General features: G+C 47.7%; 4 protein-coding genes, 1 long non-coding RNA gene and 1 other non-coding gene across 19 annotated transcripts; 3 read left to right on the top strand and 3 right to left on the bottom strand.

Moving 5' to 3' along the window:
- The first annotated feature begins 1752 nt into the window (after positions 1–1752).
- GYG2 (glycogenin 2) lies at positions 1753–36444 on the top strand. Of its 9 annotated transcripts, none has more exons than XM_044936710.2 (11): positions 1753–2055; positions 2852–3044; positions 7687–7828; positions 9793–9967; positions 12323–12485; positions 12699–12825; positions 13912–14134; positions 16909–17079; positions 21431–21535; positions 23024–23131; positions 24248–24750. In XM_044936710.2, exons 1-11 carry the CDS (start codon positions 1768–1770, stop codon positions 24407–24409), a joined length of 1857 nt encoding a protein of 618 aa, XP_044792645.2. In that variant the 5' UTR covers positions 1753–1767; the 3' UTR covers positions 24410–24750. The 9 variants fall into 9 exon arrangements, with proteins under 9 accessions (XP_044792645.2, XP_044792646.2, XP_044792651.2 ...); XM_044936711.2 differs by having other exon boundaries at positions 2852–3002; XM_025277059.3 differs by lacking the exon at positions 1753–2055 and adding an exon at positions 2062–2293.
- LOC102397144 (arylsulfatase D) lies at positions 32084–47073 on the bottom strand. Its single transcript, XM_025276156.3, has 10 exons — positions 46707–47073; positions 43642–43791; positions 42596–42717; positions 41168–41290; positions 39229–39652; positions 38242–38378; positions 37429–37563; positions 36591–36753; positions 34585–34706; positions 32084–32750 (listed from the first exon to the last, which is right to left on the bottom strand). The coding sequence occupies exons 1-10, from the start codon at positions 46748–46750 to the stop codon at positions 32386–32388; spliced, it is 1785 nt and encodes a 594-aa protein (XP_025131941.3). The 5' UTR covers positions 46751–47073; the 3' UTR covers positions 32084–32385.
- Positions 37278–37351, bottom strand: TRNAG-UCC. Its single transcript has one exon. It is a non-coding gene; the product is annotated as a tRNA-Gly (tRNA).
- A 2056-nt stretch (positions 47074–49129) lies between the features above and the next one.
- ARSL (arylsulfatase L) lies at positions 49130–69227 on the bottom strand. Of its 6 annotated transcripts, none has more exons than XM_025276241.3 (12): positions 69101–69208; positions 65409–65745; positions 63208–63252; positions 60466–60615; positions 58559–58680; positions 57356–57478; positions 54800–55226; positions 54066–54202; positions 53100–53234; positions 52470–52632; positions 50094–50215; positions 49130–49552 (listed from the first exon to the last, which is right to left on the bottom strand). In XM_025276241.3, exons 3-12 carry the CDS (start codon positions 63228–63230, stop codon positions 49194–49196), a joined length of 1761 nt encoding a protein of 586 aa, XP_025132026.3. In that variant the 5' UTR covers positions 63231–63252; positions 65409–65745; positions 69101–69208; the 3' UTR covers positions 49130–49193. The 6 variants fall into 6 exon arrangements, with proteins under 6 accessions (XP_025132026.3, XP_025132027.3, XP_006049353.4 ...); XM_025276242.3 differs by having other exon boundaries at positions 65409–65500; positions 69101–69146; XM_006049291.4 differs by lacking the exon at positions 65409–65745 and having other exon boundaries at positions 69101–69227.
- Positions 69228–74314: 5087 nt separating this feature from the next.
- ARSH (arylsulfatase family member H) lies at positions 74315–96914 on the top strand. Its single transcript, XM_025276570.3, has 11 exons — positions 74315–74606; positions 78702–78740; positions 81497–81646; positions 82369–82490; positions 83979–84104; positions 85728–86151; positions 86785–86921; positions 89894–90028; positions 91337–91499; positions 93285–93406; positions 95558–96914. Exons 2-11 carry the CDS (start codon positions 78718–78720, stop codon positions 95923–95925), a joined length of 1770 nt encoding a protein of 589 aa, XP_025132355.3. The 5' UTR covers positions 74315–74606; positions 78702–78717; the 3' UTR covers positions 95926–96914.
- A 31615-nt stretch (positions 96915–128529) lies between these two features.
- On the top strand, positions 128530–137222 carry LOC123331745. The gene is made up of 3 exons (XR_006548500.2): positions 128530–129510; positions 130081–130739; positions 136763–137222. It is a non-coding gene; the product is annotated as an uncharacterized LOC123331745 (long non-coding RNA).
- The last annotated feature ends 5239 nt before the right edge of the window (positions 137223–142461 follow it).

The raw sequence follows: 142461 nt of genomic DNA on the forward strand, positions 1-142461 counted from the left end.
AGTAGTAGCTTTAATGTTTGTAACCTGGGACCCTTGAGTTAATTCTTTTTCTTGTTATAGCCCACCACACCTTTGCTCTGTAGGAATGCAACTTTATCTAATGCTTTTGGAGGGTGGCTCCTGACCAATCACCTTTAGAGAAAAATAAGCTTTCTGAAGAAAGGGTCTTAAAATGTTAACAGGTCTCCGGGCCAGAAGATGATGCAAATCACCTAAGCTTTTGCATATGATAAGTTTGCAGGAAGAAAGCCTGGCTTGCTGCATGACTCTACTCCTTCCCCCATTATCCTCTATGCATAACTTAAGGTATAAAAACTACTTTGGAAAATAAAGTGCGGGCCTTGTTCACCAAAACTTGGTCTCCCCATGTCGTTCTTTCTCTCACCTTCTGGCTGAATTATTCAGCCTCTTTTCTCCACTGAATTTCCTCACTGAGCTATCCTTATTTCAGCCTCTTTTCTCCACTGAATTTCCTCACTGAGCTATCCTCATTCTATTACTCTATATCCTTAATTAAAGTTTAATTAAGCAGTTGTTTCCTGATCCTCGCCGACGCCGTCCCCGCTTCTTATTCCCTGGATCCACCGGGGCTGGACCCCGGCACTGGGGGAGGAGGACTTGGAGTGCAGCACGGGTTAGGGTGTCCAGCTCCTGTGGGTGGGAGGGGGTGATATCTACTTCCTCCAAACCTATCAGCCTGCCTCGTGGTGTTTCCTGGACTTCCCGAGAGCTGGGTAGAGTGTGGAATTCCTAGGATGCTTTCTGAGCAGTAATGAAAGGGTGGGTTCAGGGATGAGGCGGGAAGGAATCTGCCTTCTCCAGGACTGCATTTGCACTTGGCCTGGAAGGGTCTCATTTTCTCCCCCAAGGCAGGAGAAAGTGCCAGGAACCACCCCCCAACCCCTTCCCCAGCCTGGAATGTGGCTTCTTTAACCCTCTCTTTCCCTCTGGGCCAAAGCAATCTGCTTCCTCCGTCCTGTGTGTTTGCTTAGTTAATGCATGCACTCAGGCATCCGTGAATTATTAATTCACTCATTCACCCACTCCAGCAGACGAGCACTCGTTCACGAATTCACACACTCACCCTTTCTTGCAGGCATTCATTCATTCATTCAGGCAGGCATGCACACAGGAACTCATTCACTCAGGCCTGCACGCTGGAACTCATTCATTCATTCACTCAGGCATGTACAGGGGACTCATTCATTCACTCAGGCCTGCACGCGGGAGCTCATTCATTGATTCACTCGGCCCTGTACGCGGGAACTTATTCATTCATTCACTCAGGCATGTACAGGGGACTCATTCATTCACTCAGGCCTGCACGCGGGAGCTCATTCATTGATTCACTCGGCCCTGTACGCGGGAACTTATTCATTCATTCACTCAGGCATGTACAGGGGACTCATTCATTCACTCAGGCCTGCACGCGGGAGCTCATTCATTGATTCACTCGGCCCTGTACGTGGGAACTTATTCATTCATTCACTCAGGCATGTACAGGGGAGCTCATTCATTCACTCAGGTCTGCACACAGGAAGTCATTCACTCAGGCACGCTCTCGGGAGTTCATTTATTCATTCACTCAGGCCTGCACACGGGAACTCATTCATTCCTTCACTCGGGCACGCACACTGAACTCATTCATTCCTTCACTCGGGCACACATGGAACTCACTCATTCATTCACTCAGGGACGCACTCGGGAGCTCATCCATTCATTCACTCAGGCAGGCACGCAGGAACTCATTCATTCATTGTCTCGGGCATGCATTCACTCATAACCGTGTTCTCCCCTTCGTCTACTCAGGTTCATCCGCCCGCATTACGCTTCTCTCCATCACCGAGTCTGATCAGTCCCTCCCTCCTGCGCCCAAGCACCGTCCACGCCGCACGCACCCACGCACTGTCCACGCCCCGCGCGCGCGCCTCCTCCGCTCACCGCACGTTCCCGCCATACGATCCCGTTTCCAGCGTGGCCTCTGCCCCGGGCCGCGCGCTGGCCTGGGGCCCTGAGGCCAGGGCAAACATTGACTTTGGGGGCGGCGTGTTACAGGTTAGAGGTTTTAGAGCCAGGACGCCCCAGACGCCTGGATTCCGCGGGGAGGGGGCCGAGGGAGCGGGCGCGGAGTCCGAGGTGCCCGCCTCCAGGCCCTCCCTTCCCGGGGGCCTCAGCGGGGGCACCAGGCGGGCCGCGCGGCTGGGGCGGAGCTGACCTTCCGGAGAGCCGCCTATCTTTGGGCGGCGCGCCGCCCCGCCCAGCCCGGGCCAGCAACTACTGGAGCGTGGAGAAGGTGGGGGGCGCCGCCGGCGATCCGGGCCCGGGGAGGGGGGCGCAGGCCTGGCCCGGGGCTGCCCCAGCGCACCACGTGGGGGCGGCCTGGGCGCGGCGGAAACCCGAAGCTCCCGGAGCTCGGAGGAGGAGCGGGCCGCGGGGGTGTGGAAGGCTGGGGGGGGGGTGGAAGGTGTAGGAAGCTTCCGGAGGCGTGGGGGCAGCCTGGGCGCTCGAGCGGAGGGGGGACCCGGGAGCGGAATTGGGGCGCACTTGGGCTGCTGGAGCGCAGACTCAGAGAGGGGCGGGGCCCACGGCTAGACACGCGGTGAAAGGAGTGATCAAGGTGGGAGGCGCAGCGAGGCCGCTGAAGTCTGGGCCGTGGATGGGGGTGTGTGCGGGGGCGGGGCGCCTGGAACCTGTGCCGGGCGCGGCGGGGGGACCCTGAGGCCATCCGGGGGCGCCCCGGCGGCGGGAGGGCCCGCGGCTGCCCCTGCGCGCGGCGGAGACGTGGGCTGACTCGGGAGGGGCCGGGGCGTGGGGCGGTGCGGGTATCCGGAGCGCCCAGCTGTCTCTGCAGGCCTCGAACTCGGAGCGGGTGGGGCCCCTGGAGACGCAGACGACGCCTCCGCTCGGCTGGGCGGCTGGAGCCCGGAAGAGAGGCAGCCCGCCGCGCCCGGGCGCCCTCGGCCGCGTGGTGCCCACCGCGCGCTGTGCCCACACCATGCCCGGTAAGCGGAGAACCCTCCTGGCGGCCAGCCTCCGTAGCCTGGGTGAGATGGACTGCGCTGGGGGCGGGGGAACCCCCACCTCCCCGCTGTGCCCGCACAAAGTGGTCCCCAAACTCTCCAGCTCCCACCATGCTGTGTCCGCCCAGCCCCTCGCTCACCCCGGGGGCTGGAGAGCTTGGTGTCCTTTGGTGTGACGGGCGAGACAGTGGGTCTCAGCGGCTGGGGAGGGACTGAGGTTTAGTGTCGTCAAGGGACACTTTGGCTGTTGTTCAGTGGCTCAGTCGTGTCTGACTCTTGGCTACTCCACGGACTGCAGCGCGCCAGGCCTCCCTGTCCATCACCATCTCCCCGAGTTTGCTGAAATTCACATCCATTGAGTCGAGCCATCCAACGTGCTCGCCCTGGGTCGCCCCCTTCTCCTCCTGCCCTCAAAAAAAGATGGTCAAGGGGCACTGAGATTTGGTAATTTTCCTTCTGTGAAAGCTTAGCCCTTGGAGGTTGGGCGGACCATTTTCTTGGCAGGCACGGAACTGTGTGAGAGGCTTACCGACGTGCAAAACCATGGGAAGTTCGGGTCGTAAAACTCTGGGAACACAGAGCGTCTTTGGTCCTCAGCAAGATCAGACCAGAGACAGAGTTGCTTATTCCCGTATAAAGATCCGGGGTTAATCCCCGCTGCTGGGCAGCAGGCTGCCTTTGGTGGGATGGCTGGGACTGTGGCAAGCCCTGACTCCCGAGGGCTTCAATTGCATCCTCTCTGCCTGCCCTCGGGTTTGGCGGGGACATCCAGTTGGGACAGTGGATCTCAGAGGCTTAGAAATGGGATGATAAAATGTAGCCTTCACCCATGGGAAAGATGTCTGTCCTGTTGTGTTTTTTTTTTTTTTTTTTTTTTTTTTTTTGTGGGGAAGAGGGCTGGTTTGGCCAGCTTACCCAGAATGTGGGATTTTGCCTTGCTGACCACGAGTGGAATCTGGGCCCCCAGCAGGGAGAGCTGGACATCCTAACTGCTTCCCTGCATACATGCCAAGTGTCTCAGTCGTGACCGACTCTTTGCCCCCATGGACCGTAGCCCTGCCAGGCTCCTCTGTCCATGGGGATTCTCCAGGCAAGAATACCAGAGTGGGTTGCCATTCCCTTCTCCAGGGGATCTTCCCGAACCAGGGATTGAACCCCCATCTCCTGCATTGGCAGGTGAATTCCTTACCACGGAGCCACCTGGGAAGCCACACCTAACCACTTGCCTGCTGGGAAATTCCCGCCTGTTCCTGTTTTTTTTTTGTTGTTCTTTTTATCATGAGGACAATCTCTACTTGCACCCAAGTCAGGCTTGATCATTCATGAGAGCATTAAAAAAAAAAAAAAAAGTTTCAGGTTGCTTTTTATTCAGAGGAGCGATTTGGTAATAAGTCACCAGGCGGCTTCTCAACTGTTTTCCACCTCTGTGCCTTAGAGAGGCAAAGTTGTTTGGGCCGATTTCCTGCTGTAGGCTGCAAGGTTCTATTGATGTGTGTTCCAGGGAGCGGCTTGGAGCTCTCCAAAAAAAAAAAAAATACGCGTTTTCTGGAAACCGGCTAGGGTCTGTATAAATGGTAGCATTCAGGAGGGACGTTCGGACACATGGTCTTCAGGCTGGGCAGCCTGCTGGAGAGACCCCACTGGGGATTCAGCGCTCTCGGCCGGGAACAAAATGCCTTTGAGTGAGAGCGGAGGGCACCCCCCCCGCCCCCCGCTCCGAGAAAGCCAGGGGTGTTATTTTGGGGGAGTGGTTGTTAGGTGGGTGGAAGGGGAGGAGGGGAGGAATCGGAGTAAACATTTCTTCCCGACCCCTCATAAAACCGGCAGCTGCCGCTGTCTGCAGGGTGAGTAGACTTTGGGGGATGTATTTTTTTTTCTTTTTCATCCTGGGGTTGGAGGACAGCCACCAATCCTGTTTGTGTTCCATGCCAGACGTCCCCACCCTCACACCCTGTCGAGTGGAAACTCGGCCTTTCCTTGTGGCTGCATACGTGCTCAGTGGCTCAGTTGTGTCCGACTCTCTGCCACCCCACGGACTGTAGCCGGCCAGGCTCCTCTGTCCATGGAATTCTGAAGGCAAGAATACTGGAGTGGGTTGGCATGCCCTCCTCCAGGGGATCTTCCCCACCCAGGGATCGAACCCATGTCTCTTATGTCTCCTGCATTGGCAGGTGGGTTCTTTACCACCAGCGCCACCTGGGAAGTCCTAAATAGATGGATAGATGTTGTTAATATTAATAGATAATAATAGATGCATAGAGCATACATAAATATAGGTGATAGCTAAGTAGATGATAAGTATGTGGATAGATAGATGTCATTAATATTAATAGATAATGATAAGATGCATAGAGGATATGTGGGTATCAAGATACGTAAGTAAGTAGATATATAGATGGACAAAGAAAGGTAAAGAAAGTGAAGTCCCTCAGTCGTGTCCGACTCTTTGCGACCCCCTGGACTGTAGCCCACCAGGCTCCTCCGTTCATGGGATTTTTCCAGGCAAGACTACTGGAGTGGGGTGCCATTTCCTAGACGGATGTTATTAATGTTAACAGATGATGATAGCTAGGTAGATGATTAGATAGACAGCCATCTCTGGAGCTGCAGACTTGAGTTCTGAGTTTTCCCTGTCGGTAATAACTCATGGCCGAGACGCCAGGAATCCTCATCTTCTCCTTAATCCAAGAAGAACCCCAGCCAGGGGTAGACAGGAGGCCCTTGGGCAGGTGGGCACTCACCCCAGCAGAATGTCAAGGTTAAAACAGGAAAACGGGCCCAGGAATACTGGGTCCTGCTATTCTTTCCGGGGTGACTTTGTCTTTGGAGGCGGGGAGGGCGCGGGGGCCACAGGGGAGCGCCATCTGGCCTTTGAGAACTGAGCTGTGTGTGTTCCAGCCCCAGACCAAACGCTGCGAATGTTAATTTCTGTCGCCAGCTCGGGAGCCAAGGCCCGGATCTCCTGATCCCCTTGGTTTCGTCCTGGCGGCCAGGGGACCTCAGAATCAAGCGGTTTAAAATTCCCTGTGAACGTCCACATCACGCGTTCTTCGCACTTGGAACTGCCGTGAGTCTCATCAGCTGTTGGAGTTTCTTTCCCTGCTGTGGAGACCCTGGGGAAACGGGATTTTTGGTGAATGAAACAGTCTTCTTTTCCCTTCTGAAGCCCGTCTCCTTGGCTTCATACACCCTTGAGTTGAAGTCTTGCCAACGACTGGGGCGTGTGCGATTTAATTAATGGGTCTGGCGGTTCCCTTTTGAGAGCCCGGTTCTTTTGGCAAAGTGGGGGGGAATCCTCGTGGTAACTCGGATCAATCCGAGTGTTGTTTCTACCTTGGCTTTGTCTTCACCCGAGACCTAAAAGTTTTGGCTGAGTTTTGAGACTTGAATGGAGAATCAAATAAGCGGTCTGAGCTAGGCACGTGTGTCGTGCTGGAGCAAAAGGAAATTTTATTTTTTCAGCTGAAGGATGGTTGATTTACAATATCGTGTTGTTTTCAGCAAAGTGATTCAGTTATAAATATGCACGAAAATTGAAAATTCTTGTGGGGCTTTCCAGGTGGTGCTAGTGGTAAAGAATCTGCCTGCCAGTGTAGGAGACCAGGGCTTGATTCCTGAGTCAGGAAGATCCCCTGGAGAAGGAAATGGCAACCCACTCCAGTATTCTTGCCTCGAGAATCCCAGGGACAGAGGAGCCTGGTGGGCTGCAGTCCATGGGGTCGCAAGAATTGGACACGGCTGAGCATATATTCATGTATATATCGTGTATATGTCTATATCTAGATATACTTGGTTATAGATGTTTTTATACATATATGTATATATTCATATATTTTAATTTTTATATATGTGTGTGGTTTTTTTTTTTTATTTTGGAGATCGGGGCATGGCATGTGAGATCTTAGATCCCCAGACCAGGGATTGAACCCATGTCCCCTGCAAAGCAAAGAACATAGTGTTAACTGCTGGACCACTAGGGAAGTCCCTCCGTATTCTTTTTTTTTTTTAATTCTTTGCCATTATAGGTAATTAGAAGATATAGAGTTCCCTGTGCTATACAGTAGGTCTTTGTTGCTTATTTATTTTATATACAGTGTCTGTTTGTATATAAGCAGAGTATATGAATAAAATTTCCTGGTGTATATAAACAGATAGTATATACAAACTTAGATCTATTCATCAGCACCAGGAAATTTTAATCACAGTCTGCTTGATTTAGTGTCATATTTAGTGTTTGCTGCGTGCATGTGGGTTTTTTTTCTTTTGATTTTTGTGTGTTTTTTTGAATTTTAAAATGAAAGAATGAAGGTGAAATGTCCCTGAAGTGTATTTTAGAATATGCGTGCTAAGTGGCTTCAGTCCTGTCTGAGTCTTCACGAGCCCGTGGACTGTAGCCGGCCAGGGTCCTCCGTCCACGGGATTGTCTGGGCAAGAACACTGGAGTGGGTGTGCATGCCCTCCTCCAGGGGATCTTCCCCACCCAGGGATGGAACCCGCGTGTCTCACGTCCGCGGAATGGGCAGGCGGGTTCTTCAGCACCGGCTGCACCTGGGAGAGTCTTGTTCAGTGGAGGTCGTGAAGCTCGAGAGAGTCAGAGGTGGCGCTGAGCCGCGCCGCTGACCACCGAGGCCAGGCAGGAACGTAACCCGGCTGTCCCCGTCCACAGTGTCCGACCAGGCGTTTGTGACGCTGGCCACCAACGACGTCTACTGCCAGGGGGCCCTGGTGGTGGGGCAGTCGCTCCGGGAGCACAGGGCCAGCAGGAGGCTGGTGGTGCTGGTCACGCCTCAGGTGTCCAACCCGCTCAGGTAAGACTCACACACGCACACCCGGCTCTTCCGACCGGGGAAGCTGGGGGAGGTTCTAGGCTGTGGTCCGTGAGCTCGGACCGGCGCACACGTGGGGGGGTCGGACACTTGCGGGTGTTACTAGAGGAAGGGGCTCCGCCGGGCGCGCGGCCGACTTCAGAATCCACGCGTGTGTAGAGTAGCTCCTTGCCTCAAATATGGGGATCCACGTCATGGATTCGTGGACGGGGGGCGTGGGGGACTTGGAGGAGCGACCGTCCCACGAGTCCACATGCGTGCACACTCCTTAAGTTGCGTGACAATCTCCGCGACCCCCGTGGACCGTGACCCGCCAGGCTCCTCTGTCCGTGGGATTCTCCAGGCGAGGATACTGGAGTGGGTAGCCATCTCCTCCTCCAGGGCACCTTCCCAACCTCACGATGGAACCGGTGTCTTCTGCATAAGCAGGTGGGTTCTTTACCGTTGAGACACCCGGGAAGCCCACATCGTGAGCTAACTGAAAGCATTTTTATTTTTCTTACATTTTAATTGAAATATAGCTGATAGACTGAGGCAAAATCTGACAGACTGGGGTGCGTGGGGCGGGCTGGGGCATGTACCTGAGCTGTTACGTGACAGGAAGATGAACGTTGGAAGGTAAAATCTGATAGAAACTAGGGGGTTCTGAGGCAAATTCTGACAGACTCTCAGGGGTTCTGACATAAAATCTGACACAAACTAAGGGGTTCTGAGGTAAAATCTGACACATGAGGTTCTGAGGTAAAATCTGGCAGGACACAGAGGGTTCAGGGGTAGAATCTGACAGAAACATGAACCTTCTGGGGTGAGATCTGACAGAAAGATGAACATTCTAAGGTAAAATCTGACAGAAACGGGGGGGTTCTGAGGCAAATTCTGACAGACACTCAGGGGTTCTGACATAAAATCTGACAGAAACGATGGGGTTCTGAGGTAAAATCTGGCAGGACACAGAGGGTTCAGGGGCAGAATCTGACAGAAACATGAACCTTCTGGGGTGAGATCTGACAGAAAGATGAACATTCTAAGGTAAAATCTGACAGAAACGGGGGGGTTCTGAGGCAAATTCTGACAGACACTCAGGGGTTCTGACATAAAACCTGACAGAAACGATGGGGTTCTGAGGAAAATCTGACAGGACATAGGGGGTTCAGGGGTAGAATCTGACAGAAACATGAACCTTCTGGGGTCAGATCTGACAGAAAGATGAACATTCTAAGGTAAAATCTGACAGAAACGATGGGGTTCTGAGGAAAATCTGACAGGACATAGGGGGTTCAGGGGTAGAATCTGACAGAAACATGAACCTTCTGGGGTGAGATCTGACAGAAAGATGAACATTCTAAGGTAAAATCGGACAGAAGCTAGAGATCCCTGTGGTGAAATCTGACATAAAGTAGGGGTTTCTGAGGCAAAAATCTGACAGCCAATAGGAGGATCTGAGATAAAATCCGACAGAAGGAGTTTCTGAGATGAAATCTGGCAGGAAGAAGGACCTTCTGAGGTAAACTTTGACAGAAAGACAGTCTTCCTGAGGTAAAATGCTTACAGAAAAAAATCAGAAAAAATTCTTGTTTTTTCCCCCCAACTTCCTGGTTGGCATTAGTTGTAAAGAAGCTGCCTGCCATTGGAGGAGACATAAGCAATGTGGGTTTGATCCCTGGGTTTGGAAGATCCCCTGGAGGAGAAAATGGCAACCCACTCCAGTATCTTGGTGGAGAATCCCATGGACAGAAGAGCCTGGTGGGCTACAGTCCATGGTGTCGCCAAGAGATGGACACGACTGAGCACGTACATCTGTACAAAGATTTTTATCCCTCCAGAACCTTTTAGAGAAAAACGCTTCAGCATATACTCCCACAAAATGAAATGTGAGCAACAAGGGACAGAATATCTTGCGTGAAACGGTCTCCTGGTCTCCTAGAACTCGGCCTGTCTTTTCCCAGGGTTATCCTCTCAAGGGTGTTTGATGAGGTCATCGAGGTGAACCTAATAGACAGTGCGGACTATGTCCACCTGGCCTTTCTGAAGAGACCTGACCTCGGGATCACCCTCACCAAGCTTCACTGCTGGACGCTCACCCGTTACAGCAAATGCGTCTTCCTGGATGCAGACACACTGGTGAGTGTGGAGGAGGGGGAGGTCCAGATCTTCTGCTTGACGAGGAGCCGCCCACTCAAAGATCATGCCCCTCTCTCCATCAGCAGGCTGCTAGCCCGTGCTGGTGGATCCCCACCTGTTGAGCTCCTTTAATGGACCGGAACCTGGTGGTCCAGAGTCAATGATATGGAAGTAAAGGAGAGAAAGAGGCTGATATTCCTTGGTTTATGCAGAAAGCCAATAAAGCCCCTGACACGGGGCTTGTTCTGTTCACAAAGCCCTCAGGTGCCCTCTCGATGGGGTGAAGGCACAGAGCACCTTCTCAAGAGGGTCTTAGAAGCCCGGGCAGGAAAGTGAACTCAGAGGGCCTCTGCGCTCCAGGGAATCAGCCCAAGAGAGAGAGAGAGAGAGAAAGATGTGGGGACCAGAGCTCTGATGGAGCAAAGGTGTTCTATTCAACATTGTGTATGTATTTATACTGTCTTCCCTGGTGGCTCAGAGGTTAAAGACTCTGCCTGCAATGCAGGAGACCCAGATTCGATCCCTGGGTTGGGAAGATCCCCTGGCGAAGGAAATGGCAACCCACTCCAGTATTCTTGCCTGGAGAATCCCATGGACAGAGGAGCCTGGTAGGCTACAGTCCCTGGGATTGCAAAGAGTCAGACACGACTGAGGGACTTCATTTATACTGTCTTACACGATAGCTATTTTCAGCAGAGATAAAATCAAAACTTACAAATTATCAAGAAAACATGAGGTCACCCATATTAAAGAGAGAGTTATAAATAACCACTTTTACCATATGGTTCATAAGAAGGAAGACGGTACTTACCACTGTATAGAAAAACTAATGAAGGAAATGCCTGGATTCCTCAGCCCCCGGGAGAGGGTCGTCTCTCCTCTTAATTCCTGAATTAATAAGGAGCAGAGGATTCCTGACAGATCGAAAGCAGCACACAGGAAGCCTCCTGTTAAATGCTTCCTGACACCCACCGGGTAGTGTCCATCTCTACCACCAACATCATTTAGTCAGTCAGCATCGGTTAGAAGACACCCAATAGTGTTGCTGAGAACACTGGGTTAGTTGAAGGCCTGTTCCTTCCCTAGAATGAGTTATTTCATTATGTCATCTGCACAAAGTAAAATATTGGAAAAATACTCTTCTTTGATTGTACCGTGAATTATACGTCCTGGTGGGACTGGAAAGCTGGCTTCTTAAGCTATCGCATCTCCACTGTAGTCGTTTGGGGTAGTGACCCTCGGTGTTGGAGCCGAGGTCACGTACTTTCAGAAACAGCCATTGGAACGTCGAAATGTGAAATGAGATTGGAGTGTTGGAGATCCATTCTGGGTTGTCTTGGTTGTGCAAAGGTGGTCTAGGAAGATGGAGGGGTGGAGAGGAAAATCAGAACAGAGTAATATCTTTTTCCCAAACAGAGCACAATTTATAAAGCCAATAGGTGTGTTGGAGAGGAGTACTGTTAGTGGTCAAGCTCTCGGAGACAGTGGATTATATCATATTGACTTGCAAACCTCTGTGTTTGTGGATTTCCAGTCTCGTAGGTCACGTTTGCTGGATAAAAGAGAACAAATACAATTAAGAGCAATACAGTTAAGAGCATATCATCAATATATTAGGGCTTCCCTGGTGACTCAGACGGTAAAGAGTATTCCTGCAGTGCAGGAGACCCAGGTTCGATCCCTGGATTGGGAAGATCCTCTGGAGGAGGGCATGGCAACCCACTCCAGTATTCTTGCCTGGAGAACCCCATGGATGGAGGAACCTGGTGGGCCACAGTCCAAGGGGGCTCAAAGAGTTGGGCACGACTTAGTGACTGAGCAACCACAAGCTTGCAGGCAAATTCCCTTTTGTGATAAACTTGTCCTGGTCTGGATGTTTCCTGGGAGCTAAACAAAGGAATTTTAGCTTAAGGCTCATTCCATTGGAGGCAGGCAGTTCCTGGAGACAAGAGATGGGCCGTTGTGTATCATTTAAGCTCAAGTGCAACATCCCTTTCGTGATATGTGTGCTCAGTCCTGTCTGACTCTCTTTGACCCCATGGACTGCAGCCCCCAGGCTCCTCTGTCCATGGGATTCTCCAGGCAAGACGACTGGAGTGGGTCTCCATTTCCTTCTCTAGGGGACCTTCCCAACCCAGGGGATCGAACCCACGTCTCTTGCGTCTCCTGCATTGGCATGTCGGTTGTTTCCCCCGAGCCACCTGGGAATCCATCTGCTTCATCCCTTTAGTGATGAACTTGTAGCAGAAGCAGTTGAGCATAGAAGTTCAAGTCACAGACACAGATTCAATATGGAGTCAGACTGGTTCTCTCCCGTCACGTCGTACGGGGGGGCCCCACGCTCTGTCTCCCCAGGTGCTGTCCAACATCGATGAGCTGTTCGACAGGAGGGAGTTTTCTGCGGCCCCGGATCCCGGGTGGCCGGATTGCTTCAACAGCGGGGTATTTGTCTTCCAACCCTCGCTGGAGACGCACAGCCTCCTGTTACAGCACGCCACCGACCACGGCAGCTTTGACGGTACGTTGAGGGGCAGCTGGACGTTTGTGGACCGGACTGGGGCTGTGGCCATCCCTTCCTCCCCGCCACCTCGAATCTGTGAATAGCAAGTTAAAGATGGGGATTGAGGGACTTCCCTGGTGGTCCGGTGGCTAAGAAGCCAAGCTCCCAGTGCAGGGGGCGAAAATTACACCATTCGTTATTCACTTCTTTGGCTATGCTGTAACTCTCTAGGGGCAGACCAAGGCTTGCTGAACAGTTTCTTCAGTAACTGGTCCACCGCCGACATCCAGAAGCACTTGCCCTTCATCTATAACTTGAGCAGCAACACCACGTACACCTACAGTCCTGCTTTTAAACAGTGAGTTTTATAAACAGTTATACTTGATGAAAAAATGTCACACATGTGTCCCTTTTTACACATTTTAAAAATAATAGGTTTTATATGTAGTTTCAGTTAGATTTTCTTATAAAATATGAAAGGTATAGCTATAACTACAAATTTTTTGAAAATGTAGTTATATATAGAGTATATATATTTTTATTAATTTTTGTATTGAAGGATAACTGCTTTCAGATTTTTATTGTTTTCTGTCAAACCTCAATATGAATTATGGGCATGAGGGCTTTCCTGGTGACTCACACGGTAAAGAATCTGCCTGCCAATGCAGCAGACGCACGTTCGACCCCTGGGTTGGGAACATCCCCTGGAGAAGGGAATGGCAATCCACTCCAGTCTCCGTGCCTGGAGAATCCCATGGACAGAGGAGCCCGGCGGGCTACAGTCCATGGGGTCGCAAAGAGTTGGACGCTAAATAACCAGGGATGGAACCCACACTTCTTGCATTAGAAGGCAAAATACTAACTCCTGGACCATCAGGAAAGTCCTAGAGTGGGCACAGTGGGCCATACAGAACATAGATCTCTGGAGAGAACATGATATCAAAATTTCATAAGAAAGCAATGAATTAAGAAAAAAATGTTTTCAAAGCTGTGAGGTCGGTGTGAGTGGTGATAACGATAAAAAGACAAAAATGAAGAGGGGAAAATTTTCCGTCTTGCCCAAGATGCCAGTTTTCTGGTCTGCAGCTTTCATTCTCTGCTATAAAATCTATTTTTTAAAAAATCCGTCATCGTTTTCGGGGTGAGATGATTTGGGCTACGAAACCACCCACCTTTCTAAGACTCCTGATTTATTCTTTCTGTTGTGGGGAGCATCCCAGTGGGTTCTGATTATGTTTCTTGGTCTACAGACATATGAAAGACTGCCAACGCGGGCGGACTATAAACAATTTTTCTTTTTCCATGCACGTCTAAGTGGCCGTCACGAGAGGATCATCCCTGAGCCGTCGAGGTGCATCTTGCTGTGGGTCACGAGTCCTGCGGTGGTCACTGGCTTTCTTTTTTTTTTTAACTTTATTAATTTTTGTCTGTGTCTCTTGCTCAGATTTGGCTCCAGCGCGAAGGTGGTCCACTTTCTGGGGTCCTCGAAGCCTTGGGATTACAAGTACAATCCCCAGACGGGCTCCGTTTTGCAGGAGGGCTCCGGGCGGGCCGACCAGCATCAGACGTCCTTCCTTAACCAGTGGTGGGGAATTTACCACCGTAGCATCTTGCCACTTTGTGAAAATATCCGGAACAAGCACCACCAGGCGCCCCCAGCTCACACGGTAAGGTCCTGAAACCCCGGAGTTGAAACCGGGGATTAGAAACAGACAGAAACCGGGGATCAGTTCTCTATGATCTACACTTGGGCATTTTCTTCAAAGGCAGACTCCCCCACGTTTTTGTTGTTGAATCTCTTCTCATTTTTTATTTTTTTTTAAAAGACAGATATAGGATGTGTGTGAGTCGCTCAGTCGTGTCCAGCTCTCTGCGACCCCGTGGACTGTAGCCTGGCAGGCTCCTCTGTCCATGGGATTTTCCAAGCAAGGATACTGGAGTGGGTTGCCATTTCCTTCTCCAAGATATAGGCTATTATAAGCAATTACCAAGTTACATTAAAACAAAAAATCTGTCAATGTTTCAGAGGCAGATTTTCTATGTAAATTTTTGTTTTTTATTTCCAAGAAAGGCACTTTCAAAGGGGTACTTGAAGGATGTTGTGTCTTTAACCTATCGGCCACTTTTGTGCTGATCAAATCCATTAAAAATTTGACAACTGTAAATGCGTTTTTGTTTCTAATACACAAATACTTATTTTCTTATTTTAACTATGAGCCTCTTTCTGAGAAGAAGAAGTTGGACTTCAAATTATAACATAGTTTTACGACCTCACAAATAGTTTTCAGTTAAATTAGGGTATTGGCTCTTGGACAGTTCTCCGTTCCAATAAAGTAAATTACATCCCCCCCAAAACACATCAAGTGGTAACCAATTTGCATAATATAATTGTATCAAATACCATGTTATATACCTAAAACTTACACAATATTATATGTTAATTATATCTCAAGACAGTTTGGGGGAAAAACAAAGAAAAATACAAAAACCTTTCCCTTTAGAAGAGAACAAAAAAAATCTGTCAAGGACTACAGTCATGGAAGAAATAAGATTTTTTAAAGTTCCATTTTTAAAAATATTTATTTATTTGGTCGCACCACGTCTTCGTTGGGGCATGTGGTTATCTAGTTCTCTGCCCGGGGATCAAACCGGAGTCCCCGCTCACGGGAAGCCCAGAGGCTTAATCACTGCACCCCCAGGGAAGTTCAGGAGTAGTTCACCATTTATAGACATGTTTATTTTAAAATGAGGGAATTAGAAGATATTAAATAATGCTGACGCACACCAGAAAGGAATTAGAGGACGAAAGATGCATTATTTCACCGCAAGAAATAAAGGCCATAGTTGGAGGTTAAGGACCCGCCAAAGCTTTAGATCCTGTACCACTTTCATCTGTATGCATGCCCTGTATTTCATGTAGGAAGATGCTGAAAGAGGCGGGCAATTTTTTTTTTTTTGGTGCAAAATCGTGAATGTTTCATGAGCAGAACTGTGGCTGCGGTTTACCGAACTGACGCAGAAATAATCATTTAAATTAGCCGGCTTCATCAGGAAAAGAGCCACTCATTGATTAAGTGGCTGGAAGTGACTGATTATAGATGTCATTGGAATGGGCATTTTCCAATTGCTGTCCTTGATTGAAGAGGCCGTTGAAGGCGGTGTCTGAAGAGGGCTTTTCAAGTTCTGGAATGGGCACCCATTTGATTTTTGTTTTAAACTATAATGCTGCACGCTCTCCATGCTGGAGTTTCTGCAGTGAATTTCAACAGGCAGACAAAAGACCTTCTAAGGTAAGGTCCCAGGAAATTATATTTCTCGGTTTGTTTTTAACGGGAACATTTACTGGTACAGTGGAGTCCAGTGTCTGCAAATACATGCATTGGGACCTTGAAAAGAATTCACTTTTTAGTGTTTTTACTGCAGTTTTTTTTGGTGGAGCTGGGTGCTACTTTGCAGTCAGAACCAAAACTTTCTTGCAACATCTCAGGTAGTCCAGTGGTTAAGAAGGTCCATTCACCTTCCAACGCAGAGGGCAAGGGTTCGATCCCTGGTCGGGGAACTAAGACTCCCCATGCTGTGCATTGTGGCCGAAAGATTGAGCAGAAGAAAAAAAAAACTTTCTCTGACCATTGGAGACAATCAAATAGGAGTTTATTCAGACCTTGTTGCCGATAGCAAAGTGCTGTTCCTTTCTGCCAAGCAGTCTGCTTAGACTGTCTTTTTTTTTTTTTAATGGAGTTGCTCAGTTGTGTCAGACTCTTTGCGACCCCATGGACTGTAGCCCACCAGGCTCCTCTGTGTGTGGGATTCTCCAGGCAAGAATACTGGAATGGGTTGCTATTCCCTTCTCCAAGGGATCTTCCCAACCCAGGGTTGGAACCCACGTCTCCTGCATTGCAGGCAGGTTCTTTACTGCTGGGTACTGGGTTGTGTATGAAGAAAGATAAAGCAGATTCAGGTGGTTCTAAGAAATGAAACGTTGAGAGCCATGTGGGGAGCCTGTGCTGTGGGGTCCTTCTTAGCTAGAGCAATAATGTGAATGTGGATGTTAGTGAGATTTGCAGAAAGGTCAGGAGTCCCTTGGACTGCAAGGAGATCCAACCAGTCCATCCTAAAGGAGATCAGTCCTGAATATTCATTGGAAAGACTGATGCTGAAGCTGAAGCTCTAATCCTTTGGCCACTTGATGGGAAGAACTGCCTCATTGGAAAAGGCCCTGATGCTGGGAAAGACTGAAGGCGGGAGGAGAAGGGGACGACAGAGGATGAGATGGTTGGATGGCATCACCGACTCGATGGACATGAGTTTGAGCAAGCTCTGGGAGATGGTGAAGGACAGGGAGGCCTGGTGTGTTGCGGTCCATGGGGTCGCAGAGAGTGGGACACGACTGAGCGACTGAACAACACGGGAAACTTTGCTGAGTGTGAACATTTCTACGCAGGCTCACCTCGGAGGCGTTGGGGTGCCGTGTTCCAGTGCAGCGGCCACGGCGGAGGGGTCGTGTGCGAATCCAGCAGAGGGGCCCAGGCAGGCTTGCCCTGCGGACGCCTCGGAGAGGACCGTGGGGGTGGAGGAAGACATCCCTACCCTGGCAGCGTGCCCTTCCGAAGAGGTCAGTCCGTTTGCTCTGCACAGGGGTGATGGAGGCGCAGTCTCACTGGTTACCATGGAGACGGCGGATGCTCCCTGGACCCCCGGGGACGGGGGGCGTGGGGAGGAGGAGGGGAGGAACCCGTCTTCAGCTTGCTCTGACACCAGTGTGAAAGTGTCAGTCACCCAGTCACGTCCGAGGAGTGCATCTAGCTTGTCTATGCAGGTGGTACTGGAAGCCTGTCGTGATTAATCTCTGGCCTCAGGCCCAAAGCGTGAGATCAGAGTCTGGCTCCTCCAGCCTGAGCTGTGTGAGCTCAGACAAGTTGTGCCAACCTCTCTGGGCACCTGTCAGCTCATCTGAGAGACGAGTGATAATAATAATACCACTGTCTCACAAAAGGGTGGTGAGGGTGGTGTTGTCCAGCCGCTCCGTCGTGTCCGACTCTCTGCAACCCCATGGGCTGTAGCCTGCCGGGCTCCTCTGTCCGTGGGATTGTCCAGGCAAGAAGACTGCAGTGGGTTGCCTTGTCTTCCTGCAGGGGATCGTCCCGAGCCAGGGATCGAACCCGCCTCTCTTAAGTCTCCTGCACTGGCAGACGGGTTCTTTACGACAGCCGCCTGGGAAGCCCTGTAAGAATGCTGTCATGGTTTCAGCGGCAGAGGGTAGGGACTCAGGCATTCACATCATGCATCCATTCTCCCCCAAACTCCCCTCCCATCCAGGCTGCCACATAAAAGCCATTTTCAAGCTCCTCTGTCTCTTGCGAGACTTAGCATGACTTCACTGATGGGGGTGGGATTTGGGGGCCCCGTGGAAAGGACGTTGTCCTTTCCCGTATCTCGCGAATAGCTTTCTGGGAGCTGTTTCTCGCTTATGGTAAGACAATGGACGTTTCGATTATAGCCGGCGTTTCTATGGGACGTTTCTCTTCTATAACTTTAACATGGGATCAGTGATGGGCAGGCAACTTTCGTGCATTAGCAATTTTTGAGTTGTGAATTCATAGCCACCCAAACAAATTAAAAAAAAAAAGAAAAAACGACACCAGTTTGCACCATGGAGGTGGCTGGGAAGCGAGCTTATTTCTTATTTTTTTTTCATTTCTTCTGCTGTACCCTGAGGTTTTCCCAGCACCTGCCTCTGGGCCCAGGAAATGCCTTATGTGGGTTAAGCAGAAGGTGTCCGCCTTGCAGGAATGTGAACACTCTGTGGATTAAGCCCTTAGGTTCCTGTAGAACCGCCTCCCTGCTCTGCCAGCAGGAGCCACACCCGCAATGGGAATTTAAAAAAAGAAAAACTGAAGTGTACTCGATTTACCACACTGTGGTAAGTCTCACGTGTCCAGCAGAGTGCTTCAGTTTTTTTTTTTTTTTTTCAGATTGTTTTCCATGACAGGTTACATTACAACATACTGAATATAATGCCCTCTGCCATACAGGAGATCCTTTTCGTCCAGATTTTTGAGAAGAGTTGGCATTTGTTAAATGTTTGACAGTCAGACTCTATGGGGAATCTCTCAGAAATAAATAAATGAAAGGAAATAATTATATAAATGATTATATAATTTAAATAATAAATATAAGTTTTAATATAAATGTATTATATTAATATATGTAAATATACTGCTGCTGCTGCTAAGTCGCTTCAGTCGTGTCCGACTCTGTGCGACCCCATAGACGGCAGCCCACCAGGCTTCCCGTCCCTGGGATTCTCCAGGCAAGAACACTGGAGTGGGTTGCCATTTCCTTCTCCAGTGCATCAAAGTGAAAAGCGAAAGTGAAGTCGCTCAGTCGTGTCCGACTCCCAGCGACCCCATGGACTGCCGCCTACCAGGCTCCCCTGTCCATGGGATTTTCCAGGCAAGAGTACTGGAGTGGGGTGCCATTGCCTTCTCCTAATGTAAATATAGATAAATATAAATAATCTATTTACATTATAATTCAATATAATATTAATCGATATATTAATATGATTAACAAATTAATCTATACAAACATAATTTATATAAATAATATAGTATAATTGATCAATGTAATTAAGCAATGTATTAATTATAAAACAATAATATAGTCATCGATGTATTATAAATAAACAAATAAAATAGAAATCATTTTATTCAAATGAATATAAATTAATATGAATATATGTTATATTAATATATTAATGTAAATAAATAAAATTAATATTAATTAAAAAAAAGTTTCCAACTGCAATGGTTAGTTTTATGAATCAAGTCAAGCAGAGTAACAGATGCACAGATAACTGGTGAAACATTATTTCGGGGTGTGTTTCTGGAAGAGATTAGCATTTAAGGAAGTGTCTATCAGGACTTCCCTGATGGTCTAGTGGTTAGGACTCCCTGGTTTCAGTGCAGAGGACCCTGGGTTCAATCCCTGGGTGGGGAGATCCCGCATGTTGTGAGGCATGGCCGGAAAAAAAAACAAAACACAAGAAAGAAAGTCTGTATTGACCATTTTCCAATGGGCATGTGTGTCTAAAATTGAGAAAGTCATGGCCCTTCTATACGTGAACGTCACTCAGTCGAGTCCGAAAGTAAATAGAATAAAAAATGTTTAAAAAATAAACTTTGCGGGAAGAAGTGGGCAGAAGAGCTAACTAAACATTTAGGTCCCAAGAAGACATGAAAGTGAAATTTGCTCAGTCGTGTCCGACACTTTGAGACCCCATGGACTTCACAGTCCATGCAATTCTCCAGGCCAGAATACTGGAGTGCGTGGCCTTTCCCTTCTCCAGGGTGTCTTCCCGACCCAGGGATGGAACCCAGGTCTACCACATTGCAGGCAGATTCTTTACCAGCTGAGCCACCAGGGAAGCCCAAGAATACTGGAGTGTGTAGCTGTTCCCTTCTCCAGCAGATCTTCCCAACCCAGGGATTGAACCCGGGCTCCTGCATTGCAGGCAGATTCTTTACCAGCTGAGCTATAAGGAAGGGGTCCTTTTTATCGTGTCTGTGCGTATATTTCATTATTTTACACTCCAAGGTCATCTTTCTGGAGAAGGGAATAGCAACCCGCTCCGGTATTCTTGCCTGGAGAATCCCATGGACAGAGGAGCCTGGTGGGCTGCCGTCCATGGGGTCACAAACAGTCAGACACAACTTAGCGACCGAACAACACAGCAGACATCTTTGCAATTAATTTTTCTGTGTTGCTGCCACCTAGTGACCATCTAGTGAATGACCCACACTGGATTCTTTGGGGAATTTGGAACCCAAATTGGCAACCCCTCACTGCCCTCCCCCCAAAAAAGAGAGAGAGATTATTTTCATAAATCCTGTAAATATGCAAGAGACAGGTCTGGAATGCTTATTTCAAACAGCAGCCTTTGTATGTCTGACTCTCTGCGACCCCGTGGACTGTAGCCCGCCAGGCTCCTCTGTCCATGGGATTCTGCAGGCAAGAACACTAGATTGGGCTGCCATTACCTTCTCCAGGAGATCTTCCCGACGCAGGGATTGAAGCCACATGCCCTGCATTGCAGGGGGATTCTTTACAGTCTGAGCCACCAGGGAAGCCCAAGAATACCGGAGTGGGGGACCTTCCTCACCCAGGGACGGAAACCAGGTCTCCTGCAGCTGCTGCATTCCTGGCAGATTCTTTACTGTTGAGCCCCCACGAAAGTCCCAGCCCCAGTACACGCAGGTCAGCTTCTGGTCTGCGTCACGGCCAGCCGAGGGGGAGAGAGGCGTGCTCTGCCCCACACAGTCATCTAATAACCCAGGATTCCTGCCATTCCTCTGCTCCATGCCCTTCCAAGGCGGCTCCTTGAGAAACAGTTTTCGCTTCCATGCTGAAGCCACCTGGTGATGCTCGTGACGTGTTAAGTTGTCTCCTGCCCGCTGGGATGGTCTTCACCATATGCCATCCCGGGTAGAGTCGAGAAGAGCTGCTTGCATGGTTTTCTCTGGGGTTTTGTCTTCCTGTGGCATTCCAGCTAAAATCAGAAGAGGTCCTTACGGGACGGGACCTTCACCCGACCTGTGGGGACACAGGGGAGAAAAACTGTCTGCCACCTGACCACCCAGTCTGAGTCGGTGATGCCACCCAGCCATCTCATCCTCTGTCGTCCCCTTCTCCTCCCGCCTTCAATCTTTCCCAGCATCAGGGCCTTTTCCAATGAGTCAGCTCTTCTTATTAGGTGGCCAAAGGATTGGAGTTTCAGCTTCAGCCTCAGTCCTTCCAATGAATATTCAGGACTGATTTTCTTTAGGATGGACCGGTTTGAACCTCCTTGACCGGCTTCTAGTCCAGCTGTATTTGCACCCGTGGAGGCAGATGAATGCAGATGAGGCATTTTTAGTTATCTGCATGAAGTATTGTCCTAACTTTGCTTTTACTTTTTTTTTTAGACGGTAGGTTGGCGGGAAATAGAGACTCGAGCTGAAGTGCGACATGACGTGTTGTCAACGCCCTCCCCCCAGTTTGCAGACCTCTTAGAGATCCAAACCAGTTCGGTATAACTCGCTTCCTTTTTTTTTTTTTTTTGAAATGGCTGCACCATGCAACACAGGGGATCTGAGTTCCCTCAGCAGGGATCGAACCCAGAGCGCCTGCAGTGGCGGACTTCTTTTTTTTCTTTTAAAAAAAATTTTTTTATTATTATTATTTTTTTTTATTTTACAAAAATGGCGCCTGTTTCTCTGCTTGCCTATGTCGGTCGGCCACCAAAGGAGACGCCCCACGTGTTTCTCCTCTATCCCGCGACATTTCTGAATGGTTTCCCCCCTGGTGGTGTTCATGAATCGCTTTACTTTCCAGGTGGATAAGACACCTGGGTTTTTGCCCGCCTAAATCCCTGAGGTTCTCTTCTATCTTGCTTTAGGAAGAAATGGAAAAGTGTTAGACGTTCAGTCATGCCCCCGACTCTTTGAGACCCCATGGACTGTAGCCCACCAGGCTCCTCTGTCCATGGGATTCTCCAGGCAAGAATACTGGAGTGGGCTGCCATGCCTTCCTCCACGGGATCTTCCCGACCCAGGGATGAAACCCGAGTCTTTATGTCTCCTGCGTTGGCAGGCAGATTCTTTACCACTGAGCCACCAGGGAAGCCCATACATATACGTGGACCTATTTCAGATTCTTTGGCCAGGTAGGTCATTACAAAGTATTGAGCAGAGTTCCCTGTGCTGTCCAGCAGGTCCTTGCTGGTTCTCCATGTTAAATACAGCAGTGTGTCCATGTCCATCCCAGACTCCCTGACTATCCCTTCCCCATCCTTCCCCCTGGGAACCATAAGGCTATTACAGAGTATTGAGCAGAGTTCCCTGTGCTGGACAGCAGGTCCTTCTTAGTTATCTATTTTATATATGGCATCAATAGTGTTTATATGTCAATCCCAATCTCCTCATTTAAAAAATTAACCCTTACATCACATAACAAATATCAGTCTCTCGCCTTGTTCAAAAAGTAACAGGGAGAAGTTCAGAGTAGTAAATCACACCAAATGACTTAAAAAAATTGTTTTTGTTGTTTGTTTATTGACTGTGCCGTGCAGCTTGTGAGATTTGAGTTTCCCCATCAGAAATTGAGCCAGGGTCCTCGGCAGTGAAATTGAGGCGTTCCAACCAGTGAACTGGGGCTCGGTGGATAAAGAATCCGCCTGCAATGCAGGAGACACAGGTTCGATCCTTGGGTCGGGAAGATCCCCTGGAGCAGGGAATGGCAACCCACTCCAGTATTCTCACCTGGAGAATTCCATGGACAGAGGAGCCTGGGAGGCTACAGTCCATGGGGTCGCAAAGAGGCGGACACGACTGAGTGACTGACTGCTATACCACCCAGTGGACCACTGGGGCAGGATGGTTGCCCTAAAGTGCTTACTTTTTTTTTTTGCACAAAGCATTTGTTTGATCCTAAGGAGAAAGAGTTCTCTGTCGTTCTGGTTCAGGCTGTGGTTCTGCGAAGCCCCCTGCAGACTAACGATGCAATGATTCTGTTTCCAGCGGCGGGCGGAGAAGGCGGGAGGTGCCCCACCCGAGGACGTCTTGGAACCGAGCCGGGAGCCCCCTGCGGATGTCAGCAGGGACCCCAGTCCCCAGGACGCTCTGGAGGTGGTGTCCCCTGTCCCAACCGTTCACCTCGTGCAGCTCCCGTGATGGGCGCTGTGGGCTCGTGCAGCGGCCAGCTGTGTACACGCATGGGCCTTACCGCGGTTTCAGCCTTGCTTGTTGAGATGAGAACCTTCATCTCCCGCTGTCTCGGATTCACCTGGCTTCTCTCTGGCCTTTGCCCTTGGCGGGCGGTACACGCGCTTTCCTGTCCTCAGCTCTGATCATCCCGCCCGTTTACTCTTGCAACGCTGTTCTGCAGAGTTTAACTGACCTGAAGGGGCTGGGCTGTGTTTTCTGCACCCTGAGCTTGGGAGGTGATGCAGAGACGTAAAACCTGGGAAATTTGAGGGGTGGGGGGGATGTTTTGATCTAATCAAGCATGCATTGATTTCTTCTTGCAGAAGTCAATGAAAGATGCTTTGTTCCTAAGTCTACCTCTTACAGATGCTCTGGTCTTACACTTCAGTCTCTCTGATGATGCATTTAAGGAAGCTGATGGCTCATGTCTCTAACTATGATGTAATAAGGCTTCTGTTGTTGTTGCTGCTGTCCAGGCGCTAAGTCACGTGCACGGAGTGCAGCACGCCAGGCGTTCCCTTGGAGTGAGGACTGACAATAGTGAACAGGGGTGTCCTTCACCGTTTCCCAGAGCGTGCTCAAACTCATGTCCATTGACTCAGTGATGCCATCCAACCATCCCGTCCTCTGTTGCCCCCTTCTCCTCCTGCCCTCAATCTTTCCCAGCATCAGGGTGTTTTCTAATGAGTCGGCTCTTCGCATCAGATGGCCAAAGTATTGGAGCTTCAGCTTCAGCATCAGTCATTCCAGTGAATATTCAGGGCTGATAATAGTTGGAGGAAATCTAGCTCAAGAGCTGACTGACGGCTGAGCGGAGGATAAAATTGGTATTGATGTTTTTTGTTGTGCCTTTGTCTATGGAGGCCGCTGTAACAAAAAAAGACCACAGTCTGGGTGGCTTCCGAATAACACGAAATATTACTTCTCGCAGCTCTGGAGATTGGGTGTCCAAGTTTCAGGCACCAGCAGGTTTGGGGTCTGGTGAGAACCCCTCTTCCTGGCTCACAAGCGTCTCCCCGTGGGCTTGTCTCTCCCCAGGTGGACCTGACCATTTCTGTCTCCCAGATCTCCATCGAAGAGAAGCTCAAGGTCCTGAGTCCCGAGGAGGAGCGGAGGAAGTGGGAGGAGGGACGGATGGATTACCTGGGGAAGGACGCCTTCGCCCGCATTCAGGAAAAGCTGGACCGCTTCCTGCAGTGACCGCGCTGTTCTGACGAGTGGTCCTGTTCCATCAACGTCCCAAAGCCTTTTCCGAGGAGCTCTTCACCCACGTGCCTCTGTTTACAGTCAACCCACCTGAGTGCCTTCTGCCCACCCTGTGGTCCATCCAAAATCCAGCTTGAAGCCCCGTGTGACCCCAGCTCCCCACACCTCTCAGGCTTCCCTGGGGACGTCCCGTCTCCTTTATGTCTTGTTAGCAAATCACTGAGGATGGTGATTGCAGCCATGAAATTAAAAAACACTTGCTCCTTGGAAGAACAGCTATGACCAACCTAGACAGCATATTAAAAAGCAGAGACATCACTTTGCCCACAAAGGTCCGTCTAAGTCAAAGCTATGGTTTTTCCAGTAGTCACGTATGGATGTGAGAGTTAGACCATAAAGAAAGCTGAGCGCCAAATTGATGCTTTTCAACTGTGGTGTTGGAGAAGACTCTTGAGAGTCCCTTGGACTGCAAGGAGATCCAACCGGCCCATACTAAAGGAAATCAGTCCTTTTCATTGGAAAGACTGATGCTGAAGCTGAAGTTCTAATACTTTGGCCACTTAATGGGAAGAGCTGACTCATTGGAAAAGACCCTGATGCTGGGAAAGATTGAAGGCAGGAGAAGGGGATGACAGAGGATGAGATGGTTGGATGGCATCACTGACTCCATGGACATGAATTTGGGTAAACTCCGGGAGTTGGTGATGGACAGGGAGGCCTGGCGTGCTGCAGTCCACGGGGTCGCAAAGAGTCAGACACCACTGAGCTACTGAACAACAGCAGCAGCAAAAGGGAACATGAGTATAGCCTTCTGGTCAACCCTGGGTCTCTGGACTTGCTTGAAGGAGCTCAGGATTTTCTCCTGGACTGATGAAACCACGTCCGTCCTCTGTAGGATTAGCTTGAAGCACTGCAGAGCTTCAAATGCATAGCACTCAGAAAGGTATTGAGCTCCCTGAGAACCTTCCAGAATGATTAAGTCCTTTTCTTGAAGACAGGGTCAACGTTCGGAAGTCTTGAGTGTGATTGTGGTGTGAATTTTGCCAAGAGTGGCCGACAGACACCACGGCTGTGCTTTCTCTTCTGCACAAATACCCAGGGGGACTTCAAAGTGTCTTGACATAGTCCCCGTGGCGACACGTCAGAAATATTTGGAAGGAGATTCTAGCTGGCTTGGGAGAGATGACCTGTTCCAAACTGGTTTACCTCCTGGTGTAGAAGATGTCCCACGTGGTGCTAGTGGTAAAGAACCCGCCTGCTAACGCAGGAGATATGGGTTCGATCCCTGGGTTGGGAAGATCCCCTGGAGAAGGAAATGGCAACCCACTCCAGTTTTTTTTTTTTTTTTTTTAACTTTTTATTTTGTATTGGGATGTAGCCGATCAACAATGTTATGATGGTTTCAGATGGACCGTGAAGGGACTCAGCCTGACACACAGGTGTATCCATTCTCCCCCAAACTCCCCTCCCATCCAGGCTGCCACGTGGCACTGAGCACACAGGAATAAGCACCCAGGGTTTACGCCCAAGGGTCATTTGCTCATGGCGACTGGATCTGGGGAGGCTGTTTCTCTGGAGGCGATTCCGCGCGGGGTCGAGGACACGGGACTGCCCTTGGCTGGGCCTCGCTACCTCACCTCAGAGCTGCACTCGCGGCCCTTGGTGAGCCGATGCAACTCAGCTACGTGGGGACAATCCTCCGCTTTGTGACACAGGACGCTGTAAGTCCACGGGAAAGCCCTACTTCAGAAGCATCCTAGCTTGGAATGCATGCAGCATGTCAGACCCTCTCAGGGGCTCAGTGTTTGTGGCCACCGCAAGGATAATTAAAGCAGGTGTCAGCTGCTGTCCTAAGAGGAGGAGATGCTGGCCACCACAAAGATAATTAAAGCCGGACATGGGTTGCTGTACTAAAGACAAGATGTGGGTTTTAAATGTTTGAGTGGTTTACTGATCGCTTCCCCAGGTGGCTGAGTGGTAAACAATCTGCAGGAGGTCTCAGGTCTGATCCCTGGCTCGGGCAGATCCTTGGGAGGAGGAACTGGCAACCCACTCCAGTGTTCTTGCCTGGAGAATCCTGTGGACAGAGGAGCCTGGGGGGCTACAGTCCACGAGGTGGCAGAGTCAGACATCACTGAGTGGCTGAGTACGTACTATTGCAAATTGCGACATGGGTTTGGAAGAAGGTTGAGGTGGCTTTCTTTAAATCCACGTGGGATCCGCGTGGACTTCTGGGGTTTGTTGTAGCGTCTGCTGTGAGAGGCGCCCGCTATGGAGGGGCTTTTATTTCTTCTCTGTGGATGAATGATCTGGCGTCTTGGTTGGTTTCCTACATATGATGCTTCAGGGGCTACTAGCAAAGAGCCATGGGGACGAACTCCTTGAGTGGGCTGTGTGGGGGGCGGGTGATGGTTGCCAACCATCACAGTAATCCCTTAGGCTTGTTTTGGGGAAACATGATGTTGGACTATAAGATACAAAAGGCCAATTCTATGTCCATGGGAGAACTCCACATGGTGAACATCGGAGTCCAGCTTCTCCGAAGAGGACCCTCCGTACGAATGGTCCGACGGCTCACTGGCTTCAAGTCTAGACTCAACTCAGATCTCTCTCCCGCATTATGAAGTCTGTCCGTCTGGATGAAGGCTAGCGCATGGCAATTAAAATCCTAGGACGGCAACGTGGTCTCCTTCTTGGGTTTTTGGATGTGTTCTGAGTCTTCAGAACGCCATTTATAGGAATGTGACTGGCTTCGTTTGTCTTACTATCAATTAAAATAACCAAATGGGTTTTTCAGAATTGATAGTAACCTAAATGGGAAGGAAATCCAAAAGAACAGGATACATGTATTCATTGCTCAGTCATGAAGTCGTGTCTAAGTCTCTGTGACCCCATGGATTGCAGCACGCCAGGCTTCCCTGTCCTTCACCATCTCCCAGAGTTTGCTTCAACTCATGTCCGTTGAGTCGGTGATGCCATCCAACCATCTCATCCTCTGTCTCCCTCTTCTCCTGATCTCAATCTTTCCTAGTATCAAGGTCTTTTCCAGTGAGTCGGCTCTTCCCATCAGGTGGCTGAAGTATTAGAGCTTCAGCTTCAGCATCCGTCCTTCCAATGAATATTCAGGGTTGATTTCCTTTAGGATGGACTGGTTCTATCTCCCTGGAGTCTAAGGGACTCGTGTAGCTGATTGACTTTGCTGTACGGTAGAAACTAACAGAACGTTGTAAAGCAACTGAACACCAAAAATAAAAACTTTTTTTAACTTAAAAAAAGAAAACCTAGTGGTGGGCTGACCCAAGAATACATTTTGCTAATGGTAGAGACAAAGGTGGGACTTGGTTGTCATGTAGACACGGCCTGTGGGTGAGGATGGACATTCAGAACATAGAACAAGGTGAATTAACATACAGGATGCTGATCAAAGCTAATGAGAGAGATTTAAAAATTTCTCATCACCAAAAAGAGAGGGTAGCTGATATGATGGCGGTGTCAGCTAACGTTTGGTGATGACCCTTTGGTGACATGCCAGCCAAGGGACTCTCCAGGCAAGAATACTGGAGTGGGTTGCCACGCCCTCCTCCAGCGGATCTTTCTGACTCAGGGATCGAACCCACGTCTCCTGAATTGGCAGGTGGATTCCTTACCAGTAGCTCCACCCGTTTATACGTATTTGAGATCTTTGTGTTGCAACCGTAAATTTACACCGTGGAGTATGTCAGTTATACCTCTATGAATCTGGGAAAAGGAACTTCCCTGGTCGTCCACTGATTAAGATTCCTCTCTTCCACTGCAGGGAGGCGTGGGTTCAATCCCTGGATGGGGAACTAAGATCCCCCATGTTGCAGGGCACAGCAAAAAAAATACAGCTAAGGGAAGAAAGAAAAAAAGTCACATTTTTTCCTCCAGTGGGTCCCTCACCACAGTTGAACTCCAGTCTGCCACATGCATGTACAGATTTCTGGGTGGGGCTAGTTAACAACTCTGACAGCCTGTTGCTGCTTGTCATACCAAACAGTATTTCTGGAAGGCCACTCCTTGGTATCAACAAAGGCTCACAAATATTTCTCTGGCTAAGTAGTTTGTAGCAAATGTTGAAAGACGTGCCCTTTTAGAGCAATTTCTCAAGGACATTTTTACCCTCCCCCATGACCTTTTCCTTTTAAGTTCTTGGAATGAGTCATAATTCATCCAAGAACTATTTTTTGATTATTTACTGTTCAAGGAACCAGGAGTCTCTGCAAGACGTTTGTAAAAATATAACCATGGCAGCTTGAGACAAGAAAAGAAAATGGTAGGAAAACAAGTTTTGAAAAAACCCTGGTACTGGTTTGTTTTCAAAGCCTTGTATAAGGTGTGCTTACGTAAGACAGAAAAGAGACGGGGACACAGCGGAGAGGCCACGTGGAGACGGAGGCAGAGACGGGAGGGAGGCGGCCACCAGCCCAGGGACTGATGCCTGGAGCCCCCAGAAGCTGGAAGAGGTGGGAAGGACCCTCCCCTGGAGACTCTGCAGGGAGCTCAGCCGTGGGACCCTTGACCTCAGACGTCTAGTCTCCAGGGCTGGGGAAGGATGGATGTCTGTTGTTTTAAGTCCCCTGGTTTGTGGTCATTTGTTGTAATCATTCCAGAACTAATACACACACTCTCTGTAAGCTTGTCTAGATCTTGGCTTTTCATCAACACCATGTCCTCCTCCAGGAGACCTTTTATAGACTTTCCAGGCTTCAGTAGTGGTCAAAGACCAGTATAGAAAACTCCCAGTATTGCAGACCAAGTGCATGATGTCCCGATCATTTAATCTTTCAATACCCTGAGCGTGGGCATCTATTATTGATCTTATCAAGGCAGCAGTGGGCTTCCCCAGGGGGCCAGCGGTCAAAAATCTGCCTTCAACGCAGGAGCCACAGGAGACATGGGTTCGATCCCCGGGTCAGGAAGATCCCTTGCGGGAGGGCATGGCAACCCACTCCAGTACTCTTGCCTGAACAATCCCCATGGACAGAGGAGCCTGGAGGGTTCATGGGGTCACACAGAGTCAGACACGAGTGAAGTGACTTGAGCACACACCCAAGGCAAGCGAGATCTTAATTCCCTGCCCAGGGATGGGCATCCTGGATGAGAACCAGGAATCCTAGCCAACACACCCGCAAGGGCTAGGAGGCTAGAATCTGTTTCTCCCTGGAACTTTGCCCCCAGTGAAAAATGCATTTATCTTGGAGGCAGAAACTGTAAATGCAGGTATAAAAATCTTGTTATTGGAAGTACAGCATGGCAAGTGACAGAGTACATAGAGAAATGCTTTGTTTAGTTACGACAGAAGCAAGACAGAGACGCTTAAGGGGAGACAGAGGGTGTGGGCGTCCCCCCTCCCAGAGAGGAGGAGCCCAGGACCGAGTTAAGGTATTTTTATAAGGCAGTTCTTCCGAGTCTTTGTCTTCCTTCAGGTCGATTACCTGGTTTATTTTCCCACACCTGACCTACCCCGGGACCCTCCCCTGCAGTGGGCACACGCAGCCCTCAGGCAAGATGGATCGGGAAGTGAAGGCTTCTGGGAGGAGCAAGACTCATTATGGTCTGGCCCCATAGCCTGACTTTGGACCCCAGCCCCCCAAAGGAGACGTCCTGAGCATGTGTAGTATTTCGCTTGTCCCCGAAGAGGGGCGAACGGACATCCCTTAACCCTTTAGTCACACGGGGTTTCGTCCCTCTGTGCCCTTGCCTTGACTCTTCCCTTGAGATGTTTACAAGGGACAAACACTGGCGAGTTGCCCAGTTTCTGAGGCCAACTGTACATCCCTCCACTGGAGCCCGGCCTATGTCCGTATCTCGGGAAATGCACACAGGACGCTGGTTTTAAGTTTCCAGCCTGAAGCCCACGTCTTCCCGCCCCACGAAATGCAAACAGGAGGCTAGTCGTAAATGTCTAACCTGGAGACCATCCACCTCTGACATCACTGTTCCCTATACGTGAAGGCAAGGGTTTGCCCAAGTGCAGAGGCGAGGCACAAAGGATGGTCTTTCCCACAAACAGCGCTGAGACCAGTGGACATCCACAGGCAGAAAGATACATGTTGATAAAGACCTCTTGGAACGCTTGTGCTGTGTGTTGATGAGAACTGACTCGTTGGAAAAGACCCTGGTGCTGGGAAAGACTGAAGGCAGGAGGAGAAGGGGCCGACAGAGGATAAGACGGTTGGACGGCATCACCGACTTGATGGACATGAGTTTGAGTAAACTCTGGGAGTTGGTGATGGACAGGGAGGCCTGGCGTGCTGCAGTCCCTGGGGTCGCAAAGAGTCGGACACGACTGAGCGACTGAACAGAATACATATCCCGCTGGAGATACAAACACACACACACACACTGGAGGGGAGGGGCCGGCCAAGCCTCCTCAGCGGTTTGTTTCTGACAGCCCGCCTAACCGGTTGGGCCAGTTGTTACCATGGAAACTCTTAAGAAGTAGACTCTTGGGTCCTCAGGGACACTCCTGAACTTTGACCTGATCACAGTAAATTCCCTTGTCCAGAGTTAAAGACCAGACTTACAGGCGCCCCGGAGACAAAGACCGAGTTTGTTCAATTCAGCCGTGCCGCAGCTCCGGGCCCCAAGTCCTGGGTGACCCCTCCGAGCTTTCCACACTCCTGGGGCTCAAGGCTGTTTCTTTGCACTTGGGGTCTGCAGGGGAAGCCCACTTCTCCTGGGGGTGTCTTTCCCCACTTTCCTGCCAGGCACCGGTCTGCTGAGAAAACGCTTGTTTCTTCTCAGAACCACTTTTACAACAGATTACCACGTTCATGTGTAACATTTAAAAGCTGCGGGAGTTAAAGACTGATTTTCCAGTAAAGGGTGGTGGCCGCCAAGGTCTGACCCAAAATGAATGTAATTCACGAGGACTGCGTCAGAAAGTTGTAACAGAGGAAAAGAAGAAAAAGACCCAAAGAAGGTGAAAATGCATAAACTTAAAAGAAATACAGTGTTCAACGAAGCCAGGTGGAACCTCTAAATTAGAAGCATTCCCGTTTGAATCGTTGGTTTTATAGGTGGTATGACAGTTCGGAGGTTTTCAACCTCCGATGTATATATATAAGATGTATATCCATCTTATAGCTGGAAGTGTCTCCCCATCACCACCCCCTCCGCAGGTTCTGACACACACCAGTCTGCTCTCTGCATCTAAAACTTTATTGTTTTTATTTCCACACAGATGTGAGATCATAAGATACTTGTCTTTCTCTGCCTGACTTATTCCACTTAGCATAACGCCCTCAGGGTTCACCTGTTGTCTGCCCAGTCTCTCAGTCGTGTCGGACTCTTTGCGACCCGTGGACTGTAGCCCAGCAGGCCCCTCCATCCATGGGATTCTCCAGGTGAGAATCCTGGAGTGGGTTGCCATTGCCCTCCTCCAGGGGGTCTTGCGCACTCAGGGACTGAACTCAGCTCTCCCCCATTGCAGGCAGAGCTGCCAGGGCAGCCCGTTGCTGCAAGTGACAAGATTTCATTTTTATGGCCAAGTAATATTCCATTGTGTGTGTGTGTGTGTGTGTGTGTGTATAGGCTTCACAAGTGGCTCCATGGTAAAGAACCTGCCTGCCAATGCAGGAGATGTGGGTTTGATCTCCAGGTCGGGAAGATTCCCCTGGTGGAGGAAATGGCAACCCACTGCAGTATCCTTGTCTGGAGAATCCCATGGACAGAGCAGCCTGGAGGGCTGCAGTCCATGGGGTCGCACCGAGTTGGACATGACTGAGCAAGACACACACACACACGCGCGCGCACACACACACACACACACGCAGGGCTGGCATTGCTGCATCCTAGGGTCGTTCCATTTTTTGGTTTGGCTGGAGGACCGTCCACCCCGTTGCCCACAGCGGCTGCTGCAGTTCTCCATTCCCGACAGCACACAAGTGTCCCGTTCTCGCTGCCTCCTCGCCCACCCCCGTGCTGTAACTTGGGGAGCGGCGAGGTCAGGTCTCCCCGGGGTCTGCGTCCCGGGAGCATGTGCAGAACGGGAAGGGCCCGCAGCAGGGCTGCAGCCATGGCTTCCAGGCCACGTTCTGGAAGGAGAGCTGCTCAGGCACCGGGCGCACCGACCGGCGGTGCTCCCGGACCGCCCGGCCCACGCGGGCCACCACCTCGCGGTACAGGGGCCCGCCGTCGGGCGACAGGGGCCGGGCCTCGGACGGGTCCCCGGACAGGTCGAAGAGCAGGGGAGGGTCGTGGTGGGTCACGCCGGCTCCTGAGCAGGGGCACACGTTGCGGCCGTGGCAGGCCCCTGCGCCCTCGGGGTGGAAGTGGGGCGTGGTGTAATGGACCTTCCAGAGCCTTCCGCCTAGGGGCAAATGGAGTCCGTCCCCCGTCAGCGGCGCGGACACCTGCACCTCTCATTGCTCACCTTTCCGTCTTCTGTCATCTGTTCTCTACCTGTATCTCTTCCTCTATATGCAGCTGTGTCCTCTATATGCAGCTGTGTCTGACTGTGACCCCCGTGGGCTGCAGCCCGCCAGGCTCCTCTGTCCATGGGATTCTCCAGGCAAGGATACTGGAGTGTGCTACCATGACTTCCTCCAGGGGATCTTCCTGACCCAGGGATTGAACCCAGATCTCCTGCACTGAGGCAGATTCTTTAACAGCTGAGCCATCAGGGACGCCCCTCTGTATGTAACTAAACTATGTATTATCTACCTATTCATCTATTATCTATTTCTCTCTCTATTCACCTATCACTTCATCTTTTCCATCTGTTATATATCCATTTACTTACCACCGTTCTATCCACCCATCCATCCATCCACCTATCCACTTATCGATCCATGCATTCATCCACCCATCCACCTATATCCATCCATCATCTATGTATCCATGCATCCATCCCTTATCCATCCCTCTACACATCCATCCATCATCCATCAACCCATCCATCCATCGATCATCCATCCATCCATTCATCATCTACGTATCGATTCATCCATCCATCATCCACCCATCCATCCACCCACCCACCCATCTATCTATCTACCCATTCATCCATCAGTAGGTCTATCCATCCACCCACCCACCATCCATCCACCCATCAATCCATCCATCCATCATCGACATATCCATTCATCTATCCACCCATCTATCCATCTACCCATCCACCCGTTCATCTACTAACCTGTCCATCCACTCATCCATCTACCCATCCACATATCCATCTATCATCCATCCACCCATCAATCTATCCATGCATCCATCATCTATGTATTCATCCATCCACCCATCAACCATCAACCCACCCACCCATCTATCTATCCACCCATTCATCCATCAGTCTATCCATCCATCCATCCATCCACCCATCCATCATCCATCCATCCACCCATTCATCTACTAATCTGTCCATCCACTCATCCATCTACCCATTCACACATCCATCCATCATCCATCCACTTATCAATCTATCCATGCATCCATCCAGCCATCATCTACATATCCATTCATCTATTCACCCACCCATCCATCAATCTATCCATCCATCATCTATGTATTCATCCATCCACCCATCAACCATCAACCCACCCACCCATCTATCCACCCATTCATCCATCAGGCTATCTATCCATTCATCCATCCATCATCTATCACCCATCCATCATCTATCCATCCACCCACCCATCCATCATCTATCCATCCACCCATCCATCCATCATCTATCCATCCACCCATCCATCCATCATCTATTCATTGCCTATCCATCATCTATCCATCACTCATCCATCATCTATCCATCACTCATCCATCATCTAGCCATCCACCTGCCCATCCATCATCTATCCATCACCCATCCATTATCTATCCAGCCACCCACCCATCCATCATCTATCCATCCACCCACCCATCCATCATCTATCCATCATCCATCCATCATCTATCCATCCACCCATTCATCCATCAGTCTATCTATCCATCCATCCATCCATTCATCATCCATCCACCCATCCGTCAGCTATCCATCACCCATCCATCATCTATCCATCACCCATCTATCATCTATCCATCACCCATCCATCATCCATCCACCCACCCATCCACCCGGGCACCCACACATCCTCTGGGTTCCATTTCTCTGGAGGACCCTGACTAAGACGCAGCACCCGCTGAGTCGTGGGGAGGCGTGAACTCACTGTCCTTCTCGTGCCAGCGGGCAGCGTGGAGATACTTCCCACAGTAATGAAACAGGAACTCATGTGCCGAGTGTTCAGCATCTCCCCGCAGCAGGGGCAGCAGGCTCCGGCCGTCGATGACCCTGATTCAGGGAAGAGACCACAGGAGGGACTGAGACTGAGGCTGTGCGGGCTGCACTGTGGACCTGGGACCTTCGAAACCCCAAGGCTGCCAGGACCCCAGATAACACACAGTGGATCAGACACGCCCCGTCTCCCCGAGGCTGCCCAGATTGCATGTAGTACATCATAAATAGAAGGCACATAGAGACATCCAGACACAACAACACACACCACGCTGATCGCAGATATTAACACCAAGACTTCTTAAATTCCAGCTGGGCTGCCCGTGCCCCTAGGCTGAAGTCTAGGGCAGCAGAGACCTTTTATTTATATTTTTCATTTTATGTATATATTTTTGAATTCTTATTTTTATTAGAGTATAGTTGATGAACAACGTTATGATACTTTTAGGTATATGGCAAAGTGAATCAGTGATTCGTAAAACATGTATGTATTCTTTTTCAAATTCTTTTCCTATTTAGGTGATTACAGAGCATTGAGCAGAGTTCCCTGTGCAGTAAAGAAAGGCCTTGTTGGTTATCTATAGTAGGTGAGGTTAACATCTACAATCGGAAGACTTTGAGTAAAGCAGATCGCCCTGGGGTTAGGAGGGTGAGCCTGGTCTGATCAGTTGAAGGCTGTCAAGAACAAATCTGAGGTTTGCTGGAGAAGAGAAAACTCTCCCTCAACACAATGATACAGAAATACTCCTGAATTTGTGGCTTGCGGCCTTCCCAACATCAAATTTCAATTTGCCGGTCTCTACCACTGCGCGAGCCAATTCCTTATGATCAATGTCTTATTTTGACCCCACAGACTATAGCCTGCCAGGCTCCTCTGTCCATGGGATTCTCCAGGCAAGAATACTGGGGTGAGTTGCCATGTCCTTCTCCAGGGGATCGTCACAACCCAGGGATTGCACCTGCGTCTCCTGCATTGCGGGCAGGCACGCCTTAGCATCTGACCCACTACTGCAGCTCTTATTACTTGCACGCACACACACACACACACACACACATCTGCACATGTGCTGTTGGCTCTCTCTCTCCAGAGAAACCTGCTGAACTAAAAATACTACTGAACTTAAAAATTAATAAGATGGCTTTTTTTTTTTTTTTGGCAGTAAGAACTAGGGGATAAAGTACCTTATATTATTATCCATCATACACAAATATTTATTGGTAACCTTTTTTTCAGGCTTTTTTTTTTGGAGGGGGTGTGACAGGTAGAATCCTCATTCCCCAAGCAGAGATCGAATCCATGGCCTCTGTGAGTGGAAACGTGGATTCCTAACCACTGGAGCTCTAGGGAAGTCCCTTATTGGTTATCCTAAATGAAGTAAAATCCAATCTTGTATCAAAATATTTACTTCTATTTTTTCTCAGGTATGAGAGGGACTTTTGGGGTGTGTATTGAGGTACATAATCATTTTAAAATCTTATTTTCAAGGGACTTCCCTGGTGGTCCAGCAAGGTTAAGACTCTGAACTTTCAGTGTAGGGGGGACACAGGTTCAATCCCTGGTCGGGGAACTAAAAGTCCACATGCTGTGTGGCATAGCCTAAAAATAAATAAAATAAACTTAAAATTTTTTTTTCAATTTTCATAGCTGCACAAACATGTGGGCAAGATTGCATTTCAGAAGATTAATAAGAGATGTCACATGCTGACGACTGGATCTCCAGATTGTGATGCCAAAATGTAAAATCTTGCCAAAAAAAAAAACCCAAAACAAGTCACTGGACCCAACAGTTCGTTTAGCCTTGTTTTCCTGGGTGTGGTCATTTCACATCAGCCTGTCCCCTACATGGGAGACTGTTTTAAACGTTCTCCTATTGTGGAATGTTTTCCCCAAAAACTTGGACGAGGGCAGGGGGCTCTCCCAGGACGCAGGGAGGAGTGTACCTGTCCTGGGGTACCTGGCTGCCTGCCAGCTGGACCAAGGTGGGGAAGACGTCCATCAGGCTGGTGGGCTCGTGGATCACGTGGCCAGCCGGCAGGACCCCGGGCCACCGGAACATCCCTGGGACCCGGATCCCGCCTTCCCAGCCGGCCATGCCTTTGCCACCTGGGAGGGAACGACACCATTGCCTTCTCAGGAGATGCTCCAGCCTGGAGACACACCCGATGGACCTGTGCGTGTCTGTACCAGTGTGTGCGCTCAGTCGCTCAGTGGTGTCCGACTCTTGGCCACCCCATCGCTATAGCCCACGGGCGCTAGTGGTAAAGCACCCACCTACCAATGCAGGGGATGTACGAGACTCAGGTTTGATCCCTGGGTTGGGAAGATACCCTGTAGGAGGGCAAGGCGACCCACTCCAGTATCCTTGCCTAGAGCATCCCATGGACAGAGGAGTCTGCCGGGCTACAGTCTGTGGGGTTGCAAAGAGTCAGACACGACTGACTGGTCATGCACACATGGACTGTAGCCCACAAGCCTCCTCTGGCCGTGGGATTCTCCAGGCGAGAATACTGGAATGGGCTGCCATTTCCTTCTCCAGAATAATTCAGATGGACCATATCAAATTTTATTTTATTCATTTTATTAAAAAAAATTTTTTTCGCCATGCTGAAAGGCATGTGGGATCTTAGTTCCCTGACCAGGGATCGAACCCAGGGCCCCTGCAATGGAAGTGCAGAGTCTTAAACCAGTGGACCACCAGGGAAGTCCCTCATGTCAGATATTTAAAAGTACTGATGTAAAGAGATTTTACCCTGGAACCCCAATGCCCATGGGCCTTACCTCTGTATATTCCATTCCACCCGCCCAGTTGGACGTGTCCATCTCTCGCCTCCAAGTGTCCCCCGTGATCAGAGGTGAAGTACGTGAGAGTCGTGTTTTTCAGACCGTGTTCTTCAACGGCGTTCAGAATCTCCCCTTTAGGAAAGACGAAGGATTTCAGGGTGACGTAAATGAAACAGCATCTGAGAGTTCAACATGATGTCTCCTTTCTGAGGGTTTCCCAGGTGGCTCAGTGGTAAAAGAACCCACCCGCCTGACAACGCAGGCGACGCAGGTTTGATGCCTGGGTCGGGAAGATCCCCTGGAGGAGGGCATGGTAACCCACTCCAGTGTTCTTGCCTGGAGAATCCATCCCATGGACAGAGGAGCTGACGGAATGCAATCCATGGAGTCACAAAGAGCCGGACACGACTGAGCGACTAACACTTAATTTTTAAGCTCTTTATTGAATGTACTACAATACGGTTTCTGTTTTATGTTTGGTTTTTTGGCCACGAGGCACGTGGGATCTCAGCTCCCCGACCAGGGATCGAACCCACACCCCCTGCATTGGAAGGAGAAGTGGTAACCACTGGCCCACCTGCGAAGTCCTGTCATGATAGCGTTCAATCACAGACTTTAGAAGGACGCCTTTGTGCAAAAGTAGACAAAAGAAATCGGAAAGGCAGAAGGAATCTGTGGATGATGTGGGAGAATCTTCCTCTTCGTCTTTGATTCTTTACTGAAGGCTGGCTCCGGGGAGGTCACCCACCTGTCACCCCACCATCAAGGGAAGGCCAGGAACTGATGAAGCCTGGCCGGGGGCTGACTCACCCACAAGCCAGTCCATCTCCTCCACGTTGTCGCCGTACAAGCCATGCCGACTTTTCCCAAGGAACCTTTCTGTGGTTACCAGGGGGATATGGACATGCAGCAGAGACACAAAGAGCAGGAATGGACCATGCTTATTTCTGAAAGAAGAAAAAACATCCTTTGGCTACAAGAGCATCTCTATGATCCAGGACTTCAAAGTAGAGACTGAAGGCTCGTGGGCATCAAGTAGTTAACATCTTGTGTTTGCTGGGGGTTTTAGCATCTGTAAAACAACTGAAGACGTCTGCATCAGATACTATGCTCTACATACTTCAGACAGGAGCTGGAGCAGACGACAGGGGCAGGGGTGTGTCCCAGGAACGCCCCGTAGGGTCGTGTCAGCTACATTTCTGTATCAGCACACAGAGCCCCCTTACTCTTTTAAGTTGCTGAGCAGTATTCTAGATATCCCAAGTAGCTGAGTGGTAAAGAATCCAGCTGCCAATGCAAGAGACCTGGGTTCATATCCCTGGATTGGGAAGATCCCCTGGAGGAGGGCATGGCAACGCACTCCAGTATGCCTGCCTGGAGAATCCCCATGGACGGAGGAGCCTGGCGGGCTACAGTCCATGGGGGTCGCCAAGAGTCGGACTCAACTGAGGAACTGAGCATGCACACAGAGAACACTGATATTAACAAAAACAAAACAGAGCCCAAAACAAGAAAGAAGAGACTGGAGTTTTGGAAACCAATCCATGTGTAACTGTTGAAGTCTTCAAACCCACCTGCTCATTTCAACCCACTCCAGTCTTCTTGCCTGGAGAATCCCATGGACAGAGGAGCCAGGTGGGCTACAGTCCACGGGGTCACAAAGAGTCAAACATGACTGAGCAACTAAGACACACACGCACACGTCTGCTCGTAGAGCTGGCAGATTCCCACGGGTGGTAAACAGACTCAGATGCACCCAGAACTCACCTCCGATTTCCAAGGGGACGGCGCCATTACCTTGCAATAAAGGAAACAGCTTCCTTGAGCATGAGGCTCGCAGCTCTTTCCAAAACCATGGGCTGCTCAGTGACTTCGTGGTTTCTCATCAGGAGGCAGTTCCAGCGGCGGACGAAGCCAAAGCTGGCATACCAGGACGTGAAAAACAGCAGGACCAGGGCAGCCACACCCAAGACCAGTTTCCAGGAAACAGAGATCAGCCTGCAGGCTTTGCCGGCCACGATGGTCAACACGCCCAGGGCCATGATCTGGGTGTAAAGCCACAGCCTGGCCCTCAAGCCCGCGTCCAGCGACGGGGGCCTGTCTGGGTGGCAGTCACTGACCAGCGTGAAGGGCATGCCGTAGAAATAGTCAAAGCCGTGGCGCAGGGGGTGATGGCAGTGGTCGTTGCGTGAGGCACAGTTGACACCCTGATGCCATTTTCCTGAAGACAGAAGCAAGAGCTTTAAAAAAAAAAAAGAAACATAAAAAACAGCATACGTCTAAGGGGTTCTGCCTGAAATTACTTTCTGAGGGTAGTTTGGAGGTTCATCACCGACTCAGTGGTCATGAGTTTGAGCAAACTCCCGGAGACGGTGAAGGACAGGGAAGCCTGGCGTGCTGCAGTCCATGGGGTCGCAGAGAGTCAGACACGACTGAGCGACTGAACAACAACACCCAAAAAGCAGTAGGGGCTTCCGAGGTGTCTCAGTGATAAAGAATCTGCCTGCCACTGCAGGAGAGACAAGAGATGAGGGTTCAAACCTTGGGTTTGGGAAATCTCCTGGAATAGGAAAAGGCAACTCACTCCAGTGTTCTTTCCTGGAGAATGCCATGGACAGAGGAGCCTGGCAGGCTACCGTTGCCCAAAATTCCACGTGGAGAAGTGACACTTATCCCCTTGTTCCCTTGGTGTCCCCACGACTCACAAGCTATCTTCAGAACCTATAAGACTCTGTCCTGGATCCCAGCCCAGGAATCTGCCCTTTTACATTTAAGGAAACAAAAACAGCGGGCGGCAGTGAGGGTGGTGGAGAATAAAACCACACAGAAGGATCCCGCCTCCAGAGCTTCCCACCATCTCATGGGTTAACACTGAGTTTTGAGATGAGGTGTGGCCATTTAAACCAATATAATGTCTAGAAGATTCTGACCAGTGCCGTGACGAAAAGATGGATTCCGCCAGCAAAGAGGCTAATGGAGAAAGACTGTAAAGTTACCAGGACTCCCTGAGAAAACCATAATTGTAAAAGACTCACGTACTCCAATGTTGACTGCAGCACGATTTACAAGAGCCAAGACATAGAAACAACCTAACTGTCCACTGAGAGATGAATGGACACAGATATGGTACAAGAGGGAGCATCCTTTATGGCTGACTGACTTCACTGTAAAGCAGAGACCAAGACCACATTGTAAAACAACTAACCTCAAAAAAAAAAAAAAGAAGTCTAGAAAATAAAGAAAAGAAGGATGAATATTATTAAAAGAAAATTACTGGGTTAAAAAAAAAAAAAAAAAAGACTTCCATTCCAACATGGTGAACCATTCAAGAGACATGAGAGGAACCAGGAACTAAATCTGGGTTCTGACATTTCAACATTTTCTAGGAACATGCTGCTGCTAAGTCGCTTCAGTCGTGTCCCACTCTGTGCGATCCCACAGACGGCAGCCCACCAGGCTCCCCCGTCCCTGGGATTCTCCAGGCAAGAACACTGCAGTGGGTTGCCATTTCCTTCTCCAATGCAGGAAAGTGAATAGTGAAAGTGAAGCCGCTCCGTCGTGTCCGACTCTCAGCGACCCCATGGACTGCAGCCTTCCATGCTCCTCCGTCCATGCGATTTTCCAGGCAAGGGTACTGGAGTGGGATGCCATTGCCTTCTAGGAACATTGGGTCTTGCAATCCTTGACCTCCACCGTCACGCAAAAAAAGCAGAAAAATACAGGCGTCAGCACATACCGATGAGGCCCGTGGTGTACCCTTGCCCCTGAAGGATCCTCGCAAACGTGGTTTCATTCTGCGGGAGTCCCCCCGAACCCGCGTTCCACTGCAGGGCCCGGTAGCGACCCGTGGCGTCCATGCCTGCGGAGTGGAGCAGAGCCGAGAGGAAATGTTGATTTCCGGTAAGCAGCCGGAAGTACCGTACTTCCGGGAAGTACCCTACTTCCGTTAACTACCGTACTTCCGGGAAGTACCCTACTTCCGTTAACTACCGTACTTCCGGTAAGTACGCCGAGGGTCTCCGCTGGGGACTGAGGTTCTCCACCACGGATGACCCTGTGAACAACCATCTGAAACTGCAACCTGACCTCGAGACTGACTCAAAGATTCTGCACAAAGAACATGGAATACAGTCAGTTACCTTGAAGACTTTCAGCTTTCTGAATTCTCAGTAATTACAGAGCTTTCTTGGTGGCTCAGATGGTAAAGAAACTGCCTGCAATGGAGGAGACGGGGGTTCGATCCCTGGGTTGGGAAGATCCCCAGGAGAAGGAAATGGCAACCAACTCCAGTATTCCTGGCTGGAGAATCCCATGGACAGAGGAGCCTGGCAGGCCACAGCCCATGGGGTCTCAAAGACTCTGGAGATGACTGAGCAACTTTGCAGCACCAAAGCACAATATTTACATAATTCCAGGAAACTGAATTTGCAGATTGTATTTTAACCATCTATCGACCATTGGCACCTGATTTCTTTTTCTTTTCTTTGGCTATTTTCAGGATCTTAGTTCCCAGACCAGGGATCGAACCCATGCCCCCTGCACTGGAAGCTCAGAGTCTCAATCACTGGACCACCAGGGAAGTCCCACTACCTGATTTTTTTTTTTTTTTAATATATATTTATTTATTTGTCTGTGCAGGATCTGACTAGTGTCAAGTAGGATCTAGTTCCTTGACCGGGGATTGAACCCATGCTCCCTGCATTGGAAGAAGAGTCCCAACCACTGGGCTGCCAGGGAAGTCCCATCACCTGATTTTTTTTTTTTTTTTTAAGATATATATATATATCTTTGGCTGTGCAGGGTCTTAGTTATGGCATGTGGAATCTGGTTCCCTGACCAAGGATTGAACCTATGGCCCGTGCAGTGGAAGAGCATGGAGTCTCAACCACTGGACCACCAGGGAAGTCCTACCACCTAATTCTTTTTGTTTGTATTTTGTGTTAGCCTTTTTTTTTTTTTTTTTTTGTATCAAAGTCCCCTTGTCTTTTTATACAGCAGTTCATGGGGTTCTCACTGGGAAATATACTGAAGTGGTTTGCCTCCTCACCGATGCAACAGACATGAACTTGGGCTAACTCCGGGAGATGGCCAGCACCCCATTTTTAAGGACAGTCAACGGGCGGACAAGGCCAGCCCTTTCCCCAGCCGCCCCCACAACACCCACCTGATCTGAAGGCGTGTCTCCCCGTGAGGAAGGCAGCCCTGCTTGGGGTGCACAGGGGGGCGGCCGCCAGGTGCTGGGTGAGCCTCACGCCTTCCTCCGCAAGTCGGTCGATGTTTGGTGTCCTGGGCAAAGCACACAAAGGTCACCGTTAGGATGGGTCGAGCAAGCTGAGTCGGGTCCCCGTGCTGAAAGGTATATGGATGAGTTCTCTATTTGAGGAACTTCCTTTGCTTTACATGTGATTGCATTTTGCCCCCTGTAGGACCTCCCTGGTGGCTCAGATGGTAAAGCAACCTGCCTGCAGTTTGGTATAACCGGGTTCAATCCTGCATAGGGAAGATCCCCTGGGGGAGGAAATGGCAACCCACTCCAGTATTCTTGCCTGGGAAATCCCATGGACAGAGGAGCCTGGAGGGCTACAGTCCATGAGGTCACAGTTGGACACAACTGAACAACTAACACACACAGACATCTGCAGAGGCAGTTCCTACACCTTCTGTTCAGAGGTGGCGGCTGATGGTATCATTCACTCGCACTCCAAAAAAGGTTTCCGTGCATGCTCAGTTGTGTCTGATGCTTGGAGACCCCATGGACTGCAGCAGCCTCTCCTGGAGCTTGCTCAAAGTCATGTCCATCGAGTCAGTGATGCCATCCAACCATCTCATCCTCTGTCACCCCCTTCTCCTCCTGCCCATAGTCTTTCTCAGCATCAGGGTCTCTTCCAGTGAGTTGGCAATTTGCATCAGGTGGCCAAAGTACTGGAGCTTTAGAATCACTTGCCTGATCTTAGGAATTCTTCTCACCTTACTAGTCTCAGATTTCCCTCTAACTCTCCTTCTTTCCCCCCGAAGTCCCTTGTGCTCTCTTCTTCCCCTCAGAAAGGTTGATAACTCACTTTTGCTCCAAAAATAACTTTCGCTATGGAAATTTGATGCCTTAAGGAATTTCCTAATTTGTGCGGGCAGATTTGAAGTCTGCTTCATTCATCCAAACACGCACACACGCCCGAGAACTGCCTCCCCGCTCCCCCTATCCCCAGCTGGTACCTTAGTGTGTTGTTTCCATAGCAACCGAGATCCCCAATGCCCAGATCGTCCGCCATTATCAGCAGAATATTTGGTTTAGACGTATTTGCTGATTTTAATTCGCAAGTCTTCAGAAGCAAACCCATGATGAGCAACAGATTTAAAGAGTCCCTAAAGAGAGAGAAGAAAGAAAAAAGCCAAAAACGAAATAAACGTCTCCTTTGGAATGAAAAAGTCAGCCTTTCAAACCAGGTTTCGGAGAAGGTGCGGGCCTTTCCATTCCACTGCACGTGTGCTCCGTCCATAGGTCCAGTCCACCTCTCGGCAATCCCACTGACAGGAGCCCACCAGGCTCCTCTGTCCATAGGATTCTCCAGGCAAGAGTAACTAGAATGCATTGTCATTTCCTTCTGCAGGGGATCTCCCCCACCCAGAAACTGAACCGGTGTTTGCTACACTGGCAGAGGAATTCTTTACCACTGAGCCTCCTGGGAAGCTCTTCCTTTATATGAGGATTTAACAAAGAAAGGCCTGCAGCCCTTGTATATTTTTATCCCAAAGTCTTGACCAATCCGTTCCACGCCCCGCACAAAACTTGAACGCACTAGTTTTTGCTTTTGAAGGTCATGATGCACCTAAATTCAGTTTCCTTCACTGAATTCACCCAGGTCCCCCACCTTGCACTACTTTGTAATTAATTCTCGCTGCACCCCGGGCAGGCCTTTCCCTGGGCCTCGGAGCTGCCTTCTGCCCAGGGTCGGGAGGCCCAGGGTGAGGGGAACGCAAGGTGAGGGGGGCCCAGGCTCCGCTAGGAGGGAAACGGGGCCAGGTCGGATCAGAAGGGGACTTACGTTTTTAAAGGATCAATAAGGGAATTAAACGGAGAAGGCAATGGCACCCCACTCCAGTACTCTTGCCTGGAAAATCCCATGGATGGAGGAGGCTGGTGGGCTGCAGTCCATGGGGTCGCTAAGAGTCGGACACGACTCAGCGACTTCACTTTCACTTTTCACTTTCATGCATTGGAGAAGGAAATGGCAACCCACTCCAGTGTTCTCGCCTGGAGAATCCCAGGGACGGGGGAGCCTGGTGGGCTGCCGTCTATGGGGTCTCACAGAGTCGGACACGACTGAAGCGACTTAGCAGCAGCAGGGGATTAAAAGTACCCTAGACAGCACAGCTGTTTTGATCAAATGATCACTGCTCGGATTTGAAAAGCGCGCGGTCAGCGAGCGTTGGGGGCGTACCCCGCGTGCGCGCGCGCCACCGAGGTTTGGGAGGTCCTGGGTGGTGGACCTACGCAGGCTCTCCCCGCCCCCCAAAACCCAGAGGCACTCGGGGGCTAGACGCTCCAGCGGATCCCCGAGTCCCCAACAGGGCCCCCGGTGCCGTCCACGTTTTCCGATCGCGTCCCGGTGGACGTTTCCCGATCGCGTCCGGATGCGCCAAGCAGTCCGGAGACCGGGGGCTGCGTCTCCGCGGTGCTCGGGGTTGGGGACCTCCTGGGGGATTAAAGTCCCCTAGACAGCACAGCTGTTTTGATCAATCACTGCTCCGATTTGCAAGGCGCGCCGCCAGCGAGTGCCGGGCGCCGCCCCGGCGTGCGGGCGTGTGCACTGCCTAAGGAAGATTTGGGCGGTCCTGGGGGTGGACCTACCGAGGCTCTCCCCGCCTCCCAAGCCCTGCGGCCCTAGGGGCTAGAAGCTCCAGCGGAACCCAGAGTCCCCAGCAGGGCCCCTCGGTGCCAACAGCGTCCCCCTGTTGGGCCCCGATGCGCCAAGCAGTCCGGAAACTGGAGGCGGCGTTTCTGCCGCGCTTGGGTTTCGGGACCTGTAGCCCGTGGCCTGAGAGCTGGGGCGTGGGGTTACCCTTGGAGGAATTTGTTGTGGTGAAAAGGAAAACAGAGGAATGAGTTTTTCTTTCCCTTTCCTGAGAATAAAGAAGAGAAAGTGAACAGTGAGCAGGCCTGATCATTCCTAGTTTTTTTGTTTTTTGTTTTTCCACTTTAACTGCTCGGAACTCTGCGTGTCTGTAACTAAAGTTTGCTTTTTCTGCCCCCTTACTCTGCAGGAGCCACAATTCACTTTTTTTTCCCCCCTTGGACTCTATGCTAAATGTACCCCCTACCTAGTGTTCACGCTTGCAACACCCTTCCCCTTGAAGTTACGTATCAGAAAGAAGCCCCCAGAGCTACCAAACAGCCAGGCTCGGTTTTGGGTTACTGACGACAGTGTTAGGCTGTCTTTGAAACAATGCAAGAGGAAGAAATCAAGATCCTATCACCTCTTTTGGGGGCTTGTCTGGTGGCTCAGAAGGTAAAGAATCTGCCTGCCCTTTGGAGAGCTGGGTTCGATCCCTGAGTCGGGAAGATCCCCTGGAGAAGGAAATGACAACCCAGTCCAGTTTTCTTGAGTGGAGAATCCCATGGACAGAGGAGCCTGGCGGGCTACTGTCTCGCCAAGAGTCCAGAAGGTAGGGCAGACCGATTGCATCCTAGTGGGTTTCAGGCACACGGCCACGCTTGTGGGGTGTGTGGGGAGGTGGCCAGTGTGCAGAACGGGGGTGTGTCTTAGTTTGGGGATGGAGGGCGCGCGGCGAGAGAGGGCTGGAAGAAGGCTCCGGGGCGTGGGCTTTTCCAAGAGGGAGCCTGGGAGGGTCGCGCCCTAGTGAGTGGCTGGTGTGGCCGCGGAGGCGCTAGGGGACCGGGACCTCTGGGGCGGGACGGGAAGTCTTTGGAGAGCGGGGGAGGGGCAGCACCACCTCTACCGGGGCGTGGCCTGCCTGCCTCCCCTTCCTCCCCGCCGCCTACCCCCACTCCCGGTCCCTTTCCTTCCGCTCCCTCTCGTCCCCCGCTGTCCCCCGACGCCCCCAACCCAGCTCTCTCGTCCCGCCGGCGTCCAGGAAGGCGAACAGGACTCCAGCTGCGTTTTGGAGACTCCGAGGCTCAAGCGCAGGCCGGCCTTTGGCTGGGTGGGTGGGTGGGGGAGTCCACGCTCACCCTAGACGCCCCTCCCCACTCTATTCCCCTGCTTCCACGCCCCCAGCCCCAGGATCGGGGAACGACCGGGGCCCAGGGTCCCGCGCACCTGACGGCGTGCGCCGCGCGTCTCCTCTGCGCTGTGGGCGCCATGGCGGAGCGCGGCCCGGAGCGCGGGACCTTGCCCCGTGCGCGGGACCTTGCCCCGTGCGCTCTGTGTTCCGCCCACCGAGCGGCGAGACCTGGGGGGTGGGTTCCCCCTCCCGCTCGAATCCTCTTAAAGTCCTAGGGCCTCAGGGGGAAGGGAGCTTCTAAACAGGCTTTCCTGGGTCGCTTTCTTGGCGGCGGGCACGCCCATGAGACAGGGGCCAAAGTGGGGGTGCAGCAGAACGGCCAGGCTTCCCTGCCCTTCACCAGCTCCCGGAGTTTGCTCAAACTCATATCCATCCAGCCCTCTCATCCTCTTGTCACCCCCATCTCCTCCCGCCTTCAATCTTTCCCAGCATCAGGGTCTTTCCCAATGAGTCAGCTCTTCGCATCATGTGGCCAGAGTATTGGAGCTTCAGCTTCAGCATCACACCTTCCAATGGATATTCAGGGTTGATTTCCTTTAGGATGGACTGGTTGGATCTCCTTGCTGTCCAATGGACTCTCGAGAGTCTTCTGTTACTGGACTAGAGTTGATGTACAATCTTGTGTAGGTTTTCACGGGTTATCTGTTTAATACATGTGTGCTAAATTGCTTTGATTGTGTCCGACACTGCAACCCCGTGGACTGTATAGCCCGCCAGGCTCCTCTGTCCATGGGATTCTCCAGGCAGCAATACTGGATGGAGTAGCTCGCCACTTCCTTCTCCAGGGAATCTTCCCCACCCAGGGATAGGACCTGCGTCTCTTACGTCTCCTGCATTGGCAGACAGGTTCTTCACCACCAGAGCCCCATAGAAAGCCATTTAACAACAGTTCCTCTGAATGTGCATATTAATTCCAAAAACTTAGATCTAGATTCTTTTTGCCTTTCAAAATATACTATTATATCTGAATAGCAAAAAATAAAGAGAAAGCCATTTAATACATCGTAGTCTGTATGTGTCCATTCCAATCTCCCAGTATGTCCTGTCCACCCCTTACCCGCTGGTAAGCAAAAGTTTGTTCTCTACACCTGTGACTCTGTTTCTGTGTGTGGGTGTGTGAGTTCACGGCTCAGTCGTGTCTGACTCTTGGCGACCCCGTGGACTGTAGCCCACCAGGCTCCTCTGTCTGTGGGATTCTCCAGGCAAGAATCCTGGAGTGGGTTGCCATTTCCTCCTCCAGGGGGTCTTCCTGACCCAGGCATCAGACTCAGGTTTCTGTTGAGTAGATAAGTTCATTTGTACATTTTAGCGTTGGAGTCTTATACTTTATTGGAGAGTCATTACTTCCCAGTATTGTGTTGGTTTTTGCCATACATCAACATGAGTCAGCCGTAGGTATACATGTATCCCCTTCCTCTTGAACTTCCCTCCCTATCCTGCCCCTATAGGTTGTCCCAGAGCGCCAGCTTTGGCTTCCTAGCGTCCTACAGCAAATTCCAGCTGGCTCTGTACCTTACAAAGGATAGGACATATGTTTCAAGGCTACCCTATCCGCCTGTCCCACCCCGTGCTTCCCCCGCTGTGTCCGCAATTATGTCTTGTATGTCTCGTCTCCTTTGCAGCTCTGCAGTTAGGATCGTCAGGACCATCTTTCTAGATTCCACGTATGTGCATTCAGTTCAGTTCAGTCGCTCAGTCGCGTTCGAGTCTTTATGACCCTGTGGACCACAGCACGCCAGGCCTCCTTGTCCATCACCAGCTCTGGAGTTTGCTCAAACATGTCCATTGAGTCGGTGATGCCATCCAACTATCTCATCCTCTGTCGTCCCCTTCTCCTATATACATTAATGTATGATATTTGTCTTTCTCAACGTCAAAACAGAAAAACAAGTACTGGATTCTTTTTTTTAAATTGATTTATCTTTTTAATTGAAGGATAATTGCTTTACAGAATTTGGTTGGCTTCTGCTAAACCTCAACATGAATCAGCCATAGGTATACATATGTCCCCTCCCTATTGAACCTCCTTCCCATCTGCCTCCCCATCCCACCCGTCGAGGTTGTCACCAAGCCCCTGTTTGAGTTCCCTGAGTCATATAGCAAATTCCTATTGTTTATGTAATTTACATATGGTCATGTAAGTTTCCAGGCTTCCCTGGTGGCTCAGCTGGTAAAGAATCTGCCTGCAATGCGGTTGGATCTGGGTCGGGAAGATCCCCTAGAGGAGGGCTTGGCAACCCACTTCTGTATTCTTGCCTGGAGAATCCCATGGACAGAGGAGCCTAGTGGGGCTACAGTCCATGGGGTCGCAAAGAATCTGGCACAACGCAGCCGCAATGTGAGTTTCCATGTTACTCTTCATATATCTCTGCCTTTCCTTCCCGCCACCCCACCGCCGTGCACCAACCCCAAGCCTGGATTCTAGGTGAAAGCATTCAAGCCCACACAGGCAGGCAACTTGACTTCACACCTATGTTTTATATTTGTTTGACCCCAGTGAGCCGGTTATCACAGGCGGGCTCCTACCGGGGGTCCGCGTCGCGATCGCACCAGCAGAAGGGAAACCGACCACAGCACGGCTGCAGCCACGGCTTCCACGTGTTGTCTGCCGCGTCCAGCTGCAGTGGAACTGGGATGAGCGTCCGGCGATGGGCTGCCACGGCCCGGGCCACGGTCTCCACCACCCGGTGGAAGGAGGGCTCCGTGTCCGGCGTGAGGGCGTGGGCCTCGGAAGGGTCTCGGGACAGGTCGAACAGCAACGGTGGGGCGTGGTGGGTCACCCTGTTCCCTGAGCAGGGGCACACCATCTGCCCGTAACAGGCGCCCGCGCCGTCTGGCTGGAAGATGGGAGTTGTGAAGTGGACTTTCCACACTGCGCCTCCTGGAGGAAGGGGGAGAATTAGTGAACTTAACTGAATTAGTGGATTCAATTAGTGGACTCACTGAAGGTTAAGGATAGATGGTGGCCAGTCTTCTGAGCGTGTTTGGGGTGGATGGGACAGGTGTGGGCTTCCCTAGTGGCTCAGACAGTAAAAAATCTGCCTGCAACACGGGAGACCCGTGTTGGACCCCTGGGTCGGGAAGATTCTCTGGAGGAGAAGGGCATGGCAATCCACTCCAGTATTCTTGCCCAGAGAATCCCATGGACAGAGGAGCCTGGCGGGGTTGAGGGGAGCTTCACAGTCTATGGGGTCACCAAAGAGTTTGACACGACTTAGTGACTTAACAACCACGAAACCATAGGCAAGCATTCCCATCCCACCGGGGCAGGATGATTGACAGCTAAAAGATGCTCCTGGGATCGGAAGAAAAATACCACCAAGAGGGAAGTAAAGACGATCGCGTGGAAATAAAAGAAAGGCGTGAAGCAGCAGCAAAGGAGAGCACAGGCCAAGCCGGGCCCCCGCGCGCGGCGGACTCACGGTCGCGCTGGTGCCAGCGGGCGGCGTGCAGAAAGCTCTCGCAGTAGTGCATGAGGAACTCGTGGTCCGAGTGCCGCGCGGTCCCCTGGAGCAGGGCCAGCAGGTCCCGGCCGTCCACCACCCTGCAGGTGGGAGCGAGGGGCGCGGACTCAGGGCGGGGCCGCTGGGAGGCGGGCGAGACCCTTGAGCGAGCCCCGCGGCCAACTGGTATACATCCGCCTGCAGGCAGGACCTTTGTTTGGAAGAGCCTGGCGGGTCCCCGCCCCCTGCAGGCGGCTGAAGCAAAGGTCTGCCCAGCCTTATTCTGAATGTGCGGATGGGCTAATGTCTGGGAAACAGCTGCTTGGTTTTCTACACATTGGACCTTTAACTCATCACAGAATATGTGCTGTGCATCCATAAGACCTGGAATCATTCCATAAATATATATAATAAAATACGTATGCGTATATACCATATATATGGGGCTTCCCTGGTGGCTCAGCTGGTAAAGAATCCTCCTGCAATGCAGGAGACCTGAGTTCGATCCCTGGGTTGGGAAGATGCCCTGAAGAGGGGAAAGGCTACCCAATCCAGTATTCTGGCCTGGAGAATTCCATGGACTGTATAGTCCACGGGGTCGCAAAGAGTCGGACACGACTGAGCGACTTGCACTTCACTCACAATATATATGGGGCTTCCTAGGTGGTGCTCGTGGTAAAGAACCTCCCTGCAAATGCAGGAGGAGCAGGTTCCATCCCTGGGTCAGGAAGATCCCTTGGAGAAAGGAATGGCAACCCACTCCAGTATCCTTGCCTGGGAAATCCTATGGACAGAGGAGCCTGGCGGGCTACAGTCCATGGGGTCACAAAGAGTGGGACACAACTGAATGACTAACACACATACACACACTACATATATATGTGTGTGTATACACACACCATATATTAGTACATAAAAACATACAATGTATATCATATACACAAATATACATATATATCCTATAGGCCATATATAACACATTTGCAAAATATATCAAGAAATTTACCTGTAAATGGCACAGAGTATGACCCAGAAATTCAACTTGTAGGGATTTTTACTAAAAAGATAATTACGACAGACAGTAAAATGACAAAGCCAGGTTTTGCTTTTTATTTTTTTTAAGGAACAAGGCTAATGTCCACCTGTAAGAGGTTAGTTGAAAGAATACTGTAAAGCCATTAAAAATTTTGTCCATGCATTAACATGTCTAAATATACATAGATATGTACATGTATATCTATAGAGATATACTTAGACATTTTATACAAATATGTAAATATATATATATATATATATATGAATGAATAGGGGCTCCCAGGTGGCACTCATGGTAAAAGAACTCGGTTGCCAATGCTGGAGACTTAAGAGACATGGATGTGATCCCTGGGTCGGGAAGATCCCCTGGAGGAGGGCATGGCTACCCACTCCAGTGTTCTTGCCTGGAGACAGACAGGAGCCTGGCGGGCTATAGTCCATAGCGTCGCAAAGAGTCAGACACAATTGAAGGGGCTTAGCATGCACACATATACAAGTATATAACATATACAAGTATATTAAATACATCTAAATACATATAGTATATAGGTATCATATAATATGGGGCTTCCTTGGTGGCTCAGACAGTAAAGATTCTGCCTGCAATGTAGGAGACTGGGGCTCGATCCCTGGGTTGGGAAGATCCCCTGGAGGAGGGCAGGGCAACCCACTCCAGTATTCCTACCTGGAAAATCCCATGGACAGAGGAGCCTGGCGGGGGACAGTACATGGGGTTGCAAAGAGTCGGACATGACTGGGAGACTAATCCTTTCATTTTCATCATATAAATTAATTATGTATTCATCTGTATGTTAGCAAGCTTAAGAAATAATTTTATTTTATTTTATTTTACTCCCAAATTTTCTATAATTTTGGGGGGTGCTGTGTTGTGCTGCATGCAGGATCTTAGTTCCCTGACTAGGGATTGAACTCACAACCCCTGCATTGGAAGTACGGAATCTCAACCACTGGGCTTCCAGGGAAGTCTCTGTAATATTTAAAGGGGAAAAAAAACAAACAAACCGGAAACATCAAAAGTCCCTACCAGGCTACGTGAAAAGGACTCTTGTGACGAACTGTCAGTAAATGTATTGGTGTGTTTCAGGGACCATCGTCCTTATACTCAAAAGGCTCCACTTTTAACTCAGGAGAAGGACATGTTGTGTCCTCCATAAAGCAAATACTAGAGGCCCTAATGATGAATGCTTTTCCAGGTACCGATCTCATGGGTGTTTTAGGCCCAACGAAAGGGACGGTGATGTTTGACGCACATGTTGTCTCTAGGCAAAATGGAATTGCCTTCTCTGGGCCGGTCTTTACCTGTCCTGAGGCACCTGGCCTCCTGCGAGGTGGACCACGGTGGGGAAGATGTCCATCAAGCTGGTGGGCTCGTGGATCACGCGGCCGGCCGGCAGGACCCCGGGCCACCGGAATATCCCCGGGACCCGGATCCCGCCTTCCCAGCCGCCCATGCCTTTGCCGCCTGTGTTTAAACGTGAACAGGAAAGAATGTGATTCAAAATCAGGGGTTGCTTCCCTGGGTAACTAGACCCTTCTGTTGGTTGCAAATGACTCTTTCTGTCCCTCTCTGTTTAACCATGATGATATTTAGCTCCTACATGGTCAGATTTTATTTTCCTTATTAATCTGGCTGTGGGTTTTCTACCATACTGGGGTCAGGATGTGAATGTCTCAGGAGACATTATTCTGTCCACCACTCGGGGGTCAGTATACGGATGTCTTTGGGGACATTATTCTGTCTATCAACCACGTGTCTATAAAGGATGTGGACGTCTTTGGGGACATGATTCTGTCCACCACGGTGATCATTTGAGTTCTTCTGATTTTTATGACTTTGCTTTGGTAAACCCACATTCCAGAGGAAGGGTTGAGAATTATTGGGAAGAGACGAAGACAGTAGACACACATCTGGGAATGCCTCACTCTCACCTTTATATATCCCATTCCAGCCACCATACTGGTTGTTTCCAAACTGAGCCTCTAAGGATCCCCCATGATCCGATGTAAAGTAAACAAGGGTACTGTTGGTCAACCCTTCTGTATCCAAAGTCTCAAGGATCTGGCCTGCAAGGAACAGATGTGTCTGAGGTGGTCAAAACAGAAGACAGTCTTTAAAAAAAAAAAAAAAGAAGACAGTCTTTCACCAAATTTTTGGACTGCTTCATGAAAAGGGGTCTTTAGTATGAAAGCATAGTGAGTGACCAGTAATAGAAGTGTGGTACTCTAGTCTCTGTAGTCAAAGCTGTGGTTTTTCCAGTAGTCATGTACGGATGTGAGACTTGGGCCATAAAGAAAGCTGAGCACAAAAGAACTGATGCTTTCAAACTGTGGTGCTGGAGAAGATTCTCAGGGTTCTTTGGACTGCAAGGTCAAACTAGTCCATCCTAAAGGAAGCCAACCCTGAATATTCATTGGAAGGACTGATGCTAAAACTCTAGTCCTGTGGCCACCTGATGGGAAGAGCTGACTCACTGGAAAAGACCCTGATGCTGAGGAAGATTGAAGGCAAAAGGAGAAAGGGGCAGCAAAGGATAAGATGATCAGGTATCATCACCAACTCAATGGGCATGAATTTGAGCAAACTCTAGGAGATGGTGACGGACAGAGGAGCCTGGAGTGCTGCAGTCCATGGGGTCACAAAGAGTTGGACATAACTTGGAGACTGAACAATCAGAAAGCATCTTTGATCTAAGATTCATACATCTCTTTGTATATGCCCCATTCAGCCTCCAAAAAATTTCAGGAGCAGTACAAGGGTGCATGAGATATAGGACAATGTAGTGAATGCTTAAAAGTGAGGGAAAAGAAGGTTATAGAGAAGAAAGGAGAGGGTGCAGAGGTGAGTATGAAGCAGGCGTTAAAGTGTCCGCACAGCAACGAAGAAAAGCTACTCACCCACCATCCAGTCCATCTCTTCCGTGTTGTCCCCGTAAAGCCCGTGGGGACTCCTCCCGCGGAAGTTCTCCGTCGTGACAAGAGGGGTGTGGACGTGCAGAAAGGACACAAAGAGGAGGAAAGGTCCTTGCTTGTGTCTGAAAACCGATACAACACACCTGACCTTGTTTCTTGGTCACTTGTTTCAGGGGACCCAGTTGGGTTCCAGGGAATGTCACTCAGCCTCCATTTTACCAAAATCATCTTTCTGAGCCAGAACGATTTCACCATGCGGGCTTCCCTGGTGGCTCAGTTGGTAAAGAATCTGCTTGCAACACAGGAGACCTAGGTTCGATCCCTGGGTGGGGAAGATCCCCTGGAGGAGGAAATGGCAACCCAGTCCAGTATTCTTGCCTAGAGAACCCCATAGACAAAGGAGCCTGGTGGGCTATAGTCCATGAGGTCGTAAAGAGTCAGATATGACTCAGCGAGTACAGTTTCAATTTTTTTTATACCTATTAACAAGAGGGGAAGGGGGCAGCAGAGGATGAGATGGTTGGATGGCATTGCCAACTTGATGGATGTGAGTTTGAGTAAGCTCCAGGAGTTGGTTATGGACAGGGAGGCCTGGCCTGATGCAGTCCATGGGGTCCTGAAGAGTCAGACATGACTGAGTGACCGAACAACAACCTACCTATTTCGGAAGAAGGAGACTCGGGATGCGTCTTCACCCTGAAGCACCTTTCTGCACTCACCTTTTGACGAAGGATGAGACCTCCTGGAGCATGAGTGGCGTCGTCCTCTGAGAGCGCATGGGCTGCTCTGCAATGGAGTGATTCCGCATCAGAAAGCAGTCTGCGTGCATGATCAGGGCGCCCACCAAATAGGAAGTGGCGAAGAGCAGGAGGCACACGACGGTCGACCAGATGACCAGAGTCCAGGAGGCGGCCCGTGTCAGGTGGGTGAGTTTCCCAACTGTGAGTGTGAGAGTGGCCAAGGCCACGAGCTGGGAGCAGACGTCGAGTCCACGCTCCAGGACCGCACGCTTCTCGGATAGTTGCCAGCGCTCGCAGTCTGCCATCATGCTGAATGGCATTCCGTAGAAATGGTCGAAGCCGTGATTGAGCGGGTGGTGGCAGTGGTCGTTGGGAGATGCACAGCTGAGACCCAGATGCCACTTTCCTGGAAAACAGGCAAGAAAAAAAAAGTGTGCCGATGTGACAATGTTCCTTTCATCTTTTGGTGAGTGGGTATGACGTGCTTGCCCATCGTGGGATGAGGTCAGGATGCAGGCAGCTGGGCAGGGGAAAGTGTTTGCTGTTCTTTCCCAAGGAACCTGGCCAGGTTGGGTCAAGGCAAGGCATTCCTGTGCCCGCGTTTCTGGTGCCCGTTATATCTAATCACCATCTCCATCTTCCCAGAGTCTGATCATCCTTTGAAACACCCATGAGTTGCCTGCATCTTGCTGTTTCTCAGTTGAGAACTCTATAACTTTGCCAGCAAAGGTGCATCTAGTCAAAGCTATGGTTTTTCCAGTGGTCACGTGTGGTTGTGAGAGTTGGACCAAAAAGGAAGCTGAGCATCAAAGAATGATGCTTTTGAACTGCGGTGTTGAAGAAGGCTCTTGAGAGCCCCTTGGACTGGATGGAGATCCAAGTAGTCCATCCTAAAGGAAATCAGTCCTGAATAGTCATTAGAAGGACTGATGCTGAAGCTGAGGCTCCAATATTTTGGCCACCTGATGCAAAAAATGGACTCATTTGAAAAGACCCCTGATGCTGGAAAAGATTGAAGCCAGGAGAAGGGGGCAACAGAGGAGGAGATGGTTGGATGGCATCACCAACTCAATGGACACGAGTTTGAGCAAACTCTGGGAGATGGTGAAGGGCAGGGAGGCCTGGCGTGCTGCATTCCATGGGGTCGCGAAGAGTTGGACACGACTGAGTGACTGAGCAACAGCAACAGATTAGAACTCTATGTGGGCTTTAGTGGGAACATTAGAGAGATTTTGCATGCTGTTGAAAATTTGTTACCGTCACATCTGTGATGCCTCCAATGCTGTCTTGCAGGTGATTTGCAGTTATATTTTTATTTTTGTAGTTTTTATTTCATATTGGAGTATTATTAACAGAGTTCTGTTAGTTTCAGATGTACAACAAAGTGAATCAGTTATACATATGCACGTTATCTCTTCTTTTTCAAAATTTTTCCTCAGTTAGATTATTACAGAACATTGAGCAGAGTTCCCTGTGCTGTCCAGCAGGTCCTTGCTGGTTCTCCATGTTAAACACAGCAGCGTGTCCATGTCCATCCCAAACTCCCTAACTATCCCTTCCCCCATCCTTCCCCCCGGGAACCATAAGGTTATTACAGAGTATTGAGCAGAGTTCCCTGTGCTGGACAGCAGGTCTTTATTGGTTCTCTATGTTAAACACAGCAGTGTGTCCATGTCCATCCCAGACTCCCTGACTATCCCTTCCCCTCATCCTTCCCCCTGGAAATCATAAGGTTATTACAGAGTATTGAGCAGAGTCCCCTCTGCTGTCCAGCAGGTCCTTGCTGGTTCTCCTTGTTAAATATGGCAGTGTGTCCATGTCCATCCCAAACTCCCACTCTAACCCCAGCCCAATTTCTAAGCTTTTAAATCATAACGTATCAGAAATTTGTATGAAATGCCAAATATCTCATTCAGCTGATATTTCTGGCACATCTACTTTGCATGAAGCAACCTGGGTAGCAGCATTCCAGCATGCGTGGAGCTTTATGTCCAGTGAGAAATTCTACTGTGTTTCCCAACTATTTCATTTGCAAACTTTTTAGTTGAATTGAAAGTTAAAGTTGCTCAGTCGCGTCCAACTCTTTGTGACCCCCACGGACTATCTGGTCCATGGAATTCTCCGGGCCAGAATACTGGAGTGGGTAGCCTTTCCCTTCTCCAGGGGAATCTTCCCAACCCAGGGATCAAACCCAGGTCTCCTGCATTGCAGGCAGATTCTTTACCAGCTGAGCCACAAGGGGAGCCCAAGAATACTGGAGTGGGCAGCCTATCCCTTCTCCAGCGGATCTTCCTAACCCAGGATCAAACCGGGGTCTCCTGTATTGCAGGCAGATTCCTCACAACTGAGCTGTCAGGGAAGCCCATAGGTGAATTAAATGTCCCTATAAAAATAATGTGCTCAATACTGTTGGGCTCCTGACTATGGTTCTTTGGATGTTGCCAACAAAATTGGGATCGTTTAAACTGAGTCCAGTATAAAAGTCTTCAGAAGAAACAAATAGTAATGTGCTTAATCCTTAGAAAGTGTACATACCTATGAGTCCGGTGATATAGCCTTTAGCTTTCAGGATTTTTGCAAAAGTTATTTCGCTGGGCGGAAGTCCTCCAGAGACCGCTGTCCACCGGAGAACACGGAGACCTTGACTGGAAACCATACCTTTGATGAATGGTGTTCAGAGAGACGTTACAGTCAGACATCGAGCTGTATCATCTCTGCTATTCTTAAGTGTTAGTCACTCAGTCCTGTCTGAGTCTTTGTGAGCCACGGACTGTAACACACCAGCCTCCTCTGTCTATAGGATTTTCCAGGGAAGAATACTGGAGTGGGTAGTCAGTCCCTTCTCCAGGGGATCTTCCCTTCCCAGGGATTGAACCTGGGTCTCCTGCATTTCAGGCAGATTCTTTATGGCCTGAGTCACCTACTTAATATTTTCCTTTTACCTACTTGGCTGTGCTGGGTCTTAGGCGGGCCCACAGGATCTGTTAACTGTGTGTGTGAACTCCGAGTTTCTGCATGTGGGGTCTCAGTTTTGTGAGCAAGGATTGAACTCAGGGCCCCTGAGTTGAGTGTACAGTCAGCCACTGGACCACCAGGGAAGTCTCTACTTTTATTATTTCAACTCAGAGTATTTGGTGGAAATCTCCATGACTCAATATGCGATGGAAAATTTAACCTTCAAACATGAGTTGAGTTCATGGGCTTTATTTCTCTGCATTGTCACTCAGTATACTTTCTTTAAAAAAAATTTTTTTTATGTCTGTTTTATTTTTTGGCTACTCTGGGTCTTTGTGGCTGACGTCGGGCTTTTCTCTAGTTATGGCAACTTTGTCTTTAATGGAGACAACTGTTTCAGTTTGTGGGTGAAAGGCCCTCAGTCGTGTCCCAGTCTGTAGAGTCCATGGGATTCTCCAGGCCAGAACTGCTCAAGTGGGTAGCCGTGCCCTTCTCCAGGGGAATCTCCCCAACCCAGGGACCGAACCCAGGTCTCTTGCATTGCAGGCAGATTCTTTACCATCTGAGCCACCAGGGAAGCCCTTGAAATGTGTGGTTAAATATGGTTAAGATAGGATGTTGTATATTATGTGACTTTGACCACAATTAAACAAAAACATTAAAAAAAAAAAAATACAGGGGGACTTGGAGCATTCTCCCGACCCTGTACCGAACAATTCATGCCTGAAGAGTTACAGAGAGCGTGTTCCTGTGCAGTGTGATTAGATAGACGGAAGGACCAACCTGATCGAAGTGGGTATCTGCCCGTTAAAAACGCCGCTCTACTTGGGGTGCACACAGGGGCAGCGGCCAGATGCTGCGTGAGCCTCACGCCATCCGCCGCAAGGCGGTCGATGTTTGGAGTCCTGAGGAAGGAAACATTAACTCTCTTAATCCTCAGCAAACCAACACGTGGCTTGTTTTTCTTTCCGTAAGGCAGAGTGACTTCCTACTTGATAGAAATCCTGGCAATTACCAATGAATTAACTCCCTGAGTTCCTGTGCGGGCTCATTCAATCATGTCCAACTCTTTGTGACCCTGGGGACTGTAGTCCGCCAGGCTCCTCTGTCCATGGGATTCTCCGGGCAGAAATACTGGAGTGGGTTGCCTTAATCTACTCCAGGTGATCTTCCCGACCCAGGGATCGAACCTGCGTCTCCTGCACTGGCAGGCAGATTCTTTACCGCCTTAGGAATGATCAAAAGGCAACAACTTTGCAGAGGTGAGGATGGACCTAGAGGTTGTCGTACAGAGTAAAGTGAGTCAGAAACATAAAAATATCGTATATGAGCGCATATATGTGGAATCTAGAAAGATGGTACCGATGAACCTGTTTGCAGAGCATAAATAGAGACACAGATGTAGAGACAAACGTATGGATACCAAGGAGGGAATGAGGGGTTTGGGCAGTGGGGTGGGATGATTTGGGAGTTTGGGATTGGCATATAGACCCTACTGATTGATACTATGCGCTTCCCAGGTGCTGGTACTGGTAAAGAACCCACCTGCCCACGCAGGAGACCCGTGTTTGAGCCCTGGGTCAGGAAGATCTCCTGGAGGAAGGCGTGGCAACCCACTCCAGTACTCTTGCCTGGAGAATCCCATGGACAGGAGAGCCTGGTGAGCTACAGTCCGTGGGGTCACGGAGAGTTGGAGATGACTGAAGCGACTTAGCATGATACTACGTATAAAATAGATAACTAGTCAGAACCTACAGCACAGCATGGAGAACTCTGCTCAATGCTGCACGGTGACCTAAATGGGAAAGAAAATCCCAAAAGAGAGGGGATACAGGTATACGTATGGTGATTCACTTTGCTGTACAGCAGAAACTAAAGCAACTATACTCTGTTGAAAATTAATAACAACAACAACAAAAAAAATGGCAAAACTTCAAATGTCTTCTGAGCCATCAAAGAAACATCAACTGCAGAATTGTTTTTCAATATTTGGCCACACCCTGCTACCTGCAGGGTCTTAGTTCCCAGAGCGGGAATCGAACCTGGGTCCCTTGCATTGGAAGGCAGAGTCTTAACCACTGGGCCACCAGGGAAATCCCATCCAACTGCACTGTTTATCAAAAGCTTCCACACTGTACTGCTGAGGCTGAGATGGACTCAAGAGAACATCCAGAATTGAGAGTCCAGGGTGACTCCTCACGTAGGACTCTCAGTCTTTTTTATTTTTAAATTTTTTTTATATGGGTGTATCATTGATTCACCATTTGCGTTAGTCTCTGGTGTACAGTAGAGTGATTCAGTTACACTATACCTTTGAGCTGGCCTGAGTGCAGACGTGGGAAGAATGCAAGACTGAAGTGTTTTTAGTGGCTCAGTCGTGTCTGACTCTTTGCGACCCCATGGACTGTAGCCCACCAGGCTCCTCTGTCCATGGGATTCTCTGGGCAAGAATACTGGAGTGAGTTGCCAAGCCCTCCCCCCAGGGATCTTCCCGACACAGGGATCGAACCCGCATTTCCTGCATTGGCAGGCAAACTCCTTACCACTGAGCCACCTGGGAAGCCCGATACAATACAAAGAACGGATGTGACACAACTCTGTTCAAGTTTGAATTGCCGAGACCAAAGGTCAGATGGCTTATCGTGGACCTCTGCACCCGGGTGTCAGATAAGCCGTTCTCCGGTCCTTGCCTGATGGTGGTGTTGCCGTAGCAACCGACATCTCCAATGCCGAGATCGTCTGCCATCAGAAGGAGGATGTTTGGCCGGGGACCAGGTGGAGGGCCGCAGGCTGAGGGTTTCGCACCCAGAAGCGCAGCGACTGCGAGAGCCAGCCAGCTCCTGAAAGACAAGGACCAGACAAGGCTGCGCGCGGGGCTCCATCCAAGTACACAGCGTCTGTGAGCCGGAAAGCTGGGGGCCCTCGTTCAGGGGACTCTGAGAGGGGCATCCCCTTACAGGAGAGTTTGAATACATCTCAGGCATTTGAATCCTTTTTCTTCTTACAACTGCATGTTATATTACATTAAATATAACATATATTAATTAAATGTATATTATATATAATATATATATTATCATCCCATTTCAGAAGAGTTGGAATACATCTCTCTGGCATTTGATTCTTTTTTCTTCTTTTTAAAAATATGTTATATTAGATATAATATATATTAATTAAATATATATTCGGAGAAGGCAATGGCACCCCAGTCCAGTACTCTTGCCTGGAAAATCCCATGGACAGAGGAGCCTGGTGGGCTGCAGTCCATGGGGTCGCGAAGAGTCGGACACGACTGAGCGACTTCCCTTTCACTTTTCCCTTTCACGCATTGGAGAAGGAAATATTATACTTTGTTAAATATAATATATATATATTATCATCCCATTTCAGAAGAGTTGGAATACATCTCTCAGGCATTCAATATTTTTTCTTCTTTTTTTAGTTAAATATATATATTATATTAAATATAATATATATGCTATCATCCCATTTCAGAAGAAAACATCTCTTAGGCATTTTCTTTTTGTTCAAAGCAACTCATACTTTTTTTAGATATTAGCACTGAATTTCAGAAGAAGTTGGATACGTGTCTTAAGCATTTGATTTTTCTTCTTTTTTTTCTCTTTGCGACCCCATGGACTATACAGTCCATGGAATTCTCCAGGCCAGAATACTGGAGTGGGTAGCCGTTTCCTTCTCCAGGGGCTCTTCCTGACCCAGGAATCGAACTGGGGTCTCCTGCATTGCAGCTGGATTTTTAACCAGCTGAGCCACCAGGGAAACCCTAAATATATATTATATTAAATAATCATCCCATTTCAGAAGAGTTTGGATACATCTCTTAGGCATTTTCTTCTTTGTTAAAAGCAACTCATACTTTTTTTTTTAATATTAGATTCGAATTTCAGAAGAGCCTGAATACATGTCTTAAGCATTTGATTTTTCTCTTTTTTTTTTTTTAGTTAAAATGACTCACACTTTTTTTTTTTTAAATATTATCATCCCATTTCAGAAGAATTTGAATACATCTTTTAGGCATTTGATTTTTTTTTTCCTTTTATAGTTTAAAAAAACTCACACTTTGTTAATATTATGATCTCATTTCAGAAGAGCCTGAGTACACCACTTAGGCATTTAATTTTTATCTTTTTTAGTGAAAGACAACTCACACTTTTTAAAATATATATTATCATCCCATTTCAAAAGAGTTTGAATATATCTCTGAGGCATTTGACTTTTTTTTTCTTTCTTTTTTTTTTAGTTAAAAACAACTCACTCTTAAAAAAAATTATCATCCCATTTTATAAAAATTTGCAAACCTCTCTTAGGCATTTTTTTCCTTTTTTTTTTTTTTGAGTTAAAAACACTCATACTCTTTTTTATTTGTTTAAATATTATCAACCTATTTCAGATTTCAGATAGTTAAAAATAACTCACACTTTAAAAATATATATTATCATCACGTTTCAGAAGAGTTTGAATTCATCTCTTGTGGCTCAAATACATTCCCTTGTGACTCAGCTGGTAAAGAATCCGCCTGCAATTCCGGAGACCTGGGTTCGATCCCTGGGTTGGGAAGATCCCCTGGAGAAGGGAAAGGCCACCCACTCCAGTATTCTGGCCTGGAGAATCCCATGGAGTCCATGGGGTTGCAAAGAGTCGGACACGACTGAGCGACTTTCACTTTCACAGGCATTTGATTTTTTTTTTTTTAAGTTAAAACAACTCACACTTTTAAAACATATAGTGTCAATCCCATTTCACAAGAGTTTGAATACATCTCGTAGGCATTTGAATTTTCTGTTTTTCTTTTTTTTTTTTCCAGGCAGTCCAGCAGTTAAGATTTTGCCTTCCAATGCAGGGAGGACAGGTTTGATCCCTGGTCGGGAAGCTAAGAAGGAAATGGCAACCCACTCCAGTGGTCTTGCCTGGAGACTCCCAGGGACGGCGGAGCCTGGTGGGCTGCCGTCCATGGGGTCGCACAGAGTCGGACACGACTGAAGTGACTCAGCAGCAGCAGCAGCAGCCGGAAGCTGAGGTCCTACATGCCTGGGGGCCAAAACCCCAAAACAAAGCAGAAGCGGTTCTGTTGCACATTTATTAACATGCGCTCAGCTGCTCAGTCGCATCGGACTCTTTGCAACCCGGGGACCGTAGCCCATCAGGCTCCTCTGCCCATGGGATTCTCCAGGCAGGAATACTGGAGTGGGTTGCCATGCCCTCCTCCAGGGGATCTTCCCAACCCAGGGATCAAACCCAGAATTTGCATTGTGGGTAAGTTCTGTACCATCTGAGCCCCCAGGGAACTCCAAGGGGCGTTGATCAGTGACTAACTGACAAAGATCACTTTACTATCAAGGGATTCTGAAAAACTGACCGGAAGAGATGCAGGGGCAGACAGAGAAGACCGATCGCCCACAGCCCTGTCTTACCAAGAGTGTTCCAGACGTAACATGGCCTCTCTTTCCTTGTATTTCCTGGAAGAAATAAAGAGGTGTGTACTAACGTGGGGAGTAGAAACGGAACTATTGATAATGCAGTACGTAATATAATAATAATGCTGTAAGGAATATAATGGCTCAGTGGTAAAAAAAAAAAAAAAAATTCAAGAAAGAAAGAAAGAATCTGCCTGCAATGCAGGACATGTGGGTTGAATCCCTGGGTCGGGAAGATCCCCTGGAGGAGGAAAGAGTCGGACATGACTGAGCACGCAGGCAGTCCTGTGAGGCCAGTCAGCTTAGAGCACTGAGTTGCCCTAAGGCAATGGAGGCAATCCTGTGAGGCACAGCTTAGGGCACTCTTGAGTATACTCAAGAGTTTCAACAACAAGAGGGAAAAATTTGATTCTGCCAATACCCTGCGAAAATTACAAAAAAACCCCACAAAGGATGGCTCTTCCTGGAATTCCCTAGCAATCGAGTAGTTAAGACTCTGTACTTCCAGTGCAAAGAGGGTGGGTTCAATTCGTGGTTGGAGAAACTAACATCACGCATGCTGGCCAGTGTGGCCAAAACAACAACAGCAAAAAAAAAGCAAACAGGGGCTTCCCTGGTGGCTCGGCGGTAAAGAGTCCACCTGCCAATGCAGGGGACGCTGGTTCCATCCCTGGGTTGGGAAGATGCCTCTTGCGTATAAACAGTGAAGCCCATGAGTCAGAAATACTGCAGTCCGTGAGCCCTAGAGCCTGTGATCTAGGATACGGCAAAGAAGACACAGCACAGCCCTAAGTAGTAAAGCAATTAATCTGGAAACAAAGAACCAAAGCAGTGCTCTTCCCTACAGAAGCAGCTTTACAGACACTGGACCCTGTCTCCAGAATGCAGAACGTGGACTTCGTTAGATGTAGCTTAGGACAGAGGGGGTGATTGCTTTTGAGGCCCCAAAACAGACCACGTTTTCTCCCTTGCGGTGAAAGTTCCCGAGGCGTTCTGGATTCAGGCGTGGCTGCTGGAAGCCTGGTTCGGTCCAGACGGACCTTGAGGCTCACATATGGAGCCTCAAAGAGGCAAGGTTCTCCCTGGTGGCTCAGTAGTTAAAGAACCCACCTGGTAATGAGGAGACACAGGTTCGATCCCTGGGTCAGGAAGATCCCCTGGAGGAGGAAATGGCAACCGTCTGCAGTCTTCTCGCCTGGAGAATCCCACGGACGGAGGAGCCTGGCGGGGCTACAGTCCACGAGGTCCCAAGCGTCGGACCTGACTCAGAGAGTGAACGACAACAGCCGGCAAAGCTGCGTTTCCCCCGAAGGTTCTAGAATCCTCGGACCTCACCCAGGTTGTGGTTTACCGGTCCTGTTTACACAAACTCGGGACGAATCCGATGTTCCAGTCCCGCAGCAGGCTGGAGGCGTGTTCAGTCTGACGAGGCCCCGGATGCCCCCGAGGTAGGTCCTTGGATCAGATGGGGCCAGCGTGCAAACAACGTGAGCGCTCACTCAGTCCTACTCCAGTCTCTGCAACCCCACAGACTGCAGCCCACCAGGCTCCTCCATCCCTGGGATTTCCCAGGCAAGAATACTGCTCTGGGTGGCCGTGCCCTCCTCCACGGGGATCTTCCCGACCCAGGGATCGAACCCAGGACGCCTGCATCTCTTGCTCGGCAGGCAGGTTGGTTACCACTGAGCCACCTGGCAAGCCTGTCCAAGCAATGTCCTTGGCGCCAGACTGCAGGAAGAAGGCTGGAGTAGGTATTTCCTGGTTGGAACTCTCCTTCATCTTGATCAGGAAAAAATAAACCAGCTGGTTTGGGGTTTCTGCCTTTTGTGTCTGAGTCCTGATGTGACTTGAAAAAAAAAAAAAAAGAATGTAAGGCCTTTCCCAGTGGCCCAGTCGTAAAGAATCCACCTGCCAGAGAGGGAGACACGGGTTCTCTAGTCCAGGAAGATCCCAGGTGCCTCAGAGCAGCAACTAACTGAGCTGGTGCTCTAGAGGCCACGAGCTGCAGCTGCAGAAGCTTGGAGCCCGTGCTGAGCAACAAGACAAACCACTGCAGTGAGAAGCCCGCAGACCACAGCTAGAGAGGAGCCCCTGCTCGCTGGCACTAGAGAAAACTCCTTGAGCAGCAATGAAGACCCAGCACAGTCCAATCAATAAATAACATCCTCAAAAAAAAAAAAAAGTATACAAACATGTACCCCCGCCTCTGGTGGTCCAGTGGTTAGGATTCCATGCTGCTAATTCTGGGTCCAGTTTCAATCCCTGGTCAGGGACCAAAGATCCTGCGAGACTTGAGGTGTGAGCGAAAAAAGAAAGAAAAAGAGAGGAAAAAAAAAGTAGAACACGTGTTTATCAAGAACGTGATGATTAATATTTTGGGCTTTTCTGCCAAGGTGGTCTTGTCTCTGCCACTTCTTTCTGCCGTTGCAGCGGGACGTGGCCCCCGACCATCCAGACAGCTGAGCTTGTCCGTCAATAAAACTGGATTTCCAAAGACAGGCTGAGTTGGTGGAAGGCACCAGAGGTTTCTGATCCCTGACATAAAGGAAGCAGGATAAAGGAAAATGCAAAATGAAGTGATAAGAAATTGATACGACATGATCTCTAATAGTTATTTTTAATTCTGGTGAAAGTGAAAGTCGTTCAGTCGTGTCTGACTCTTTGCGACCCCGTGGACTATACATAAGTCCCTGGAATTCTCCAGGCTAGAACACTTTAGTGGGTAGGCTTGCTCTTCTCCAGGGGAATCTTCCCAATCCAGAGATCGAACCCAGCTCTCCCGCATTGCAGGCAAATTCTTTAGCAGCTGAGCTACCAGGGAAGCCCAAGAATACTGGAGTAGGTAGCTTATCCCTTCTCCAGGTCATCTTCCCACCCCAGGGATCAAACCCAGGTCTCCTGCATTGCAGGTGGATTCTTTACCAGCTGAGCCATCAGGGAAGCCCTGATTGCCTTTGAATTGTGGTAAACACACACTAATTAAAAATAAAAAAGATGTGTATGGAAGATCATGTCATATCAATATGAAATTCCCTAACCCGCCTGCCAATGCAGGAGACCTGAGTTCGATCCCTGGCTCAGGACGATCCCCTGGAGGAAGAAACGGCAACCCTCTGCAGGATTCTTGCCTGCAGAATCCCACGGACAAGAGGAGCCTGGCGGGGCTACAGTGCATGAAGTTGGAAAAGAGTCGGACAGGACCTGGCGACTAAACAGCAACAAGCATACATCACAGAATTTCCCGTCTCCATCGTTACATGCAGAGCGCCGTGGCAGTGAGCACAGCTATACAGCCTTGTACAGACGTCCCCGCTGCCCACATTCGGAACTAGTTCATCTCCGCAGACCGAGACTCTGTCCCCATTAAACACCGTCCTGCCCACCCCGCTCCCCCAGCCCACGGAGCCCACCCTCCTGCTTTCTGTCTCCATGAATCGGACAAGTCTATGCTGCTTATATCCATGCTGCTGCTGCTGCTAAGTCGCTTCAGTCGTGTCCGACTCTGTGCGACCCCATAGACGGCAGCCCACCAGGCTCCCCCATCCCTGGGATTCTCCAGGCAAGAACACTGGAGTGGGTTGCCATTTCCTTCTCCAATGCATGAAGGTGAAAAATGAAAGTGAAGTCGCTCAGTCGTGTCCGACTCTTCGCGACTCCATGGACTGCAGCCAACAGGCTCCTCCGTCCATGGGATTTTCCAAGCAAGAATATTGGACCGTACAACATTTGTCCTTTCCTGTCCGGCATATCTCACATAGCCAAATGTCCTCATGGTTTGCCCACGTTGTAGCCTGAGACAGAATCCCCCGACGTGCCTAAATGATATTCGGTTGTGTGGATGGACCATGTCATCTATATATGCAATATTTTGTTATTGCTTAGTTGCTCAGTCGTGTCCCACACTTTGCGACCCTGTAGGGGCCGAAGCCTGCTAAGCTCCTCTGTGCATGGGATTCTCCAGGCAACAATCCCAGAGTGGGTTGCCATTTCTTTCTCCAGGGGATCTTCCAGACCCAGGGATCAAACGTGCGTCTCCTGCATTGGCAGGTGGATTCTTTACCGCTGAGCCACCAGGGAAACCCATATATCCAGTATTTTTTTTTTTTTAAATGAAAAAGGTTACATGGAAACTTACTATATGTAACATAGATAACCAACGGGAATTTGCTGTATGGCTCAGGAAACTCAGGGGCTCTGTGTTCAACCTAGAGGGCTGGGATGGGGAGGGAGATGGGAGGGAGGTTCAAAAGGGAGGGGATATATGTATACCTATGGCTGATTCATGTTGAGGTTTGACAGAAAACAGCAAATTTCTGTAAAGCAATCATTCTTCAATAAAAAATAAAAAAAAAAAGAGAAAGCGTCAGGATAGCACGTGGTATGCTACTCTCTGTAGCAAACAATAGTAAGAGAAGGGAGGTGTTGCATTAGTACCTCAGTCATGTCTGACTCTTTGAGACCCTGGACTGTAGCCCACCGGGCTCCTCTGTCCATGGAATTCTCCAGGCAAGAACACTGGAGTGGGTTGCCACTTCCTCCTCCATGAAAAGGGAGGAACACGTTTATTTGTTTGTCCACAAAATAATCTGGTGACAACAGATGCTTTGTACAGATGAGTGGCTATCGTGTCCCTTGGTGTGAGAATCATTCCTTGAGCTTCTACTTCTCTTTCTCTGGATACCCCATAAAGATTGAATGTCACCAAGTGACTGGGTAACATTATGTGTAGTGAAAATGCCGGTCCCTGGCAGCCTCTTTGTGGTCATGAGGAGCCATAAAGACATGAGGGAAGCCCAGTTTTGACTCTTGGGGGAGTCAGTGACCATTGACATGGCATGGCTTTTGCAGTGACCCTGAGCTCTGCTTATGAGTGGAAGAGAGATTGGCTTGTGTGGCCTGCGTGGTGGGGTGGCTTCTGAGCTGGGGGCATCGTCCTTCTCCCAGCTGAGCTGTCCCGAGGGGAACCGGAAGATGTTTACGGAGGCAACCTCGAAATATGTAGGTGAATATGTTCCGGAGATAATACCAGGGTCAAAGTTATTCAGTGACTAGACCTTAATTGTTCTGAACACACAAAAAGGCAATGGAGACTATGTCACACTAGAGCAGTGTTGGTTTACGCTATCGCCGTCGACGCAAGCATATTGCAACACATGCGTGTATCAAACTGTCCCTTTGTACATGGCAGACTCTCACAATGTTATCTGCTATTTATATCTCCATTAAAAAAAAAGACACAGAAAAAGAGAAAGAAAGCCCTTCAGTGAAGTAGTACCTATAATTTAGCCTTTGATGCGCTTCCAGCAAAGAAGGAATTGCAAGCCCCTGGCTTTCTGGCCACCCTCCAGACCCCGGGCAGCACGCCTCGCTTCTCCACTACGCTCTGTGCTCCGTTCCCAGACCCGCTTCGGTTTTGAATCTCAGCATCTCTTCAGTGCCCAGTCCCCTGCGCTCCGAAATCTCTTAGCATCTGAGATCTACTCTGCAGAGCATTCCTCTGTTCGTGACCCCGTGGACTGTAGCCCACCAGGCTCCTCTGACCATGGAATTCTCCAGGCAATGATACTGGACTGGGTTGCCATGCCCTCCTCCAGGGGATCTTCCCGACCCAGGGATCTAACCCAGGTCTGGCAGAATCTTTACCATCTGAGCCACCAGGGAAGCCCTCTCTTTCGCTATTTAATTCTGGAGTCCTTCCAGAAACCTCGCCTGGAGGCAACATCTGACATGGATATCTTTGTTTTCTTTTTTCTTTTTTTTTTTTTTTAAAGAAAATTTGCCTGCCAAGTACAGCCAGACTCCGGAGGGGTGCCAGGCGGCCACGTGTGGGCTGAGGGTCACCAGCCTGGCTGGCTGCTGCTTGGAGAACAAATTAAGAAAAGCGGGTTACCTGCAAGACAGTCCCGGAGCCCGGGCAGCCGAGGTCAGCGGGCGGCAGGGACGTGATCTCAGGCTCTGACCCCGGGAGGTCCGTGCGGTCCACGCATGTGCGGCTGATTCACTCTCCGGAGTAACAGTGGCCCCGCCTGAACCAAGTTAGGCTGTGCACTGACTCAACAAGCCTTACACACTGCAAAATAGCACAGAAGATCAGTCGGGAGGGCCTGTCGTCCGTCCTTTTTTTTTTTTTTTTGCCTGTCGAACAGAAAATCTTCTGTGCTCCTTGAGAAGATGGTAACGCTTGCCAAGGGATCTCCGACAGCTGCAAACACTGAGCCTTTTCATTCACAAGTAGGGCTGGACCGCATCCGGCACATCGCTCAAGACACAGGTGGCGTTTGCTGGGCCCTGTCCCAAAGCAGGGAGGCGGTTGCCATGAAAATGCCCCCTTGCACAAGTCCTGAAATGTCGTGTGCTTTCCCTCAAGACAGAGGACGGCTCCGAGGAGGCTTTAACTCCTTCTGTGTGTGCGAACAACGCTTGATCACCTGAAACGGAAACGTTTTTGCTGAGCCCTGAAACACGTGGGGATTCTGGGCCTCCGGTCGAGAGCATCTCAATTCCGGGGGCAGCGACGAGGCTTGATTGCTCAGAGCTTTTCTGTGTCAAAGGTTTGTTCACGTATACAAGAGACAGACAAAGCTTCTGACACAGATATCAGAAAGGGGAGGAAAAAGTGCCCCCTACCCTTTGCTGGTTTTTTGCAAGCCATTCTATGTCTCTTAGAAAGCTATTAATCAGATAAGAGAGAAACCTCAAAGCTGAAGAGGAGTTTCATCAGACCGCTCTCCCACAATATGCATTATTGAGATAGCTTAGCACAGGGTGCGTTATCCCTTAGCCACAAAACAATTGACTCCAAAACTGGTTTGTTGAGCTATTATCAGCCCAAGGTTTGAGAAAAGAAAAAAAAAATAGTCTTAGGTGGAATCATTTTGAAGAAAGGCAAATCTCAAAGCAAAGGCATAGTTTCATTCGAATATCTTAAGAAAAACATTTCCATAAGAAAAATGCATTGCTTAGCTCAAGGTTGGAGAAAAGTTAAGTTCCGGTGGAACCAGGTGTCGGCATGGCAACAGAGAATTTTAAGAGAAACCTCCTTTTAATTTTGTATAGAGAAGGAAAAAAATAATCTGACACTTGAACTTTGTCTCCTCCTGCAGCTTAAGGGAGAGATAAAAAGTGTCTGACACTTGAAGCCGCTTTCCTCCCTTTGGAGACCCCTGGCCTGTTACCCTCTCAATAGCATGACCATCTGTGTAAACTCCTTTTCAGCATCATGCCTTTTTTTTTTTTTTTTTTTCCCTTTTCTGTTGGCTAGGGGAAACATTTTTCCATACGGTGGCAGAACATGCATTTCTTTTTTTAAATTAATTTTTATTGGAGTAGAGTTGCTTCACAACGCTGGGTTAGTTTCTGCTGTACAGCAAAGTGAATCAGTTATTTTGTTGCTGTTCAGACGCTCAGTCATGTCCCGACTCTTTGCGACCCCATGGACTGCAGCCCACCAGGCTCCCCTGTCCATGGGGATTCTCCAGGCAAGAATACTGGCGTGGGTAGCCCTTCCCTTCTCCAGCGGATCTTCCTGATCCAGGGATCAAACCCGCCTCTCTTATGTGTCCTGCACTGGCGGGCAGGTTCTTTACCACGAATGCTACCTGGGAAGCCCAATGTGACTGTTATCACACCCCGGAACGGGTGAAAACTGGGACGGTTGGGGATTGAAATTCCTTATAGCTGGTTGATCCGCTTTGGTCGCAGGTTTCTGGAACCAACAACAAAAAAAAAACCCACAATCTGGAAAAGGTGGAGTCACGACAAGAATGGAGTGCCCTGAGTTGCTCATTCAAACCCCTGGATCAGCCCTTTTCCTGACCTTTCTGGAAGGTGCCGGCAGAGAGTTTAGGCAGAAGTAGACAGTGACTGCCACCTGGCTGCCAAGCGCAGTAAAATGCACGTTAAATTCAGAGATAGCAACACGCAGGATGCTGCAAGTAAAATCTCTTGTGCTGACGGCTGTCTTGTCACTCTGCTGATTACCGTCTGAGCCACCAGGGAAGTCCTGATTGTGGACATACCCGTTTTTAATTCCGATGAGGCAAAACTTACCTATTTTCCCTTTCTTCTGTTGTTTGCGCTTTCCAAAGTCATAGATAGTTCCGTTCAGTCGCTCAGTCGAGTCTGACTCTGCGACGCCATGGACTGCAGCATGCCAGGCCTCCCTGTCCATCAACCATCTCCAGGAGCTTGCTTAAACTCATGTCCATCGAGTCGGTGATGCCATCCAACCATCTCATCCTCTGTTGGCCCCTTCTCCTCCTGCCCTCAATCTTTCCCAGCATCAGGGTCTTTTCCAACAACTCGATTCTTCACATCAGGTGGCCAAAGGATTGGAGTTTCAGCTTCAGCATCAGTCCTTCCAATGAATATTTAGGTTTGATGTTATAGCTAAGGAATCACCGAATCAAAAGTCATGAAGATTTAACCCTCTGTTTTCTTGTAAGAGTTTTGTATATTGAAGGCCACTGTTTAAGGTCTTTGATGCATTTGTAGTTAATTTAGAAATCTATCCATGTAGTGGAATATGTGGTGTGGTGTTTAGTCGCTCAGTCGTGTCCGACTCTTTGTGACCTCGTGGACTGCAGTCCCCCAGGCTCCTCTGTCCATGGGGTTTCTCCAGGCAAGCATACTGGAGAGGGTCACCATTTCCTTCTCCAGGGGATCTTCCTGGCCCAGGGATTGAACCCACGTCTCTTGCATTGGCAGACAGATTATTTACCACTGAGCCTCCTGGGAGGTTTTTTGTTATGTATATTTTTCAGTAAAAAAAAAAAAAAAGAAAAAAAAATAAGCTGAGGATTAAAATACATATTTTAGGGCAGATAAAAATAGAGTTTGCAACTTGCCCCAAATTCCATTTCTAGTACATGGTGTGACCCACGGCAGTGCTTAACCTGAGCTGGTCCACTTAACCTCACTGGAGAGAACAGATGTTGAAATTTGACCCCCTCCTTTTATAAACATAGGGCTTCCCCGGTGGCTCAGATGCTAAAGAATCTGCCTGCAGTGAAGAAGACCTGGGTTCAATCCCTGGGTCAGGAAGATACCCTGGAGAAGGAAATGGCAACCCACTCCAGTATTCTTGCCTTGAGAATCCCATGGACAGAAGAGCCTGGCGGGCTACAGTCCATGGGGTCGCAAAGCATCGGACACAGCTGAATGACTAACACTTTCATTTTTTACTTTTTAAAATAAACATGTCAGGACATCTTTCCCAGTGTGAGTGAGTGTGTGAGTGTGAAAGTCAGTCAGTCCTGTCTGACTCTTCGCGATTCCATGGGCTGTCCATGGAATTCTCTAGGACAGAATATTGGCGTGGGTGGCCTTTCCTTTCTCCAGGGGATCTTCCCAATGCAGGGGTTGAACCCAGGTTTCCCGCATTGCAGGGGATTCTTTACCAGCTGAGCCACCAGGGAAGCCCATCTTTCTCAGGAAGGGACTCAAATCTAATCTTCATCAGCAGACACAACTTTTCTCCCCAGCAGTTGAAAAACAAACATCAATATTAAAATAAAAGGAACTTCCACCTCAGGGTCAAAAATCCAGAGGACTGAAGGCTCTATTTACGATAGCTCAGAGTCGGAGACGACTGAAGCGACTTAGCAGCAGCAGCAGCAGGGCATGGAAGCAACCTAGATGTCCATCGGAAAGTGAATGGATAAAGAAGCTGTGCTACATATATACAGTGGAATATTACTCAGCCATGAACAGGGACGCATTTGAGTCAGTCCTAATAAGATGGATGAACGTAGAGCCTATTATACAGAGTAAAGTAAGTCAGAAACAGAAAGACAATTATCATCGAGTCTGAGTGAACTCTGGGAGTTGGTGATGGGCAGGGAGCCCTGTCGTGCTGCGATACATGGGGTCACAAAGAGTCGGACACGACTGAGCGACTGGACTGAACTGAACTGAACTGAATGCGTATATATGGCATATACATGTATATATATATAAAGATGGTACTGATGAACCTATTTGCAGGGTAGCAATGGAGATGTAGACACGGAGAACAGACTTAGGGACACTGTGGGTAGCTGGGGGAAGAAGGAGAGGGTGGGAGGTATGGAGAGCGTAACATGGTACATACATCACTATATGTAACATAGACAGCCAGTGGGAATTTGCTGTAGGACTCAGGGAACTCAAAGCCTGGCTCTGGGACAACCTAGAGGAGTGGGATGTGGACGGAGGTGGGAGGGGGGGTTCAAGTGGGAGGGGACCTCGGTAAACCTATGGCCGATTCATGTGGATGTCTGATAGAAACCAATGCAACTATAAAGCAGTTATCTTTCAATTAAAAATAAATAGATTTTACAGAAAATGCAGAAGAGGGAAGGAACAGACCCTGTATGAAAAGCTGGGTGATTCAGCGCGATCAAGACTTTCGAACCATTCTCACACGAGCATCTCTTCTTTCCCTAACCCCTGGCTTCTCACCAGCATCAGTTCAGTTCAGTCACTCATTCGGGTCCGACTCTTTGCGACCCCGTGGACCGCAGCACGCCAGGCTTCCCTGTCCATCACCAACTCCCGGAGCTTGCTCAAACTCGTGTCCGTCGAGTCGGTGATGCCACCCACCCATCTCATCCTCTGTGTCACCAACATAATAAGACTGTAAGCAAGGCTGGAGATGCCCAGGAATAGGTGCAGTGGTAGCATTCGTCGAGGGATGCGTGGCTGACTCTAGCAGAAAGGGTGTCTGGGTGCCGTGAAACCACCGCCTATGTATTGCAGCCCGGGGCACTCAGCGTCCACAGAGCCCAGAAAGGTCCACAAGATGCTTGCAGACGGGAAGAGGCTGAAGCTCTCCTTATTACACATCTGCCCTCTCCTCCCTGCTTTGAACGTCTAGCTGGAGTCCTTGCTTAAGTTTTATAAAAAAAAAAAAAATTCAGCGTGCTGAATTCCCCTTTCTTAGCTGTGTATGTTTGGTACCACGCAAAGGGCTTCCCTGGTGGCCCAGTGGGAAAGAATCTCCTGCAGTGAAAAAAACACAGTTTCGGTCCCTGGGTCAGGAAGATTCCCCTCGAGGAGGAAATGGCAACCCCCTCCAGAATTCTTGCCTGGTGAATCCCTATAGACAGAGGACCCTGGCGGGCTACAGCTCATGGTGTCACAAGGAGTCGGACAGGACTAAGGAACTGAATAGCAACACCACTTGAAAGTCAACGATGCCTGATTCCGTCCGTAAATAACTATGTTCGAAGCAGTCTCCACAGGTCATGTTTAGATATAAAAATAATTGGCGGATTTGAGCAAAGCCCAGCCTGGGCACTTAATACGTGTTTAATTATAATCATGAGGACAGGAGCTCGGGGCCGAGAGAGGAATTTGGACTTGCAGGAGCGGCATTCACAAATGCAAGGAGCTTCGGGGGGAACAAGTTGTCTCAAGTGAGTAAAACAGTTTAACTTTACGATACTTCAGCTTGGGGGATGCTTATATTTTTGTCTGGTCAAGGGACAGGGGAGAGACTTGAGTGTTAGTTTCCTCAAATTCTCTGTATCTCTTTCTCTCTCTCTCCAATTCTGTGTCTCCATCTCTCAGTCTCTGTCTTTCTCTCTCCACCTCTCTGTCTCTCCTTCTGGCTCTGCCCTTCACATCTTCTGCAATTTTAAACGTGTGAAGATACGGGATCATCAATATATACTACTTTCTCTGGCTTCTTTCACCCAGCATATTTATCTTTCAATCCATCAATACTGTTATCTCTATGAATGGTTTGCTCCTTAAAAAAAATGATAATCTCTGAGTACTACGTATTCTAAGAATTTCTGGCCTCACCAGAGTTGATTGAGTCATTCACCTGTGGGTAGACACAGGGTGTCCAATCCTATTTTTCTGTAATGGAGTTTACGTATTTACTAATTTTTTCAGGGGTGCTGTTAATGAAGGAGGTGACTTTGGACACCTCTTTAAAGACTGCTGAAAGACAACAACAGTTTTATAAGACTGTATTTGTGTGTGATGTGTAAGGCTGCTTGAGGCTTCCTTGGTGGCTCAGATGGTAAAGAATCTGCCTGCGGGAGACCTGGGTTTGATCCCTGGGTTGGGGAAGATCTCCTGGAGAAGGGCATGGCAACCCACTCCGGTATTCTTGCCTGGAGAATCCCATGGACAGAGGACCCTGGCAGGCTTCAGTCCATGGGGTCACAGAGAGTCAGACACGACTGAGAGACTGACATTTTCAGCTTGTCAGCTTCATGCATTTATAGATCTGAAGTCCAATTGCCTCTTGCCCATGTACCTACCTTTAATAACATTCTGTGTTAAAATTTGAAAAAAGTAGCAGGCTATTGAGGTGGGGTGGGGTGAGGAATACAGGCTTAATTGCAGCAGCTTCTTGGTAGACAGGATCTTTTTCATATTTATTAAAATCTGGAGTTGATAAGCACAGTATTTTGAGGCAGTAGGCATTCCCTTAAATCGTGAAGACAACTTTCCTTTCTGTCTAATTAACAAATAGATTTTGTTCCTCGCCTGTTAGGAAGGACTTTGCTGTGTTGCCTACAACCACCCATTGTAATTCCTTTTTTTTTTAAGTTACTTATTTATTTTCGATACACTGGGTCTTTGATGCTGTTCAGTTCAGTTCAGTCGCTCAGTCGAGTCCGACTCTTTGCGACCCCATGGAGTGCAGCACGCCAGGCCTCCCTGCCCATCACGAACTCCCAGAATTCACTCAAACTCATGTCCATCTAGTCAATGATGCCACTCAACCATCTCATCCTCTGTCGTCCCCTTCTCCTCCTGTCCTCAATCTTTCCAGCATCATGGTCTTTTCCAATGAGTCAGCTCTTCACATCAGGTGGCCAAAGGATTGGAGTTTCAGCTTCAGCATCAGTCCTTCCAATGGATATTCAGGACTGATCTCCTTTAGGATGGACTGGTTGGATCTCCTTGCAGTCCAAGGGACTCTCAAGGGTCTTCTCCAACACCACAGTTCAAAACCATCAATCCTTCAGAGATCCTTACTGGAGGTCAAAGATGGCAAGATGGCCCTAGGAATTGGACATGCACACACACACACACAGACACCCACAGGATTGCCTCAGACACTGCACACCACACGCTGATCTTCAATTTACCAGCCTCGTGAAAAGTCTTTTAAACCCTGTGATTCCCCAGGCCTCTCTCCCATAAAACAGAGCAGCTATCATTAACCCCTCGAGGCGAGCCGGGTAAGGTATTTTGAGGACCCAGTGGGAAGCCCTGTGTAGCAATGCCTTGGGGTTGAGAAAACCCTATAAACTATTAGGCGGAGTCATTAATCTTTACTACCTGTCATTTGGTCTGTGGGATGGGTGCTCAGCTGACAGAACCTCATTGACATGGGGAATTTAAAGCATCCCAAGGCAAGGGGATACCAGGCTGTTTCACTCTTGGGACTCTCATAAAACGGACCTAATTACAGCTGCCCCACACGCTGGTCTGTGGGGAATGAGTCTGGCCCCCGTAACCCCCAGGTCTACACTGTTGATCCTTGCAGTCTCCAAGCTGAGAGGCATGGGTGGTCCACCGTGCTCAACCATCTCCCTTCCTAGAGGAGCACACAGTAGGTCTCACACAAACACTTCCTGGGCGGTTGCCTGCTCGTGGGTGACCTTTATTTTAGAGGCTCCAGATTGAAGGGTTTTGTTGCTGGTGTTACTTGAGAAAGTTCTTTTATTGACGTTCTTGTCTAGGAACCACAGGGTGTCTTTCTCATCTTTTTATTGTGTGACATTCAGAAGGTGACTGAGTCGCGAAGGAAGTCGTTACTACTAACTGGTGAAGAGTATTTAGAATGGAACCGAAGATTTAAGTTAGAGGGCTTCCCTGCTGTGGTGTTGGAGAAGATTCTTGAGAGTCCCTTGGAGTGCAAGGAGATCCAACCAGTCCATCCTAAAGGACATTAGTCCTGAGTGTTCATTGGAAGGACTAATGTTGAAGCTGAAATTCCAATACTTTAGCCACCTGATGCAAAAAACTGACTCATTTGAAAAGACCCTGATGCTGGGAAAGATTGAAGGTGGGAGGAGAAGGGGATGACAGAGGATGAGATGGTTGGATGGCATCACCGACTCAACGGACATGAGTCTGAGTAAGCTCTGGGAGTTGGTGATGGACAGGGAAGCCTGGCGTGATGTGGCCCATGGGGTCACAAAGAGTCGGACACTACTGAGTGACTGAACTAAACTGAACTGGTGGCTTGGATGGTAAAGAATCTGCCTGCAATGTGGGAGACCTGGGTTCGATCGTTGGGTCGGGAAGATCCCCTGGAGAAGGACGTGGCCACCCACACAAGTATTCCTGCCTGGAGAATCCCATGGACAGAGAATGCTGGTGGGCTACAGTCAATGGGGTTGCAAAGAGTCAGACACGACTGAGCACACATATTTAAATTAGACCTGAATCTTTGTGCCCACGTCCTCCCCCTTGCCCTGAAACCTATAATTTAGAGTTGCAAATGAAAACCAGAAAGAAGCTAGGCTACTTAAAAAAACAAAAAACAAACAAAAAAAACACCTCATCTACACTCCTCAGGAAATTGCAATACAATATGCTCTAATGAAAGTATATCTTTACTTCATCGTTCAGTTCAGTTCAGTTCAGTTCAGTCGCTCAGTCATGTCTGACTCTTTGCAACCCCATGAATTGCAGCACACCAGGCCTCCCTGTCCATCACCAAATCCCAGAGTTCACCCAAACTCATGTCCATCAAGTCGGTGATGCCATCCAGCCATCTCGTCCTCTGTGGTCCCCTTGTCCTCCTGCCCCCAGTCATTGGGGGAAGAAAGATGTGGGGCTTAGAATGTTGAAAAAAAAAATCAGTCACCTGAAAAATACAATGCCTGGCTTAGATATCTAAGGGGCAGCAACACCTTCTTCCAACAACCCAGGAGAGTGTGGTCTGATTTAACATTGCTTTTCATTCTCAAAGGTCTCACCACACTAGAAGACAATTAATACAGTCCTTAATAAAAATGCATATCAGACATTTTATTGTAGCCCTTCACTTTGATTGCTCAGTGCCCTCAGAATGAAGGGTTTTTGTTGTTGGACGTACATAAAGGGTGGGAACTATGCCATCGGAGTGAGCCACAAATGAAGGGATCGTGCATGACGTTGCCATGTTCTGTCTGCATCAACATGACTTGTGTGCAACTCAGTATAAAGAATTCAGCGGTTGTTTTCGTCCCGTCACCAAGTCGTGTGAGACTCTCTGAGACCCCATGAATCGCAGCTCGCCAGGCCTCCCTGTCCATCACCATCTCCCGGAGTTTACTCAAACTCATGTCCGTCGAGTCGGTGATGCCATCCAGCCATCTCCTCCTCTTTCGCCCCCTTCTCCTCCCACCGTCAGTCTTTCCAAGCATCAGGGTCTTTTCAGCGGGTCGCTGTAAAAAAGACAAAACAGGCTCCTTCGCACTTTGGAGCGTAACTGCCTAGTTATAAGAAAAATAACCGCTTTGTAGAAGTTCATCCTTTATCTGTTTCTCTTGTAGGTAACAGTAAGAAGCCATGAAGCAGCCGTTCTGTGGCTGGTAAGGAGGAAAACTTATAAACCTTCGTTACTCTCTGTCTCTAGAGAGAAGGGTGCTTTGTCCAAGTCTTCCTCAATCCTGTGGATGTTTCGTCTGTTTATACGTGATAAGCGCAGTGGGGAGAGTGGTGGGTGCTGTAGGGGTTCGTGGAGTCAAATAGAAGGGTTTTCTAAGGGGCTTGCCTGGCGGCTCAATCGGTAAAATATCCACCCGCCAATGCAAGAGATGTGGGCTTGATCCCTGGAGAGGGAAATGGCAACCCACTCCAGTATTAAAGTTAAGTCCCTCAGTCGTGTCCGACTCTCTGCAGCCCCATGGACTGTAGCCCACCAGGCTCCTCTGTCCGTGGGATTCTCCAGGAAAGAGCACTGGAGTGGGTTGCCATTTCCTTCTCCAGCGGATCTTCCCGACCCAGGGATCGAACCCGGGTCTCCTGCATTGCAGGCAGACGCTTTACTGTCTGAGCCACCAGGGAAGCTCCAGTATTCTTGCCTGAGAAATCCCATGGACAGAGGAGCCTGGTGGGCTACACTCCATGGGGATCGCAAAGAGTTGGATGCGACTTAGCAACGAAACCAGCACCACCACCGTGCTAACTTAGTAGGAATGACAGTGTATCTGGGAATTCACGGGGTGAGAGGCAAGACCTTTTAGAGATGGAAACAGCACAGCAGCAACCGTTGTGGAGCACTCTTAAGGATTTTTAAGGAGGGTCGTCTGTGGTCCCAGGCTTCCCAGGTGGCACTCGTGGTAAGGAACCCGCCTGCCAATGCAGGAGATGTAAGAGACACAAGTTCGATCCCTGGGTCGGGAAGATCCCCTGGAGGAGGAAATGGCAACCCACTCCAGTACTTTTGCCTAAAGAATCCCATGGACAGAGTAGCCTGGCGGGGCTACAGTCCACGGGGTCGCAGAGAGTTGGCCACAACTGAGCTGCTAACACATGGATGATTCCACAGTCCAAAATTTAATAGCATGTATAGATGTGTTAAATTTCATTTTTCAAACGTTAGAGGAATTCCTAGCATTTATTATTATTTTTGGCAGCTGAGCTCCCCCACCTGATTTGTTTTGCAGACATACTTTTCTGATGAAGGAAAAGGAAGAGTTATGTTATATGCACACATGCAGTTCACCCTGAAAAACCAGTTTTTCATCCTTTCTTCCTGGGCTCAGAGCCAAGAAGTTAGTACAGTCTCTGCTTCTTCCATCTGTGTGGCTGACAGCAAAGTTATGAAGTTATAAAGTGTATTAAAACATACAGTTGAGCATGAAAGAAAATCAAGCCTGATGAGCTGGCTATTAACCTCTGATTTTCCATTTTGTTTATACTAAGAAATTAAGTTGTTAGGCTTTTTTCTTAAACCTCTGTTCTTATTTCAGAGGCCTCCTGTCACTAACGCAGTTGAAAAATTATGAGGAATTTAATGTCACAATGCATTTAAAATTCATTTGTAAACTATAAGACCTTAGGGCTTCCCAAGTGGCGCTAGTGGTAAAGAATCTCCCTGACGATGCGGAAGAGGCGTGAGACTCGGGTTCGATCCCTGGGCTGGGAAGATCCCCTGGTTGGGAAGATCCCCTGGAGGAGGGCATGGCAACCCACTCCAGTGTTCTTGCCTAGAGAATCCATGGACGGAGGAGCCTGGCGGGCTACAGTCCACGGGGTCACAGAGTGCACCCACACACACAGATCTGATTAACATAAATCATGGCCTAAAATGTTTTTGTGTGGTTTCTGAGTAAGGCAGCTCCAGGGACACTGTAGAAATACCATTATTTCCTATTTATTTAGCTTTTAATCACACTGTACCGCTTGCAGGATCTCAGTTTCCCAACCAGGGATTAAACCCAGGCCATGGCCTTAAAAGCCTGGAATCTTAACCAGTAAGTCACCAGGGACCTACCTATGAATTCCTATTTTGCATGGGTGTTCAGTCGTGTCCGACTCTGCGACCCCATGGACTGTAGCCACGCACCCCCTGCAACCCCAGGCTACTCTGTCCATGGGATTCTCCAGGCAAGAACACTGGAGTGGGTTTCCATTCCCTTCTCTGGGGGATCTTTTTGACGCAGGGATTGAACCCGGGTCTTCTGCGTTGGAGGCAGATTCTTTACCATCTGAGCCACCAGGGAAGCCAGTCAGAACACTGGAGTGGGTTGACATTTCCTCCTGCAGGGGGATCTTCCTGACCCAGGGATCGAACTCACATCTCCAGCGTCTGCTACATTGTGGGTGGATTCTCTACCGCTGAGCCACGGGGGAAGCCTCAGTTCCTGTTTTAAGTGAAAGTGAAGTGAAGTCATTCAGTCATGTCCGACTCTTTGAGACCCCATGGACTGTAGCCTATCAGGCTCCTCCATCCATGGGATTTTGCAGGCAAGAGTGCTGGAGTTGATTGCCATTTCCTTCTCCAGGGGATCTTCCCGACCCAGGAATCGAACCCTGGTCTCCCGCATTGCAGGCAGATGCTTTACCGTCTGAGCCACCAGGGAAGTTTTAAGTTACCTGCAAAGCAAAATTGAACTGATGGTTTCTGGGTGGTTCTTTTTTAATTAATTTTTTTTAATTGGAGGTTAATTACTTTACAATATTGCAGTGGGTTTTGCCATACATTGACATGAATCAGCCATGAGTGTACATGTGTTCCCCATCCTGAATCCCCCTCCCACCTCCCTCCCCATCAGTTGCTTCTGTTTGAGCTTTTTTTTTTTCTTTTTTCTCCTCCACCCCCCGCCCCACCCCGCCCTTCCAGGCGCTGCTGGCTGTCAGCATCCCTGTGGTGCTTCTTTGGGAGCCTTCAGGGAATGTTCGTCACCAGGAACTCGAGGCCCAACGTCGTCCTCTTCATGGCGGATGACCTTGGGGTGGGAGATTTATGCTGCTACGGGAATAACTCAGTGAGGTAAAGAAACCATCAGGAAAAAAAAAAAAAGAAACCATCAGGTAAATCAATAAATAAAAGGAACAGAAAAGGAAAAAAGAAAGAAAAGTCCCTGTGGATGGTCGTGCCCCGCCAGCCACGTCTCTTGTGTTGGAGGAGAATGACCTTCAGGGAGCAGGTTTCCGTCAGAACAGCAGAAGGCTTTGTCTTATGAAAGCTGCAAAGCATCAGGAGAGCGTTTGGCTTCATTCGCAGCTTAGTGTGGGGGCTTCCCGGGTGGCTCAGCAGTAAAGAACCCACCTGCTAATGCAGGAGATACGGGTTCGATCCCTGGGTGGGGAAGATCCCCTGGACGAGGAAATGGCAACCCACTCCAGTCTTCTTGCCTGGAGCATCCCACGGACAGAGGAGTCTGGTGGGCTGCAGTCCACTTGGTCTCCGAGAGTCGGACACGACTGAGCCGCTAACACACTTTTGCTTTTCACCCGATGATATCTGACAATGCGCTGTGTTGGACTGGCATCATCTCGCCTGGAGATGCGTTGCTTGGTTCTCTGGTTCCCATCTGTGTCTAACCAGGGATGGAGTAGATCGGTGCATTGATGTGTAAAAAAGGACGTCTTTCAGGTGGACTGGAAACAGAGTCAGGGTGATTTCCCAGACAGGATGCCTCTGAATCTTGCTCGCTTTGTGGGGCGGAGGGATTCAGAAACTCGCCTGCAGACTTCTCCCTCTGTTCGCAGCACGCCGAACATCGACCGGCTGGCCAGCGAGGGCGTGAGGCTCACCCAGCACTTGGCGGCCGCCTCCATGTGTACCCCGAGCAGGGCCGCCTTCCTGACCGGCCGCTACCCCGTCAGATCAGGTGGGGCACGGGAAAGGGACAGCGGCACGTCTCTTTAAAAAAAAAGGGGAGGGGGTCTTTTTTTGTTTAGCGTTGGATTGCTCCAGGTGTTAGGGGCAGCAAGCAGGATCCTGCATCTTCCCTGCGGCAGGCGGGGCTTTTCATTGCGACCTATGAACTGTTAGCTCTCTCCTGGGGTTCCAGTTCCCTGACCAGGGGTCAAACCCGTGAACCCCCCACACTGTCCCTCCCCCCACTGCCCCCATCCCCACACTGCAAGGGGAAACATGGAGTCTTAGCCACTGGACTGTCAGGGAGGTCTCCTGCAACTCTTCATGCAAACTCTCCAAAGGTCACTTGGAAACGTTAAAAATCCAAATTCACACGGGAGTTGTGTTCCTATAGCTGGACATCTGAAAGAGGTGTGTGTCTTGGCCAGGGGCCACTAAGCCTGCTTCAGTTCAGTTCAGTCGCTCAGTCATGTCCGACTCTTTGCAACCCCATGAATTGCAGCATGCCAGGCCTCCCTGTCCATCACCAACTCCCGGAGTTCACTCAGACTCACGTCCATCGAGTCAGTGATGCCATCCAGCCATCTCATCCTCTGTCGTCCCCTTCTCCTCCTGCCCCCAATCCTTCCCAGCATCAGAGTCTTTTCCAATGAGTCAACTCTTCGCATGAGGTGGCCAAAGTACTGGAGTTTCAGTTTCAGCATCATTCCCTCCAAAGAAATCCCCGGGCTGATCTCCTTCAGAATGGACTGGTTGGATGTCCTTGCAGTCCAAGGGACTCTCAAGAGTCTTCTCCAACACCACAGTTCAAAAGCATCAATTCTTCGGCACTCAGCCTTCTTCACAGTCCAACTCTCACATCCACACCAGTGTGCATATAAGTGACATGGTTTGATCCCCTGGTGGGCAACTTCCAGATGACCTTGAACGTGCCCTTTTCCAGAAACTCATAGTAAGAGCCCCCAGGAGGCTCCTTGTGTCTTAAAGCTAGCAGATTTTTTTTTTTTTAAGAAAAGTGGGTTTTCATGAAAGCAGATGTGTCCAGTCTCTGGGGATGAGATTGGAACATCAGAAGAACTAGTTGAGAAGAAAGTCTGGCAGAGAAAATGGAAAGGAAATGATGGATTCCTATTGATGAGTTCCTACTCTTCCCTGCCTCACATTCCTTCTCTCCCCACCACCCCCAATCACAGTTTCAACATGTAGACTTAAGCAAGTTGAGGGTCATGATCCCAACTAAATTCTTTTTTTCCATCATTAGTTTGGAATTGGGGGGCTTCCCTGATGGCTAAGTGGGTAAAGAATCCACCCGGCAGTGCAGGAGACACAGGAGATGTGAGTTCCATCCCTGGGTGGGGAAGATCCTCTGGAGGAGGGCATGGCCACCCACTCCCAGGATTCTTGCCTGCACAGACAGAGGAGCCTGGCCGGCTGCAGTCCATGTGGTCGCCACGATGAGACTGAGGTCCTCACCCACTGTCTGCTTCTGTGAACATAGGAATGGCGTCCTCCTCCAACCTGAATCGTGATGTAGTCTGGCTCGGAGGGTCGGGCGGGCTGCCCCCCAACGAGACGACCTTTGCCAAGCTCCTGCAGCATCGAGGTTACCAAACGGGACTCATAGGTATGGCCTTGACCTTGAAACCAAGCTCGTTCGGGTTCCCTTTCCTTGTGGTCATCCTTCCCAGGGAGGCTGGCTGAGTACACGGGAGTTGGCACCTCTTTGAGATGATACACGGTTGGGAGGAAAGGAATTTAAGACACAATTTTTAGGGCCTTTGGTATTGAAAACCAACTGTGCCAAGGATCTCAAGAAGGCACAGTAAGTATGCTGAGTGTTCGTTGCTCCTGAAATGGAATAGTTTGCAGAAAGGGTGCTAGTCTTGTGGTAGCATGGGTAGCAATGTTTAAGGGTGTCCCCTTGAACTTGAGACCCGAAAGCTGGAGTGGTGATCCAATTCAGGCAATACTTGCTCTGTGGACTTAGGTCGCCTGACATTCTATAACCTCATGGGGGTGTGTGTGTGATGAGTGCGACAGGATGACCCCAAGGAACTTTATCCCGAAGAATTCTGGTCTGATGAGTGATTCCTCTAAGATGAGACTCTGTGAGCAAAGAATTAGGAGACAGGCTGCTTGCTTGGTATGTGTGTGTGGTAGTTGCTCAGTCATGTCCGACTCTTTGTGACCCCGTGGACTATAGCCCACCAGGCTCCTCTGTGCATGGGATTCTGTGGGCAAGAATACTGGAGTGGGTTGCCATTTCCTTCTCCAGGGGATCTTCCGGACCCAGGGATCAAACCTGGATGTCCTGCCTTGCAGGCGGATTCTTTACCATCTGAGCCCCCAGCGAAGCCTGCTTGCTTGGTATAGCCACCGCTTTTAGGATTCTCAACGTGAATTGCAGGACTATTAAGTCATCAGAGATGTTCTCAAAAAAAAAAAAAAAAAAAAAAAAGGAATGACTTTGCATCCTTCATAAATGACAGAGGTAATTCATTCCTGTAAAATTCTTGGTAGCATCGTGTGAATGGAGTTTTCGAAAGCATGTTTCAGGGAACACTCTAGGGCACCTCCAAATCTGGGGTCAAATTCGCCTCTGCTGTAACCAAGTAATGAATAAGATGTTGGCTGATTAATAAATCTACATGATGAATCTTCTCCCTGTTAGTAAAAGCTTCCCCGCTGGCTCCGGGGTAAAGAATCCGCCTGCCAATGCAGGAGACTCAGGTTCCATCCCTCGGCTCGGGAAGATCCTCTGGAGGAGGCAAAGGCAACCCGCTCCAAGATTCTTGCCTGGAGAATCCCCATGGACAGAGGAGCCTGGCGGGGCTACAGTCCACAGGGCTCGCAACGAGTCGGACACCGCTGTCCACGGTCCCAAGGAGCACAAGATGCTACGTCCGCTGTAGCTTCCTTTTTTTAAATTAAATTAATGTATTTATTTTAATAAATTAATATTTATTTTATTAATTACAACATTGCGGTGGTTTTTGCTATACATTGACATGAATCTGCCTAGGTCTCCACCGTAACTTCCCTTTAAAAAAAAAATTAATTTATTTATTTTAGTTGGAGGCTAATTACAATATTGCAGTGGTTTTTGCCATCCGTTGAGATGAATCCGCCCTGGGCGTCCACGTGTCCGCCGGAACTTTCTGCTGAGGGCGACGCCCCTCCTAGAAAGAGACAGATGCCGTTGTTGCCATGGCAACGTCTCTGTGTCTCCGCCCCCCCACCCACCCAGGAAAGTGGCACCAGGGTCTGAGCTGTGCGTCCCGCGACGACCACTGCCACCACCCGCTCAACCACGGCTTCGACTACTTCTACGGGATGCCCTTCGAGCTCCTGAGCGACTGCCAGGCGTTCCGCACTCCAGAGCTGCACCGCTGGGTGAGGGTCCAGCTCTGGGTGTCCACGGTGGTGCTGGGCCTCATCCCCCTGCTCCTGCTCGTCCCCACCTGCGCCCGCTGGTTCCTGGTCCCCTGGCCGGTGATCCTGGCCTTCGCCCTGCTGGCCCTCCTCTTCTTCGTGTGCTGGTTCTCCAGCTACGGCTTTACCCGCCGCTGGAACTGCGTGCTCATGCGGAACCACGAGATCGTTCAGCAGCCGGTCAGACTGGAGAGGCTCGCCTCGCTCATGCTCAAGGAGGCGCTGGCCTTCATCGACAGGTAGGCCGTCTCTTTCTGGCTCGATGCCCACCCCTGCCTCCCACCAACCCCTCACCCCGGTCAGAGACTCGCGATTTTTTTTTTTTTTTTCCAGAGAAGTTGGGTACCGCTTGGTGATAGGTCCGTTGTGTGTGTGTGATATTTGTGCTACACTGAACTCTCTCCTTAAAATAAATGAGTGTTAACTTTCTTTTTTAAAAAAAAGATGCATTAAAAAAATGTTTGGATTTATTTTGGGCTACGCGGGGTTTTCGGTGTTGCTGTGGGTGGGATTCCCAGGAGGTGCTTAAGTGGTGAAGAACCTACCTGTCAAGGTAGGAGACCCAAGTTCGATCCCTGGGTTGGGAAGATCCCCTGGAGGAGGGCATGGCGACCCACTCCAGTATGCTTGCCTGGAGAATCCCATGGACAGACGAGCCTGGTGGGCTACAGTCCATGGGGTCGCAAAGAGTCAGGCACGACCAAGTGACTCATGCTTCTTTATACCACTGGGCCACCAGGGAAGCCCAACAGTTAAATGTCCTGCAAAATTTGAACACTGAAAAGGGAAAGAAATATGTTTAGCTCCCTTAAAAGAGAAAAACGTAATTACTGTTTTAATCAATACTGTTTCTTATTCGTATACCCCCTTAGGTATAAGCGTGGACCATTTCTGCTTTTCATTTCCTTTCTGCATGTCCACACGCCTCTGGTCACCAAGGAGAAATTCGTCGGCCACAGTAAATTCGGCTTGTATGGAGACAACGTAGAAGAGATGGATTGGATGGTGGGTAGGTGATCACTCTCTGGTTTTGAAGCATCTTATTTACAGACTAGAGGAAAATGAGTCTCCATGAATGACATCAAATAAGGTACAACCCCCTGCATGTTTTTGGAAGTGGATGTGTATTTGTTGTGCTGAATTATATGACAAGCTGGCTCTGGGTGCAGTGAAATTTTCCGAGGAAAGATCCACGATTTATGAAATACAGGTTCTCCGGTTTAAAGAGAACCACTTTCCTGAAAAACTCATTCGGGGGACGAATAACATTGTGCTGTAGAGCTGACTCATTGGAAGAGACCTTGATGCTGAGAATAAATACGTAATGTTTATGTATTAGATATTATATAGTCTCATATCTCCTGCTTGGACTCTGTCATGTCCGACTCTCTGCGACCCCACGGACTGTAGCCCGCCAGGCTCCTCTGTCCATGGGATTCTCCAGGCAAGAATACTGGAGGAGGGGTGCCATTCTTTTCTCCAGGGGATCTTTTTGACCCGGGGATCAAACCTGAGACTCCTGCATTGGAAGATGGATTCTTTACCACTGAGCCACCTGGGAAACCCTATATATAAGATATAACATAGTATATAATACTCAGAATATTATCTAAAATATATGGAATAATTATATAAATATATTTACACATACATAATATATTATTAACCATCTATATGGTTTATTGGAGGCTTTCTTGGTGGTTCGGGTGGTAAAGAATCCACCTGCAATTCAGGAGACCCAGGCTTGATCCCTGGGTCGGGAAGATCCCATGGAGAAGGAAATAGCTACCCATTCCAGTATTCTTGCCTGGAGAATTCCATATTACAAGTCATTATAATAATTAATTTAGTGCATTATGAAGTATAAACTGTCTTATATTTATTATATAATAAAGCTATATATGCTCTATTATTACATATGTATATAGAGTATATATTTACAAATAAACATTAAATTTTTATATATTACAGCCTTCATTACGTATTAGTTATCATTGGTGATTTAACATGCTATAACACATAGACCTTTTATACTTCCCTCAGAGCTCAGTTGGTAAAGAATCTGCCTGCAATGCAGGAGAATGAGTTGGGAAGATCTCCTGGAGAAGGAAATGGCAATCCACTCCAGTATTCTTGCCTGGAAAATCCCATGGGCAGAGGAGCCTGGTGGGCTGCGCTCCATGGGGTCTCAGAGAGTCAGACACGACTTAGCGACTAAACCACCACCACCGTACTTATTATATAATAATACATTACATATCATCTTCTTATATATATTTGTATTAAATATATGCTTAGCATAAATCCATTACATGTGTCATGCTGCTACTGCTACTAAGTCGCTTCAGTTGTCTCCGACTCTGTGTGACCCCATAGACGGCAGCCCACCAGGCTCCCCCGTCCTTGGGATTCTCCAGGCAAGAACACTGGAGTGGGCTGCCATTTCCTTCTCCAAGGCATGAAAGTGGAAAGTGAAAAGTGAAAGGGATGTCGCTCAGTTGTGTCTGACTCTTCGCGACCCCGTGGACTGCAGCCCACCAGGCTCCTCCGTCCACGGGATTTTCCAGGCAAGAGTACTGGAGTGGGGTGCCATTGCCTTCTCCGACATGTGTCATATGGTTTCATAAATATATAATAAATAATTATACATATATAAAAATATCATCTTATGCTGTATCATATATATGGTATATTACAAATATATATATATCGTATATGTGGTATATTACACATATATGGTATATTATGCATATATATGGTATATATGGTATATCATATATAGTGGTATATTACGTATATATGGTATGTATGGTATATTATGTATATATATGGTATATGATGGGCTGCCGTCTATGGGGTCGCACAGAGTCAGACACGACTGAAGCGACTTAGCAGCAGTAGCAGCATGGTATATTATGTGTAATGGTATATTATATATATATTACACACACATTATACATACCACATGTATAATGGTATAGTATGTATATATGGTGTGTATGGTATATTACATATATATATGGTATATACAGTATATTACATATAATGGTATATTATACATATATGGTATATCATGTATAATGGTATATTATGTATATATGGTATATATGCTATATTACGTATAATGGTATATTACACATATATTACACACACATTCTACATACCACATGTATAATGGTATAGTATGTATATATGGTGTGTATGGTATATTACATATATATATGGTATATTACATATAATGGTATATTACATATATATATGGTATATATGATATATCATATATAATGGTATATTACATATATATGCTATGTATGGTATATTATGTATAGGTATGGTATATTATATATAATGGTATATTACATTTATATATGGTATATATGGTATATCATATATAATGGTATATTACATATATATGCCATGTATTGTATATTACATATAGATATGGTATATTATGTGTAATGGTATATTACATATATATTACACACACATTATACATACCACATGCATAATGGTATATTATGTATATGTGGTATGTATGGTATATTACATATACATATGGTATATATGGTATATTATGTGTAACGGTATATTACACATATATGGTATATCATGTATAATGGTATATTATGTATATATGGTATGTATGGTATATTACACATATATGGTATATTACACATATATGGTATATATGGCATATAATGTATAATGGTATATTACTTATATATGGTATATTACAAATAGTGTCTATTGCAGATCTACCATATTACACATAGTGTATTATCCTATATATACAAGTGTCTACAATGGTGATTTAGTGCATATTATACAACATAAAGTAGGATAACAGTTATAGCGCTACAGGTAACCGTGTTGCACGGTTACAAGGAACCACATAGCGTTACACGCGCAATACTAGACACGCACCGGAAGACCGTCGGTGCACAGTGAAACGTGACAGCTTCCGTCTCCCCCCTCCACCAGGAAAGGTCCTGGAGGCCCTGGACCGGGAGCGCCTGGCCAACCACACGCTGGTCTACTTCACCTCGGACAACGGGGGCCGCCTGGAGGCGCAGGACCGCAGCGGGCAGCTGGGCGGCTGGAACGGGCGCTACAAAGGTGCTGCGCGCGGGTGGGCGTGGTCCCCGTGCAGGTGGGCGTGGTCCTCGCACGGGTGGGCGTGGTCCCCGCGCTGCGCCGGGGCGGGACCCGCCTGGCTTTGTGCCTGCGAGTTCAGTCGCTTCCATCATCTCTGACCCTTGGGTCTCAGCATCTCTGCAATGTCCAGTCCCCCACGCTCCGAAATCGCATCGCTTCTAAGAGGTTTAATCTATGGAGCGTTCCTCTCTTTGTTGACCCCATGGACGGTAGCCCGCCAAGGCTCCTCTGTCCATGCGATTGTCCAGGCAAGAACACTGCAGTGGGTTGCCATTCCCTTCTCCAGGGGATCTTCCCAGCCCAGGGATCGAACCCCGGTCTCCTGCATTGGCAGGTGGATTATTGACCCACTGAGCCACCTGGGAAGCCCTCACCTGGCTTTGCTTTGTGTTAACTCATTTGCAAAGATTGTTGGCAGAGTTTTGTGTGCATTATACTCACATAGGAAGCCAGATGGGAAAAGACTGCATGTTTGGGGAGACTCCCAAGAGTCTACGACAAAAAATTTCTTGAGTCATGAAAGCTTCCTGAGAGTAAGGGCCCAGGACCTCAGTGACTGTCTCAAAGACAGTCTTGCTTTTAGCCCTCTATGACGTCAGCAGTACTGACTTCATAATATACCTATTAGGACAGCGCTTCTTTTTTAATGATCATTACTGGGTTTGTTGCCTAGCTGCTAGAAGTCCGCAGCTGGAGTTTTCAAGTCTTGAAAGCAAGAACTTGGCCTCCGTGTCCTTTGTATCTCTCTGCGAATATATTTTACTGGTTTGTTGTTGTTCAGTGACTTCGTCATATCCAACTCTTTGCAAGAAGGGTATGGCAACCCACTCCAGTATTCTTGCTTGGAGAATTCCATGGACAGAGGAACCTGGCGGGTTACCGTCCATGGGGTTGCAAAAGAGAGGAATGCTCCGTAGATTAAATCTTTTAGAAGCGAAGAGATTTCAGAGCCTGGAGACTGGATGTTGAATAGATGCTGAGATTCAGAACTGAACTGGGTTTGGGAACAGAGCCCAAGCGTTTTCTGAATGTCAAGTTTTAAGCCAGGCTTTTTCACTCTCCTCTTTCACTTTCATCAAGATGCTCTTTAGTTCCTCTTCGCTTTCTGCCATAAGGGTGGTGTCATCTGCGTATCTGAGGTTATTGATATTTTCTGCCTACGATCTTGATTCCAACTTGTCACTGGCATGGCCAGTGGCGATTTTCAGATACACAGAGAAAGAATCTGTGGCGTTGAATGCCCCTTTGGTTTTTCATCTTTGGTTTCAGGAGGCAGAGGCATGGCTGGATGGGAAGGAGGCATCCGGGTGCCTGGAATTTTCCGGTGGCCAGCAGTCCTGGAGGCGGGGAAGGTCATTGACGAACCTACAAGCCTCATGGACATTTTCCCGACACTGTCTTATATTGGAGGAGGCATTCCGCCACTGGGCAGGTACAAAGGCATGCTTGGCCCTCGTGGAGGGAGATATATTTGCCCGCCAGACTCCTCTGTCCATGTGGGTTCTCCAGAAAGAATCCTGGAGTGGGTTGCAATTTCCTTCTCTAGGGGGATCTTCCTGACCCAGGGACTGAACCTGGGTCTCCCGCCTTGCCGGCAGATTGTTTACCAGCTGAGTCACCAGGGAAGGACATATTTGGCACCTATGCAGATGTATTAGAAAATTGTATATGTGTGTGAAGCGTGTTACTGAACCCTCAGTATTCTGCTATGATGGCCAGATGACTTCTTTCTCCTCATAGTTCTTGGTAGCATTGCTTGTCCATTTTCCTCTTAGAACATGTTCTTACTTCCCCTCTCATATTATATACTTATTTAGGCTCATCTCTGGCTGGTGGCCCTCGGGGTGGGAGCTGAGCCTCCTTCATTTTTATATCCTCGCAGCATCTAGATACTTAGTCACTTCAGTCGTGTCCGACTCTTTGGGACCCCGTGGACTGTAGCCCCGCCAGGCTCCTCTGTCCATGGGATGCTCCAGGCAAGAATCCTGGAGTGGGTTGTCATGCCCTCCTCTGGGGGATCTTCCCGACCCAGGGATTGAACCCAGGTCTCCTGCACTGCAGGCAGATTCTTTACCATCTGAGCCACCAGGGAAGCCTGCAGTATATAGACAATTAAGTAAATATTTGCTACATGAATTCCCAAATATAAGTAGGTATGTGTCAATCTATATGTGATGAAGTTTGCTGCATTTCTCTATGGGATTTGAAATGAACAAATGAAGTAGAAATATCGACTCAATGGATGTGAATCTGAGCAAACTCTAGGAGATATTGGAGAACAGAAGGGCCTGGAAGGATGCAGTCCACGGGGTTGCAAAGAGTGAGACACGACTGAGCAACTGAATAACATGTCTGTTTATTTGAGGCAGGGTTTGTGTTGAATCAAATGAGTGTTGTTGTTCAGTCGCTCAGTCGTGTCTGACTCTTTGTGACCCCATGGACTGTAGCTCACCAGGCTTCCCTGTCCTTCACCATCTCCTGGAGTTTGCTCAAACTCATGTCTACTGACTCAGTGATGCCATCCAACCTTCTCATCCTCTGTCATCCCCTTCTCCTCCCGCCTTCAATCTTTCCCAGCATCAGGGTCTTTTCCAGTGAGTTGGCTCTTTGCATCAGGTGGCCAAAGTCTTGGAGCTTCAGTTTCTGCATCAGTCCTTCCAATGAATATTCAGGACTGATCTCGTTTAGGATGGACTGGTCGGATCTCCTTGCAGTCCAAGGGACTCTGAAGAGTCTTCTCCAGCATCACCATTCAAAAGCATCAATTCTTGGGCACTCAGCCTTGTTTATGGTCCAACTCTCACATCCATACATGACTCCTGGAAAGACCATAGCTCTGACTATGAGTGTAAAGCGCTCAACTGTCTAATCCATGGGACTCGTTCATGGTGTCTGACAAGGGACCAGAGTCATAGTTCCAGCTGCTCACCTCTCCCACTGTCTTAGAAACTGTGTAATGCGTTACACTTCTTCTTCATCTTTATTAGCCGAGAAATAAGTGAAAATGCGTGTTGAGTTTTCAAAGGGATTTTCCTTGTTCTTGTCCGCTCCTGCCCCCTCCTGCCTCCCCTTCCCACGCCTCCTCCTCTGCCTTCTGCTTCTTTTTCTTGTTCTTCCAGCTCGCTTCTCTCTTCCTCCTCCTCCTCTTGTGTGGTAAAACGGCGAGACTCGACCACGCCTCCCTCACTGCTCTCTGCGTCTCCGCTTCTCTCCCCAGAGTGATTGACGGCCGAAACCTCATGCCGCTCTTGGAAGGCAGGGTCTCCCGCTCGGAACACGAGTTCCTCTTCCACTACTGCGGGGTCTCCCTGCACACGGCCAGGTGGTATCAGAAGGACTGTGAGTATGAGGGTGACCAACACGTGGGGACACGGCAAGGACACCTCCTTGTCTCTTTCGTCTCCTGGGGGAGGGCGCAGTCTGTGCAGTGAATACCCCTTGTCACGATTGTTCTACATCCTGCAGAAAGTGACTTAAACACAGCTGTTTGTTATGGTAGAAATCACAGTAGGATTTTAGAGGTATGTCTGTGCCTGTGTGTCCCTAAGCTCTTTGTGCATAATTATGACAAAGGGAGGAAGGAGGCCAGGCAGAGACAGAGAGCAAATGAATTCCCGTAACAAAGGACACTGAGATGGTTAGCAACAAAAGCTAACGTCTTTGGTCGAACCCAGACATCAGTCACGAACTCCCACCTTCTTCAGGCAAACAGATATAAATGGAAAAACGGCATCGATTTCCTCACATCTGTAAAAAAGCTCTTTTGGAGACATTCCAGATTTTTTACTGGATTTGGCGATTTGCTGAAAAGATATCAATGTTCGCACGTATGATCCATCCTTCGTGCTGTGATCTGTTCTTTGAGTCAGTATGGATGAGTCTTCCATGTAAAATAAAAACAAGGAAAAATCTCTTCCTTTTAGACTACGTATCAGTTAGAGTTAGTTCAGTGGTGAAACTGAAAGTGAAGTCGCTCAGTCGTGTCCGACTCTTTGCAACCCCATGGACTGTAGCCCATCAGGCTCCTCCGTCCATGGGATTTTCCAGGCAAGAGTGCTGGAGTGGATCGCCATTTCCTTCTCCAGGGAATTCAGTGGTAAGGAACAACAAAAAAAACACCCTCTGCCCCTGAGAAATAAAGCCTCCCAAATTTTACTAGTGAGGGTTAAACAAATAGAATTTGATTCATTTTTTTCTTAATAAGGATTCTAGAAATTGGGAGCAGAGGGCTGACACAGTGTTCAAGGCCATTATCAGGGACCTGTGGTGGTGGTTTCTGTTCCCATTAAAGCACTTTTGTCATGTCAGCTTCCATGCTCATGTTTCTGACCCCATGGCTGCAAAACGGCTGCTGTTCCTCCAGCCATCACACTTACACTTCACCCAGGAAGTAGAGAGAAGAGCAAAAGGGGTAAAGGATTCAGCCAGGGGATTTAGTCTAATTTAATTCAAAAAACACAGCTGTCCCACAAGAGCCTAGCAGAGGACTTCCGTAGAAGTCTGGTTGATCAGAGACTGGGGTGTGGTTATGTTTTCTGTTTGAAACAGGCCTCTGGAAATGGAATTGGTAAGCAATGACATGAAAGACAGAGAGAGAGAGAGAGAGAGAGAGAAAGAAGAGAAGGGAGAGAGTGAGGAAAGAGGGAAGGAAGGAGAGAGGATAGATGACAAATATATTTATATATATAATATAATATTATATTAAATATATAAATATATATTATATATAATATAATATATATAATAAATATATAAAAATAATATATATATTATATAGATCTATAGATGTATGATAGAATAGAGAGTTGGATAAATAGATGATAGAAAAGAAGAAAAAGAGGAAGGGAAGATGGAGAAAGAGGAGGGAAGGAGAGAGGGAAGAAAAAAGGAAGGAAGGAAGAAAGAAAGAAAGGGAGAAGGAAAGAAGAAAGAACAAGGAAGGATTGATCTTACCAAATGACTTTTTCAAGCTTAAGATCTGCAAGTGGTATTAAGCCTTAGAAAAGTTAACATTTGCCCATGCCAAGTCGAACTGAGTTAGTTTGAATGATCATTTCTGCAATGAAAGCGGCCATTCAGGTTGTAACTATTGTCTCCCAAGGCTCTCAGGGTGGGATAAAAAGTCTTCAAGTTGCCTGTGAAATTGTGGATCGTTCTTACAGTCGAAGAAATAACAACCCTGCTGTGTAATGCTCTGTGAAAGATTTTCAGTTGCTAGGAAAAGCATTGGCTATAAATATATATAATTTTGTTGGAGTGTGATTGCTTTGCAATTTTATGTTAGTTTCTGCTGTACAAGTGAATCAACCATATGTTTACATATCTCTCCTCCCTCTTAAGCCTTCCTCCTTCCCTAGGTCATGACAGAGCCCCGAGCTGAGCTCCCTGTGCTATATAGCAGCTTGCCACTAGCTATTGATTTTTAATGAAAAAAAAAAAAATCCTAAAATAATAACAAAGACAGCATCCCAGTGGGGCTCTGTCTTCCAGGTGCAACCGTGTGGAAGGTGCATTTCGTGACGCCCAAGTTCTCCCCGGAGGGAGCGGGCGCCTGCTACGGGAGTGGAGTCTGTCCATGTTCGGGCGACGTCACGTACCACGACCCTCCTCTGCTCTTCAACATCTCGAGAGACCCTTCCGAGTCGAGACCTCTCAACCCCGACAACGAAGCCCTGTTTGACTCCGTGGTCAAGAAGGTCGAAGCGGCCGTAAGACAGCACCGTGGGACCCTCACGCCGGTCCCTCAGCAGCTCTCCGTGTTCAACGCCCTTTGGAAACCGTGGCTGCAGCCCTGCTGCGGGACCTTCCCCTTCTGTGGCTGCGACAGGGTGGATGACATCCTATCCGCAGCGTGGTGAGCAGAGAGGGGCTGCTTCTTACCAACCAGCAACACGCTGTTAACCACAGAGCTCTCAGCTGCGTCATGCATTCCGCTGGGGATCAAACAGGATGCCCCTCTGTCATTTCCTCTTTAAAATCCTCAGATTTCAGATCTTTCCTCAAGTCATCATTTTACCTTTTTTATGTATGATTGTGTCCTTGTTCAAGGACGAAGACAGATCGAGAGGGCCTTCTGCAGAGTCACAAGAATCTTGATGATACCTTCCACAAAAAATGATTAGAAGCAGCCCTTTTGACGTCACTTTCTTTACTTTCTCGGTGTTGTTAGAAATGTCTACACGCAGACCCTAAACCCAGAGACACTGTTTTCACATCCGAGCTTAGACGAATTTGGCAAGCTTCTTGTTCTTGTTCTGCATCATGCAGACTATGAAAATTCTCAAAACAGGCAGAGAAGACACACAGCTACAGGAACGCTATGATACTGTGGATATGTGTTTTTAAAACACTTTGCGAAACTTAGAGGAGGCAAGTAGTCTCAGCTCCGTTTCCACACGAGGAAAGTGGTTTTCGTCATATTTAAGGAATTGCACAAGATTGTATAAATGTTATGGGAAAAAGAGTATTTAAGTTATATTTCTTTTCAAAACACACTGCAAATATCGTGGCATCAGGTAGCAAAGTCTTGTCTGTTTTCCTTAGCTTTTCTTCATCCTACTGGGAGAATAGGGAAGTCCTTGGCTTTTAGGGCATTGTTGCTGTTCAGTCACTCAGTCATGTCTGACTCTTGGCGATACCCATGGACTAACACACACCCGCTTCCCTGTCCCTCACCATCTCCCAGAACTTGCTTTAACTCATGTCCAAAGAGCCCGTGAGGCTGTCTAACCATCTCATCTTCAGTGGCCTCCTTCTCCTCCTGCCCTCAATCTTTCCCAGCATCAGGGTCTTTTCCGGTGAGTTGCTCATCTTCTATGGCCTCCTTCTCCTCCTGCCCTCAATCTTTCCCAGCATCAGGGTCTTTTCCGGTGAGTTGACTCTTCCCATCAGGTGGCCAAAGTATTCGAGCTTCAGCTTCAGCATCGGTCCTTCCAATGCGTATTCACAGCTGATTTCCTTTAATGATGCATCATGTAATAAATACAGATATTTACAGATAAAACTGTTTTACCAGTGTTTCTAAACATATTCATTGCAATAAATTGAGTAACGTGAAATTCAGTCTCATCCATTTGTTAAAAGAAAAAAAGGAATCAGAGTATGTTCTTACATAGGCATAAATTTTGAATAGGATCTCTTTTCACTGTTTAATTTTCTATTTAACAGTGTACCAGCTCCAGAGGATTTTCTCCAAGTACTTTCACCTTAAATTCTTCTAGACGTGAAATTTATTATGCTCGTTAAACAAAGTTTAAATTAAAAGGTAAAATCTGAAAGAAAGTGGAGGCTTAGGAGGCAAAATCTGGGCAAAACGCGGGGGTTCTGAGGAAAAATATGAGAGAAACCAGGGGGCTCTGAGGAAAAAAATCTGAGAGAAACCAGAGGGTTTGGAGGCAAAATCTGACAGAAAGAAGGATCTCCTGAGGTAAAATTTGACAGAAAGACAGTCTTTCTGAGGCAAAATCTGACAGAAAGAAGGATCTCCTGAGGTAAATAAAATTTGACAGAAAGACAGTCTTTCTGAGGTAAAATCTGACAGAAAGAAGGATCTCCTGAGGTAAAATTTGACAGAAAGACAGTCTTTCTGAGGCAAAATCTGACAGAAAGAAGGATCTCCTGAGGTAAATAAAATTTGACAGAAAGACAGTCTTTCTGAGGTAAAATCTGACAGGAGGAAGGATCTCCTGAGGTAAAATTTGACAGAAAGACAGTCTTTCTGAGGTAAAATCTGACAGGAAGAAGGATCTCCTGAGGTAAAATTTGACAGAAAGACAGTCTTTCTGAGGTAAAATCTGACAGGAAGAAGGATCTCCTGAGGTAAAATTTGACAGAAAGACAGTCTTTCTGAGGTAAAATCTGACAGGAAGAAGACACTTCTGAGGTAGAACCTTATGGAAAGACAGTCTCTCTGAAGCAAAATATGATGAAAACTAGCACCTCCTGAGGTAGACCTGACACAAACGTTGAGTTCCTGAGCCTAAATCTGACAGGAACTAGGGCATCCTGAGTTATATGTTTCATAAACCTTTTGCTCCTGAGGTAACATCTGACAGACTCCTTCCAGTCATGACACCAAAATCTCACAGAAACTAGGGTCTCCCGAGGCAAAAACGGACCGAAAGTAGATGGACCGGAGGCAAGTGTCACCGAAACTAGAGGGTCGTGAGGTAAAGGGTTCTCAGATGAAACCTGATGTTAGGTAGGGGTTTTGAGTCAAATCTGAGAGAAAGGAGGGCTTTCAGAGAGGAATATGGCAGAAACTGGGGGGTTCTTTGTTCACATGTGACACGGCTCAGCAACTCACACTTTTTGGGCTTCCCTTATGGCTCATAGCCTTCCCTGGTGGCTAAAGAATTTCTGGAGAATGAAAAGACATTCCTCTCCACTATTCTTGCCTAGAGAATCCCATGGACAGAACAGACTAATGTCCACTAATGTCCATGGGGCACGCTAAGTCAGACTCAACTGACGTGAGTTGAAATTCTGTCTATACTTATACTTTGTGCGTGCATACTCAGTCGCTTAAGTTGTGTCCGACTCTTGCGATCCTATTGACTGTAGCCCGCCAGGCTCCTCTGTCCAAGTAAGAATGCTGGAGTGGGATGCCATTTCGTCCTCCAGGGGATCTTCCTGACCCAGGGATTGAACCCGAGTCTCCTGTGTCTCCTGCATATGCAGGTGGATTCTTTACCGCTTAAACACCATCATGTTTATATAGTGCCAAACATTTATTTGGCCACACTGTGTAACATGTGGGATCTTAATTCCTCAACCAGGGGTTGAACCTGTATCACCTGATGTAGAAACACAGAGTCTTAACCACTGGATCTCTGCCCGAGTCCAACTCCAGCAACCAGGGATTGAAGCTGAAGAGATGACGGTGTCGGCCAATGAGACAGCCTCTCATTTCTCTATGGACTGCCTGTTGATTCCAAGTTTAAGATTCTCTTTTATACTTTTACAAAAACATTAGGCCAGAGGTTTGACATTTTCAGTCCCCCCCCCCCCCAGATTTATTATCTCCATAAATCATTGTTGCTCTTCAAACAGATTTCCTGCTTCAGTGATTCTCTGGGAATCAGCCTTATCATCTATTATCTACCTCCTCTAATGTGTCCTGTAGTTAACTTGTGATTACATGGTAGCTCATGCTACATTCCTCAGTTTAGGACTTATCTTCCTAAATCCTGTTTGCCCCTAACTTCAAGAGCTCACTATCTCTTAAAGAGGCTTCTAGCTATAGTGTATCTAAAAATTCCTAACTTCTATAAGCGATAGTAAAATATGCTAACTTCACATTCCTTAAATCTTTAACTTCTAACTATTTTAATAATTTCTAACCCCTAAATTCAGTAAACTCATTTGCCATAAACTTTCTCCTCACAAATAGGCTTCAGATATCAATCCCTCCCATGGCCTCAAGCTACGGCCTATGTGCTCATCCTGGAACGCTCTTTTGTAAAAGTCCTTGAACAAATGTCAATGATTAACTTTATGAATTATTTTCTGAGCAATGCTGCAGAAGGCTTTGCACCTTCTCATGCTCCTCTCAAGACCAATAAGCACCTTAATATTCCTTTTCAGCAACTCAGCCGAGGAGAGGAAAAGACAAGTCAGAATGAATGGGCCTAACTCCTTCATCCCGGGATCCGTGCCTGCGGAATGAGGAGGGGGCTGGACACTGTGTCTCCATTTTGTCAGTAATGCCTAACGCGGCTCCCGACAGATCTCCGAGGAACTCCCTATTAACATTTTTTTTAATGTTGACACTGGGGGAAGCGATGCATAAATGACTCAAATAGTCTATGAGAAATCTCTCTACCTTCCTCTCAATATTGCTGTGAACCAAAAACTTCTCTTAAAAATATCTATGTTCTTGTAAAAAAAATTCTTTTTTCCCATCCCCAGTAGCTAATAATCTGACTTCTTGGGCAACAGATATTTTTATTACATATAATCATCTTATATATATATCTTCATTCATTGTTCAGTCACTAAGTTGTGTCCGACTCTTTGCGACCCCATGGACTGCAGCACGCCAGGCCTCCCTGTCCTTCAGTATCTCCCAGAGTTTGCTCAGACTCATGTCCTCTGAGTCAGTGATGCCATCCAACCGTCTGATCCTCTGTGTATCTTATGTATAATAATCCTACATGAATGCATCCACTTGGGGGCGCATGCATATTGCTGGGAACATGACTGATTAAAAACCCTGCAAGAAACAAGGTTTTAAACGTATGCATTTCTTTCCTTTTCCTAAAAGTAGCGCAGGTTTTCTTTTTTCTTTCTCTTTATGGATCGTGATTTAGAATCCAGAACCGCAGCAGGCTTTATGGGGGTCACGCAGCTGATCGTGACAAGTAAATTTAAAGTTCCTTCTGAAAAGAGGAATTCTCAAGGCACAGACACTCTTTTCAATGTGTCACCTGCAATTTTGAAGAATTTGAATCAAGAAATTCACTTCCACGTGCTTTCTGCGTATTAAAGAAGAACACGTAGACGCCCCTCACGCTGTAATAACTTTGGTGGGATGGGACGTGTTACTTCTGAGTTCTCAGCCCCAGAATCAAGCCTTCTGGCAAAAAAATAAGGCAGAATTATGGCTCAGTTGCTGGTTTGACCTGAGTATGTACCGATCTCAATTCCTGACAAATAAAAATGAGAAACACGGTGATACATTCCGTATTTTAGGAATTTTTTTTTTTACTCTTCTGACTGTACATTGACTTCTTTCATCTGTAACCTGACCTAAAACTTGAACTATGACATGAAAACAGAAGCATTATCTTCATCCGCTGCTCATTGCTCCATTCCAAAGTAAAGAATGAGAGAAAATATGAAAGTATAAAATATAAATATGTCCGTGATAGTTCAAGATTGGCTCCTGTCTTCTGAGGACTTGATTTCAGCAAATTCACTGTCGTGAAGGGTCTCTAATATTTTCAGTATTTCCCTTTCTTCCTTGTTGCAGACCATCTCTGAGAAAGACGTAACAGTTTCAGGAAGGGTCTTCAATAATTCCCCTTCTTCTTTGTTCTGGCCCATCTTTGACAAGGTCTCATGAAGGGTCTTCTCTGAGCTTTTGATAAAGGGCTGTAATGGAAACCACGTCAAGGCCGGGTTAGGAGCTAATTCTCGCCTCAGTATTTTATGGGGCCGCTGTAGGAAAGTCATGTGATCAGATGAAGCCTGTGGCCAACCAGCAAGCTGCAGAGAAATAGCTCCCAGACCCGGAGGTTGTCCTTTCACGGGGAATTTCCTTGGGGGGACGTGGACGAAACTTCTGGCTTAGACAGGTGGCTAGTACAATCTGGACCATATTTCTTTTCTGAATATTAAGTCAAAAGCCGCCACTGTGTCCTGTAACACACGGCTAACTGGACTCTGGGGGACTGTGAACACCAGTCCTGGCTGTGTCTCCGACTGATTTAATAACTTGAGGGAAGTTCATGAAAGTGGTTGATGGGGATGTTTCTATAGATCTTACTGCGTATCACTTTTTTCCTTCCAGTTTTACTGAGGTATAATTTGCATATAGCACAGTGTGTGTTTCAGGTACACACTGTAATGATTTACATATGTCCCTGTTGGCATCATTCAGTCACTCAGTCACGTCCAGCTCTTTGCAACCCCATGGACTGCAGCACATCAGGCTTCCCTGGCCTTTACCAAGTCCTGGAGTTCACTCAGACTCATGTCCATCGAGTCGGTGATGCCATCCAACCATCTCATCCTCTGTCATCCCCTTCTCCTCCCGCCTTCAATATTTCCCAGCATCAGGGTTTTTCCCAATAAATCGGCTCTTCGCATCAGGTGGCCAAAGTGTTGCAGCTTCAGCTTCAGCATCAGTCCTTCCAGTGAGTATTCAGGGTTGATTTCCTTTAGGACTGACTGGTTTGATCTCCTTGCTATCCAGAGAACTCCCAAGAATCTTCTCCAGCACCCCAATTCAAAAGCATCAATTCTTTGGCGCTCAGCTTCTTTATGGTCCAACTCTCACATGACTGTTGGAAAAACCATAGCTTTGACTATACGGACCTTTGTCAGCAAAGTGATGTCTCTGCTTTTTTTAATACCCCATCTAGGTTTGTCATAGCTTTTGTTCGATTACATATTTTATGAAAAGATTATAACTTTAGTGAACTTCAGAGTCATCTCAGAGATAAAAAGTAAGGTGGAAAAAATATAGTGTTCCTTGTGATGATAACTCTTAGAATTTATTTTCTTAAACTTTCATATGTAACCTCAGCAGTGTTCATTAAATGTATCACGTTGTACATCACATCCTTAGTACTTATTTATCCAGTAACTGGAAGTTTGTACCTTTTTAAAAAATTGAAACATGGCTGATTTACCATATTAAGTTAGTTTCAGGTGAACAGCATAGTGATTTTGTAGATTATATTCCATTTATAGTTATTATAAAACGTAGGCTACAGTCCCTGTACTGGACAGTATATCCTTGATATCCTGGTAGCTTATTTATTTTTTACACAGTCCTTTGTTCCTCTAAGTGCCCTCCCCCTATTGTGCCCCTTCGCCCTCCACTCTCCCCAGATATGTCAGGAAAGCAAGATTAGGTTGCTTGACAGCCAGTAGCATGTTGCAGAGGAAATCCAAACCCACACAGCCCCACCTCAAAACAGCCACAAAGCCCATCTCTTCTGCCGGAGTGGTTTCTGCACCAAGGGACCAAGGACATGGACGGGAGTTGCTAAAGTCTTAGAAGGAAGGACTTGCAAGAAAGGGTCCTTATGATAAGTTTCCTGTGGCCATTGCATCGAAAGACCATGAACTTAGGGCTTAAATCAACAAACATTCATCTTCCCTCACTCCCGCCCCTGGTCCTAGAGAACAGACATTTGAGGTCATGGTGTCCTTCCTGCCTCTTCCAGCTTCTGGGGGCTCCAGGTGTCCATCCCTGGGCTGGTGGCCGCCTCCCTCCCGTCTCTGCCTCCGTCTCCACGTGGCTTCTGCTCTGTGTCCGCGTCTCTCCTGTGTCATTTTTTTTTTTTCTCCTGTGTCTTAATTAAGGACCCTGTCAGTGGATTTAAGGCCACCTTCATCCAGAAGACCTCATTTCAAAATCTTTTACTTCATTCCATCTGCAAAAATCTTTTTCTTCAAAATAAAGTTACTCTGAAAAGTTCTGGGCTTAGAACCTGGACTTATTTTGTAGGAGTCACCATTGAAACCATTGGAAGAAAAACTATGACCAACCTAGACACTGTATTTAAAAGCAGAGACGTTACTTTGCCAACAAAAGTCTGTTTAGTCAAAGCTGTGGTTTTTCCAGTAGTCATGTATGGATGTGAGAGCTGAACTATAATGAAAGCTGAGTGCCGATTAATGGATGCTTTTGAACTGCAGTGTTGGAGAAGACTCTTGAGAGTCCCTTGGACTGCAAGGAGATCCAACCGGTCCATCCTAAAGGAAATCAGCCCTGAATTTTCATTGGAAGGACTGATGTTGAAGCTGAAACTCCCAATTCTTTGGCCACCTGATGCAAAGAGCCCATTTATTAAAAAGACCCTGATGCTGGGAAAGATTGAAGGCAGGAGGAGAAGGGGATGACAGAGGATGAGATGGTTGATTGGCATCACAGAGTCGATGGACATGAGTTTGAGCAAGCTCTGGAAGTTGGTGATGGACAGGGAGGCCTGGCGTGCTGCTGTCCAAGGGTCGCACACGACTGAGCGACTGAACGGAACGGAACTGATTGAAACCACTACACTTTCCATACTGGCTGTTTGCCTGGCAGCCAGTGGGTTAAGCGTGGTTTCTGTGTGTTTTTAAAGGTTGAAGAGGAAGCAATAATTAACTGTTATTCCTTACAGACCACTTGGTATTTTAGCCAAATAAAAATTCCCTAGATTTGCTTCATGAATCTTAACAATAAGCAACAAGGAATTGACTGTTACAGATTTGAGTCCCAATGTGTTAAGTAAAGTGTTAGTCACTCAGTCATGCCTAATTCTTAGTGACCCCGTAGACTGTAGCCCACCAGGCTCCTCTGTCCATGGGATTCCCCAGGCAAGAGTACTGGAGTGGGTTGCCATTCCCTTCTCCAGAGGATCTTCCTGACCCAGGGATCGAACCCAAGTCTCCTGCACTGCAGACAGATTCCTTACTGTCTGAGCCACCAGGAGGGGCATGTTTAAAGTTGTTAAAAGATCTCACTACTTTCTTCCAACTCAGCAGACATCTTTCATGCTTCAGAAGCAGCAAAAGAAATATAATTTCCGAGAGAGAGAGAGAGACAGAAGAATGCCACGTAGACATCTACCTCAATGGAAAATGTCGCTGGGTGGAACAGGGCAGGGAAAAACAAAGAGAGAGTGATTTTTAAGATTTCTTTTCATTAAAAGCAAAGCTTTTTGGTCCAGAGATAAAAGAGAGCAAAGTGCATTTTTTTTTTTTTTTTGTAAGGGAAAGAATTCTAAAATGTGGAGCGAACCATTTGACATTGGCAGGAAAAGGATGGCTGGATATATAAAAGTGCCATCTCAGTGGAAGCTGTGTCTGAAATGGCCCTGTGAAACTCCTGTTGTATCTTGTGTGCATCTGATTGAATGTATGAAATATTTCAGCAGGGATAGCACACAGGAACCCACGCTTCACACATCCACGAGGCATTCTGTGTGTAAAGGAACGTGCCTGTCCAGGCAGGCTCTCGGTAAAGTCAAATAAACCTTCTGGATCGCCATGCATTTCTGAGTTTGCAAATGCTTGGTAGACACCCAACTTCCGTTTTTTTTTGAGGATGTGTATATTATCCCTCATGTCATGCATCAGAACAGTTTTTCAAAGGCCATGTGGAAATTCCACTCCCATGGGGAAAAAAAAAAAAATTCCACTTCAAACAGTACAAGCCCAAGTAACCGTTCTAAAAAGAAAAAAAAAAAGAGGAGGATCAACTCAGAGACTAAACTCTTTAGTTTTCTAATCATCTACTGTAGAGCTGAAATATTAACAGAGTTTGTGAAAATGTTGGGAAAACTCTGATCAGATGGATATACCATAAACCGTAAGGTGTCCCTGAGCCTTACCCAAGCCAGGAGAGAGTCATTTTAAAAATTGACGATGAAACTACGGTTAGATTTAAAAAAACAAAAAAGATCAGTGGCAAAATTTATTTATACCAGATGAATGTTATGCTCATCATTGCCTGCGGTTAATGCATATCCCAGATCTGGTGACATGGTACATGAAACCCGGTCTCACTGGCTGTTTTTTCTTTTTTCTTTTTGCAGAGTTACATGGAATTGTTTGTTGAGTCCAAATGGAATGACACCTTCGCTGGCTCCCATGCTGAAGTGCCCTAATCACTTCCTGAAGGGAAAGGAACGTGAACTCTTTGCAAGGTCATCCTACGCAGCACATTTGGGTTTGGAAACGTGGTGGCTATTCAGTTTTCCATGTGTAGTTCTGTGTGTTCGCTTGGAAAAGTGGAGAAAACTGTTACAGTTACGTAGATGAGAGAGAGAGAGAGACAGATGATAGATAGATGGGATACATAAGTGGGATGGAAGAATGGTTGGATGAATAGATAAAAAGACAGACGAGATAGATTGATGGGTAGATAGGAGGATAGGTAGGTAGGCAGATGATTGATAGATACGATAGATGGGTAGGACAGATAAATGGATAGATAAGAGGGATGGGAGGGTGGATGAATGGAGAGAGAGACAGAGCAATAGATGAGAGAGACGTAGATAGAGGAGACACATGGAAAGATAGATTAGATGCTAGATTGGATATAAAAGTGGATACATAAGCGGAATGGAAGAATGTATGGCAAAATATACAGAAAGACAGATGGAAGGTGGAGAAATAAATGATAGGTAGGTAGATAGACCTGATGGGTAGGTGAATGGATGGACAGATGATTAATAGAATAGATCAGTGGATAGATACGAGGGACGGGAGGGTGGATCGATGGAGAGAGAGACAGAGAAATAGATGAGAGAGACGGAGATAGAGGAGATAGATAGATGGATAGATGGATAGATATGGATGGTAGATAGGATACCTAGATGGATAGATGAGTGGAATGGATGAATAGATAAAAGGATAGATGAGAATAGAGATAATAGGTAGGTAGGTAGAGGATGAGTGGATAGCTGATTGATAGACAGGAGAGATACATGGATAGATACAAGGGATGGAAGGGTGGATGAATGGAGAGAGAGGCAGAGAAATAGATGAGAGAGACAGAGATAGAGGAGATAGATAGATGGATAGATATGGATGATAGATAGGATACCTAGATGGATAGATGAGTGGAATGGAAGAATGGGTGGATGAATAGATAAAAAGACAGATGAGAATAGAGATAATAGGTAGGTAGGTAGAGGATGAGTGGATAGCTGATTGATAGACAGGAAAGATCAATGGATAGATACGAGGGATGGAAGGGTGGATGAGTGGAGAGAGAGACAGAGAAATAGATGAGAGAGACAGAGATAGAGGAGATAGATAGATAGATGGATAGATATGGATGGTAGATAGGATACCTAGATGGATAGATGAGTGGAATGGAAGAATGGGTGGATGAATAGATAAAAAGATAGATGAGAATAGAGATAATAGGTAGGTAGATAGAGGATGAGTGGATAGCTGATTGATAGACAGGAGAGATACATGGATAGATACAAGGGATGGAAGGGTGGATGAATGGAGAGAGAGGCAGATAAATAGATGAGAGAGAAATAGCTAGATAGAAAGACAGATGCATGATGGGTAGATACATAGATGATATGGGGATGGATAAGTGAGGTCCTGCTCTGTTCTCAGTCATCGTACCTCCCACCTCACTTCCGTGATTTCACGTCTGGAAAGCCTAACCTTCAAGGTAAGGGTATCAGGAAGCAGGTCATTGAGGAGGTGATTCATCTACGGCTGTGGAGGTCTCATGTCCCAGATCAGTCTCTTCTGCAAGAGCTCCGTCTCTCTTCTACCATTGGGGGTCACCGCAAGCAGGGCTTGGTGGTGAACCAGAAGAGCGCACTCGTCAGACTGGACGCGTCCTTGATCCTGGATTTTGGACTTCCAGCCTCCAGAATTCTAAAAATAAATTTCCGTAGTCTGTAGGCCAGCCTGTCTGTGGCATTTAGTTATAGCAGCTGAATGGACAAGCACCAAGATTCAATAGACGGATGATAGACAAAGACGCAGATGGGTAGATGGCTACATAGATAGATAGACACATAAATAGATACAGAGATAGATAGATAGATAATAGATACATAGACACATAAATAGGTTTACACACAGATAGACACATTAGACGTATAGACAGATGCATAGATAGATGATAGATGAATTTGAACAGATAGATGGATGCATGAAAAGATGGATGGATGATCAGTTGGATAAATATAATAGATAGCTCGTAGAGGATAGATATAATAAACAGATGATTTTTAAAATTTATTTATTTAATTGGAGGCTAATTACTTTACAATATCATGGTGGTTTTTGCCATACATTCACAGGAATCTGCCATGTACCCCATCCTGAACCCCCCCCCACCTCCCTCCCCAACCCATCCCTCAGGGTCCTCCCAGTGCACCAGCCCTGAGTGCCCTGTCTCATGCGTCGAACCTGGACTGGTGATCTGTTTCACATATGATAATATACATGTTTCAATGCTGTTCTCTCAAGTCATCCCACCCTTGCCTTCTCTCACAGAGTCCAAAAGTCTGTTCTGTACATCTGTGTCTCTTTTGCTGTCTTGCATATAGGGTTATCATTACCATCTTTCTAAATTCCATATATTTGCATTAATATACTGTATTGGTCTTTTTCTTTCTGACTTCACTCTGTGTAACAGGCTCCAGTTCCATCCACCTCATTAGAACTGATTCAAATGTATTCTTTTTAATGGCTGAGTAATACTCCATTGTGTATATGTACCACAGCTTTCTTAGCCATTCATCTGCTGATGGACATCTAGGTTGCTTCCATGTCCTGGCTATTATAAACAGTGCTGCGATGAACATTGGGGTACATGTGTCTCTTTCACTTCTGGTTTCCTCGGTGTGTATGCCCAGCAGTGGGATTGCTGGGTCATATGGCAGTTCTATTTCCAGTTTTTTAAGGAATCTCCACACTGTTCTCCATAGTGGCTGTACTAGTTTGCATTCCCACCAACAGTGTAAGGAGGTTCCCTTTTCTCCACACCCTCTCCAGCATTTAAACAGATGATTTTGATAGATACATTTGAACAGATGAATGGATGAAACATGGATGCATGCGATGGTTGGAGAAAAAGATAATCGACAGATGATAGACGTGCCAAGAGATATATAAACAGATTAAGTGAAATGTCTGTATGTTCTATGGGTTTGGAGCATTGCACAATGAGACTACAGTATCAGAGTACTTTCATTGAAAATTCCCTTGCGGTCCACCTCTTCCTCCCTCTTCCCTCTGTAACCCCTGGCAAGCACGGATCTTTTTACTGTCTCCATAGTTCTGCCCTTCCCAGAATGTCATTGAGCTGGAATCCTACAGTTCGTGGCTGATAATCAATTTTTAAAGTAATACCCCTAATTCCCTTCTTGGAAAGGAAACGGTCCTTTCTTTGATCAAAGCAGTGCCTGAAAGGCGGCCATGTGTTGGATGTTCTATTGACATGACCTCATTTAATTACTCCAACATCCTCCTGAATGAGGTCATAACATCCGAGTTTTGCCGGGTAACTCAGAGGTTCCAAGTTCAGGCAGGATGTGAGATGCAGGAGAGCCTTGAAATACAACCCTTTGTCATCCACTTCATCCTGGCTTAAGGAGACCCCGTACTCTGCTGCTGACTTTCAGGGCCAATGACCTTACACTTGGGTTTCCTTGGTGGCTCAGTGGTAAAGAATCCACCTGCCAACGCAGGAGACGCGGGTTCCATCCCTGGGTCGGGAAGATCCCCTGGAGGAGGGCATGGCAACCCACTCCAGTATTCTTGCCCGGGAGAATCCCATGGGCGGAGGGACCTGGCGGGCTACAGCCCATGGGGTTGCAAAGAGTCAGAGATGACTTAGTTACTAAAAAACAACAATAATGATACCCACTCTATTTCTAGCCAACCCCTGGGCTCTTAGACACATTAAAATGTGTGCAGAGCTGAGATATCCTGAGAGAAATGTCCTTCCATGAGGGATCTTTTTTCTTTTAATCTTGTTGATTTGGCTGCATTGGGTCTTCATTGCAACTCACAGGCTTGGTTGCCCCGAGGCATGTAGGATCTTAATTCCCCGACCATGGATTGAACTGGCATACCTTGCATTGAAAGGTGAAGTCTTAATCAACGGACCACCAGGGAAGTTCCCCTTACATGAGTGATCTTATTTAAGAGATAAGACTAAGGCTGCTTGCTTACACAGTTCACGTTTTCCTGTCTCCGCTCTTCTGCCTGACTGAATTTCCTATGTAGAAAACCAAAATAACTTTGGACAAATGCCTCGTGCAGACAGAGTTCCTAGTTGGAGAAATCAGAGGAAACAGGCATTAATTGAATAAGCTAAATGTTCAGCCCAGTCCTCTGCACACACAGGCGATGTCTTGCCTTTTAATTGGGTCTGATAGCTCAGCTGGTAGAGAATCCGCCTGCAGTGCAGGAGACCTGGGTTTGAACCCTGGGTTGGGAAGATTCCCCTGGAGAAGGGAAAAGCTACCCACTCCAGTATTCTGGCCTGGAGAAGTCCATGGACTATACAGGCCATGGGATTGTAAAGAGTAGGTCACGACTGAGCAACTTTCACTTTCACTTTTCAACATTGTTGTGAAGAATTCTTTCCCCTCCCTTAGACACTGTAGGTGGATTTTACCCTGTAGATTCACCATCAAATTGATGTTGTTGTTCAGTTACTAACTTGTGTCTGATTCTTTGCGACTCCATGGACTGCAGCCCACCAGGCTTCCCTGTCCATCACCATCTCCCGGAGCTTGCTCAAACTCATGTCCATCGAGTTGGTGATGCCATCCAGCCATCTCATCCTCTGTCGTCCCCTTCTCCTCCCGCCTTCAATCTTTCCCAGCATCAGGGTCTTTTCCAATGAGGCAGCTCTTTGCATCAGGTGGACAAAGGATTGGAGTTTCAGCATCATTCCTTCCAAAGAACACCCAGGACATATCTCCTTTAGAATGGACTGGTTGGATCTCCTTGCAGTCCAAGGGACTCTCAAGAGTCTTCTCCAACACCACCATTCAAAAACATCAATTCTTCGGCGCTCAGCTTTCTTTATGGTCCAGCTCTCACATCCATACATGACTACTGGAAAAACCATAGCCTTGACCAGACGGACCTTTGTTGGCAAAGTAACGTCTGTGCTTTTTAATATGGTTTGAACTCCTTACTGTGCAAGGAGCTCTCAAGAGTCTTCTCCAGCACTCCTTGGGTCATCAAATGAAACACAGCAATGTTATGGGTCTTGTCATATCCTGCCTAAATTAAATAGTAGAGTGACTCAGAAATCTGTGAGGGGATCTGGGGGGACGTGTTGGGTCTGTCCTGGATGTGTGAATTTTTATGGAAATCTCAGTTTCTCCTTTCTTCCAAAGCCCTTCCATTCAGTTCTCTGGGACCCGTCCTCATTAATTCGTTCGTTCAGTTGGTAAGTCGTGCCTGATCCTTTGTGACCCCATGAACTGTAGCCCACCAGATTGCTCTGTCTGTGGGATTTCCCAGGTAAGAATGGGCTGCCAGCCAACCTGAGTGGGTTGCCATTTCCTCCTCCAGGGGATTTTCCTGACCCAAGATTAACTTTCATCTCCTGCAGGCTGGTTCTTTACCACTGAGCCACCTGGGAAGCCCGTAATCAAGGGTTAGGAGAAAGAAATCCAGATGACAAATGTGTGTGCAGGATCTCCAAAAGGGACTTCAGATTGAAATAGCCACAGGCAACCAAGAAAAAGCATAGATGCGAAGTTGCTGAGTTGTGTCCGACTCTTTGAGACCCCATGGGCTGTAGCCTGCCAGGCTCCTCTGTCCATGGGCTTCTCCAGGCAAAAGTACTGGAGTGGGTTGCCATTCCCTTCTCCAGGGGATCTTTCTGGCCCAGGGATCTAACTCCTGTCTCCTGCATTGGCAGACGGGTTCTTCACCACTAGCGCCGCTTGAGATGGACGACCGAGCTGAGACTGTTTTCACCGTGGAAGGGGTCACGCTTCTACACGTAGAAACCAGATAGATCTTCGTGTTGTCTTCCTGGGAAGGGCGATGCCAAGATGAACAGGAGCCAGCCTCCTCACCTGTCTTGCAATCCCACACTCTCGCTCTCAGATGTTTGCGGAAAATAAAGGCATCAACGTGCATTCGTGATATCCATGTGTTTCCCAGCATGAACTGTGATTTTTTTGCTATCAAAAGTCTGTTCGCGAGCTCTCAGATTCCACCACCGGCGCGCCGCCAAATGCTGAGTTAGGCAAACGGGGCGGCTCCTCTGCAAAGAGTGGAAATAAGTCTTGACTTGTTTGAAAACCTTTCTGATTAGATTGATTCGATTACGCTTTGTGCCTCGGAGCTATTTTGAAAGCTCAGTTAGCTCAGGGTGAAAGAAACAGAGCTCGTGTTGCGTATTCATTACTAATGGATTCATGGCCCACCCACGGGGGTGGGTGGGGTCGGGTGGGGGGTTAGTATCTAACCTTTGACATTTGAATCCAATCAACACGGTGTTGCTACATCATCCATAAAGACTGACATCTAGCATGTTTTTAAACGTAAAAAAGAGAAATTTACTTCTGTCAGCGTTTTGTGTTTTTTTTTTTTGGAGCTTGTCTTCATCTAAGTCCTGTAAAGACAGAAGTAAACAGAAAGATCATTTATAAATAATGTAAGTATGATGTTAAATCCTAGGATAATCTCCTTCACTTGAACAAACATGATGCCTTGTCTCCAGGACTTAGTAAGTGTCTTGTCCGACACTGTAGACATACGGATGCATAGAGAGATGTGATGGATTGATGGATGGATGGATGGATGGCTAGATAGATATGATGGATGAGTGGATTACTAGATAGATGGGTAGATAGGTTTTCAGGACTGATGATAGGTAAATATGATAGATAGATGGATGGACGGCCAGATAGATAGATATTCAGGGTTGATGATAGACAGACAGATAGATATGATGAATGGATGACCAGATAGATAGATGGATGGATAGATATTCAGGATTAATGACGGCTAGATAGATATGATGGATGGATGGATGGATGGATGACTAGATAGGTAGATGGATAGATAGATATGATGGATGAATGGATAGATAGATAGATATTCAGGACTGATGATAGATATACAGATAGATATGATGGATGGATGGGTGGATGGCTGGCTAGATAGATGATGGATGGATTACTAGATAGATGGGTAGATAGATTTTCAGGATTGGACGGATAGATACATATGATAGAGAGATGGTAGATGGATGGATGGCTAGATAGATATTCAGGACTGATGATAGATAGACAGATAGATATGATGGACGGATGGGTGGATGGATGGCTAGATAGATATGATGGATGGATGACTAGGTAGATAGATATTCTGACTTGATGATAGAGGGATATGATGGATGGATGAGTGGATTGATGGCTAGATAGATAGATATTCAGGATTGATGGATACATAGGTAGATAAATAGATATGATGAATGGATGATTAGATAGATGGATAGATAGATATTCAGGATTAATGATGGATAGATTGATATGATGGATGGATGGATGACTAGAAAGATAGATGGATAGATATGATGGATGAATAGATAGATAGATATGATAGATGGATGGCTAGATAGATAGAATTGATATAGATAGATCAATATGATGGATGAATGGATAGATACAATGTATGGATGGCTAGATAGATAGTCAGGATTGATTTGGATAGATCCATCAATCAAGGCTATCACAAGTCTTTATCGTTACCAGTGGTTATCTGAAGAGTTTCATGGGGATTAGGGACACTCACGTGTCCTTCCCATCCCTTTCTAAGCCATCTAGCCATTCACTTTTCCCCGACAGTTCACCTCTGTGTCTTGCTGCTTCAGACCTCGGGGGAGGCTTTGCAACATCAGAGCGTGATGCAATATTCCTGCCATGGCAGTAAAGATAACAGACATGTCTGTTTGCAGAGACGCTTAGCGGCTTATTCCTCTCAAACCAAGTTCTGAAGCTGTCATCCTCAGGAGGTTCTAAGTGTCTGGAGCGAAGATGCCCTCAGTAAATCAGTCGTGGAAGAACACACTTTGTCTTTAAGAAAGAAAGAAAGTGAAGTTGCTCAGTCGTGTCCGACTCTGAAACCCCTTGAACTGTAGCCTACCAGGCTCCTCCATCTATGGAATTTTCCAGGCAAGAGTACTGGAGTGGGTTGCCATTTCTTTCTGCAGGGGATCTTCCTGACTCAGGATTGAACCTGGGTCTCCCGCATTGCAGGCAGTCCCTTTACAGTCTTTAAAGCTTTCTTCAAAGAGAATAGGGTGGGGTGGGGGGACTTACCTGGGGGCCCAGTGGTTAAGACTTTGCCTTCCAATGAAGAGCGTGCGTGTTTGATCCCTGATCATGGAGGAACTAAGATCCCACATGCCTCCTGGCCAAAAAAGAAAGAAAAATCTATCTTGTCTCCACCTCTTCTGCCACACATATAATCTGTTGGTTTCTTGACAGTAGCCCTTCTGACAGGTGGGAAGCGTTATCTCATTGCGGTTTTGATTTCCATTTCCCTGATCATGAGCTATGTTGACGATCTTTTCAGGTACCCGTCGGTTGTCACCTGAGTGTCTTCTTTTCGTCCGTGGAGGTCTCATCAAAGAGGGAGACGGAAAGACTCATCCGTCTGCTAGGTGATCACGCACCCTGGGGTGATCAAAGGTATTTGCCCTTCCTAAAATTCTCACAGGGGGCCTTGCTTTATATATTACTTTTTAAGTTGTTAATTGGAGGATAATTACTTTACGATGTCGTGCTGGTGTCTGCTGTACAGCAGCGTGAATCAGCCATGTGTCTACGTAGATTCCTTCCCTCTTGAGCCTCCCACCCCCACCCCATCCACCCCTCTGGGTGATCACAGAGCCCAGAGCTGAGCTCCCTGTCTACACAACAGCTCCCACTCGCTGTCTGTTTTAGACACCGTCGTGTATAGAGCTCAGGGCTTCTCTCTCGATTCATCCTGCCCTCTTCTTCCCCTGCTGGGTCCACAGGTTCATTCCCTATGCCTGCGTCTCGATTCCTGCCCAGCAATTAGATTCGTCTGTACCGATTCGTAGATTTCATGTATATGCCTTGACATACATGGTTTGTTTTTCTCTTCATCGCTTACTTCACTCCGTTATAACAGGCCCATCCGCCTAGGACTTGGTTTTTGGTCTGAGAGTTGCGTGCTGGCTAGCCATGTGGGAAACCTTGAGAAAGCGCTCAGTGGACGCGCTTTACAGGAACTGCTCACTCTGCGGCATTGCTATTCTAGCAATAGCCTGCCAGGCTCTTCTGTCCATGGGATTCTCCAGGTGAGGATACTGGGGTGGATTGCCGTTTCCTCCTCCAGGGGATCTTCCCCACCCAGGGATCAAAACCCAGAAGGCAGGCTGTCCACAGATGGGACGTTTGCAGAAACACGCTTCCTGCTCAGAACATCCAAGCATATGTTTTGTGTGCATGGTGATTCTGTTTACCTTAGATTTGTTAAAAAGAGGGTTTGACCTAGGGATCCCATGGTAGATCGTTAGACGTCATTATTCAAGTCTTTCCAAACGCAGCTGTTTTGTCAATTACGTGCGTGGTAAGTCGTTTCAGTCGTGTCTGACTCTTTGCGACCCTGTGGACTGTAGCCCCGCCAGGCTCCTCTGTCCATGGGGATTCTCCAGGCAAGAAGACTGGAGTGGGTTGCCATTTCCTCCTGCAGGGGATCTTTCCGACCCAGGGGTCAAAACGTCGTCTCTTATGTCTCCTGCATTGACAGGTGGGTTTTCTACCACTGGTACCACCTGGGAAGCAGAAATCAACGCAAAACCATAAACAGGCATCTCCTGTGGAAACGCACATCCGCAGCCAACGATCTTTTTCTTTTCGTGCTTAAGGAAGTGTCTGCTACCTGTTCATAAAACACTGGGCTTCTAGCTCCTCGAAGAGATTTTTATAGCTTTGAGAGAACCTGAAGGGCAGTCTTGAGTTACAGAGCTCCGGATCAAACCCAAAGTCTTAGGAACGTGAATCTTTGATGAGACTCTCAGACCCCAGGTTATAACACACACGGTTCATTTAATTGGTTGAGATTTATCTGTGTGTTTACAACACACCCAGGGAAAGCAGAAATGTGTTGGTCACTCAGTCGTGTCCGACTCTTTGCGACCCCGTGGACTGTAGCCTGCCAGGCTCTTCTGTCCATGGGATTCTCCAGGTGAGGATACTGGGGTGGATTGCCGTTTCCTCCTCCAGGGGATCTTCCCCACCCAGGGATCAAAACCCAGGTTTCCTGCATTGCAGGCAGGTTCTTTACCATCTGAGCCACGAGGTGCATAGGATTGTAATAAAGAGCAGTATTATAAATGTTTACCCATGGGAGATTTGATAAATCTGTGACAATAAATATATTTGATAGAATATTATATGGCAGTTAAAAATGATCAGGCAGGTATTTATGTGATAAATTGAAAAAAAAAACTATGAAATATCCTCGAGTTGAAAAAAGAAGTTACAAAGAGTCCCTGTTGTGGAATGCAGTTTGTGTTCATAAATAAATAAGTCAAATATTTATTTTTAATATATTAAAATATCTGTTTTAGATCTACCAGGTCTTAGTTGCGACACAGGGGATCTTTAGTTGCTGTGTTATGACCAACTTAGACAGTATATTGAAAAGCAGAGACATTACTTTGCCCACAAAGGTCCGTCTAGTCAAGGCTATGGTTTTTCCTGTGGTCATGTATGGATGTGAGAGTTGGACTGTAAAGAATGCTGAGCGCTGAAGAATTGATGCTTTTGAACTGTGGTGTTGGAGAAGACTCTTGAGAGTCCCTTGGACTGCAAGGAGATCCAGCCAGTCCATTCTGAAGGAGATCAGCCCTGGGATTTCTTTGGAGGGAATGATGCCGAAGCTGAAACTTTGGCCATCTCATGTGAAGAGCTGACTCATTGGAAAAGACTCTGATGCTGGGAGGGATTGGGGGCAGGAGGAGAAGGGGACGACAGAGGATGAGATGGCTGGATGGCATCACTGACTCGATGGACGTGAGTCTGAGTGAACTCCGGGAGTTGGTGATGGACAGGGAGGCCTGGCGTGCTGCGATTCATGGGGTCACCAAGAGTCGGACACGACTGAGCGACTGAACTGAACTGCCAACAAACTCTTAGTTGCCACAGGTGGGATGTAGCTACGTGACCGAGGATGAAACCTGGGCCTCTTGCATTGGGAACACGGGGTCTTAGCCCCTGGACCACCAGTGAAGCCATGAGGAGGCATTCTTTGGTTTTTAACTTTTCCACACGCATGTGGATTTGACCATTTTTTTGTTTGTTTGCCATAAGCATTATCAACCTGTTTATCTAAAATGGAGGGAGAAAAATGAAAAAGGAGATAACCGTCTTTGGTGGTGGGAGGGGGAAAGCCTCTTTCTCCTTCATGTGTACCTTGCTATTTTATGAAAGCATTAAGTAAATGACACCCCACTCCAGTAGTCTTGCCTGGAAAATCCCATGGATGGAGGAGCCTGGTAGGCTGCAGTCCATGGGCTTGCAAATAGTCGGACACGACTGAGCAACTTCACTTTCACTTTAAGAACGCGTGGGTGGTCCAATAATGCTTGCAAAAACAGGCATGAATCTGTTGTGAGACCTCTTCAAACGTGACGAAATGATTGCATGTGTTTTCGTGTGTTTGATACGTCAGGTGTCCCATGCTGTAGGTGGATTCTTTACTGTCTGAGCCAGCAGGGAAGCCCTCTCAATTACTGGAGGGGGAAGACATTGCCCCTGTACCCTTCTAGGGTCTTCAGGCAATCTAAATTAAATTAACATGAGACAGATGAACAGGAGAAAATCAGACGTTTAAGTACATGTTTACAGAGAGCAAAGAACTTTGCTGGTGGTCAGCGGTAAACAGTCCACCTGCCAATGCAGGAGACGTGGGTTCCATCCCTGGCCCTGGAAGCTCCCCTGGAGGAGGGCATGGCAACCCGCTCCAGTATTCTTGCCTGAGAAATCGCATGGACAGGGGAGCCTGGTGGGTTACAGTCCAGGGGGTCACAGCCTGTCTCTTGGGGATCTTCAGACATGCTGCCACTCAGAGGCAAGACAGGAAAAAAAAATTTTTTTAAAGATGGTGGTGACTTGCTGGGTTGAGTTACTTCCTACTCACACCCAAGACTGCAACTTTCATTTTGGAGAATCTCACCAAAGACAAGCATTTTTGTAGCAAGGATCATTTTTAATGCAAACCATCTGCTCAGCTAGAAAAGCAAACAGAGGAAAAAAAAAAAAAAAGAAAAGCACATGGCCTCAGTTTGCTGCAAAAGAGAGCAGTCTTTGCTTTTTCACCAAGAGGCGGTGCACTAATTAATTTTTTAAACGCTGACCTCGTTTGAATTATTTCAGGCCTCTCGATGAAAACCATATGTCGGGAGGGTGTGTGTCTTTAATTCTGTAGGCTGGAAACTCTGTGTGTTTTTGGAAGGTTTCTGTCCGTTCATACCTTGTGGTGAACAGGAGAGTCGGGTTACTTTCAGAACAAAGACTCCCAGTGTGAACTCGAGGGGCAGGCGCGGGTTTTTAAGGAGTAAAAGTGAGGCCACAGAGTAGGAGAGGTAGGAGAATTACAGAGAAACGTTGCTCAGCGTGTAAACCTGTTTAGAGCTGGCCAACCTATGCAGATTATGTGTACGACCCACTCACAGATCAGACCTGGAAAGTGGGGGAAGGGAAAACGTGAATGAACTCCTGGGAGAGTGAAATGGAAAACTGACCGTGATGAAACAGGAGCCACAGTGGAACTTAGGAGTGCATGTGTGCGTGTCTGTAATTTATGATCAAAAGTTTGCTGGTTCTTAAAGAGAATGCCGATTCAAAACCTAATAGGTTTGAATAAAGAGACTGAGGCTTTCGAACCATGGTGTTGGAGACGACTCTTGAGAGTCCCTTGGACTGCAAGGAGATCCAACCAGTCAATTAAAAAAAAAAAATCAACCCTGGAGATTCATTGGAGGGACTATGAATCGCATCGTCTAGATTCATTGGAGGGACTACCAGTCCTGAAGCTGAAGCTCCAACCCTTTGGCCACCTGATGCAAAGAGCTGACTTATTTGAAAAGACCCTGATGCTGGGAAAGATTGAGGGCAGGAGGAGAAGGGGACAAAAGAGGATGATGGTTGGATGGCATCACCGACTCGATGCACATGACTTTGAGCAAGCTCTGGGAGATGGTGATGGCCAGGGAAGCCTGGTGTGCTGCAGCCCAGGGGATCGCAGAGTCGGAGACGACTGAGAACAACAACAAGAGGTATATAACTCACTGGCTTATCCTTATGCCTGTCAGTCAAATGCTTTTCTGAAAATCCCCGCACCCCAGAAAAAAAGAAAAGAAAGTAGAGATATTTCAGAATAAGGAGGAAGAATAAAAATAGAGCCTTGGCAGGGGATGGGGGTGGTCCATGCCCCCCTGGAACCCTAAGTGTCAATCATGTTTCCATGGTAACAATAGTTTCCTTATAAGGAATTAAATGAGAAAGACGCCATGGACCACTGTGCCCATATAACTGATTTTTTAAGATTTCAATATTTTCTTTCTGCACCTTTGGTAGTTTTTTTTTTTTTTTTTTTTAACGGCATATATAGGACCCATGAGCTAGACATATCAAGGACCATGAAAAGGAATCCGTAGGGAGAAAGGGTCTTGATGACATGACATAAATTATGATGTTATGTCTTCTATACCATAATGAATGCTTAAATGCTGCAACAAATGTAATGAGTTCTGATGACTTAGAGATCCATCTACTTCTCGTCAGCACACGATAAAGCCCAGATAGGAGGCCGGGCAAAAGATGACTGCTCAAAAGTTTTGAATAAGGATCTCCAACACATAATGATGTAATGTTTGGTTTTCTCACAAGTCTTTTTTTTTTTTTGATAAATGAGGAAAAGTATGGACAGAGAAATTCATGGATTTATTAGTGCCAACATCAAAGTTGAAAATATTTGGAGATCTAAACTTTCACTTACATTATATCCCAGGGGTGAATACTGCTACTTCAATAGTGAATTAAGAAGATATAAATCACTTAAGAAAATAAAAGTGAGATGAGATTTGGGGAAAGTGCCATATTCAGCAAAGATTGCAAAATGTTCTTATTCTACATGCTCTCATAATTTAATTGCTAAAAACCTCAAGGGTGATTTCAAATAGAGGGTGATATAAAATATCTATGTAAGCAATAGGATGCATAAATATGTATACATGTATAACCAATATAATGTGTGACATCTTATATATATATATATTTATATATATGCGTATATCTATCTGCTCAGTCTCTCAGTTGTGTCCGACTCTTTGCGACCCCATGGACTGTAGCCCACCAGGCTCCTCCTCTGTCCATGGGATTCTCCAGGCAAGAATACTGGAGTGGGTTGTCATTTCCTTCTCCTGGAGATCTTCCCCACCAAGGATAGAATTCGAGTCTCTTACGACTCCCGCCTTGGCAGCAGGCTTTTTTTTACCACTGGAGGCAACTGGGAAGTCCCATATGTCCTATATGATGCCAGGAAATGTTGAAGGTAGGAGGAGAAGGGAATGGCATTTTGTCTTTTTGCCAAACTGATGACGGACTCAGTAATGAGAGGTTAATGTGAGGAGGCAATGTGAGGCCACCGTACTCCTGTATTTTTTGCCTGGGAAATTCCACAGACAGAGGAGCCTGGCGGGGCTACAGTCCATGGGGTTGCAAAGAGTCAGACAGGCCTGACCCATCTGTGCATTCATCATGTGGCCATGATTGTGCTCACCCTCCTACGGTAGTTAACACAGAAAATACACACATACACAAAAGTATATACATACTGCTGATACAAAAGATATAATACATATTTATACAATGTGTGTTGCATAATATAGATTTGCATAATAGATCTCCTAATTACATATTACCGCTGTAAAACTTGCATGAGTCAGCTCAGTCACTCAGCCGTGTCTGACTCTTTGCGACCACACGGACTGCATCACGTCAGGCCTCCCCGTCCATCACCAACTCCCAGAGCTTCGTCAAACTCATGTCCATTGAGTCAGTGACACCATCCGACCATCTCATCCTCTGTCGTCCCCTTCTCCTCCCGCCCTCAATCTTTCCCAGCATCAGACTCTTTTCCGATGAATCAGTTCTTTGCATCAGTTGGCCAAAGTATTGGAGTTTCAGCTTCAGCATCAGTCCTTCCAATGAACACCCAGCACTGATCTCCTTTAGGATGGACTGGTTGCACCTCCTTGCAGTCCACGGGACTCCCAAGAGTCTTCTCCAACACCACAGTTCAAAAGCATCAATTCTTCGGCACTCAGCTTTCTTTATGGTCCAACTCTCACATCCATGACCACTGGAAAAACCATAGCCTTGACTAGATGGACGTTTGTTGGCAAAGCAATGTCTCTGCTTTTTAATTTGCTGTCCGGGGCTGCTGTCCATGGGGGTTGCAGAGAGTCGGACATGACTGAGCAGAACACTCACACAGCCCCAGCTCACTTCCTAACGCAGGCCCTGGGTTAAACCCTTAGAAGCTCCAGCTGGCGTGAGCCACAGAGGCCTGGGAGGCTGGTGTCATTGTTATGAATCCCATTTTGCAAATGAAGAGACTGAGGTTTTGTAGAGAAGGCAAGCATCTGGAGGAGGCCACCCTCAGGCTGGGAATCGGTCCCGGCGTCACCACCCGAGTTTATTCTTTGAGCCCCACTGTGATTCTTCTCAAGCAACTGTTTCCCTTTTATTATGCACATGAAGGAAGAAACATGTTTGGGCCTGCCTTGGAAATTCACTGTGGGTTTGCTTTCTTGAACAGGGAATAAGACACCCAGTAAGTCTTAAAAGGCACCCTGCCCCTTAAAAGATTGAAGGCAGGAGAAGGGGATGGCAGAGGATGAGACAGTTGGATGGCATCACCGCCTCAATGGACATGAGTTTGAGCGAGCTCCAGGAGTTGGTGATGGACAGGGAGGCCTGGCGTGCTGAGGTCCATGGGGTCAGACAGAGTCGGACTCGACTGAGCGACTGAAATACAACGAGGGGCACCTGGCCTCTCGGAGGGCAGAAAAACTTGCTGGGGAGGATTTCTGTATGTAAACAAACTTCAGTCAACCGGCCCCAAAGCAATGTTCCTAACCGCGGCAGGTTAGTGCCAAATGGCTCAAACGGAGCTTCAGGGGAGGCTCAGAGCCTCGGGGCTGCTTTCCTGTAGCTGCCTGACCTCCCGGGATCTCAGAGGCGGCCCCCTGGGAGTGGGGTGCGGAAGGGAAACAGGCTTAATCCCCCAGGAACGCCTGCAGCCTGCAGGACGGGGGTGGGGGTTTGGGGAGGTGGAGGTGTCGGGGGTGGGGTGGGGGTGTGGGGACAGTGGGGGTGGGGGTGGGGGGGGTGACAGGCCTGGTGTTTGTCCGTGGAGGGGAAAGATATGTGGGAGATTATTTGTAGGCAGAGCATGCTTTAAATAGAGATGCCGGATGACAGAAAGTCAGCCAGCACGGACACACGTCTATACACACACAGACACACACACTAATACACACACAAACACACACATATATACACACATTATATATATACATACACATATATGCATACACACATACACATTCATATGCACACATTAAATATATACACACTATATATGCACACTATATATACACATGCATTATATTTATACATGCACACATTATATCTATATACACATACACACATGTATATACACACAGTACATATATTACACATACGCAGTCCATGGGGTCCCAAAGAGTTGGACACGACTGAGCGACTGAACTGAACTGAATATACACATGTGTACACGCATGTTTTGTATACACATACAAATATATGCATACACGTGCATATACACACATTATATGCTATACATATTGAGTGCAGCACTTTCACAGCATCATCTTTCAGGATTTGAAATAGCTCAACTGGAATTCCATCACCTCCACTAGCTTTGTTCGTAGTGATGCTTTCTAAGGCCCTCTTGACTTCACATTCCAGGATGTCTGGCTCTAGGTCAGTGATCACACCACTATGATTTTCTGGGTTGTGAAGATCTCTTTTGTACAGTTCTTCTGTGTATTCTTGCCACCTCTTCTTAATATCTTCTGCTTCTGTTAGGTCCATACCATTTCTGTCCTTTATCGAGCCCATCTTTGCATGAAATGTTCCCTTGGTATCTCTAATTTTCTTGAAGAGATCTCTAGTCTTTCCCACTCTGTTTTTCTCTATTTCTTTGCATTGATCGCTGGGGAAGGTTTTCTTATCTCTCCTTGCTATTCTTTGCTTTTCTCTCCTTTTCTCCTTTGCTTTTCGCTTCTCCTCTTTTCACAGCTATTTGTAAGGCTTCCTCAGACAGCCATTTTGCTTTTTTGCATTTCTTTTTCTTGGGGATGGTCTTGATCCCTGTCTCCTATACAATGTCACAAACCTCCGTCCATAGTCCATCAGGCACTCTGATGGCAGCAAATTTGTAAAACTCAGCAGTGGCCACAGGACTGGAAAAGGTCAGTTTTCATTCCAATCCCAAAAAAAGGCAATGCCAAAGAATGCTCAAACTACTGCACAATTGTACTCATCTCACATGCTAGTAAAGTAATGCTCAAAATTCTGCAAGCCAGGCTTCAGCAGTATGTGAACCATGAAATTCCAGATGTTCAAGCTGGTTTCAGAAAAGGCAGAGGAACCAGAGATCAAATTGCCAACATCCGCTGGATCATGGAAAAAGCAAGAGAGTTCCAGAAAAACATCTATTTCTGCTTTATTGACTATGCCAAAGCCTTTGACTGTGTGGATCACAATCAACTGTGGAAAATTCTTCAAGAGATGGGAATACCAGACCACCTGAACGGCCTCTTGAGAAACCTATATGCAGATCAGGAAGCAACAATTAGAACTGGACATGGAACAACAGACTGGTTCCACATAGGAAAAGGAGTACGTCAAGGCTGTATATTGTCATTCTGCTTATTTAACTTATATGCAGAGTACATCATGAGAAACGCTGAGCTGGAAGAAGCACAAGCTGGAATCAAGATTGCCGGGAGCAATATCAATAACCTCAGATATGCAGATGACACCACCCTTATGGCAGAAAGTGAAGAAGAACTAAAGAGCCTCTTGATGAAAGTGAAAGAGGAGAGTGAAAACTTTGGCTTAAAGCTCAACATTCAGAAACTAAGATCTTGGTATCCCGTCCCATCACTTCATGGCAAATATATGGGGAAACTGTGGAAACAGTGTCAGACTTTGTTTTTCTGGGCTCCAAAATCACAGCAGATGGTGATTGCAGCCATGAAATTAAAAGACGCTTACTCCTTGGAAGGAAAGTTATGACCAACCTAGATAGCATATTCAAAAGCAGAGACATTACTTTACCAACAAAGGTCCGTCTAGTCAAGGCTATGGTTTTTCCAGTGGTCATGTATGGATGTGAGAGTTGGAGTGTGAAGAAAGCTGAGCCCCAAAGAATTGATGCTTTTGAACTGTGGTGTTGGAGAAGAGTCTTGAGAGTCCCTTGGACTGCAAGGAGATCCAACCAGTCCATCCTAAAGGAGATCAGTCCTGGGTGTTCAGTGGAAGGACTGATGTTGAAGCTAAAACTCCAATCCTTTGGCCACCTAATGCGAAGAGCTGACTCATTGGAAAAGACCCTGATGCTGGGAAAGATTGAGGGCAGGAGGAGAAGGGGACGACAGAGGATGAGATGGTTGGATGGTATCACTGACTCAATGGACATGGGTTTGGGTGGACTCCGGGAGTTGGTGATGGACAGGGAGGCCTGGCTTGCTGAGGTTCATGGGGTCACAAAGAGTCAGACATGAATGAGCGACTGAACTGAACTGAACTGAATACAAACATTAAATATATACACATGCATTATATATATATACAGACATTATATAAACACACACACATATACGTACACTATATATATACATACGCTCACACATGTATATACACACAGTATATATATACACATCATATATACACACACATATATGCACATATTTTATACACACAATGTATATACAAATTATATATGCACACATTTATATATACACACACACATATATGCATACATTTTATATACATACATTATATCTATATACACACATATGTATATGCACACATTATATATACACACATTGTATATATACACACATTATTTATACACACATTTTATATATATGCTGTTGTTGTTCAGTCACTCAGTCATGTCTCACCCTGTAATCTCATGGACCGCAGCACGCCAGGCGGGTGTCCATCACCAACTCCCAGAGCTTACTCCAAGTCATGTCCGTCGAGACGGTGACGCCATCCAACCATCTCATCCTCTGTCGTCCCCTTCTCCTCCCGCCTTCCATCTTTCCCAGCATCGGGGTCTTCTCCACATGAGTCCGTTTTTCACATCCGGTGGCCAAAGTTCTGGAGCTTGAGCTTCAGCTTCAGCATCCGTCTTTCCTATGAATACTGAGGGTTGATTTATTAAACGGAAGGAGACTCGGAGACGTAGAGGACAGACCGGTGCTTGTCGAGGGAGGGGGCAGGGAGGGATGAACTGAGAGCTTGGAGTTCGCAGATGCAAACTGTTGTCTACAGGATGGGTAAGCACCGGGTCTACTGGAGAGCGCAGGGAGCTAGATTCAATATCCTGGGATAAAGCACAATGGAAAGGAGCTTGAGAAAGAATGTACGTGTGTGCAGAACCCAATCACTGCGCTGTAAAGCAGGAATTAACACAGCATTGAAAACCAACTGTTCGTCAATGAGATAAAGCACAGCCAAGAAGTAGGCTTCCCTGGTGGCTCAGCTGGTAAAGAACCCGCCTGCAATGCAGGAGACCCCGGTTTTGATTCCTGGGTTAGGTAAGATCGCCTGGAGAAGGGATTAGGCTACCCACTCCAGTATTCTTGGGCTTCCCTTGTGGCTCAGCTGGTAAAGAACCTGCCTGCAATGTGGGAGACCTGGCTTTGATCCCTGGGTCGGGAAGATCCCCTGGAGAAAGGAAAGGCTACAAGAACTTCCAGGCAGAAACAAATTTCAATGTAAAAAGAGGGGAAAAGAAGTAACCTGGAATGCTATCTGTGTATAGCACAAAGTGGGTGTTGCTCAGAGAAGGAAGAAATCCCGCCTGGAAAGTCTGATTGAAGGGTAGGATGCTATGTTGTAAATAATCAGTAATGACTGACGCGTTACGTGCTAGGAATTTCATGTTACTTACCAGTCCCTAGTCCCAGAACCAAGCCTTCCACCGATAAATAAATAAATAAGGCGGAATTATGACTCAGTTGCTGGTTTGGCCTACGCGTGTACTGATCTCTATTGCTAACGAATAAAAGGAAGGAGAAGGATGGTAATACATTCCATATTTTAGGAATGGGTGGTTTGTTTGTTTTTATACTCTTCTGACTGTATCTTGACCTCAGTTACCCTGTAGCCTGACCTCATTCTTTCCTTGAAACATGACAGTATGAAAAAAAAAGAAATATGACAGTTTGCATTATCCTCATTCACTTATAATTGCTCCATTTCAAAGTGATTATCAAGAGAAAACATGAAAATATAACTGTGGTTGTTTCCTGCCAAGGATTCTGTCATTGGCAGGCATAGGAAATGATTAGAGCTATGTCTTCATATCTGATGTTCTTTTCTCTTTTAATTCATCCATTAATGTTTTTGCAACTGATTTTCCTTTCTTTTTGAATCCATCTGTTCTTTTTGAATCCACCTCATCGATCCTATCCGTCTTAGGGAATAATTTTTCATGGAGTTACAGCTGAGATTTGTTCCTAACCACAGTGCCGTTTTATATAGAATGTCGATGAAAGACTACTCCAAGGCTCTTGGAGAAGTTACACTTTTAACAAATATTGTACGTTGCTGTTGTTTAATCGCTAAGACGTGTCCGACTTTTTGTGACCCCAAGGACAGTAGAGTATTGTCAAAGATGTCTATCTCTTTCGATTCTGAGATTTTTCCATCTTGCAAATACTTAATTTCCAAGTGTGTGTGTGTCTGGCCCACAGATTGCTAGTCGCTCAGTCATGTCCAACTCTTCACGACCCCATGACCTGTAGCCCACCAGGCTCCTCTGTCCATGGCATTCTCCAGGCCAGAATACTGCAGTGGGTAGCCATTCCCTTCTCCAGGGGATCTCTCCAACCCAGGGATCGAACCCAGGATCGAACCACATTGCAGGCGGATTCTTTACCAGCTGAGCCACCAGGGAAAGGAGAAAGTGGGGCGTATTGAAGGAGTATCACTGACATATATACACACCACCTCGTGTAAAACAGACAGCTAGTGGGAAGCCGCTGTATAGCACGGCGAGTTCAGCGCGGGGCTCTGTGATGACCAGGGCGGTGGATGGGGGTGGGAGGGCGGCTCAAGAGGGAGAGGATCTATATGCACTTACAACTGATTCACTTTGCTCTACAGCAGAGACCAACACAGCACTGCAAACCAATCATCCTCCAATTAAAAATAAATGTAAAAAAACTATCTATAAAAACCAGGGCACACGATTGAAATGACATAAATGCTTTCTGGCTTGAGATGCAACAGGATTAGAGCGTTCACCTCTGTTTTTAAAACGGGTGCTTCTCCTGAGAAGCGTGGGCTTGACCTCAGCTGCCAGTGTGAGCCCCCGCAGGCACGGTAATGCGTCATTTGTGACCTCGGTCTCTGTGAATTTATCTTCCTTTGGTTTATTTCACCACATTCCTTGGATGACATGCCGTCTCTTTTGAGATATGTTAATGCCTGCTTTCAAGTTTGGCTCTGTCCTGTGAGTCCCCGTATCTCGTGAAGTCAAAGATGTCTATCTCTTTCGGTTCTGAGATTTTTCCATCTTGCAAATACTTTATTTCCAACTGCGTGTGTGTCTGGCCCACAGAGTGCTAGTTGCTCAGTCGTGTCCAACTCTTCCCAACCCCATGGACTGTAGCCCACCAGGCTTCTCTGTGCATTGGATTCTCCAGGCAAGGACACTGGAGTGGGTTGCCATTTCCTTCTCCAGGGGACCTTCCCCACCCAGGGATAGAACCTGGGTCTCCCGCATTGCAGGCAGATTCTTTACCACCTAAACCACAAGGGAAGAAGCATGTGGCCCATGGAGCCATCTTCAAAAAAAGCCAATAAACTCACAGATGCTCAGTCTGATTCCAAATGATGACAACCACCTGTTCAAGAGTTTGCAGGAGACTTTTCTACACAGAAATGAGGTTTTGTATGTATTTATTGTGAGAATTGGACTATAAAGAAAACTGAGCACTGAAGAATTGATGCTTTTGAACTGTGGTGTTGGAGAAGACTCTTGAGAGTCCCTTGGACTGCAAGGAGATCCAACCAGTCCATCCTAAAGGAGATCAGTCCTGGGTGTTTATTGGAAGGACTGATGTTGAAGCTGAAACGCCCGTACTTTGGCCACCTGATGCGAAGAGCTGACTCATTTGAAAAGACCTTGATGCTGGGAAAGATTGAAGGCAGGAGGAGAAGGAGACGACAGAGGATGAGATGGTTGGATGGCATCATCAACTCCATGAACATGAGTTTGGGTAAACTCGGGGAGTTGTTGATGGACAGGGAGGCCTAGTGTGCTGCAGTCCACGGGGTCGCAGAGTCGGGAACGACTGAGCAACTGAACTGATGTATTTATTGGGTCGTTTTCTTACAAGTGCATCTCTCAAATCAGGGATGATCTGAACATGAATAATGGGAGTAGGGGCTTCCCTGGTGGCTCAATGGATAGGAATCCGCCTGCCAGTGAGAGAGACACGGGTTCGATCCTTTGTGCGGGAAGATCCCACATGCCCTGGAGCAACTGATCCTGGGCCCCGCAACTACTGAAGCCGGAACACCCTCGAGTCCTTGCTCCACCACGAGAGAAGGCACTGCAATGAGAAGCCTCAAAGCCCATTTGCAGCAACCAAGACCCAGTGCAGCCATTAGTAAATATGATCCACCTATTATTTTTTTAATTATTAATTCGTGTAATTAAAATTTAAAACAATGGGGATAGAGCTATGACCGAGATATAGGAGCAGGGATCTAAAAATCCCAGGAAGAATAATCGATGGCAGAGATGTTGAGTGATGGTCCCGTCTGTCCAGGGAACACAATCAATGACGGAGACGGTGAGCCTTGATCGCTGCGCTCACCTCCGTCCAGGAGAAACAGTCCGCGGACTGAGACGGTGGGTGGGGATCGTCTTCTTCCAAGTTTTATTACAAGGCGAGTTTGAAATGCGGGACTTTCCATTCCACCCTCTGGCCCAGGAATGCTTTGCTGGCCCAGAGAGTCAAGATTTCCTGGCAGAGGGTGCTCCTGAGAATATTGTGGAGCAGGGAATAGATCAAACTTGTTTTGTTTGGCGCGGGGGTTGGGGGGCCGGTGGGCTCCTATAGTTCCCTCCATAGCTCGGTGGTAAAGAAACCTCGTGCAATGCAGGAGACCCAGGTTCGATCCCTGGGTCGGGAAGATGCCCTGCAGGAGGGCATGGTGGGTCGGGAAGATGCCCTGGAGGAGGGCATGGCAACCCACTGCAGTATCCTTGTCTGCAGAATCCCAGGGATAGCGGAGCCTGGCGGGGCTACAGCCCATGGGGTCGCACAGTCGGACTTGTGCAGCCTGTATGGTCTTTTACGAAGCTCCTCCCCCGAGACCTTGTATCCCTCTAAGATCGTCAGCTCTGATGACCCTAGATACAGTTGCCCGGCAGTTTGCTAACGCTGGGTGTGTTTACATTGCTGGATTTCCCGTCCAGGGTCCTCAAACTCCACACGTGGCGACGGGCCTCTGACAGGACCCCACTCTGAAGGCAGGACAGCTGCTTTGCAGACTTGAAAGGAAGCACCACCGCCCGAGGTTAATCAGCACAGAGGGGTAACGCCCCTGAGATCAGAGAGACGCGAGGGAAGCGAAGGAGGGTTTAAGAAGCTGCAGAGGCGTCTCTGGGCGGAGGCCCTGGGCGGGGTGTGTGCGGGAGGGGCGGAGGGGGGGACTTTGACGCGCGTTGCCACATGCACTTTTAAGGAGTGAGGAGGCAACGGACCAGCCCCGCTGTTTCCATGGCAACGGGGCGGCTGCAATCCTCCGGCTGCAAACCGCTTCCCTCTTTGTGAAGCCAGAAGGAGGAAAAGAGCTAGCTCAACTCAGAGAGGACCTTACCTCCTAGAGCGGGGATCGAACCAGCACGCCCTGCCCTGGAAGGTGACGTCTTAACCGCTGGACCACCAGAGAAGACCCAGCCCCAGGGCTCCTTTTACAGAGGCACTGGTCTTGCAATAGACAACCCCCCACCCCGAAATTAATTAAAAAAAAAAAAAAATAGAGCTTGCAAAAACGGACACTCGGGCTGATGGAAAGCAGATGGCCCCAAGGATTCTGCTTGGAGAGCTTCACTTGGTTTTTGAGCGATAAGGGTGCCGGAGGTTGAAAATTCCTCCCTTTTGTGTCTTGAGCAAAGGAGTGTGGGGTTCCAAGGTTGCCAGCTGGGTGGTTCCCCTTTCTGGTTTGAATCTCTAGGATTGCATAGATCCGAGGAGAATTCCATTTTGGGGGAGCCTCAGGCTCGGCGAGCCTGACCTCGGTTTGTCTCTGGAGCCAGCAGCCCGATCATTATGGTTCTCATCTGGTCAATTATTGGGGAGGTTTTGTTGGTGGTTGATGACTCAGCATCCCATTTCAGAGGAACCTAATGCAACTGGCAAGAAAACCGTGCTTTTTTTTTTCCTTTTCGTAAACTTAAGACTTCTTATTATTAATTTTTTTTTTAACCAGAGTCTGTTCACTTCCTATGAACGAAGCATCGCTGTGATTTCAAAAATGAAGAACCGTTCACGACATCCTCACCTGGTGTCTTTCTCGTCCTCTGGGGAGCCTGAGGCAGTCCTTACGACGACCAGCTGCTCTGGAGACAGCATCCGCCAGTAATCTCATCGTTATGGGAGTAACTCAAGTTTTCCATACTCAGGAAAACAATGCAGTGATTCAGCTTTCCCAGCAAAATCGCATAAGCCCAAAGACAAACCATGATCCATTAAAAAAAAAAAACTTAGATGTCCTAAGGAGCTTTTAGTAAAACTACTGAAAAAGTTGAAAGTGATGCATAGAAATTCTAGAAATATTAGCTTTAAATTTGATCGATTTAAAATGGTGGTTTAGTTGCTAAGTCGTGTCTGCCTCTGGGGATCCCATGGACTGTAGCCCACCAGGCTCCTCTGCCCACAGGATTCTCCAAGCAAAAATACTGGAGTGGGTTGCCATTTCCTTCACGAGGGGATCTTCTTGACCTAGGGATTGAACCCAGGTCTCCCTGCATTGCAGGCAGATTCTTTACAGTCTGAGCCACCAAGGAAGTTGGAACGTCCATTAATGTATGCAGTTCACAGAGTGGCAAAGAGTTGGACACAACTTAGCCACTAAACCACAAAATTCATGTAAGTTATATTTATTTTCATACTTTAGTTTTCACTAAAGTTTTGCTTCTAGGCAAAAGGCAAAACAAACTTTTCACCATCAAGGAAATTTTGTTTTTAAAAGGGAAGGCTGAGAAGAGGAGTTTATGGGATACTTCCAAAATATGGTGTGTATAATTAAATGTGATTGTTTAGAGGGTATTAGGTCGTGCTTACGGGAAAAAGGATCAGCTTTCTCATAGTTTGTTAAATAGAAAACCCACAAATAAGTAAGCACACATGTTGCATGGGAGTTCTGTTTGGCAGAGAGATGTCCCTGGGGGTTACTCTTTGCCAAGAGAAGAGCCCTTTTGGCTGGAAGGATTTCCCGTTGAAGGGTGTTCAAGGACAGATAGGCTGCTGTGCTCCTCTTCGGATTCTTTGCGGGGAAGTAATTCTTCACATTCAGGGTCACGGCTGGGTTACCTCTCAGGAGCCAAGAAATGGTTGTTTCTGCAGAGGAGTTCCTAATAGCGCTGGCTTTGGGTGGTTTGGGTACCTGGTAGGTGTATTTGCTAGAGTGAACACAGGTGCTCTTGCATTATCACATGAGGAAAGGGAGTGTCCGGTGTGTAATTCAGCGGAATCCCTTGCAGCTTTGGGGGAGGGGCACAATCCCTCCCCCATATGCTCTGCCTCAGTTCCTCTCTAAAGTGCCTTGTATAGTTGCTCAGTCGTGTCCGATTCTTGTGACCCCATGGACTGTAGCCTACCAGGCTCCTCTGTCCATGGGATTCTCCAGGCAAGGATACTGGAGTGGGTTGCCGTGTGCTCCTCCAGGGGATCTTCCTGACCCAGGGTCTAACCTGCATCTCCTGCATTGGCAGGCAGATTCTTTACCACTGCATGTAGCCTATTCAGTATGCAGCAGCATTATTTCCTAAAAAAATAAAGGCAATGCACACACCTTCGTGGCAAAATATATCACTACGAAAAAATGCTAACCATCCTCTGAGCCTGTAGCGAGTTGTGGAAAACCTTGAAACTCCCTGACCGCAGATCTTTTTAATGCATATGATCAAAATGAAAAAAAGCTTGAAATAGTGGACAAATTACCAAAACGTGGGCCAGGGACACAGAGTGAGCAGATGCTGCCGGGAAAATGGTGTCAACGGACTTGCCTGACTCAGCGTTGCCGTGAAGCCTCAATTTCTTAAAAAAAAAAAAAAAATAGTAGCTGAAGTACAAGAAAATGAGATATGGCTGTAACTTTTCATGGATGGATTAGGAAGGGCTTGAACATTGACCTCGGTGGATTATAAAGTACATGTGAATTTCTCAAGCCTGTAGCACCCCCATAGGCAATTTTTTTTTTTTTTTTAATGATCTGTCAACTTAAAACTGCACAGAGTGAGAGTTGCGAGTTGAGTTTTATTTGGAGGCAACATAAGGACTGCAGCCTGAGAGACAGAGCCTCAGGTAGCTCTGAGAGGCTGCTCCAAAGAGGCGGGTGGCGGCGGGGAAGGTCAGGATATATGTGACTTTGGTGAACCCAGAGTTGATGCAGGCAAGCACGTATTTTTTTTTTTTTAAGTTGCTAGTCTCGGGGAACAGATGTCAGCATGAATCATTTTCGTACTTGTCTAGATAGAGGAGATCTGAGAATTGGGCTCATAAAATCAGCTCCTGAAAATCTCTCTCTGAAGGCCTGTCCCGCCAGTTTTGAACCCAGAGCACAGATGTCTCGTCTGCTGTCCACCCTGAGCTCCTTTCACGGGGTGTTGAATGTCAGCAGCAGCTGATTGGATCCTTGTCGAGGTGGACGGAAGATGTCCATGGTGAGTGCCAATGTGTAGCTGGCAGATCCACTTTACTTCCAAGTCAACTTCAATCCCATCCTGGCTGGGAGGTTTTACAAAGACAGGCAATTCACCGCTAACACGCTTCCCATCTTCCGGGGCAAGTGCTTATGAACGGTTGAGAAGCTTAGGAGCAGAGGAGCTGCTTATACTGGAAGCAACCATTTTGCAGGATCCGCGTGCAGACCCGTTTTTCTCTCTGAGCAACTTAGCTTCGCACTTGGTGAAATTGGAAATGAGTTATAAGGTATGGCCATGGCTCCGACTTTCCAAGTAAAACAGCGGATGAAAACCTAGATGACTTCTGCAGATGCAGGGGTTTGGTGGCTGAACTAGGGCGGCAGCCTGTGGATTGAACCCACGGTCTGGGATGTCAAGAAATGGGTTCTCCCAGGAACACCTAAGCCTGCATGCCATGTGGCTGCCCAAGCTACAGCTGAGTGATATGAAACATACTCTAACATGCAGAGCTGAATTTGCTGAAGCTGAGTCTCCAGTACTGTAGCTACCTGACGCGAAGAGCTGACTTATTGCAAAAGACTCTGATGCTGGGAGAGATTGAGGGCAGGAGGAGAAGGGGGCGACAGAGCATGAGATGGTTGGATGGCATCACTGACTCGATGGACCTGAGTTTGAGCAAGCTCTGGGAGATGGTGAAGAACAGGGAAGCCTGGCGTGCTGCAGTGCATGGTGTTGCAAAGAGTGAAACATGGCTGAACAACTGAACAACCACAATTTTCAGAGCAGAGACAGACGCAAGCATCCATTCCAACACAGCCACTTTTATGGACCCAGGCAAATAGTTCCAAAGTGCGTGGTGAGTAGGTGACAAGCTACGTTTACGGCTGAATCATAATCTTTTAAAAGAACTGGTGTTGACTTGGCAGGCTGTATAAACATGACCTGTTTTACCTAAAAGGTGAATTTCCCCAAGGCTGCAGGAAATTTTGGCCTGCAGGAACCTGTTAGATGAGTGAAGCCATGCTACTCCTGAATTGAGACAATCTTGGAGATTTCGAAACTGTTGCTGCTGCTGCTGCTAAGTCGCTTCAGTCATGTCCGACTTTGTGCAACCCCATAGCAAAACCGTTAAGATATGACTATTTTTATGAATTCAGAAGGGGCTTCTCGGTTGACTTGAGTATAAAGAATCTGCCTGCAATGCAGGAGATGAAGGAGACACAGGTTCCATTCTGGGTTGGGAAGATCCCTTGGAGAAGAAAGGACAACCCATTCAAGTATTCTTGCCTGGAGAATCCCATGGACAGAGGAGCCTGGTGGGCTGCAGTCCATGGAGTTGCAAAGAGTCAGACACAACTGAGCAACTGAGCCACGCACATGAATTCAAAAAATATTGGATGCGGTTAAAAAACAAAAAAATCATGGGACAGTGTTTGCCTTCACGAAGGTGGTGCACACATTCCCAAGTCAGCATGTATCTTTCATATTTGTACTGGCTTCTGTGTTTCCCTTGCAACAAAGTCCTCTTGTGAGATTTCAAACTTATAAAAGTATATTATGCCTGAAAGCATGCCCTTGGGACCGTTCACAGCTGTGTGACTAAAGGAAGAATTTATTGCAGTTTCTGTAATTCCTCCAACCTCACCGAACACAGTGGTTCCCCAGGAATATGCAAGTTCATAGACGCTGAGCAAGCGTTTCTGTACGACTGTTTATTTTTCAAACGGAGGAGGAAAGGGCTTATGTGTTGGCACCAAGTCCGTGCCCCTGTTTAAATCACCGACTCCGCGTTTTGACATTCAACCCCGAAAGGATCGTGGCATTTTCCGTGAATACGTTTGGAAGGGAATTTTTATTTATTTATTTTTTTTTTACAGCGCACCTGAAAAGTTAACAGTGGTTTGGAATCAGACAGTATTTGTCGCTCACTCGTGTTTGCCTCTTTGCAACCCCATGGACTACAGCCCTCCAGGCTCCTCTGTCCTTGGGATTCTCCAGGCAAGAATACTGGAGTGGGTTGCCATGCCCTCTTCCAGGGGATCTTCCCGACCCAGGGATCAAACCCCACTCTCTTGTGTCTCCTCAACTGTCTGACAAGTTTTTCTTTTGTTTTTGTTGTTTTTTAACCACTGGTGCCCCCTGGGAATCCCAGGTTTGGGATCAACTTACCCACAAATACGATTGATTTTTATCACAACCTGAAGAAGTGAGAAGAAAAATAACACATCTCTTTCAAAAATGATAGCACGATTTGAAAGGAAACGCGAGCCCAGCAGATGTCATCAATCACCTGAAGTTCTGCATGGCTTCATGAATGTTGAGATCTTTGTCAGGGTGTTGCCACCATTGGCAACGGGTCAGATCAGGTTTGCCTGCGAGTTAATGGCTTCTGTGTGTTAAAATGGGAAAGACTGAGGGCAGGAGGAGAAGGGGACGACAGAGGATGAGATGGCTGGATGGCATCACCGACTCGATGGACATGGGTTTGGGTGGACTCCGGGAGTTGGTGATGGACAAGGAGGCCTGGGTGCTGCGGTTCATGGGGTCGCAGAGTCGGACACGACTGAGTGACTGAACTGAACTGAAGTCAATGTTGGATATACATAGCCAGGACAGGTACATTTGGGATTTCCCCTCTGTCTGAAGGGGAAAAAAAGTTAATTTTTTGATCTGAAATGAAAGCATTGAGCCTTTCAGCTCAAGAGGAAAAATATACATGGAGTGAGCCAGACATCTTTGGTGTTGGTCCAGTTCATCCTTGAGTCCTTTGTAGCAATAGGCTGGCCATATTTTCCTAACCGGATGCATCCACATAGACCAGGACGAAGCGGGGGCAGACACGGAGAGAAGAATGGACTTTGATGCCAGGAAAAACTGTCCTCAAACTGACCATTTCTGTGCTGTCCACTCTCTGCTTACCTCACCAGCCCATGTCGCCTTGTCGATGGAGTGGACACCATTCTGTTTCCTTTCTCCTTTCTGTCATAAGTCTGCTGTGAGTTTGGGTTCAATAAATATGTGTCTCTGCTCTTGAGAATAGATTGGGAGTTTGGGATGGACAGGCACACACTGCTGTATTTAACATGGAGAACCAGCAAGGACCTGCTGGACAGCACAGGGAACTCTGCTCAATCCTCTGTAATGACCTTATGGTCACCAGGGGGAAGGATGGGGGAAGGGATAGTCAGGGAGTTTGGGATGGACATGGACACACTGCTGTGTTTAACATGGAGAACAAGCGAGGACCTGCTGTCCAGCACAGGGAACTCTGCTCAGTGTCACGTGGCAGCCTGGCTGGGAGGGGAGCTGGGGGAGAAGGGATACGTGTGTATGTCTGGCTGAGTCCCTTTGCTGTCCACCAGAAACCATCACAACATTGTTAATTGACTATATCTCAGGGCAAAATAAAAAGTCTAAATTTGGGGGGGTAAAAAGAAACAGAAGACAGACCCAGTGGAAATACCATCAGGTGAAGAAAGGAAGCTTGGCCAGCCACGCTGGACTCTCCTCTGTGCATCCCACCGCAGTACATTTAAGAATATAAATAGGCTGTTGATGGTGTCGGGGTGCATGTCACGCCTCACCCCAGATTCCTGAGCAAATGTCCTGCTCATGTGTCATGTTCATGGACTGAAGATTTTTTGGCAGATCTTTGTAAAAGGAGTTTGGAGATGATGCCTCTTCTTGATGCGTGAAAATCCTTCCCAGTGTTTTTTAATGAATATAGACATCTTTATGGTCTTCCCTAATGACTCAGATGGTTAAAAAAAAAATAAGAAAGAAAGAAAGAAAAAAATCTGCCTGCCGATGCAGAAGATGCAGTTCTGATCCCTGGGTCAAAAACACCCCTTTTTAGGTGGAAATGGCAACCCACTCCAGTATTCTTGCCTGGAGAATCCCATGGACAGGGGAGCCTGGTGGGCTACAGCCCAGGGGGTTACAAAGAGTCTGACAGGACTGATTGACCAACACTTTCACTTTTTAACTTGATAAAAAGAAGTTGGACACGACTGAGCGGCTGAACTCATATCTATCCAGTCGGTGACGCCATCCAACCGTCTCATCCTCTGTCGTCCCCTTCTCCTCCTGCCCTCAATCTTTCCCAGCATCAGGGTCTTTTCTAGTGAGTCAGCTCATTGCATTAGGTGGCCAGTGTATTTAATGGTTCACATTTTTGTGTCTTCTTTTTTAACAAAAATCTCCTTGGACTAGAAAGAGTGAAACAAATATTTTTTTTTCTTGCAGAAGTTAACTTCAGTCCATCTGAAAGTGTATGAGTGTGTGTGTGTATCCAGATGGTTTTCATCTTTTTTCCATATAGGAAGCCAGCGATTCCAGTGCTTTTTATCGAAAGCTCTTCACTTACTAAGCCATGAGTAATCGCTCCTCTCCTGATAAGTTAGCATGTGCTGACCCAACCGTTTCCAGCCGTAGGTCTTGCGTCTGTTTTTCTGGGGTCTTTATCTGACCACTGCAGCCAGATGGACATGTTGGAGGCAGGCCACAGCAGGCTGCAGCCTGAGGGTCCCTTCAAAGCAGCCGCCACGTAAAGAGTGAGTAGTCTCGGTGGTCAACACTGCACTTCCATCACCCCGCAGCAGGGAGGCTTCTGTGGCGTTTCCCACAGCCTCTGCAAAGCTCACAGCAGGATTAAACCCAGTCGTCGATGGTGGTTTGCTATTGTTTGTTGTTTTAGTAGCTAAGGCATGGCCATCTCTTTTGGGACCCCGTGGACTCTAGCCCGCCAGGCTCCTCTGTCCACAGGATTCTCCAGGCAGGAATACTGGAGTGGGTTGCCATTCCCTTCTCCAGGGGATCTTCCCAATGCAAGAATCGAACCCGTGTCTCCTGCACCGGCAGGTGGATTCTTTACCACTGAGCCCAGTGGAAAGCCCTGTCTGTGTTTGGAACATGCTTGATAAACACCCTAGTCATCAGCCTCATCATTTCTCTGCTTTTGGTTTATTGCTGATGTTTGTCTGTTTTTAGATTTCATACCTGAGTGACAACCCAGAAATTCATCATTCTCTTATTACTGCTGTTTTGTATGTTTGTATTTTTATTTTTTGACATGGACCTTTTAAAAAAGTCTATTAAATTAAATTTTTTATGAAATTAAAAGACGCTTGGTCCTTGGAAGAAAAGCTATGACAAACCTAGACAGTGTATTAAAAAGCAGAGACATCACGTTTCTGGCACAGGTCTGTATAGTCAAAGCTATGCTTTTTCCACTAATCATGTATGGATGTGAGAGTTGGATCGTAAACAAGGCTGAGCCTCCCAAAATTGATGCCTTCAAAGTGTGCTGGAGAAGACTCTTGAGAGTCTCTTGGACAGCAACGAGATCAAACCAGTCAATCCTAAAGGAAATCAATCACAACTGAATATTCATTGGAAGGACTGATGCTGAAAATGATACTTTGGGCAGCTGATGTGAAGAGCCGACTCTCCGGAAAAGATTCTGATGCTGGGAAAGATTGAAGGCAAAAGGAGAAAAGAGTTGAGAGAGGATGAGATGGTTGGATGACATCATTGACTCAATGGAGTTGAATTTGAGCAAACTCTGAGAGAAAGTAATGGACAAGGAAGCCTGGCGTGCTGCGGTCCTTGGGGTCACAAAGAGTCAGACACAACTTAGCCACTGAACGACAGCAAATTCAACCCATAAAAGGTGTCAAAATCAAAGCAATGATAATACAACAATCCAATGTATAGAAGAAGGATCACCCTGGTATTGGAGTCCATCAGGTTAACCTCAACGCTGAGACATACCACATGCATGTGTGATAAGTCATCTCTGACTCTTTGCGACCCCATGGACTGTAGCCTGCCAGGCTCCTCTGTCCATGAGGATTCTCCAGGAAAGAACACTGGAGTGGGATGCCATGCCCACCTCCAGGGGATCTTCCCGACCCAGGGATGGAAATGAACAACGTAAACTCAGTTCCTGAGTGTTTAGAGCGTCTCGGAGCACTGGATATGCACTGAGTGAATCTGAAAGGCTTAGACCTTTTAGGTCAGTACGTGCATGTTGCTGGGATATGAGCTGCTTCTTAGAGCAAGTTCAAGCCCGGTACCCAGCCAAGTCATGTCATCAGGGCTCTCGCAGACTCCGGCATTATCTCTGGTGTCCTCAGATCCCAGATTCCAAGACACCCCGGCTTTGTAGACGCACAACTGAGAGATAGGCGTGAGCCAGCTGAGACCTGGAGAGGTTGGGTTGGCGGGGGTGGATTCCAGGGAGAGATGGAAAATGATGCAAGTCTTGCCCAAAAGGCTACGTCGAAAGAGAAATAAAAAACAACCTTCAGGGGACGTGGAGCTGATTAAAGGAGTAGCCTTTCGTTCAAAGTCATCTGAGCGAGTTGAGCGGAGTCTGGAGTAACGTGCCATATGATTGCAGATTAAAAGACACACACACACAAAAGTCTCAGGAGCTCCATGAACCTCTCATGGCCTGTAAAAGATGGAAGCGTGTCTACTGGCTGTGGATCGTCTGTCCTGGACTTGGTGACGGTGTGGAGGACGATGAAGACGAGACAATGAGGAAGACGAAAGGGTGGGTGTCAGAGGATTAGAGACTCGCACGGGATGCGGCTCCAGCTGCTGGACCTGAGAACCCAGACGGGGCAGCTTGTTCACCAGACACTTGGGATTTTTCCATTCCCGGAGTCTGTTCCATCTGAGGTCAAGGGTGTCATCACGGTTGGTTTCTGGGGACAGGGTCCTTCCTGGCTTGCAGGTAGCATCGTCTCCCTGGGTCCTCACATGGCCGTCTGTCTGGGTACATGCAGAGAGACAGAGTCTGAGACGGAGGGAGGGACACAGTGACAGAAGCAGATACACGGGCCTGGCGCCGGGGAGCTAGAAAGCGACTGAGGCCCCTGCATGTTGCTGGTGGGGATACAAACTCTGAACACAGCTTGGCAAAATCTTTAAAAAAATTTTTTTTTATTTTTTTTTAGTATCGTTGCTTTATTTTCAATGCTGTGTTATTTGCTGCTGTAAAGCAAAGTGCATCAGCCATACGTATGCATATGGGTGTGCCTGTGTGCTCAGGAGCTTCAGTCGTGTCTTTGTGACCCCATGGACTGTGTGTAGCCCGCCAGGCTCCTCTGTCCATGGGACTCCCCAGGCAACAACTGTCGGGAGCCGCGTTAGGCATTACTGACAAAATGGAGGCACGGCCCCCAGCCCCCTCTCCTCATTTCGCAGGCACGGATCCCGGGATGAAGGAGTTAGGCCTTGTAATTCTGACTTGTCTTTTCCTCTCCTCGGCTGAGTTGACTGAAAAGGAATATTAAGGTGCTTATTGGTCTTGAGAGGAGCATGAGGAGGCGCAAAGCCTTCTGCAGCATTGCTCAGAAAATAATTCATAAAGTTAATCATTGACATTTGTTCAAGGACTTTTACAAAAAAGCGTTCCAGGATGAGCACATAGGCCGTAGCTTGAGGCCATGGGAGGGATTGATATCTGAAGCCTATTTGTGAGGAGAATGTTTATGGCAAAGGAGTTTACTGAATTTAGGGCTTAGAAATAAATTAAAATAGAAGTTAAAGATTTAAGGAATGTTGTAAAGTTAGCATATTTTACTATCGCTTATAGAAGTTAGGAATTTTTAGATACACTATAGCTAGAAGCCTTTTTAAGAGATGGTGAGCTCAGGATGTTAGGGGCAATGTACACATACGGTGTATATATGTGAATCCCAATCCGCCAATTCATCTCATTCCCTTCTCTCTTGGTGTCCCTACATTTGTCTGTCTGTAACATGCCTTCAAATGACCATACACCAAGTGGATCCAAACTATGGAAATTCATCGTCGCCCAGCCCTGGAGACCAGATGTCTGAGGTCAAGGGGTCCCAGGGCTGAGGTCCACCCAGAGGCTCCAGGGGAGGGTCCTTCCCGCCTCTTCCGGCTCCTGGGGGCGCCAGGCATCCATCCCTGGGCTGGTGGCCGCCTCCCTCCGGTCTCTGCCTCCGTCTCCACGTGGCTTCTCCTCCGTGTCCATGTCTCTCCTCTTGTGTGTCTTATAAGGACCCTCACATTGGGTTTAGGGCCACCCCCATCCAGGAGGAACCTCAGCTCAGACCTTTACTCCATCACCTCTTCAGAGACACTTTATCCAAATAAGGTCCTGTTCTGAGGTTCTAGCTATTTGAAGTAGACGCATCTTTTCCAACTCAGTCCAGTAAGTAAAAGCAGAAAGAGACAAACACTCAAAAACGTTATTAATAAGGGTCTGTTTGTAGCAAGTTTTTTCTCCACATGGATCCTTTTCTGAAAAACAGTGCATATAAAATACCTTAACCAGGATAAGCAGATATAAATTGTGTGTCTTATTTCTACCCCCAAAACATGAGTTTGTTCACACAAATATAACTTTGCAGGGGGAAGAACTTTTCTTGGAGTCAGATCATCAGACTTAGGTGTACTTAAGATGACTTGGCATGGTTCAGCAGTGAAGAATCCATCTGCCAAGCAGAAGACACAGGTTTGATCCCTGGGTCCGGACTATCCCCTGGAGGAGGAAATGGCAACCCACTGCATTATTCTTGCCTGGAGAATCTCATGGACAGAGGAGCCTGGTGAGCTACAGCCCATGGGGTCGCAAAGAGTCGGACACGACTGAAGCGACTTAGCATGCACGCGCACAAATCTGAATTTTACCTATATTCTTAGTCTGCATTTGTCATCCATTTGTGATGTTTGATGTTGGGGACTGTTATTCAAGGCAGCAAGCCGGTGGGTCAGGATGGTGACCTTCTCAAAAGCCCTGATTCTCCAGGAGGCTCTGAAAACAGAATCTGTATCCCATCTCACGGCATTCGTGCTGTGTGCATGGATGAAGTCACCACGTCATCACGAACGAGAGATGCTTCTTTGCAGACATGGGTTGCAAACAGCTTCTCCTGACAGAGAAAACCCGTGTTTGGAATTTTCCTTGCAGTACAAGGGGATGTTATTGGGCTGGCGGCTTAAGCCATGTGTGAGGTGTGTCTTTAAAGAGCTTTTGGTTCATTTGAAACAGGAAATGGAGACCTCCCCCCAGCCTGAGGGAGTGAGAACAGGTTGTTTTTGGAGGGGTGGGGGAGATGAGTCTTTATTGCAGTTGGGGAAAGAGGAGGCTGACCATGGTGTCTGAGCTTGCCCGTGAATCAGGTTTGAGAAAAAGCAAGTCACTGAACTTGTACCAGGAGACTTGGTGTAACTGAGATATTGCTGCATATGTGGAAGGTGTTCTTAGGCATCCAGAGATTTGAGAAGGAACATCTGTGCGTTCCTGCAGACAGACACCCCCTTACTTCACGCCGAAGACATCATTCAGCTCAGTCATTCAGTCGTGTCTGACCCCATGGACTGCAGCATGCCAGGCCTCCCTGTCCGTCACCAACTCCCGGAACTAGCTCAGACTCATGTCCATCGAGTCGGTGATGCCATCCAACCATCTCATCCTCTTCTCCTCCCGCCTTCAATCTCTCCCAGCATCAGGGTCTTTTCCAATGAGTCAGCTCTTTGCATCAGGTGGCCAAAGTACTGGAGCTTCAGCTTCAGCATCAGTCCTTCCAATGAGTATTCAGGGTTGAATTCCCTTAGGATGGACTGGTTTCACCATTTTCTGGAACAGAATCTTTGGAAGGAGCCACTGTTCTGACTTCATATCCTGCTAATACATCATGTCTAGATTATGGTGTTGATACATCGTCTCTAGATTCTGCTAGACTGCCCACTCATCACAAAAGCGGGAGTGCGTTTCTGCAATAATTCTTTCTCGTCTTGTTCTACTGTATTTTATTTTCACTGTTGAAAAGAAAAATTGCACACTGGGAGAGTTGTGAGTTGAGTTTGATTTGGGGCAAAAATGCAGAGAGCAGCCCAGGAGACGGGGTTTCAGACAGCTATGAGAGAGACAGCTTTGAGAAGGCGAAGGGGCGGGAGGC

The sequence above is a fragment of the Bubalus bubalis genome, chromosome X (genome assembly GCF_019923935.1).
Source record: "Bubalus bubalis isolate 160015118507 breed Murrah chromosome X, NDDB_SH_1, whole genome shotgun sequence".
NCBI classification, from domain to species: domain Eukaryota; kingdom Metazoa; phylum Chordata; class Mammalia; order Artiodactyla; family Bovidae; genus Bubalus; species Bubalus bubalis.

Coding starts and splice junctions, on each gene's coding strand:
- GYG2 (XM_044936710.2), top strand. CDS start 1,768: ATGCATTCACTCATAACCGTGTTCTCCCCTTCGTCTACTCAGGTTCAT. Junction 2,056..2,851: donor TTGGGGGCGGCGTGTTACAG/GTTAGAGGTTTT, acceptor CTGTCTCTGCAG/GCCTCGAACTCGGAGCGGGT. Junction 9,968..12,322: donor TCCTGGATGCAGACACACTG/GTGAGTGTGGAG, acceptor CTGTCTCCCCAG/GTGCTGTCCAACATCGATGA.
- LOC102397144 (XM_025276156.3), bottom strand. CDS start 46,750: ATGGCGCCCACAGCGCAGAGGAGACGCGCGGCGCACGCCGTCAG. Junction 43,792..46,706: donor CGCGCGGCGCACGCCGTCAG/GTGCGCGGGACC, acceptor CTCTCTCTTTAG/GGACTCTTTAAATCTGTTGC. Junction 36,754..37,428: donor GTGGAATGGAATATACAGAG/GTAAGGCCCATG, acceptor GTTCCCTCCCAG/GTGGCAAAGGCATGGCCGGC.
- ARSL (XM_006049291.4), bottom strand. CDS start 63,230: ATGTTACGTCTGGAACACTCTTG. Junction 60,616..63,207: donor TTACGTCTGGAACACTCTTG/GTAAGACAGGGC, acceptor CTTGTCTTTCAG/GAGCTGGCTGGCTCTCGCAG. Junction 54,203..54,799: donor GTCTCATCCTTCGTCAAAAG/GTGAGTGCAGAA, acceptor ATCGGTTTTCAG/ACACAAGCAAGGACCTTTCC.
- ARSH (XM_025276570.3), top strand. CDS start 78,718: ATGAAGCAGCCGTTCTGTGGCTG. Junction 78,741..81,496: donor AAGCAGCCGTTCTGTGGCTG/GTAAGGAGGAAA, acceptor CCGCCCTTCCAG/GCGCTGCTGGCTGTCAGCAT. Junction 93,407..95,557: donor CAGGTGGTATCAGAAGGACT/GTGAGTATGAGG, acceptor TCTGTCTTCCAG/GTGCAACCGTGTGGAAGGTG.